The sequence below is a fragment of the Paramisgurnus dabryanus genome, chromosome 5 (assembly GCF_030506205.2).
Source record: "Paramisgurnus dabryanus chromosome 5, PD_genome_1.1, whole genome shotgun sequence".
In the NCBI taxonomy this organism is placed as follows: Eukaryota; Metazoa; Chordata; class Actinopteri; order Cypriniformes; family Cobitidae; genus Paramisgurnus; species Paramisgurnus dabryanus.
In genome coordinates this window covers 39,841,492-39,963,387 of record NC_133341.1, presented here as the reverse complement: position 1 = coordinate 39,963,387, position 121,896 = coordinate 39,841,492, and the positions used below count along the sequence as shown (strand labels likewise).

The 121,896-nt window shown below is 36.1% G+C and overlaps 6 protein-coding genes across 13 annotated transcripts; 3 read left to right on the top strand and 3 right to left on the bottom strand.

The window, feature by feature from the left end:
* Positions 1-11,105: 11,105 nt before the first annotated feature.
* Positions 11,106-13,425, top strand: LOC135774190 (cyclin-O). The gene is made up of 3 exons (XM_065284123.2): positions 11,106-11,443; positions 12,310-12,495; positions 12,719-13,425. Exons 1-3 carry the CDS (start codon positions 11,243-11,245, stop codon positions 13,241-13,243), a joined length of 912 nt encoding a protein of 303 aa, XP_065140195.1. The 5' UTR covers positions 11,106-11,242; the 3' UTR covers positions 13,244-13,425.
* A 1,121-nt stretch (positions 13,426-14,546) lies between these two features.
* cdc26 (cell division cycle 26 homolog) lies at positions 14,547-15,894 on the top strand. Of its 2 annotated transcripts, none has more exons than XM_065284113.1 (3): positions 14,547-14,612; positions 14,927-15,026; positions 15,552-15,894. In XM_065284113.1, exons 2-3 carry the CDS (start codon positions 14,946-14,948, stop codon positions 15,735-15,737), a joined length of 267 nt encoding a protein of 88 aa, XP_065140185.1. In that variant the 5' UTR covers positions 14,547-14,612; positions 14,927-14,945; the 3' UTR covers positions 15,738-15,894. The 2 variants fall into 2 exon arrangements, with proteins under 2 accessions (XP_065140185.1, XP_065140186.1); XM_065284114.2 differs by lacking the exon at positions 14,547-14,612 and adding an exon at positions 14,622-14,829.
* A 1,070-nt stretch (positions 15,895-16,964) lies between these two features.
* On the bottom strand, positions 16,965-29,284 carry slc31a1 (solute carrier family 31 member 1). The gene is made up of 5 exons (XM_065284112.2): positions 29,141-29,284; positions 21,298-21,439; positions 21,097-21,169; positions 20,243-20,411; positions 16,965-18,462 (listed from the first exon to the last, which is right to left on the bottom strand). The coding sequence occupies exons 2-5, from the start codon at positions 21,424-21,426 to the stop codon at positions 18,261-18,263; spliced, it is 573 nt and encodes a 190-aa protein (XP_065140184.1). The 5' UTR covers positions 21,427-21,439; positions 29,141-29,284; the 3' UTR covers positions 16,965-18,260.
* Positions 29,285-31,650: 2,366 nt separating this feature from the next.
* atp6v1g1 (ATPase H+ transporting V1 subunit G1) lies at positions 31,651-34,178 on the bottom strand. The gene is made up of 3 exons (XM_065284111.1): positions 33,988-34,178; positions 32,962-33,062; positions 31,651-32,474 (listed from the first exon to the last, which is right to left on the bottom strand). The coding sequence occupies exons 1-3, from the start codon at positions 34,067-34,069 to the stop codon at positions 32,301-32,303; spliced, it is 357 nt and encodes a 118-aa protein (XP_065140183.1). The 5' UTR covers positions 34,070-34,178; the 3' UTR covers positions 31,651-32,300.
* A 3,265-nt stretch (positions 34,179-37,443) lies between these two features.
* Positions 37,444-99,563, top strand: fer (fer (fps/fes related) tyrosine kinase). 3 transcript variants are annotated; one of them, XM_065284108.1, is made up of 19 exons: positions 37,444-37,557; positions 53,092-53,373; positions 56,797-56,970; positions 60,278-60,377; positions 62,465-62,648; positions 74,781-74,918; positions 75,013-75,132; positions 78,177-78,299; positions 80,160-80,349; positions 83,863-83,958; positions 84,037-84,240; positions 86,691-86,813; positions 87,929-87,985; positions 88,841-88,956; positions 89,096-89,190; positions 89,330-89,453; positions 92,244-92,398; positions 93,859-93,981; positions 95,217-99,563. In XM_065284108.1, exons 2-19 carry the CDS (start codon positions 53,164-53,166, stop codon positions 95,351-95,353), a joined length of 2,469 nt encoding a protein of 822 aa, XP_065140180.1. In that variant the 5' UTR covers positions 37,444-37,557; positions 53,092-53,163; the 3' UTR covers positions 95,354-99,563. The 3 variants fall into 3 exon arrangements, with proteins under 3 accessions (XP_065140180.1, XP_065140182.1, XP_065140181.1); XM_065284110.2 differs by lacking the exon at positions 37,444-37,557 and adding an exon at positions 42,199-42,344; XM_065284109.2 differs by lacking the exon at positions 37,444-37,557 and adding an exon at positions 46,622-46,787.
* Positions 99,564-103,762: 4,199 nt separating this feature from the next.
* Positions 103,763-119,344, bottom strand: pja2 (praja ring finger ubiquitin ligase 2). Of its 5 annotated transcripts, none has more exons than XM_065284103.1 (9): positions 119,238-119,344; positions 118,263-118,454; positions 114,772-115,735; positions 111,870-112,043; positions 109,558-109,743; positions 109,148-109,262; positions 108,678-108,792; positions 106,547-106,662; positions 103,763-104,208 (listed from the first exon to the last, which is right to left on the bottom strand). In XM_065284103.1, exons 2-9 carry the CDS (start codon positions 118,450-118,452, stop codon positions 104,089-104,091), a joined length of 1,980 nt encoding a protein of 659 aa, XP_065140175.1. In that variant the 5' UTR covers positions 118,453-118,454; positions 119,238-119,344; the 3' UTR covers positions 103,763-104,088. The 5 variants fall into 5 exon arrangements, with proteins under 5 accessions (XP_065140175.1, XP_065140178.1, XP_065140177.1 ...); XM_065284106.1 differs by having other exon boundaries at positions 111,870-112,040; XM_065284105.2 differs by having other exon boundaries at positions 118,263-118,464; positions 119,238-119,297.
* Positions 119,345-121,896: the final 2,552 nt, after the last annotated feature.

Genomic DNA, 121,896 nt, shown 5'->3' with positions numbered 1-121,896 from the left:
GTGGATCGGTCGGGTGGTCCCCAGAGATGAAATGAAGCCACCGGTTCCCGTGAAAGGTGTGGACACACTTGATTTAGTATATTTGTGAAAATTATTTTGTTGTCATCAAGTTTTTTCATTTAACCTCTTTGTTTTATTTTCAGAAGGTTTTCCAGAGTGGAAAGATCTCTGGTACACGGTGGACTTCAGTGCATCTCGTGAGGAGACCACACCACCATCCACACAGGCAGCCGGCACACATCAGGTGAGATTCTGTCTGTTTGTCTCATCTTCAGAGAGTTTTTAAACTCACAAAGTAAAACATCACATTTAAAAATACCAGCCAGAGTGTTTAACAGTAACTTACAGATAACCTAACTGATGATGATGTGATTTCTAGGAGAACATCAAGGACCCAGAGATTAAAGATCTGAAGGCGAGGGCGGAGATTTTAGTCTCTGAATTGGTCCGTGTCTCCGGATGTGGTTATGTTTCTGCCGAATTCCGGTAAGGACTCACAGATCTTTAGTTGTTTTGTTGCAGTAACATTTTTGTGTTTTGACATCCAGCGATTAAGTCACGCTGATCAGATGCCTAATTAATTGTTAGAGAGCCGAGATCGTTTACAATGATAATTTTTCTCCCATGCAGATTTAAGGTAGGGCAAAGATTGGTGGACTTTGCCCTGACCTCTGAGGATGCATGTAGCCTCGTGAGGAAGACATTGGACCGGGAGATGCTCCGTCTGCGTAAAGAAGAGCGTTCTCCCCAGACATTGATTCACCTTTTCAGGTTCATAAAGAGGTATGAAGATCTTTCTCCTGCCACATCTGTCAAGAATGTTTTTCAGTTGGCAAACAATGATGATAACAGAAGTGAAAGTCATTAGAAGTCATACATTTCAGATTGATGCTGCGCTTAAAGAGAATCTTATTAATGTATTCAGTTTGGGCAGATATATTCTTCCATTTGTTATAGGTTTAGTTACAATATGTTAGTTTTGTCTGTATGCAGAAATAAACAGCAATTGCTTAAGCACTAAAATCATTGCAGAAACGGTACTCACAGTTTTTCCTTTGCGTTCCTAGGTATCCCGCGATATTTGATGGCATGAAATGCCAACTTCCTTCATGGGTCCTCGAGGATCTTTATGATTCAGACCTCTCTTCGGAGGATGAATCTGATGAGGTTGTACCTGCTCCTGCCCCTGCTCCTGCTGACCCTCCAGCAGTGATCCTTCCCTCGCCACCTCCTGCACCTGCCCCTGCTGACCTTCCAGCAGTGATCCTTCCCTCCCCTCCTCCTGCACCTGCACCTGCTCCTGCTGACCCTCCAGCAGTGATCCTTCCCTCCCCACCTCCTGCACCTGCTCCTGCTCCTGCTCCTGCTGACCCTCCAGCAGTGATCCTTCCCTCGCCACCTCCTGCACCTGCCCCTGCTCCTGCTGACCCTCCAGCAGGGGTTCTACCCTCCCCTAGTGTGTCTCAGTAAGTAAAACAAATTGTGTCAATTTTTATCAGTTACTATTATAATATTACAATTAGCTGTTGGTAAATGATTGCAGAAACAGTTCTTAACAATATATTTAAATGTGTTTTTAGACCTTCACCTCCAGATGGGTCAACCGCTCCGGTTGGGCCGCCTCAGCCCCAGACGCCTCCATCCTCTCAGGTAGATTTTGAACATTATTAGTGTTAATATTAATGAAAAAGTAGTTTGATGTAAATGTTTTAAATCTCTTAATTGTTTTACTTACAGCAAACTAGTGCAGATGAGGTGGAGAACATGGAGGTGGAGGCTAGTTATTCATCTCCGTAAGTTTATCAGTGTCTCTCTAAATTAATCTGTAACCAGTCTAGTATTACGTTAAGTTGTGTTTAAAAAAAAATTTCAGTAAACTTAATATATTATTGTTTAAATGTTTGCAGACACAGTTCATAACAATATTTTAATGTGTTTTTAGACCTTCACCTGCGGATGGGTCGACCGCTCCGGTTGCGCCTCCACAGCCGTCTTTCTCCTTTAAGGTAGATTGTGAACATTATTAGTGTTAGTATTAATGATAAAGTAGTTTCATGTAAATGTTTTAAATCTCTAATGGTTTTACTTACAGCAAACTAGTGCAGACGGGGTGGAGGACATGGAGGTGGAGACTACTTTACCATCTCCGTAAGTTTATCAAAGTCTCTCTAAATTAATCTGTAACCAGTCTAGTATTACGTTAAGTTGTGTTTTTTTTTAAAAATTCAGTAAACTTAATATATTATTGTATAAATGTTTGCAGACACAGTTCATAACAATATTTTAATGTGTTTTTAGACCTTCACCTCCAGATGGGTCGACCGCTCCGGTTGCGCCTCCACAGCCGTCTTTCTCCTTTAAGGTAGATTGTGAACATTATTAGTGTCAATATTAATAATAAAGTAGTTTCATGTAAATGTTTTAAATCTCTAATTGTTTTACTTACAGCAAACTTTTGCTGACGGGGTGGAGGACATGGAGGTGGAGACTGGTTTACCATCTCCGTAAGTTTAACAAAGTCTCTCTAAATTAATCTGTAACCAGTCTAGTATTACGTTAAGTTGTGTTTTCAAATCTTTTTTCAGTAAACGTAATATTTTATTGTTTAAATGTTTGCAGAAACAGTTCTTAACAATATATTTAAATGTGTTTTTAGACCTTCACCTCCAGATGGGTCGACCGCTCCGGTTGTGCCTCCACAGCCGTCTTCCACCTCTCAGGTAGATTGTGAACATTATTAGTGTCAATATTAATGATAAAGTAGTTTCATGTAAATGTTTTAAATCTCTAATTGTTTTACTTACAGCAAACTAGTGCAGACGGGGTGGAGGACATGGAGGTGGAGACTACTTTACCATCTCCGTAAGTTTATCAAAGTCTCTCTAAATTAATCTGTAACCAGTCTAGTATTACGTTAAGTTGTGTTTTTTAAAAAAAATTCAGTAAACTTAATATATTATTGTATAAATGTTTGCAGACACAGTTCATAACAATATTTTAATGTGTTTTTAGACCTTCACCTCCAGATGGGTCGACCGCTCCGGTTGCGCCTCCACAGCCGTCTTTCTCCTTTAAGGTAGATTGTGAACATTATTAGTGTCAATATTAATGATAAAGTAGTTTCATGTAAATGTTTTAAATCTCTAATTGTTTTACTTACAGCAAACTTTTGCTGACGGGGTGGAGGACATGGAGGTGGAGACTGGTTTACCATCTCCGTAAGTTTAACAAAGTCTCTCTAAATTAATCTGTAACCAGTCTAGTATTACGTTAAGTTGTGTTTTCAAATCTTTTTTCAGTAAACGTAATATTTTATTGTTTAAATGTTTGCAGAAACAGTTCTTAACAATATATTTAAATGTGTTTTTAGACCTTCACCTCCAGATGGGTCGACCGCTCCGGTTGTGCCTCCACAGCCGTCTTCCACCTCTCAGGTAGATTGTGAACATTATTAGTGTCAATTTGAATGAAAAAGTGAAAGAAAAAGTAGTTTCATGTAAATGTTTTAAATCTCTAATTGTTTTACTTACAGCAAACTAGTGCAGACGGGGTGGAGGACATGGAGGTGGAGACTACTTTACCATCTCCGTAAGTTTATCAAAGTCACTCTAAATTAATCTGTAACCAGTCTAGTATTACGTTAAGTTGTGTTTTTAAAAAAAAATTCAGTAAACTTAATATATTATTGTATAAATGTTTGCAGACACAGTTCATAACAATATTTTAATGTGTTTTTAGACCTTCACCTCCAGATGGGTCGACCGCTCCGGTTGCGCCTCCACAGCCGTCTTTCTCCTTTAAGGTAGATTGTGAACATTATTAGTGTCAATATTAATGATAAAGTAGTTTCATTTAAATGTTTTAAATCTCTAATTGTTTTACTTACAGCAAACTTTTGCTGACGAGGTGAAGGACATGGAGGTGGAGACTACTTTACCATCTCCGTAAGTTTATCAAAGTCTTTCTAAATTAATCTGTAACCAGTCTAGTATTACGTTTAGCTGTGTTTTTACATTTTTTACAGTAAACGTAATATTTTTATTGTTTAAATGTTAGCAGAAACAGTTCTTACAGTATCTTTATTTGTATGTGTAGACTTTCACCTCCTCACAGTCCTGCACCTCCTCCCGCCTCTCCTCCTCCTCAGCGTCGCGCCCTCAAGCGTCCGGCTCCTTCATCACAGGTAGATTTAAACCGAAGTCTTCAGCAGAACTCAATGTTCATTTCAATTTGTTTTAATATACGTGTATTTAATCTTCAGGATGAGATGGAGCCGACGGCAAAGAGGGACAGGTTAGATGGGCTGTCGGCTGAGGTCACACCTCCTCCGGCCCAGACACCATCCTCCTCACAGGTAGATTTAACCAAAGCCCTAAACATTATTAGTGACGATTTAATTTCATTTATTAAATCTTTGATTGTTTTATTTACAGCAAAATAAAGCAGACGCTGGGGAGGTCCCCTGTTCTCCTGTTTCTCAGTAAGTCTTTATTTTAGCATTAACCGTGTTAAACTACATTTAGTTTTTTAATTCGAGATGTTTTAGCGCTTGAATGTTTGAATTCTCACAGTACTTTTATATGTGTTTATAGACTTTCACCTCCTCGCAGTCCTGCACCTCCTCCCGCCTCTCCTCCTCCTCAGCGTCGCGCTCTTAAGCGTCCGGCTCCTTCTTCACAGGTAGATTTAAACTGAAACCTTTAGCAGAACTCAATGTTCATTTCAATTCCTTTTAAAATATGTGTATTTAATCTTCAGGATGAGATGGAGCCGACGCCAAAGAGAGCCAAACTAAATAGGCTGTCCACTGAAGTCACGCCTCCTCCAGTCGAGACGCCATCCTCCTCTCAGGTAGATTTAACCAAAGCCAAAAGTATACTATATCACAAAGTAGCCCTTCAGATTGTTTTATCCATTGTGGTAGCCCTTCTCACAGAAAGTTTGGGAGACCCCCTAAACGTTATTAGTGACAATTTAATTGACAATTTAATTTCATTTATTAAATATTTCATTGTTTTATTTACAGCAAAATAAAGCAGACGCTGGGGAGGACGACTGTTCTCTTGTTTCTAAGTAAGTCTTTATTTCAGCCTTGAACTTTGATGTTTTAGCGCTTGAATGTTTGAATTCTCACAGTACTTTTATATGAATTTATAGACATCCATCTCCTCACGGGCTGTTGGCTGAGGTCACGCCACCTCCGGCCCAGTAAGTTTATAAAAGTCTCTCTAAATTCATCTGTAACCAGTCTAGTATTACGTTTAGCTGTGTTTTTACATTTTTTTACATTAAACGTAATATTTTTATTGTTTAAATGTTAGCAGAAACAGTTCTTACAGTATCTTGATTTGTATGTGTAGACTTTCACCTCCTCACAGTCCTGCGCCTCCTCCCGCCTCTCCTCCTCCTCAGCGTCGCGCCCTCAAGCGTCCGGCTCCTTCATCACAGGTAGATTTAAATCGAAGTCTTCAGCAGAACTCAATGTTCATTTCAATTTGTTTTAATATACGTGTATTTAATCCTCAGTATGAGACGGAGCCGGCGCCAAAGAGGGACAGGTTAGATGGGCTGTCGGCTGAGGTCACGCCTCCTCCGGCCCAGACGCCATCGTCCTCTCAGGTAGATTTAACCAAAGCCCTAAACATTATTAGTGACAATTTAATTGACAATTTAATTTCATTTATTAAATATTTCATTGTTTTATTTACAGCAAAATAAAGCAGACGCTGGGGAGGACGACTGTTCTCCTGTTTCTCAGTAAGTCTTTATGTCGGCCTTAACCTTAAACTACATTTAGTTTTTTATTTGAGATGTTTTAGCGCTTGAATGTTTGAATTCTCACAGTACTTTTATATGAATTTATAGACATCCATCTCCTCACGGGCTGTTGGCTGAGGTCACGCCACCTCCGGCCCAGTAAGTTTATCAAAGTCTCTCTAAATTCATCTGTAACCAGTCTAGTATTACGTTTAGCTGTGTTTTTACATTTTTTTACATTAAACGTAATATTTTTATTGTTTAAATGTTAGCAGAAACAGTTCTTACAGTATCTTTATTTGTATGTGTAGACTTTCACCTCCTCACAGTCCTGCGCCTCCTCCCGCCTCTCCTCCTCCTCAGCGTCGCGCCCTCAAGCGTCCGGCTCCTTCATCACAGGTAGATTTAAATCGAAGTCTTCAGCAGAACTCAATGTTTATTTCAATTTGTTTTAATATACGTGTATTTAATCTTCAGGATGAGATGGAGCCGGCGCCAAAGAGGGACAGGTTAGATGGGCTGTCGGCTGAGGTCACGCCTCCTCCAGTCGAGACGCCATCCTCCTCACAGGTAGATTTAACCAAAGCCCTAAACATTATTAGTGACGATTTAATTTCATTTATTAAATCTTTGATTGTTTTATTTACAGCAAAATAAAGCAGACGCTGGGGAGGACGACTGCTCTTCTGTCTTTCAGTAAGTCTTCATTTCAGCCTTAACCTTTGTTAAACTACATTTAGTTTTTTATTTGAGATGTTTTAGTGCTTGAATGTTTGCTGATGCCATTTTCACAGTACTTTTATATGTATTTATAGACTTTCACCTCCTCACAGTCCTGCGCCTCCTCCCGCCTCTCGTCCTCAGCGTCGCCGTCTCTGGCGTCCGGCTCCTTCATCACAGGTAGATTTAAACCGAGGCCTTTAGCAGAACTCAATGTTTATTTCATTTTGTTTTAATATAGGTGTATTTAATCTTCAGGATGTTCAGGATGAGATGGAGCCGACCGCAAAGAGGGCCAAACTAAATAGGCTGTCGGCTGAGGTCACGCCTCCTCGGGTCCAGACACCATCATCCTCACAGGTAGATTTAACCAAAGCCCTAAACGTTATTAGTGACAATTTAGTTGAGAATTTAATTTAATTTATTAATTAAATGTTTTATTTACAGCAAAATAAAGCAGACACTGCCGTGGCCGACTTTTCCTCTGTTTCTCAGTAAGTCTTTATTTCAGCTTTAGCCTTTGTGAACCTACATTTAGAGATGTTTTAGCGCTTGAATGTTTGAATTCTCACAGTACTTTTATATGTGATTACAGACCTTCATCTAATAACAGTCGGCCAATTGGGCAATTGTCTCCTCCCACCTCTCCTCCTCAGCATCGCTCACGCAAGCGTCCGGCACCATGCACTTCACAGGTAAATTTAAACCAGAGCCCTGAACAAAACAAATTAGAGTTATTAAATGTCTTAAATCTCTGTTTGTTTTATTTGCAGGAAGCATCTGAAGGCATGGTGTCAGAGGCCAAGAAACCCAAACTTGATGGGTTACTTTAATAAAAAAAAAACAAGAAGAGGAGACCAAACTTCACCTCCTCAAACCCCATCCCCATATGGAGAAAAAAATAAAGATATTTTTTTATTAAACAGAGTAGTGGAGAAAACAAAAATGAGAAAGATTGTTTGTGACGCATTCATTATGTTCATTTATTGCGACAAACTTAAATGTAATGCGATTATCAGCCACATCAAATGAAAAGAGCAAAAATGACCTAATAAGACAAAGACCCAAGTTAGGTTGAAATCACTGGGAGAGAAACTTCACTAAAGTTTCTCTGTTCTCCTTTAACTCCTATAGTAACACTAAACAGACAGATCACAGATGAGTTTAAACACTTAACTAACTTCAAATCAATTCAAGGTCTTTACATCTTCTAACAATCTGATTATGAGGTTAAAAGATCAGAAGGTTTTCAAACGTCTCTCTACAGCTTATGGCGTATAATATATGACAGATTTCTGACTGCAGCAATAACTTATAAAACATAACACTTATTTTGATTATCATAAGCAAACATTGAAGTTGATTGGTTATGACGTGGACGACAAATGAAAACTTTAGAGTTTGTTTTTAATAAACACAGTCAATAATCTTTAATTTAACATCTAAAGGTGAAAACATCTGTAAGAGAGATCTGTATATGAACTGTTGACTGTTAATGTTTGTCTATAGCACATGATTCACATTGTTTTCTTTATCACATTGCATTCAGGGATCTTGATGGCCACATAAAGGAGGTGACCTATAAAGCAGCTCAATATTTTATTCATCAGTTTCAGAGGTAAGTCATTTTATTACACATGTTACTTTATAAAGTCACTGTTTTATTATTATAAGTCATTTGAAATGATAAACATCCAGTGATGCTCTGAATGAACTGAGATTTATTCATAAAAACATGAACACACAGTGTTTCTGTTCATCTCATGTTATTCTTGAGTATCTATAGAGTAGTATTTCATCCTGAAGAGTCTTTAGTTTGATCAGATTTATAAAAGACAGATCAGCTTTACCTCTGGAGGTGTACCACGGCGGAGCGAGTCAAGAGCAAGCAACACACACAAAACATTATCTCACTATCTCTGGATAACTTATGATGTTCATATCCACGATTGCCGACAAGACACAGACATTTGATGCAGTTGGGACCGCCCCTTTTCAACGAAATCCAGCTTTTAACAAACACACACGCACAACTCCGCTGCTACTCTGTTTCAGGGTTCATTTTAGTTCATGAGATTTAGCTTCAGAGGACGTCTGCACATGCGTGCACTTATGATGAGCGTTCAGCAGCACATATTTTGTGCTATATTATAATGTTAAAGCCGTTTTATTACATTTACAGTTGCAAATATCAATTGCTGTCTATCTCTGTCTTAGAAAATGTATGTTTTCTTTTTGAAAATAAAATATTTTTTTAATAAAATTGATTGTTGTTTGTGATTGGACTGAATACTATACATTTAATTATGGTCATTTTTAATATAGCTCCAAATATCAGTGGATGCATAAATTAAACACAAGTTACAATTCCATCAGTTAATGAATGTTAAAATAAAGCACATTTCCACATCAATTCATAAACAAACTCATCACTCTCTTTTACTTATTAGATAATATGAGATAAATCTCAATTTATAATAAATATGTGTGTAAATACATACCCAGTAAATGGGTATAACAGATAGAAACACATGAAGCTAAATAATAATTGATTATTTATTAAGGGACAGAAGTTATCCCTGCCTGCAGTCTCTAACACGGGTCTTTCTTTTGACAGTTTTGATCCTTAGTGCCTGTGTACATTTGATCTATACCGTTGGTCTTTTTCTCTAAAAATGTGCCTTTTGCAGCTACTCTCCTGAGATATCATTTTTTTAGCCAAAGGGAAATGGAGATATTTGGATATATTAAATGATATACAAGAACATGTTATTATGGGTCCTAATGTAACATTTCCATTCTTCACTTCTACTGGGTGGAGAGGGTGTTTTGGTAAACAAAGTAAACTTTAAAGTGGTCATATGACTAGGTTCTGCATAACAACTAATCATTTGCAAAATAAAAGTTTTTCTTTACATTATATTTAAGAAGTATTTACATGTGTATACGTTTTTGTGGCACTTAACCCTGCTGAAAAAAACAGCATCAAACCAGCATGGGTATCATGCTGGTCTATGCTGGTTTAGCTGGTGGTCCCAACATACCAGCACCAAAACACAACATATGCTGGTCTTGCTGGTATGCTGTTTTTTTCAGCAGGATTCCTCCTCACAGCAGCAGTATGTGCATTGGTGAAAGTTGGATACAGTTAAGTTAACACTCATTATACAAACATCAAAAATAGTGACAATAATGTAAATTCATCTTATAAGATCGCTAAAATTGCACATTTGCATCAGGCTTAAAACACAAAACTCACGCGGACTGAAGCGAGAGCGTATCGGTGCCGTAATAACTGTGACGCGCATGGTATTTAAAGAGTAACTAAACCCCTGGTCAGAGCCTGACTCCGCCCACTGGCAATATTTGAAAAATGCAAGAAAGAAAAGTGGGAAGATCCCAACGGAGATTTAGGGGACGAACTAAGCTCATACCAAGTGTGTGGTGAGATCATAACAAGGGCGTGGTGAGCTTGAACCTGCTTACGTCACGAGTCATTTTTTGGACCCAACATCCAATAGGAAAATTAAACTGCAGTAGCCACCGTTAAACCTGAAGAGGGCAGCAATCAGACGTTTTTACACTATATATTGTAGTATTGAAACACTTTATATCCAAATGTCAAAAAAGTTACTAAAATCAATGAACAGCACTAATAAAGCATCATTCTTACAGATCATTAACTAAAAAAAGTTGGTTTAGGGTTTAGTTACTCTTTAAAAATAAAATAAAATAAAGATATTTTTTTTTTTCTACAAATATTACCTCCAACAAAAAAGTATGGGGTTTTGAATGAAAAAACATACTTTAATAAACAAATCTTACGTACTTACTTAAAACCCTATAGTTTATTTTGCAGAAATATGACAGTAGTAATACCACAACGTATCAAAAAATATTACATACAGAATTTTGTGCGATCTTTACTAAAGTAACCATTTTTCAAACAACTTATTTGATAATAGTGTGGATTTTTTGCTCTTTCTCTATTGAATTGTTGCAAAAAAAGGTTTGCATTACAAATGCAATTACATTTTTGAAATTAAAATGAATAAAAAGCTTTTACTGAGTTTAAAGTCTGTTATTATTTTTTATCCCATTCTATTACTTTTCCCCTGATAAAAGTGCCACAAAAGTTAATAACTGTGACGCGCATGGTATTTAAAATAAAGTTATTTTTATTTTTCTACAAATATTAACTCCAACAAACAAAAAAGTATGGGATTTTGAGTGAGAAAAAAACATACTTCAATAAACAAATCTACATTTACGTACTTAACTTAAAACCCTATAGTTTATTTTGCAGAAATATGACAGTAACACAGTATCAAAACAATATTATATGCAGAATTTTGTGGTAAAGCGTCCCAAAAAAACAGAACCACAACTTTCACAACAGATTCGCGTGAAAGTTAAAATGATCAACAAATTATGTTTTGAAAACTTTGTTTTGATTATTTATTATAAGTGATGTTCAAATAATGATTTTGGCACAATTAATTTGCATCCCCCTCATGTGCTGCGCCACGCAGCATATCCTATTTTTGCGCCGCTGCCTAAAAGAACCGTTGTCATGGTAACGTACACGCGGGCTGTAAAGCGCCTAAACAGTGCGCGCTAACAGACCCGCGGAAACATCCCGTTTAGAAGCACCATTCCTGACCAACCAGAATCAGGCTGATCCGTGCTACAATCGGTCATGTGGCGAACTGCAGGACATCATCAATCCAAGTCTCTCTTAAAGTCTTGTTATCTGGAGCAGTGAATGTCGGAAATGTCTACATTAAGTGATTCTGGCTTTGAAGAAGACCTTCAGACTTCTCCAGTAAATCAGTGGGCAGTGGATTCAAGCATCAGACTCACATCGGATTGGCATGAGGCTGAATTTAAAGAAAGCTGCTTCCTTATCCAGAGACAGAATGAGCTGCAGTTTCTGGTGCATAACTGCCTGGCCAATCAACCGCAGGTGATCTATTTCACATTTTTCTATTAAAGTTCAAACAATTGTGTATATTTAGATATAACATTAATTTTTTTAACTAAAGGAAGCAGTTACATTGCTTGACTTCTGTAAACTTAATTAGTAAAAACATTTTACTAAACAATTGCTTTTCATCTGAATTTCATACAGTCTCTCAATTACGATAATTGATGATAATGATAATTGAATTACAAATATATCTAATTTATCTAAATTTAGTGCTGGGCAAAGATTAATCACATACAAAATAAAATAAAATAGAATTTTTCATAATATTTGTGCACATATATAGACCGTTTTATCTGGCGCACGTGCGGTTACGGGATAAGCGTCTGGTCCGAACTTTACTTCCGGTTTCTGTTTGTTTAATGGTCTGACTAGTTGCTGAAACTGAACTCTTAAACAAAAACCTCGTCGAAAATAACAAATGTTTTGGGTTCCTATGTAATCTACGTGTTGTTTATTTTGCTTGTTATATAAATAAACTACTTTAAAAGGACTTTGTTGTCATTTATTCTTGGCATAGTTTACCGAAAGTTACGTAATGACCACGAAAGCCGCGTGTTTATGTTGTTACTGCTGAAACCGTCTTAAATATATAAGCACATATATTATGGAAAAATTATTTTATTTAATTTTGTATAATCTATACTTTTTTCTAAGAGTGTGGGGTTTCATTGGCGGAGGCATCTTTGGGGCCGAAAGCTAATGGCTTAGCGGGGGTCAGAAAAATGTGACACTGCTAATTTCAAATTGCAAACTAATTTTTTATATTTTAAATAGTGTTGCCATGTTAATGTATCAAATAATGTTTTGTTTGTTAACTTTTTATGTCATTTATATTCCGACAGATTAATCCAGAGGCTCGCAGCAGACTGGTTAGCTGGCTCATAGCTGTGCAAAGACAACTGAAGCTCTCCTTTGAATCATGCTGTCTGGCTGTTAATATTATGGACCGCTTTCTGATCACAACTTCGGTAGCTACTGACTGCTTCCAGTTACTTGGCGTGACATCTTTACTGATTGCGACAAAACAAGTATGATCTCTTTTTTCTTTCTTTCTTTGTATTAAGTGACCGTTATTATTCAAAATTTATGATCATTTTCCATGCTCCCCTTCTTCTGTTCATCTTAATATAGCCTAGTTTACATTGCCACATCTTTAAAAAGTGGAGCGTGTAGCCTATGCACCTCTAGTGGCAACAAACTTATTTTGGTACCACAGTATGTCTAATTGAGTTTTTTATTATTATTTTCCAGGTTGAAGTAAACGTTCCTCGTGTCAGAGAACTCCTCTTGCTTTGCTGTAATTCCTTCACCAGACAACAGCTATATAATCTTGAATGCCTAATTCTTTTAAGACTGAATTTTAGGCTGGCTGCACCTACCCTTGCTTTCTTTCTTGACTATTTCACCAGTCGTACCATTCACGAATATCAATCCTGTGGAGCCGGAGCTGCTAAGAATCAGAATTTCAACGAGAAGTGGAAATGTCTGTCTTGCAAAGTCTGTGAAATGAGTTTGGCAGATTATACATTCAACAAGTATATACCCTCTGTGATTGTGCAGTGTGCTATAAAGTTGGCAAAAGATTTGCTCAAGACACAATCAAAGGAACGGACAGACAGCAATAATGCATCATCGAAGACATTTGATTCTTTTTCTTTTGAAGATTACCCACTACATACCTGTGAGAATCAGGTTTTATTTCAGCAATGCACAGATGAGTTGAAATTGATGGTTTTTCTTAATCAAGAAGCAGTCCAGGAATTCATATCACTATAAACTTGTTGTTACTCAGTCTATTAGCATCAGAAAATGGATGGTGCCTAAAGGGTTAAAGTGGGCCACTTTCCTGCACAGTTTAACTGCAACTCTTATCAAACACACCTGGATGTAATTTCACAATAATGCAGAACATTTCATTTAAAGCAAATTAGTACATTGACAAATATGTCAAAGGTCAGTTGTTGTTTGTATGCTCTTCAGATACCTTGTAGGTTACTTAATAAAGCTCCTGCAATTGTATGCCCTTGCTTGTCTTTTTCTTTGTTCCATACACTCCCAAAAAAGAGGACAGACAGTTTTTCAGCAAATATTTATTGCACTGATCCCTCCCATACGGAAAAAAAAAATTCATTTTAAAATATTCAAAAAATGACCAAAAATAAATATATATTTGCTGAAACATAGTTTGGAATGTTTACAAAAATATATTTTTCACCCATATATTTTGTGTATATTTTAAAAATAAATACGTTTTAAAGCATTAAAAAATATATTTAGCCCTCCATATATTTCAATCCAAGGAAATATAATTATGTTGCACTGACGTAACAGCTTTAAAAAGGCTATAATTAAATATAGTTTAAACTTAAAAAATATAATATTTATAATATTTACTTGTATTAAGCATATATTTTAAATATTTTTGTAAATAATACATTTTTGCCATATGGGATGTAAAATTAGAAATGCATTTACTTGCACTTGAAATTTATTTATGTTAATATATGAAGGTAAATACTAAATATATTTCCAAATTAAAAAAATATATTTAATTGAGCATTATTTTCTACAAAATTATTTAGCAGATATTTAAAATATATTTTTGGCCAGAGAAATTTATTTTTTTGGCGTATGGAGTATGGACTTAAAGCGTTAGTTTACCACAATATGAATTTTTTTATTAATGACTAATTGGATAGAAGACAATTAATTTATTAATCTAAAAATAGACAAAGTGATTCATTAATTAATATTTTATTAGGAAATAAAATGTGTGTTTATAAAATAACTTAATAATAAGTGAAATATTAATCTTTCAATTAGTAGTAACAATTGAAAAAAGTGATTTAAACAAACAACATAAAACTCTCAATAAATACATCATTTATAGTCCTGAATAAAACTGTAATTTCAAAATATATTTCAAAATTACAGTGGAGTTTCTGGTCTGTTGGTCAACTAACAGCTGCAATAATCAAATAAATGTGCAAGCATATAATAAACATGCATGTTTTAATGATATTTGTAAGAAACATAATATGTGTTTTATTATATGAGGCATTGTTGTAAGACGTGTTTCAACTACAGTTCCCATGAGCCTTTTCGGATTCGGAGCTTCCGGTCTGGGCAGACGAGCGTGATTGTGGTGAGTGGCGGAACGTGAATTATTCAAAGATTTCAGCAGTTGTTGGCCATTCTTCTTCTTTTTTAATAAACCACCATTTTCGTAGCTCTTGTTGTTTGTAAGCCGTTAAAAAAAACAAAAAATGACAAATTTGCGGGATGCTAGACAGTTTAGCATGTAGCCGCTAAACAGTAACATTTGTGTCAGTGGTCGTTTCATTGCTTTGCTAACGTCAGAGGTTAAGTATTAGCAACACACGTGCCAAATATATAATTGAATCGGTTGGCAGTGAACCGACTAATTATTATATAAGTTAAATAACTCAATATCAACAGGGAGGCGGTTGATTTAACGATGCTGCGCAGGAAACCAACGCGGATCGAGCTGAAGCTGGATGACACGGAGGAGTTTGAAAGCGTTAAGAAAGAACTGGAGGTAAACAATAATGTGTAGATTTCTTTGCAATTGTTTCGATGTTACACCTTGTATCTCAAATTCACCATATGTGTGGTGTTTTTTGAGACGACGCGGTCTGAATTTGTCCAAACTATAGTAATAGTATGACGTCACGCAGGATAAACCCCGCCCCTTTGACAGGCTGGAACGCTGATAGTGGTTAAACAATATTTTTATACCATACTATTAACACTATTATTAAGTTGTCATTTCAACATGTTGTATACGGGTTTAATAGTAACCCTGAAATGACATGAAAGAGTTTAAACTGTGGAAAATAACTGGGCTGATACACGTTATGGCCGCGTAAACAGAATGGGTCACGTGACGTCCGGACCTCTATAGAATATGTAAACAACAAAACACTTCGGGCATAGCAAGGGCCACAGACAAACTTTTGAAGACTTAATCATTAAACATAAACAGCAATGCTTGTCTACAACACCCAGTTGACAAATAAAACTTGGCAATACCGTCTGTGTGCTATTTTCCATGCCAATTCAGAGTCGAAAGAAACAGAGGGATGAGGTGGATGTAGTCGGTGTAGCAACATCAAGCGAGATGACTGGAGCACCAGGAGGAGCCTCGGATGGGAAAACCAGAGAGCAGATGATCCATGAACGCATTGGATACAAACCTCATCCGAAGCCCAACACGTTACCGTCACTTTTTGGGAATCTTCAGTTTTGACAATCTGAAAATCTAAAAATGGACACTTGGAAAACATTGTGCCCCCCATTATCAAAAAAGGAACGAAATCACAGGAATCTGTATGTAGGTTTGTGACAACCACTTTCCATAAAGGACTATTTTTCTACCTAGTTAATAAAGTTACACTAAAGTAAAATACGGGAGTCGTATATTTTCAATATGAATGAACAATACTATAATGACAATAAATACACACATAAGATCTAAAAAAGTTACATACAATAGGGGAGAGTGGAAGTAACGGTTTTTGGCTTTGGCCAAATCTCTGCTACAAATGAATACTTAAAGGGGACATTTCACAGGACTTTTTTAAGACGTCAAATAAATCTTTGGTGTCCCCAGAGTACATATATGAAGTTCTTGCTCAAAATACCAAATAGATAATTTATTTTAACATGTTAAACACTTTGTAGGTGTGAGCAAAAATATGCAATTTTTGTGTGTCCTTTTAAATGCAAATGAGCTGAACTCTGCCCTAAATGGCAGTGCCGTGGTTGGATAGTGCAGATTAAGGGGCCGTATTATCCCCTTCTGACATCATAAGGGGAGACAAATTTCAATGAGCTATTTTTCACATGCTTGCAGAGAATGGTTTAACAAAACTAAGTTACTGGGTTGATCTTTATCACATTTCTAGGTTGATAGAAGCACTGGGGACCCAATTATAGCACTTAAAGGGATAGTTTTAAGTAACAAGACAGTGATTAAAATAATATAAGGCTGGATTTTGTGACTTACACACCCAACTCAGAAATTGAAAAAAAACATAAGATGAAGAAATTTACTTTCATGCCTCCAAAATGGGGATGCTTAACGATTAATCGCGATTAATCGTTAGCAGAATAAAAGTTTTTGTTTACATCATATATGTGTGTGTGAACTGTGTATAATAACTTTGTATAAATAAATGTACACACATGCATGTATATGTTTTAGAAATGTTTACATGTGTATATACATTTGTATATTTATGTATAGTTTATATTATATATAAATACTTAATATATACATTTTTTTTCTTAAATTATACATGAATGTGTTCATAACTGTGTATAATATATATATTATACACAGTTTACACACACATATGTGATGTAAACAAAAACTTTTATTCTGCTAACGATTAATCACGATTAATTGTTTAGTATCCCTACTCCAAAACTCTTTACGTATAACTGTTTAATACAAAGGAGGGGGACAAAACAGTTGTGCTTCAAATCATACAATATTTATTTGTGATTTACTTTAAATGATTTCAGTACTGTATTTCTAAAACTACATACATGACAATACTAACATTTCGTCATTGGAAATGCCTCAGTCAGTTTACACGAGAGAAAATATGATCCTGAACTCAAGTGCTACAGTATAACAAATTGTACAAACACATGATGTGGATAATTATAAAAAAAGGTTTCTTTTTAACTAAAACTAATTTTTTATGAAATTATAGACATTTGAAAGAATAAACAGGCTTTCTTTATGCTTATTAAAATATGGGTTTGCTATTTTCCACAGCAAGAAAGCCTTTGGTACTCAGACACTCTTTAAACAAATAAGTTCAATATAACTGTGTCTCGGTATAAAAAAGGCACACCCTTTTAAATCAAAGAAAATGATTCCTCATTTTGAATCCTAGGAACTGTGTGTAGTGACCTTAATATTTTATTAGTTCATAATTTGCTCAGGACCATCATTTTGCAACCATGTCATTTAAAATATTAAAAAGATCTGCCAAAAAAACAACAACAACATGTAGATTTCACTTACGGTATGTTGTTAAACTAGTAGCGCATTACAATTATAAATTATAAAAAGAAATCTTAACGTGACACTGGCATCCGATATAATTTAATTTTTTATCAACCGCGCTATATTTACTTAAAAGCACTCCAAAGGGAGCAAGGTTCAACTCAACTCCGTGAACTCGGAGTCCCACAACAGATCTGATCATCACTCTTTTTTCTGTGCAAATATTAATGACGCAATGATTTTAATCCAGCGTTCATGTTTAAACAATGGACCCTAAATATTAGTGAGTTTCCCAGCAGCTGTAATGGTGATATAAAGAAACACATTATGTCAATAACATCCCCAACCCCACGACGCATGCTTTTTTACCAGGTTCACCAGACTGATTTTGGCTTTTGGAGTCTACATTCGCCTTCTGGGTGCGTGTGTTCCTTCATTTAAGGCAAAGGCTTTAGTAAGGCCCAAAAGCACCTTCATGAATTGGTGAATAGCAGATAAACTGAACATGGTGAGCCGGAATAAACCTTTCATTCAGATAGTGTACTATGACCGTAGAGGTAGACATAGGCTGTGTACACATACCTTAAAATTACACAGCTGTAGGTGAAGTTGGAGTCAAAGTGACCGAGATGGTAATCAAATATTGGTCATTTTATGGATCAAACTAAAGCTGAGAGTTTTAAATTAAGTGGATGACTGCTGTGTTGTAGGTTTGAATTGTACAGTAAGTTTTATACGGCTGTGAAGTTGTTAATGACAGTGTTCTGTAATATCCACCACTATCGCCTTCCTCCAGCTGAACAGAAAGTAGCCGAAACCTGCGCCAAGTGCCACGGCGATGCACAGGTAACCATTGTAGGTCATGAACACCAACATGAGAAAGTAGCTGACTACGACTTGGACGATGTGCAGAAGCGTCTGGATTATGTGTGCAAGACTTAGCATTCGTTGGCTGGAAGAGAACAAAGATATGAAACGATTAGACGAGGATTATAAACATCAGGTCAACACAGTATGAAGAAATCACAGAAAATTAAATCGCTTAGCTCTGCACAGGTTTTCACATGTTAAACGTGTCTACATGAAGGGTGATCGCTGATAACAAGATCATTTTATGACTGCATTTTTTACAGCCGAGACCGATATCATGGGCCGTTATGACTTATGACATACTTGATTATCTCATTTCTTGAGGTCGACTATTTGGCAATGATTATATGTATATACTGTATATGCTACTGTATGATTAAACTTGAAACAAGTATGATTCATTGAACCTGTTATTCACAGACCTTATTATTTAAACATCTTGTAAATGCAACACTACTACAAACAACAGTATTTTTTATCCTAATATTTTTTAAATGGTTCTTCCATGGCATTGCTATGAAGAATAATTTAAGCACCTTTATTTTTAAGAGTGCACCCATTTTCATAATGACCACTGAGTTTAAGACATGCTGGTGAAAGTACATCTGACCAGTGAAATGGGGCTTTTCCATTGCATAGTACCCCACGGTTTGGTTTGGTTTAGTTTGGGTCGGGTAAGCTTACTTTTGTGAGCTTTTCCACTGGACTATACCATCTGAATGTCTCAACAGAAATCGAGACTCATCAAACCAGGCAACATTTTTCCAGTCGTCAACTGTTCAATTTGGTGAGCTTGTGCAAATTGAAGCCTCTTTTTCCTATTTGTAGTGGAGATGTGTGGTACCCGGTGGGGTCTTCTGCTGTTGTAGCCCCTCAGCCTCAAGGTTGTGTGTGTTGTGGCTTCACAAATGCTTTGCTGCATACCTCGTTTGTAACGAGTGGTTATTTCAGTCAAAGTTGCTCTTCTATCAGCTTGAATCAGTCGGCCCATTCTCCTCTGACCTCTAGCATCAACAAGGCATTTTCACCCACAGGACTGCCGCACACGATGTTTTTCCCTGTTCACACCATTCTTTGTAAACCCTAGAAATGGTTGTGCGTGAAAATCCCAGTAACTGAGCAGATTGTGAAATACTCAGACCGGCCCGTCTGGCACCAACAACCATGCAATGCTCAAAATTTCTTAAATCACCTTTCTTTCCCATTCTGACATTCAGTTTGGAGTTCAGGAGATTGTCTTGATCAGGACCACACCCCTTAATGCATTGAAGCAACTGCCATGTGATTGGTTGATTAGATAAATGCATTAATGAGAACTTGAAAAGGTGTTCCTAATAATCCTTTAGGTGAGTGTATATATCTATGGTCAGAGCTGTGCGATTACGTAGAGGCGGGGACTAAGTTGCATATTCACAGATTCGCGTATACTAAATGAGGCAATGGTATAGAGTTACATTCAAGCTGTTTTAAAGCATGAAGAAATATAAACCCATTCAGTGTGATACAAGACCCTTTGCTGCGCGTCAAGACCTTATTACACGGTCTGGACTTATTTCTGAGCTAACAACCTGCTGCCCCTATCCTTAAAATATATAATGTAATATATAATATAGTTTATTATAGCATTTTAAGACATTAGAAACCTTATCAGCATTAGTTATGAATATTTATAAGATGAGGTAATTCATTTAGTAGCCTTAAAAATAAATATTTTGTTTAACACTAAGTTGAGATTGAAACGTGGGAAACAATGCATCTGAAGTGGATATAAAAAGTGAGATTTTGGGTTGAATTTAGCTTTTGCATCCACCTTTAAGCCTGTGCCAACTCCCTAAACAACATGCATACTAGTGTTTACTGACCCAACTGTTTTGTGTGTCTCCATGAGTACGGTGCCATCAGCTCCGGGGACAGGCATGGAGTTGTAACGCACGTTCACCTGATTTCTTCTCAAGAGGATCTCACGACCGATCTTAAGGCCCTCGTATAACACAGCCAGCAGGAAAACACCAATGCAGGCGCCTACCATCTCTGAGGACGAAAGGCCAATAAATAAACAATTCCAAGGAACATTGTTAACCAATATTTTTATCCTAAAATCCACATTTATCAAGATGTCTTGTTTGTTCATTTAAAAAAACTTTGTTAAACGTGCCAGCTTGATAAAATGAGCTTAAGAACCTGTAAAACCTGAATACTTGCTTATTACAGTAAGAGGGTATCCTATTACTACAATCCAATAAGCCCACTGTTTTCTCTTTACATGTGAATATCTTGCCAACTGGTGACATTTTAAAGCAAAGCAAAAGACGAATTTGGATTCCCTGAAAGCTGTGTTAATGCAGACAGCAACATTTTTCTCGCTTTCGTGGGTTGACAAATTACCGAGCCCCTAAGGTGACACTGGAGTAAAAAAATGTATGTCCTCACGCAAAACCTTCATGTGCAGAGAATTTTTTAAAGTTTAGTTTTGCATACTCACGTAAAACTATCGTGCGCACGCAATAGTTTCACGTGAGCACGCGATAGTTTCACATCCGCACGCGAAACTAAACTTTATTTAATTTTTGCTCTACGTCCCCTTGGGGCTCTGTAACAAATAAATTGCAGTCCGTGTGAACGCTCCCTAAAAGTTCCTCCTGGTATTTTAATTTCAGACCTTATGAAATATCACCATGTCAGTCATTTATAAAACTAGATAATAGATCAGTCTTACCTCCTGGTGTGTTGATAACAAGCCCAGCGAATAGTAGCTCAACATTTTTGATGCCGAAGTAAAAGGTCATTTGCTGTAATGATCAAAATCAGTTTTAGTTCCATTGAACATTGATTTAACACAATAAAGGCTTTATAACTACTGGGAAATGTCTAAACACAGACACCTGGACTACATAATCACAATACTGTATTACCATACCATCATCATCATGTGGTGGCCTCCATCGCCCGAATCGGGTGTCACATGGCCGCTGTGATCTTCTGTGACTCCAGGTGCCATGGTTGGATCCCCATGGTTGAAATGGTTTGCATGTGACATATGTTCCATTCTGCCAAGGGTTCTGGAAAGATATTGCAATACAAACAAATTGGTTATTAAACCTGTTAAAATAAATTGACATCTCTGCTGTAGTTTTTAATGTACAGTTCTGCTTAATATAAATCTAAGTAGCAGATCATGATAAGGTAAGTGCATATATGTGTCATAGCCTTGAAACTTCAGCCTTGAAATCATTCAATGGGATTTTGTGACTATGATGAACCCAGTCGTGGTACCAACCTGGGGTTATATAATGATAGTTTGTAATGTAATACATGACCATAGACATGTGCTCATAGCCTAAATGATAACGACAGTCATAAAAACAATCATAGTCTCACTGCTGATGAAAGATTTTTTACAATTCAGGTTTAAAGTGTAAAACTGATAAAAAAAAGGTTTTTAGTGCACGAAATCAGTTTACACTAAGTATCAATAACTATAGACATGTTCCACTAAGTTCGACAGTCAAATATGGTTTGTCTTTTGAATGTGAACAGTATTGTTTTATGAATTAAAAACTTGTTTGCTTGAACGGTGTGCTTAAAGGAATATTATAAAACGGGCAGTTCTGGTTCTTCATTCTGATTGGTTGAAATGCGTTCTAAGCCGTAAACCGGTAAACCCACGGTTCAGACCACATTAATGAAGAATCACTGCGCTACTGTTGCTGCGTACTAATTTATGAAAATAAACACCACAGTCTTAAATCATATTTTCATTGTGTCTTTGCTGTGTATGTGTTGGTTGGGAACTGCGCTCTGTTTCAGTCACACTTAATTCTGAGGAACTACTTTGTTTGGCGGAAGAGTAATATTTGTACTATTATAATTACAGCTTTTTTGTGTTTTATTTAATAAAATCCCGCTAACGTTATGCATATGAAGTAACCGTTTTATAAAAGCAATAAACCCCGCGAAGCAGTGGGGTTACAGTGCATTTTATAACAGCTAAGGGGGTTTTAGGCACTCCGCTTCACGTCGTGCCTAACAACGGCCCTTAGCGGTTATAAAATGCACTGGTAACCCACTGCTTCTTGGGGCTTATTGCTTTAGTTTACCCAAATGTAGGGATGCACAATTTTGACAAAAATTTTTAAATTCAAAAAAAGCTTTAAATTCAAAACGAATGGCTTAAGGACACATTAACTTATTAATTTTAAAATCTCTGATGCACCACTGTATTTGTTGCCCAAACATACTGCGGAAAATACAGAAATCAGCATAAATGATTTGTTTTCGATGAATTGGGCAGCCCTACCCAAATGAGAATTGTCTCATACTACAGGGGTGTACACACCAAACGCAAATTCAATGATTTGTGCGAGTAGATTACATACAAAGTTAATGCGAATAGACGAGAATAGACGCAAACAGGAACAGGCGTAAACAGCTGCGAACAGCAATAGACGCGAATGCGAACAGACGCGAACAGCAACAGATGAAGAATCCATTCAGCCGATATCCGGGTCTGGTGGCACCAGTTTTAGCATAGCTTAGCATAATTCATTGAATATGATTAGGCCATTAGCATCATGCTAAAAAATAACCAATGCGTTTTGATATTTTTCCTATTTAAAACTTGACTCTTCTTTCGTATCTAAAATTTGACTCTTCTGTAGTTACATCGTGTACTAAGACTGACAGAAAATTTAAAGTTGTGACTTAAAGTTGTGAAAATAGTCCCCTTGGTTACTTTCAATGGCAGGGGACTATTTTCGGGCAGTGCATAATATCACTACGCCTCCTGCAGTCATGTCATGGCAGCAAAGTCCTTGATTATTACACCAGAATGAGAGTATAGTTCCTAACCATATCTGCCTAGAAAATCACAACTTTTAATCTTCTGTCGGTCTTAGTGCACAATATAACTACAGAAGATATTGGAATAAATATTGAAATTTATATTTTTTTTAGCGCGATGCTAATGGTCTAATCAGATTCAATGGATTATGCTAAGCTATGCTAAAAGTGGTAACGCCAGACCCAGAGATCGTCTGAATGGATTCCAAAACGGTAAAAGTCAAATGTTTAACTCTAGGGTAGCTAGAAAATGAGCATATTTTCGAAAAAAGTGGAGTTTCCCTTTAATGGTTCTCGCACCGGGATATTCAAACAATCACTCATTATTAATATATGCGATAAATAATTTTTCATATTGCAGTATGGATTTTTAAATAATGTCTGTTCATGGTGTTTATTCATGAACAGTGGCAGCATACAGTGTATAGAGATACATGCATTTGAATCCTACTTTCTGACACTATCCATATGTACCATCTGTGTTTTTAATGCTTAATTTTAATCACACAAAGCCATTTTAAAGTCTGATCTCAAAATGTAGACCCTTATTGTGCATCGTGCGATGTATCATTTGCTAAATAAGCCAAAATATGCACTGTTTTCCATTACAATTGTATTGTTTTGTTCATGCAAATTGTTTTGAATGCAAATATTAACCAACTGGAGTCATTTGGATTACTTTAATGATTACTTTATGTGCTTTTTGAAGTTTCAACATGTTGACCTTCATTTAAATGACGTCATGATGGCATTTTAAGATAAGATTTTTAGTTTGTGTCCAACTGAAGAAAGGAAGTCATATATTTCATAACATTAGTAAATTACAAGAGATGTGCCAACTATACCTTTAAACATAAATGACCACATGTTTATTCATGTTTATTCAATACTTTTGGTGCCACTGTTCATGTCATCAGGTATGAAATAAACTGCATGCAGTTCCTAAAAATTGACTGAATACGAAATACTAAAAAGGGACATGAGACCTTTTCTAATTGAATGTCCTTACAACCCCAGGCTGTTCACTTCCAGAACACTGTCCAGCTAATTGAATATATATGCCACTATAAAACAATTATTTGCCCAATTTAAGAGGCAAATCTGATTTGCTAAAGGTTTGTTACAGCCTTGGGGTTAAAGCAACATTAGAAATGTCTGCATATGACACACAGGAACTAATAAATTAATCCAGACGGACGTAATACAGAGGTGATGATGCATGAATCTGCACAGTTTAGTGTTTGACTTCTTTAAGGGGTCACTGAATATAATCTTTTTTTGTATATTTTGATATAAAGACAATCAAATAATTATCTTGTATTCATAAACGATTTATAACATTAATGAGGTAACAATTAAAAAGAGGAAAAAGCACACGTCCACTGTCTTTAAAATCACATGCACATCATTTCTGGTGCGGTCTACACAATGTGTGCACTGTTTTTAAGAAGTTAAACACGTGACTGTTCGCACAACTTGGATGTTAAACCAATCACCTCACAAAAGCAAAAGCCAGGGTACATGCTGGTAAACCAATGACTGTTAGATTAATACAGAAAGTCTGTTAATGATATATTTTGAGCATTTTCAGTTTTCAGATCTATAAAAAACATACAAATGCCTTATTTACATGTATGGTACTATGGTGGTACCATGGTATTCTTTAATTTATGTTGTGGTAAGAGATGAATGAAGCTAAAAAAATTGGTACAACTAATCCAGTAGTAACAAACCAATTTCTAACAACAATGAAACTACAACCAAAACAAGAAGTTAACTGGAAATCATTTGTCCCAACTCACCCACACAAAATCTGTCACCTTACTCGGATTTCTTTAGCTTCGTCCCAAAAGGAAAATCCTTTCTAAATGGCGACCGAACAATATTCAAGTAATTTCAGTCAGTCTTATCTTTTAGGTTCAATGAAAGTACGTAAGTGTACACTGATATAGAAATGAATGACAGTCTTAGAGGACTAGTATTCACGACTGGTTGCTCATGTGACCTCTCTTCTGCCTTTTATTTCCCCTCCTGCCCTTAATCCAATCACAACGCTTTACCAACACCCACTATAAAACCATACTGCCTAAATAAACTTTATAACTTTTGCTTTTTATATACTTCCGAAACTATAGATACATCTACTCTTTTATTATACATCATTTATTATTCTACATTTTAGGTTATGAGTTATCAAAACTATGAAACACCAAAAATAAAATTATGGAAATTAAAACAAAATCTGCTTAAGAAATTTATATTTTTTAGTTTTATTTTAATTTTATTTAATTCATATTTTGAATCAAATTTTATTTTTATATTTTTGTTTTGATGATTTTGGTTTACCTTTTAGTAATTCTAAGCATTTGAGCATTTCTCATTGAGCATTTATTATTGCTATTTAAGTGAAAATTATTTTATATTTTTTGTTTTAGTAATTAATTTCAGTGCCTCAACTTTATTTATTTCAGGCAACATTTTTTACTTTATGTTTTTTAAGGCTTACTTTTTATCTAATTTCAATCAATAGTTTTAGTTTTAATTAATTAATGGAGGTGAATCTTACAAAAATTCTGAAAAAATCTTTGCTGCCTTAATTTTTTTTGTTAAATCAACTCAGATTTCCAAGTTATGTCCACATACTATTATTAATTTAGAGATGTTTTCCTACAACTTATAAAATATAGTTGAATACTCATCTGTAGTTATAACAACTCATCTTTAGTCAAGATAAATAATAATAAGTTGAAATGATTTTTAAATCTGAGTTGATTTAACAAAACATTTTAAGGCAGCAAAGATTTTTTACAGTGTAGTTAATGCCTAAATCAAAACCAAAATTGAGCATAAAAAGATAACAGACTTAAAATTGCTTTTGCTTTGCACAGCTTTTCACATTTTTATGTATAGGAAGGGTGGTTGCTAATATCAAGGATTATTTTATGACTGATACCAGCTGCATGTACAATTTAGGTAAGGATTTTGTCAATTATTACTGAAAGTTATGATGTGAAGACTCTGACTTTAGTCCAGTCAAGATGAGGTACAAAGTGCAACCCATCAGAAAAAAATTCATCACAACGGCAAACAACTCTAATGTTATTTGTTGGTTTAGCGGATGGCTAGGGTTAAAGGACTTCACCCAAAAATGAAAAAATGTACTCGCCCTCATATTAATCTAAACATGTATGGGGTGGTTTCCCGGAACGGGATTATCTTAAATCAGGCCTTAGTTTAATTAGGAAATATAATAGTTTTAACAAACATATCTTACTAAAACATTACTATGTGCATTTCGAGGCAAAACAAGGGGCACTGATGTGTTTTAAGATGTGTCAGTGTCAGTGCAAGTTGTTTTTAGTTTGGACAGCTCTTACATTTATTTTAGTCTAGGACTAGTCTAATCCCTCTCCGGGAAACTGCACCTATGACTTTCTTTATTCTGTTGAGTACAAAATAAGATATTTGGTAAATATCCATTGACTAATAGTATTTGTTTTTCCTACTACGGACATCAATGGGTGAACAATGGCAAGCGCTTTTATCCAAAGCAATTTTTTGTGCATTTAAGCTGTACATTTATATAAGTATGTACGCATGTATGCTTAATATTATGAATTAAACCAATGACTTTTTGTGCTGCTAATGCAATGCTTTACCAGCTAAGCTACAGATATACTTCCTCACATGTGTTATGAAACAGACCCCAAATTATAAACCTTTAACCCAAAACACAAGCAATATAACTTGTACTGTCCTGTCTCAGCCATGTTGAGCTTTTCCTTAAGACTTTAAACATGACTAAGTAAAACGAATCTTAATACCGGGTGTAAACAGCTCTTGGAGGAAATGGGCTATTAACAGGTTATCTTGACCTGTATATGGACTTTCTCACAGCACAAAATCAAAGCACTTCAGACCTATTGAGATAAAGAATGCCAACATTATTTCTAAGGTGTAAAAAAATGCTAACCTTACATACTCTGAATCCAAAAACTAGATTTTTCCACCATTGATTCTAACATCCATTTTTAAGGAGCACATATGAAAGTTTGGTCCCAAAACAATATAACTTTAACACTATGGGGCGGTTTCCCGGACAGGGATTAGACTAGTCCTAGACTTAAACACTTTTAAGAGCTCTCCAAACTGATGCAAACCAAATGCAGCGTTCTATTGAAAAGGAGTGTATGTATTTCTGCCGTACCAAAATGCAATGAAGCAACTGAACGTCTGACTGGGGTATCACTCTTCCTCACGCACAGCACGTGTGCACACACAGGTTGTTACCATAGCAAATAGGCTCACCCCAGAAATGATATATTATATGTTAAAAGCCTAATGGTAAATGCTGCAGGTGTAGAAATGTACATAAACCAGATATTTACTTTGATGTCAGGGCTAGATTACAGCATGAAACCATATTAATAAATTAAAGTGTTTAATTGTTGGCACTGGCACTTAAACACTAAATGGGTAAAAAATTTAAATAAATAGGCTTATTTCTTGGAGCCAAATACCTCTGTTTTTTTTTTTAAATAAAAGCCAAATGCTTGAACATTTTACAGCCAAGTCATTTTCCTTATGCATTATTTGTTTTGGTTGTTTAAAAACACACAAAAAAATTATCCGATTACTCGATCGATTCAGTGCTAGATTAATCGATTACAAAAAGAATCGATAGCTGCAGCCCTACTCGTGCATCAAACGCAAAAAGCACAAAAAGCACCATTCATGCGTACCGCAGCAGAAGCTCAATTCGCGCTAGACGCAGAATCGCATCTACTGCGCCGCGCCAAACGCCTCATTTGCACCGCGAGACCTCCAGACGCATGTCAACATGTCTTCAAATTGACTTAACATTGAAATCACTCGGAAATGTCCATTAACAATTTTGTCCGATACAGACTCAAACATATAAGGTCTTTTTACTAATGTGAGCTAATGACATGAGCGGCAGAGCAGAGCCAATCAGAGCAGAGCTCAACATTATTATTCATGACCATTCCAAATAAGGCAAAAATAGACCACTTCATTCAAAGGACAAATCCTAGGGTTGTAAATGGACATGTAAAATTGTTTCTACACTTAATAAAGTGACAAACCTCCTATATAGATATTTGAGAACAATTTAACAGATTATTTCAATGTATTCTTTGGCACCTTTAAAGGAGTTCACTTCAGTAGTCAAAACAATCATGTGTACTGTAATAATGGCTGTTTCTCTCACAAATCTTTTGAATGTTTCTGTTGCCAAGTCTTTGATGTTTATTGAATCTTTTGTTCAACTATAGGTTATTTTTTACCCCTCCTAGTTGCTTCTGTTTTGTTTATTATTTTGGGCTGACCCTCAAGATTTCAAAGGGGCTAACACAGCAAAGACATTCTTCAAAACACCGGATTTTGTTTTCTTTGGATGAAAATCAAATGGGTTAGGAATGACATAAAAAACAGAAAATGATTGATGAAAATGAAGTATTTTATATTTTTGAATGAACTATTCTTTTCACTTTTGAGTTTTAAGCATCCAAATCAAAGTGTGAGATGGGTTCAACCCAGGTAACCTGTCCTGTATCACCAGTATAAAAAAACTATTTTGACAAAACGAGACTAAATGTGTAACGTAACGTTACTAGCAAGTTTCAGATGTCGATTTTTCAGATTTAGAATTGTGATGCGAAAGATCCAACATCTACACCGCATAACTGATCCTAGTTCATTTACAACACGTTATCATCCACTGTGCAACACAAGGAAAAACTCAAATCTAGGCACTTTTCCTCCTTGAAAAGATCATACAACTGAGGGTTTTAGTAAGAGAGATGAACTGTACATGTCTTCTCAGAGGTCAAAGCGATAAAGAGTACAGGAAAAAAACACATTTAAAGTGTAAAGACGTTTACAGAGACATAAATTCTAACCTTTACAGCCTGCGGAAAAGTCGTCCACAAGTTTCTTTCTATTCGCAGCAGTACATCAGTTTTTAAGAGAAGAGCAGAGCAGATTCATGTGATCTATGCTGACCAGCAGCAGCAAGAGTCTACAACGAACGATGTGACGTAAATGAAGTCATCTGCAACACAAGCAAATCCATAATAAAAGTCTCTGATTGAACGGATTACAAATAGGCAGTTTCCCAGACAGGGTTAAGATTAATCCAAGACAAGACCTTAATCTTGACATTTAAGTAGTTTTTACAAACTTACCTTACAAAAACAATACTGGTGTGCATCCTGAGAGAACATTGTGGCACTGATATATGTTAAGATACCTCAGTGCAAGATGTTTTTAAATCAAGGCGGCTCAAATATGCATTTTAGTCTGGGACTAGGATAAGCTCTCTCTCGGAAACCTCTCCATTATCTTTCTTATCTTTTAATATTAATATTATTATTTATTAAATAATTAAAAAATAAATCAGACATAATTCGCATTAACTTAGTCACACTTTAAAGCAACATTTTGCTTTTAATGTGACTAACTTTAGTAAAATTCCTAGATAATAGTGTTTTCAAACGGATCATACTAAATATCAAAGTGTGGTACAGTATTTACTAAAGTTTATCAATTTACAGTAGAAAATTTTACAGATACATTTGTATTACTATAATACCCAACAGTACACAGTTACTAAAAGTATACTATAGTCATTTTTTTAATTAAAGAATTTGGCGGATTTAAGATGATTATATTAAAAAATACACCATAAAAACGATTAACGAAACTACTATTTTGAAAAGCTTTCTGTTCACAGTGTTCACATTACGTCACGTGGCATGATGCAATAAAAGCCCGCTTTGCTTCCGTTGCCACATGGCAGTCCACAATGTTGACAAAGTTTATTAACCTTTTGTTTAAATGTAAGAGCAAACGTACTAAGGGGTAGTGATGTGACATCTGAAGCGAAGCTCCGGAGCTTGTGTCGAGCAAAAAGGGGCGTTCCAGATGAAGCCCCGATTCGAGGCTTGTATCGTTTCCGTGAAAATCACGTGACGATGACAAACGAGGCCTCGTTTTCTGTTGAATACGTCATTGCTTCACTCAGAGTATCGCCTCCGGATAAAAATGTTTCGAAACTCGCGCCTCTTGTGGGTTTTGCAGTACGTTGCATTGGTGTTGAGGTGTTGCTTGTACGTATGGCGAGTTTGTAGTTATCATTATATATCATAGCCTGTATTATATATTATATTACACTTAGTTTAGTAGATTATTAGAGTAAATTATACATAGCCTTGGAAAGTAGATCATTAGAGTAAATTAGCATATATCTAGTTCTAATACCTATAACACGTAATTATTTTGCTATATATATTATGATATATATATATAGCCTATATTAGTATTAGTTTTATTATTATATATAGTATTGCTGTTATTATTATTATTATTATAAGACTAGACTAGGAGGACTGAGGATCCATTGGGATATTGAAACAAACAGAAGCTCCAATATCCCAATTTATATAAGCTGGCACTGACCGTCTTATGTTGTCCAGCATCATCAGTACTAAGGGGACAGGGAGTTTTTTAATTTGTTACATTTAATTATGTTGTTTAAGAGCGAGGGATCCCGATTCCGAACTTAAATATATTAACACCCCTTCTCTTGGTAGGAAAGAGATATCAGAAAGTGCATTTTGATTTGTGGAGCCCAATCCTTTAAACTCATAGGGGTAGTTTCCCGGACATGAATTAGATTAGAATAGACTAAAATAAGTGTAAGAGGTGTCCAAACTGAAAACAACTTGCACCGACATATCTTAAATACATCAGTGCCCCTTGTTTTGCCTCAAAATGCACACAAGTAATGTTTTTAGTAAGACATATTGTTAAAACTAGTTATATTTCCTAATTAAACTAAGGCCTAGTCCTGGTTTAAGATAACCTTTACGAAAATTAACCATGGTTTTATTGTGGTTAAAGTGTAGTAACCACGTTTTTTGGTGTATTGATTACTGTAAGCAAAACCATGATTGGTAACCGTGGTCTTTTGGTTTTAACTGTTGTAAAACCATTGTTAATTTTCGTAAGGGAATCCCTCTCCGGGAAACCACCCCTTAATTTCTGGAGCTTTGCATTACTAAATAGGTTTAGTCTTATTTTAAATAGTACTAACTTTTAAACAAAAAATTTACTCTTCTTGGAGGTATGTTGAGGCCCCCTAGTGGACCACTAGTTGAGAAACACTGTGAAGGACCAGAATAGTGGCCATTAGCATTGCTCGTCACTGCAGCCAGGTTCACCATCACCAATTCAATCAGCTTTTATAGAAAAAAATTCAAATATAGCATACATCTCACAACAAATAAAATTGGACAACCTATTACTGATTTAAAAAGAGAAGATAAAAGTAAAACACTAAATGCAATGACCATTGCTGAACAAATTTAAAATAGAAAATAATGTTTCTGAAAATAAACAGTACAATGGATTTATTTGTACACCAAGACATTTATTACATTTTCACAGCAGGTTCGAATATAGGAATGTACATATACAGAACAAGACCACAGGGAAGAATTTATGTCAGTGACGGGCTGTCACAAAATAACCATTAGGGGCGGATCTATATCAATTGGATAAAACAATAACATCTGATTACTTATAAATTAACAGCATAGCATTAAGATACAGACGCTCACACAAACATTTAAAGATATCATTCACAAAAAAGTAACTCACTCTGATATCTGGACAACACTACTGTTTACCGAGAGACCAGAGACAAAGACTTGCACTGGATCAAACCAAGGACACACATATATATATATATATATATATATATATATATATATATATATATATATATACCTTTATGTATGTAGAGTACCAAGATAATGCTTCCTCAAACCTTATATCAATATATCTGCATTTCTATACCATGATTTACATATCAATAAACATCTTTGGACACTACATGAAATGTGAGCAGATATGAAGGGCATTATTAAATAGCGTGTATATGCAGCCATCTATCAAGTACTATGATTGTAACATATGATAAGTCCAGTGGCAGTCTTTGTCCCAGTCCGGTGTGGGCATTTAGGAATTGTAATAGGTGTGGTTGTTTGACAGAGGTGTTTATCCAGCAACACGGTAATTGGCGTGGATCTCTGGCTTAATGTCGCAAACCATCTTCAGTAGGTTGGCAAGCACAGCCTCCCTGTTCTGCTGATAACTCTGCTGGATGCGTCTCATTTTATCAACAGTCTCCTTGTCCACTTCCACAGCCGAGTTTCCATGGGATCCAAGTGCCTAATGGACAATGTAATAAGATGTAAGCTTTAAGGGATAGACAATTTCAAGGATTTTACCTATTGTAAAAGAAAATTATTTAACTATTTCCCTGCCAGCATTTTTTTAATTTGCCAGCCATCGCTAGCATTTTTTTTATTATTTTCACAAGAGTTTAATGCCTTCCAGAAAATGCTCTTTTGCTCACCTCTCAAATATGGGTAGGTTTCATCAAAGATACCAAATTTTGAGCAAAAGACTGAGATAAATTTGATAGAGATTATCAAAACAGACACAGAGTTCTTAAAAACTCGTCATTGGCAGGGAAGCTCATGCTAGTGAACAATATTTTGTAAGAAGAATTGTTTATTCTAGTTATTATAAATAATACAGCTTATACATATGATGTAGCGATTTATAAAATGTGTGTGTACTATGATAACTAATTTTCCTAAAGAACTGTACCAAAATGTCCTTTAATAAGCTTTCAGCCTGAAAAAAATCTCACCGCAGCCTCCTTGGTCTTAAACTCCTTTTCTCTCTGCAGACGGTACTGTTCAATCTCAGCCTGCGCCTCCTCTTTAGCCTGCTTCAGACGGCGATTCTTCCCTATAGATAGATAAGTCGCAAAATATTTATAATTATTACATAAGCATGGGTGAGACTTAAGGATTTGCTCTGCTGGGGAAAATCCTGTCTTGCATATGGGAAACCAAAAATTAAAACAGGAACTGAGTGAATGAGTCAGTGTCACGTTGACTTATCGGCAAATGAGACATTTGGTACAATTTACAGTCCTAATATGTTCAAAGTGAAGAATAAAGAGATTCAGTACTATTAAAGGGATAGTTCACCCCAAAATTAAAATTCTTTCATCATTTAGTCACCCTGATGTTGGTTCAAACCTGTTTAAATTTCTTTGTTCTGCTGAACACACAGGAAGATATTTTGAGCAATGTTTGTAACCAAATGGGTTTTGAGCACCATCGACTACCATAGTATTTTTCTTTCCTACTATGGAAGTCAATGGTGTTCCAGCTTAAATACAAATCTATTCCTTTGTGTTCAGCAAAACAAAGAAATTGATACACATTTGTGACAACTTAAGGGTGACTAAACAATTACAGAATTTTCATTTTTGGGTGAACTATCACTTTAAGATTCCTTATGAGAAAATGTTAAAGACATATATGACATCATCAACATCAAAACGTGCAAATCTTTGACGAGCTAATTTATTATTTTAATTGGTAAAAAAACCTATTCCTTTTAAATAGTCACAAATATCATAAATGAATGTCAGCTCTATTTATTTATTTTTACGTATCTGGTAAATAAGCCTGTCACCTGCGCGTTACCAATACAGATACACGAAATTAAAATATGTAATTAAAATACGTTTTTAAACAACAAGCAAATAATTTATTCATCGATATGTTATTCGCAAGCACACACATATCGCCAGCAGTAAGATTTGGCTTGCTGTTGTCCAGTTAGCCTGCTAGCTGAGATGATAAGCAAATCGACAACTTACTTTTACGCGCCTCTGCGACCTTTTCTGCTGCTCGTTTCTCGGCCTGCAACAACTGCTGGATACCCTGTGACTGGCTCGCCATGATTCAATAACGTTTATTTTGCGGATGATGGTGTTTTGATGTCTGTACCGCAGTAGAGAAGGTCGACGGAGCGTCAGCTGACCGAGCTGTCGATGAAACTGCTGACGAAAATCACGTGATTGCACGAGACCGATGACTTCTCAAATGTGTTCGACTGCGCGGATCGATCGGCAAATGACATCAAAGTATCGCGAGAGACAACTGACATCACTCTGCTCCATGTGCTTTGGAATCGCTCTCGCGTTACTTTGATGTCATGAGTCGATCAGTTTGCCCCGACCTCATGAGCTCTTATAGTTATACACCTTGAAATCCGTAGGGGGCGTACCAGTAACAAAAAATATTTTGTGAAATATTAACAATAATTGATTGAATTTACATACGTCAGATGTAAGTTTATACCAGGATATTTGTAATTTGTGAAATTTGTCTCCTGTGTTAAACAGCACAATAATGTTGCATTATGTCAATAAATTAATTACTGTTTTAATTAGATCTAATAAAAGCATCATAGATTCTATTGTCATAAATGTGAAACTTAATTTTTTACAAAAAATAAATTCACTTGAATTTCACGTTTAAAAATAAATGTTTATTTATTTATTATTAAAGGGTGCTTTACAGTGATGCCACAAAAGAACTATTCTTCAAATAACATTTTCATTTAAAATGGTTCTTATATCATTTTCTTTTCCTAAACTTTTTTATTCTGCAGTCTTTTGTGAAATAGAAAGGTTTTGTGGAGGTTAAAGGTTCTTTATTGACCCATAAAGCCTAACAAAGACCCTTTGTTTGTAACCTTTATTTTTATCTGTTAAGACTAAAACAGATCTGTCCAAAATGCAAAGCAGAAACATAGATAAAGGAATGTTCAAAACTGTAATAAAGATTTACAGTAAAAGGCACGCACATACCCTAAAGCAGGGGTCTCCGACCTTTTTTGTGAGCAAGGGCTACCACATTTGTTTTACTTGTTGGTTTTATTTTATTTTACTTGTTGATATGTTTTAGCATTGTTTAAAAATGTTAACATAAAAGAATCCAAGCTAATTACAAAAAATATGTTATATATAAATATTAAAATTCAGGCTATTTGCAACAAAATGCAAATGTATACTAAAAATAAACTGGGAAACACTTGTGTAATAATTAGGAATACACAAGCATTACCCTAAAAATAAATTTATAAATTTTCTTTATGCAAAAGCAATATTTAGCAAATATAATCATATTACACTTATTAACTAAATAAGTAGTTACATAACATATGTATGAAACATTACTTAATATATAACCTTATAAATAAAATATTATAATTACAAATCGCAATGAATACATTTAAAAAAGATTATAAAGCCTTTAATCTCAACTAGCATGTTTAAAAACAGGATTTGAAAAAAAAATGAACACCAGTTACAAGCTTCACACAGCAGATTTGTTTTCTCCTTTTTAAATTCTTTATTTTTGCTTCTGGTCAACAAGGTAGTGTTTGAGTGTTTTAAAAAATAACAGCTAAAACATCAATAATTTTCTTATTATTGTTATTATTACACTGTAAAAAGTGAAAGTTGGATTAAAGGGTACATAGATGAACAATAAGAGCTCTGTATACATTTTTGTTTGTTTGTTTGTTGCCTCCTTCTTTGGCACCTTTAAGTGCTATAATTGCGTCCATAGTGCTTCTAACCTAGAAAATGTGAAAAAAAATCAATGAATTTACTAATCAGTAAATTAGTTTTTGTAAACTATTCTCTGAAACCACGTGAAAAATATGTCATTGAAATTTGGCTCCCATGGTGATGTCAGAAGGGGATCTTATGGTGCGTTCCAGGCAGGTTTTTAAACCCGTGAGTTACGACTTCAAAACCACGACTCACGACCCTATGCGTTCCAGGCAGCCTGTAACTCGTGTTTTTACAACCTTCTACCGGTGAAAGTGCACTGGAACGGCAGTCAAACCCGTGACTTCCCACCCGTGAACTCGTACTAGATCGATCTACTCCCAGTTCAAAGTCGTGAGTCGTGGTTTTGAAGTCGTGAGTTACGGGTTACAGGTTGCCTGGAACGCAGCATTATTCTAATAACACCGCCCCTTTATTTGCACTATCCAACCACAGCACTGCCATTTAGTACAGAGAGAAAGACACAGAGAGAGAAAAATTATTGACAGCACAATTGAGTTTCAATTTCAACTAACCACCATTATAGCGATCAGTGTTTGCCTTTCATTAGCTCATTTGCATTTTAAAAGACACACCCAAAAACGGCACATTTTTGCACACACCAACAAAGTGGCAAATTTAACATGTTATAATAAATTATCTGTGTGGTATTTTAAGCTGTAACTTCACATACGTACTCTGGAGACACCAAATATTTATTTTACATCTTTAAAAAGTCTTGTGAAATGTCCCCTTTAAAAAATCTAAAAGCAATGTTCTAAAAATTGCATTTTTTTTCACTTAAAGTTGACCAAACTTTAATTTTTTTTAAGTGTCACCAATTGAAGTAACTTTTTACTTTAATAATATTAATATTTATTTTTTAACAACTATATATTTTAAAATGTAAAATAATAGTTCTCACTTGTTAAAGAAAAGTCCTATTTTTACTACAGGTATGTTGTTATCTCATCATTCTGTTTAGTTTATGAAGACTCTATTCCACGCATTAGTGTCTCTTGGTTAAAACTATTGTTAACCATAAGTGAACAACCCAAATGCACAACAGGAGGACACGTGCATCAGACTTTTTTAGTGCACCAGACTTAAAATGGCATCGTTTGAGGTCAAAATAAGGTTGAAATCTGTTCGTTTTATATTAACATAAAATATCTTAGCCTTTATTATATTTGAAGACTATGGAAATATGACATTAAAAGTCCTATATGTTCAACCTCATCCCTTTAACCGTAGTCATCAGTGGAGAGCTCTGTATGGAAGTGAGGAGAGAAGGGACGCGATCACTTCCAAATTTATCCATGTTTGCTGCGTGTAGTGGTTAAACAGCGCCATCTCGTGGCCATGATAAATGTTGTGTCCCGTACAGTAGACATCTGATGAGTGCTGCTGAAATTATAAATTTAATCTGAACAGACTGGATATCAGAAAAGCTATTTGTTAACCTAAGTGGTATGCAAAAATGTAATAAAAAATAACTTCAATCAAGATTGAACAGATGAGCACCTTGTATTCCACACCTTTACGTCAATGGCCATAATAAACACCTGTCTTACATTTGATACATAACATTACATTTAAAGTGAAGACTTTTCAGTATTCATTCGTGACCGAACACACACATACACACCGACACGCAGTGTTGTGGGGTTTGGAGGGTCGTGTGTTAAACGTCATAAGCCTGTGGCAGCCGTGGAGCTGAGCGGAAACCCCTCCCGAATCCCAACTCAACTCCTCCAGCCCCAGTCAAAGAAAGAGGAATACCGAGGAATCAGGAAACACGGACAAATACCACAATACTCAATTACAGTAAGTGCACAAAGTATTTTACCACTCGAGCTATTTGATTCATACGAAAAATGTCCTGAGGTGTAGCGTGAGTCTTGAGCGCGTGCATATTTATTCACATTTCTGCTGTTTTTACAAAGGAAAAGGCCAGGCAGCATTAGCAGGGCAGCGCTAGCAACAGCTAACGTCCTGCCAGCACAGGAATGCCAATGTACATGTTAAGTGTGCTTATAAAACATAGTTGGCAGTTTGTCGACTGTCTGTACGCGTTGTTTTGCGGTGGTTATGGGTGTCAGTGTTTATTTGTGGCACATCTAAACGCAAAGAAGGTGTCGCCCGCTACTCTCCCTAAACTTTTGACAACAGCGGTGTGAACAGGGACTGTAGGGGGATAACAAGAGAAACTGCTGTTTACTCACCTTGACTAGATCAAATAATTACAAATATTTATAGTGTAATGTTTTTCTGACATATTTTTTGCAAGGGTAAAGAAAGCTGAAGAGTTGTTTAGTATTTTATGTGAAAAAGAAGTAGTCTATTATCAGAATCATTTTATGAGAAATTTCAGCTATTGCCATTATTAAATACAATATTTGTAATTTACACATACATACATACATACATGTATACATTTACACTCAAATTTACTTAAAGAATGCTGTGGTGGTCTCAATATGTAGTTCAAAAGACAATACTTATGCAAGTTAGTATGAATGTCATTGCATTAAATAACAACAAAATATCAAACCAAACCATCTGAAAATAAAGACAATTTCTCTAAATGAATCACTAGTCTTAACCCCTATGTGTTGTTGTGGGTGTTTTTATTCACTATGGGATTTTTTTGTCTTATTTTGGTCACAACTTATTCTGGTTTTCAACGAATGTAATGATTTTTCTTATATTGACACACATTTTGGGAAAATGCTTTGAAATTTTTAATTCATTGTGGGCAAATTCACTTCCCTTTTGTGTTGTTCGTGCATGAAAACATCCACTAAATTAAACCGTTGTAAAAATGTATTACATACGGTAAGTATATATTTAAATTTTTTTCTTTGCATAAATCTGTTAATCAACCTCAGTACTGATCAAAATTACCAATCTTTACAAAAATTACTGGATTTAAACTCTTTAATTGCCAAGTTCATAAGTGTTGTCAATGATTTGGGGAAACACACAAACACACAAAATAATATGCTGTTATACTCAATCCATATACCAGAAATGTAGCTTTGTTTTTGCACAGGTCTACTAAAGGGTTAATGGTGCCAAATGGTGATCAACAGTAAAAATGACAAATGTGACCTGTTTGCAAAAGGAAAAACCACCAACAATCAAGAATGCATGATAATAAGGTGTCATGGCTTTGAAATCAAAAAATGTGGTTATAATGAAAGTCAATGAAGCAACAGTAAATGAGGGAGAAACTAACAATGCATCAGAGTCAATGTTTTTACTAATCTTTGACAAGCCCAAGACTGTGATAAAGCAAAAAAATCCTGTCCACAATCACTTTATATTGAAAATCGATAATTTTTTGTATTTTTCCCCAAATCAGTGACATGACATCACTTATGAACGTGGCAATTAAAGAGATAAAATCATGGTATTTTTGTAAACATTTGTTAGTTTTGATCAGTACTGAGGTTATGATTAAAAGGTTTATGCAAAAAAGTTGAAAAATTATTAATCTGATACATTTTTACAGCCATTTAATTTAGTGGATGCTTTCATCCACGAATAACACAAAAGGGTAGTAACAATGCACAAGGGGTAAGATTAGTATCAGGAACCCTGCGTGAACTTGAGGGGAACTAGAAGAGGAACCATAGGTGTAGTTCATCGCATTAACTATGAACATGTTCCACTGATGTAATACAAGCAAAAATAAAACATTTGTTTTTCTTTCATTTTAAACACTTATAATAACCCAATAAGCTTCTGTGAAATTTTGGCTTGAACTCGCCAAAACTTTGCTTGCTGTTTTTATGTAATGCAATGCATCAATGCTTTTATGCATGACACTTAATGGCACAATATGTCTGATTTTCGCATTAAAATTAAGGCTGCGTAATGATTAGTCACGACTATTCGTTTGCAGAATAAAAGTTTTTGTTTACATAATTATTTTACACAGTACATCAAAAAATACAAACAAACACATGCATGTATAATTTTAAGGAAAAATATATTGATATAATAAATATTTGTATTTAAATATGATATAAATTCTATGTAAATATACAAATGTACACATGCAAATATTTCTTAAATATATACATGCATGTGTTTGTGCATTTATATATACATAATTATTATATACATTATACAAACATTTAATATGTAAACAAAAACTTTTATTCTGCAAACGGTAGGTCAGTAGGAAAAATCAGTAGAAAGTTCTTATCAATCTAAAATCATTGTTAGTTTGAGTCGTTTATAACATGCATTTAAACAAGCAACATTCGTCAAACATAATCATTATAAATATTCTTTATTATCATAAAATTACCTGAAAAAGTTTGAAGAACAGCAATATAAATATATCCTTAAGCCCTTTCCTGGAGCTGTGTGTGTATGGGTCTTCTTCTGCAGCGCATATTGAGTTTCTGCACAAGAGCGCCCTCTGGCTTTTGGATGTAGCGGCATTTCACCGTAATTCATTGAGAAGCATAGCAAGCATCATCGGCCGATTTATCGGCCCATCCCTATAAAAAAGATTTTTTTGGTGTGAAAAGACCAAATAAATATAACTGAACAATAATGTTTTTGATGATGTGGTCAAATAGCAATCAGCGTAGAATTGGAGTTGGGCACGCTTTATAAATGCAGCAAACATGTAGGAAGATTAAAGCAACACCAAAGAGTTTTGGCTCTTTGCTCCCCCTACAGGTTAGAAGCATAATTGTCCATTACCCACTGTCATAAATACTGAGGCATAGCTGGCTCTGATTGGATTGTAGGTCTGCCGTAAAGCAAGTTTTTGTAGTATTCACTCGGACTACAGGACCACTACCCGACGTTTGGAAACTTCTTTAGTGCGGTTTTGGCCGATAGAGGGCTGCAAAGCGAATGTGAAAGTGCTGTTCACCCTGTTTAGAGTGGATGAACGACTGAAACTGTTTTGGAAGCGTTATTTTAAGGTAAAAAAAACTCTTTGGTGTTGCTTTAAAAAGTGTCCACACATTTTTTTTTTTGCTAATTTTGCCCGAATAGTTTTAGTTTCCGAAAATTTATTCCAATGCAACCGAATCAAGTCACACTGTGGGGCGTACATTATAAGGTTATACAATTTTATTTCAGTACGTCATCCAAGAACATGATTTGTGAGTGCTGTCACTTTGATTCCTGTCGACATCATTAAAGATGAAAACTACAACTTCCATCGTTCCGCACTCTTTAGCAGCATCATCATCAAGCTGCGGCCGTTGTTGTTGTTTAGGGACCTCTAAAGCCGAAGTTATACTAGGGCCGTCCACGTGACGTCATTTTCGTCATGAAGAGGTTTCGTCATCTGCGCGCACCGTCCATGTGCAGCCCAAAATTTGGGCCCGTGGGATGGTACGCGTAACAACGCATGCGCGAGAAAATATTGAGACAGGACACTCCACTACAAACAATTACCCAAAGGCAATTGACCAGTGTTTGCACACAAATCATCATCTTTTCTTCTTTTATTTTCACTTCTTCCAAGAACAGAAAGCTGTAGAGCATTTTTGTCACCATGTTTGATTCCTGTTCTTAGTTTTCATGTTGTTTGTTTAAACTATCTATCACGTGAGCGCGCGAAGGTTTCACGTGAGCGCGCGAAGGTTTCACGTGAGCGCGCGAAGGTTTCACGTGAGCGCGCGAAGGTTTCACGTGAGCGCGCGAAGGTTTCACGTGAGCGCGCGAAGGTTTCACGTGAGCGCGCGAAGGTTTCACGTGAGCGCGCGAAGGTACAAATCAGTGCTGCCCTGACGGCAAAGAAATCATTCGTATTGCATGTTGAACACGGCCATCCAAGTGTAGCCACTGTTAAGTATACTTTAAAAGCTGGGCAGAAGCAGAAAAAGTATACCCGGCCTTTAAGTCCCAGACTACTTTTTGCAATTCTTATGATGGCTCATTTCTACCATTAACATCTGTGAAATACTCCTAATAGTGTTTGGATTTGAACTGTGTTTTAGATTTTGGCCTTTTGGGTTTAGATGGTGGTGCAGGTGATAAGAAACAAATGTGTTTTGGATTAGAAAAGCGCACATTATTGTTATTATATGAAGCACACAGTGATGGCGGTCACGTGCAGCTGACTTTGTTTACATGTTTTATTTGGTGTCCCATTCCTCAGAAGCTCATATAAGACGCACATTCCTCAGCCAGTGTACTCAGAAGTGCTATTCAAGCGGTTGTGCCCCCACAGCGCTGTTTGTAGCACACAGCAATTCCTTGTTGAGTTAAACTCCCACTGATATGAGCCTAACCACACTAATTGTGTTAGATTATACAGTAGCATCAGATGTTTGCAGCTCTGTCACATCTCATATATGGGTGACTGGGTGACCTGGTTTTCTTTTCTTTAAAGCTGCTGTCATGTTGAAAGTATGAGCTGCATTTCAGACATCCTCTTACCTTAGTCACTTGAGGAATTGTGGTAACAGCTGTAAAGAGAAAAGAAGGGTTTCTCTTTGTAATCTTTCAAACTTGCTCCACCTCTTAAATGGTTTTTCATTTCGATTGACATCAACCATGTTTCCTTATTCCACTGTGAATGAATAACAGCTAGGAAGCATTATTGAACTGGCGTCGGATACAGGTCTCTTCAGGTACAAGTATTATTTTTGTATTATGTTCGGTATACAGTATAAATATATTTGAGTTAATTTAATGCTCTGTTAAGGAGTGGCATTGTGCCGTCTGCTGTGGTATGTCGCATGACTAAAGAATTAAACAACCTTCACCAGAATCAATCGTTTAATCGCTTTCAAATGACTGACATGCCATGATTTGTCATGTTCCCAATTTTTTATTAGTGTAAATGATCAATGGAAACTGCATAAAGCTATGTTATAGAGCTATTGATCTTTTCTTGTGGCTTTCTGACGTAATCTTCAGACTGCAAAAGGCGAAGTTGAAAATTTGCTGAACGTTCAGTGTCTGAGCAGTAGTAAAATATCCAATGCAAAATAGGTCAGCAAACGTTCAAGTTTGCCATCTTTTAAATATGCGTTATTTACTATTTCAAAGCTGACATCTTCCAAGGTTAAAGACGTAGAAATCAAGTTCACATTTAAGCTAGGGCCACACCAACATATTTTTTTAATCTTATCAGATTTTCAAAATGTGAGAATGACCACAAACATGATAAAAAAAATCTAAGATTGACTAGTTTTTTTTCTTTAGTGTGTGGATTTCCGCTATGTGTTCATCACAGCACACCACATCTTCAAATTCCCTTCACATAAGTTCACAAACAATGCGAGTCTCAATGGAAAATGCAGGAAATCTTGCGATGTCTCTGACTGTCAAACGTGACTTCTAAGTAAATAAACACTATGGACGAAATGAATAAAGAAATGTTATTAAAGAGCACCTATTTCATTTAAAAAAGTTATTTGGTATATTTGGTATAATATAATGTGTTTGCGTAGTTTATGGTTAAAAACACATTATTTTTTGTAGCTTCAAATATACTTCTTTCCTCAAACACATTGATTTTGAACAAAACTTATCGATTTGAAAAGCGCTGTGTCCCTGATTGACCAGCTAATCTGTACGTTGTGATTGGCCTAAATACCTCTGACGTCAGCAGGATATATGATGCTCCTTACCATGTTTGAAAGATTCCCTAACAGGAGTTAACTTACAGGCTGTGAGTCAAAGCGGGAGGAATTATGATAATGTCAGTCTTTAATACATCACCAATCCCAGCAAGTAAACTGTTGCCTACAATCTGTGTGTTTGTTGGAGTCCAAGAAAAACGATTTACGTTGGAGATGATAAATCGCATCATTGTTTACTTTGGGGTTTGTATATCGTTATGTACTAAGAGACACGTAAACACCAAAGGAAATGTAAAATCGTGAATCGGACAATAGGTGCTCTTTAAAACTGTGGACTGCTTTTTATATCTCTATCCAATTCACTTTTCACTGCGGTTGTTATGATTTTGTCTTTCATTAGTTCGCTTTCTGAATGGCTATCGCTTTGTTTCAAGTGACAATCTACATCATGCATGTGCATTTGTCCGCGAGGTTCCCCACACAACAGGATTTTTCATTACGTCTTGAATATTTCCGATTTGCGATCGGAGGGCCTCCGACGTGCTTCCAAGCAGATTCAGATGCTCTTAACACACCGCATATCCACAAGAAAATCTGATAAGATAATCAGTTCAACCACGACCAACAGGATTTTTATGGGGTATGGGGTAAATTCGGCCCAAATTCAGTCCGGTTTTCTTTTGGTGCGTACTAGGCTTTAATTGAAAAGGAGTTTTGTCTTTTTCAGTAAAACACAATAGTCTGTTGATGGATAACAGAGCTGCCTTCCTGTAAGCTACTTAAAGAATCAGAGGTACGGTTTTCCTTTTAGTGAAACAAGATGACCAGAAGGCATGTACTTAAATAGGTTTTTAGGAGCTTTGTGAAGTATTAAACTAAACTACTAATCTTAATTAAACAGCCTCCTGTTTAAGTCTAGACTGCAAACTGTTCCAACCAATTCACCAGTTCCGATAATATAAGCATTAGTTGTAATGACATAATGGTTTAAATTGATAGTTTATGCAATAGTGTCACATTTTACTTGCAAAAAAAGCAAAATTTTTATCGTACTTTTCAGGTCCAAAGATAGTAAATGAAAGTGTCAGAAAAGATGGTTAGATATAACAACAGTTGTTATTAGGTGTTAATTAGGTGTAAAATGTATGTTGTGTTTTTTTTGAATGAGTTATTTTAAACTTGTCTACTTTCAACCACATTCAGAGGTAGATGAAAACACATTCGCTTTGCTTTTGTAGTGTAAATGTTCATGTGGTCGAATGTGTTCGAAAAACCGCAAAAAAAGCCTACTGATCTAATGTGTTGTGTACCATCCATCGGTCCTGACCTTTAGCACGAACCCACAGTGTTCACCCTGGTCTTTAGGCTATCATTACCTCTTTCATTTTGCATGTATGTTGTGTGAGCTTATTATTTTGGTATAGCTCTTACATATATGTACAAAACTTTATGTAGCATGTACATGTACAAAACAACACAAGCAACGAAACTTTGACATAATATCAGTGTGCATCAACTTTTTTCCCTTTTTAGATTCGGCTAATCGGATAAAAACATAAACATTTACTCAGTTAGTTTTTTTTGACTTATTATAGCTAAATAAGGCACTAAATTAGGGTGTTCACGTTTAGAAGTGTACTTTTAGTGTACTACTAGAGTTTTACTAATATACCTTTTTGATATTTTAACCTCATAAGACCCAAGCTTTGGTTTGTCTTTTTCCAGATTTCTTCCAGCTATTTTGGGGTTAGGGTGAACCAATAATATAGTAAACAAATATTTTTCTTAGAACATGAAGAAGTGTAATTGTCTACATTTGTGTACAACAGGTTCCAGTTACACAGAATTAAGTATTATGGTGCAAACAATAAAAAAAATGTGATGTCCACGTTTAACTTTTTTCACTAGGAGTACTGTGGCCCCCAACTGAAAATTTTAGGGGCACAACCAGAAAATTTAGGGGCACACACTGTAAATCAATATGCTTACTGAATATTCACATTTCTACTAATTGACACTGTATTACTAATAAATACTTTAATGATAGATGCAGAAAGTACAATGTGCTGTTTCAAATTCAGTGTCACATCACAAAAAAGGTCACATTTACTGTGTGACTGGATGTAAAATTCAATAAGCCATATGATATGAAAGTAATATATATATATATATGCATTGTTACAGTAATGAAATCCTAGATTTCCCTCTTACTTTAAAACAGATGCTTAGTTTGTGGTTCATACTATTTTTATAAAAAACCAACAACAGTTAAACGAATAAACGAATACAAACTCGCTTTATTAAAGGACGAAATTAAATCTTTATTAATCTACGTGCGTTTGTGCTTTTGCTTCCATCATTGTCCTATCAGGGTTGCCAGATCCACGTACCAAAACAACCCAATGGCCATTCAAAATTAGTTCAAAAGCATCCAAATGATTATTCACAGCCCAAATATCAACCAAACAGTTTAAAAGAAGCACAATTCAGAACTCCGCCGAAGGGGTGAGGACCTGGCAACGCTGCGGTCAGGGCAACACTTTCTTGCTTTTAACCAAGCTGGTCACGTGGTGAGAAGAAGCACCACCTGATAAACGTGCAGCTCGCGTTGTATCGCACAGTAGCGCACAGTCCCTACGGTGGTGCGGGACCAACTAATCGATAATAACATTTGTTATTAGTTGAATGCATTGTTCTGATAACAAGCTAAATAAATAAATCATTTACGTTCATTCAGATATCTTTTTGTTTTTTTGCGCATTAACTTTAACCCATCAGTTCTCCTGCTCCTGTTTTAATGACTCGCCCAAAGAGCATTCTCCTGAAATAATCAGGACAGAATCGGTAAGTGGACTAAAGAGACGGATTAAAATGCCAGGTTTAAACGGGAATGTGTCTCTATCGTCCACTTGTGATACGAATGACCAAAGCACATCTTAATAGCATGTTTTGGGCAACATTGTAATCGAATCGTATAGCTGTAAAACATTATTTTTGTGTAAACAAAACTCTCTTAACATGTTATGTTCTTGGTTCAAATGAGGTATTGTTGTTAATGGAAAAAATGTACATTGGCTTCGTCTAGACCGCCGTGGTATTTCACATGTACAAATGTGTGAAGGCTTTATCATATGTTTTAGGTCAGAAAAAAGAAACAGTAGGCGTCAAAAATGACAGTCACACAGTTACTGCAAGTAATCTTATTGCGTGCTTTTCAGGACGTCCGGTTTAAGACTCATTGGAGATAAGATCACATTTCTATTGAGAGCTGTACTAGTGTTTCACTTAAGGTTGATTTATCAGGTGGCTTTTGGTGGTCTTCACACAGGAAGTCTTTCACTTTGTTTGCACTTTTTTTTTAAACAGCTTTCTTTGTTCAACCGTTGCACTTTACAGTTCTACGTTTTATGGCATAGTTCTCTGTTTTGCAAATGCACACTGGTTGGGTGAGGTTATTTAGTGGAATGTAGACCTGCTGGTAACAAGGTAAGAATGTTTTGTGGTTATTCAAGATAAGTCAGTGCTTTGTGATACAATATCTTGTGTTTTCATCTGCAGTATGTTGTGAAGGACACTTGTCCAGTCGTCTTCAACAGACATCTGTTTCCAGTTGTTTTATATTTATAACAGAAAAGTTCGCACTTTTACACCAGTTGATGATCATTTTTTTTCTGTTTCAATTCATTTGAATACGTTTGACCCCAAAGTATGGTTAATATGGCTACTGTGTGATCGCGTCATACTGTACCAGGGTGCGGTACGCTTAAGCGTATAGGTAAAGCAACCAAAAACATTAAGGCAACTCGAGAGTGATTGGGGAGCAGACTTCTCCTAATATGCGTTTACACCTCTCTTGTGGTTATTTAGTGACATGTGCCAAACAATCTGCGAAGCACATGATTTCAAACACACCTAATAAGCCATAAACTCATTACAATGAAATCAATTGCCTCTTTTAATGACGTAAGCATCCTCGGGTACGGATCATAAAATGTAGTTTGAGTGCAGACGAGAGGGGGATTGTGGAGGGGGACAGTCGTACTCGGGTACGCTTTCGTCCGGTTAAGTATGATGTGAGCGCACCCTTAAACTGGTTATATCAAACAAACACAGTCCTTAACCCAACCCTAACCTTTAACCAACAACCCATTAAATTGACGATTAGGAAATGATAGGTTGACAAAGTCTTAAAGGGATAGTTCACCCAAAAATGAAAATAATGTCATTAATGACTCATCCCATGTCGTTCCAAAATTGTAAGACCTCCGTTCCTCTTCAGGACACATTTAAGATGTTTTATATTCAGTGTTGGGGAAGCTACTTTAAAACTGTAGTTAACTAAACTACAAGCTACTCATCTGAAAAAGTAGTTAGCTACACATGTAATGTAATACAATTATGATTTCAGTATTCTATATTTATTTCAAACTGATAGTCTTTAAAATTGATAATGTATAGTCATAAAAAGAAAAAAATAGAGAGCATAAAAATGTTTTCATTGATGACTTAGAAACACTTTCATTTCAGCTCTTTATAATTATGAATAGTTATTATTTTTGTTAACGAAATAGGTAATTAAATAATGTTGTTTGATAAATGCACTATAATATAAGTTAAATGCAGAATTCCTTTTCTGTTTGATTGACAGATGCTAAAGCAGTGTCGCAAACACAACGTTAGTATTGTTACAAAACATTGGCAGGACAGATTAGATTTTGGAATAATGGGAAACACGGATTTATCACTTAACTTGAAAACACAGTCAGTCAGACAAATGGTTTGCTGTTCATTTTTTGAAAAGACATGAACTTGGATAAATATGTTCATCCACATTTACAAATTCGGCCATCGTGCCATCACGGACATTATAATATAAGTGTGTGTCAACATACTCCCGCACGTAAAGTACGAAATCCTGCGTTACTGGAAACTAGTTATTTTCATTTATAAAGTTTTAATAACATATATGTACTATGGGAGACCAATATATCACAATAACTTGCTAATTACTAGCACAAATTTCTACAACAACACCGTGCGGATTACCCTCAGAAGACCTTTGTTTATTATCATGGAGCTGTTTGGATTTACATTTGAAGGACGGATGCACATTTTTTGGACTTGAAGGACATGTAACTTTACATTTGATTAACTGAAAGATCTAAAACATTTTCTAAAATAACTGAAAATGTGTTAGTCTGAGAAATGATGGACATATGCATCTTGGACAGCTTGGGGGTGAGTCAATTTTGGGTTTAATATAATTTTTGGGTGAACTATCCCTTTAAGCCTAATCCAGACCTTAAAGAAGCAGATCACCAAAATGCATTCATGGAAGCATGTTGATAACTTTGAACAATGTTCGCACGACGACAAACAAAACAGTCATACTGCAGTCATACACAGATGGTAGCAATAATAACTAGGGAAATTTCAATTCCAATTCTGAAATCGGATTCATAAAAAAGGAATCGGATCCTTGTTATAAAATTACAATTTCCATTTCACTTAACAATTCCGGACCGCATGGTCACATAATTTTCATGACATCTGTCAAGACGTCACCTAAATTGGTGAAAGATGCTCTAAAGTGGGACTGCATTTTGCAAAATCAGAAAAAGACAAAGCTAAGTGTAATTATTGTCACAAACTATTATGTTGCAAGATGGGTGTCACCAGCAATATGGCAAAGCATCTGAGGTTGGTTCATCGTATCGAATTAGCCGCTGCCGACAGTAGTGCTACACGTAAGACCCCCTCGCTTCAAAAGTAAGGCTCACACCGAAAAAAAACCATGGAGTGTGACAGATCGATCACAACATTTAAAGTAAAAGGGCTGCGTGCATTTTCTTTTGTTGATGTGCCATCATTTACTTTAGGAAGGTGTTACATTACGAAGTAAAATTCCTTAAAAATCACTTTGAGCTAGCCCAGGGCCGGCGCTACCTATAGGCAGAGTAGGCAAATGCCTAGGGACACAGGCTTGGAGGGGGTCCTCCATAATCACTAAATCCATGAGCTCTTGTCCGACAATCACTACTGACAGCAATAGACAAAGTTATAACGTAAGTTCGACTTTATGCGGCGCTGCAAGAACGGCAGACAGATGACATCAAAGTACTGCAAGAACGATTGAGAAGCAGACTACTCTGTATGATTTCTCGATTCTTGCGATCTGCATGAAGTCGAAGAAGCCTATATGATGAACAACATTCAAAACTCTGCAGCTGACTGACTGTAAGTGAAGCTGAAAGCAGCTATCCCGTCCTTTTTTTACTTCATGAAACCGACGTGCAAAGACAGTGCAAGTGATATTTTTGAAATGGTATTTTAAGACATGCTGCAGGTATTTTTAAATGATTGTAATGCACTATAAAAAAAACCTTGTCTTTGTTCTGGTTATCAACGTCATTACAGGACAGATCAAACTTGAGCACTGCTGACTCTGTTTAGACACTTTGAATGCATGTGCACAATATCATATTAAAATAGTCAAGTTAAAAAAGTTTGTATTTAAAGACAAACAGCAAACAAATGTAGAGTACCTAAAGTAAACTGTCTGTATATCTTGTAAATCCTCTACACTTATTTTAGCTTTCAAATCATGAAAACATGATGCATATTTATTTAAAAAAAATATTATAATAATTATTCTGCATAATATAAGTTTGTCTGTTCCAATAGCAGCTGATTTGTATGGATATGGATATTTAAGGTATTGCGAGCGATGCATTATATGAATAGTCTATAATAGATAACTCTATACTGTTCAGTAAGAGGGTAAATCCTGTTCATACCCAGCTAAAATAAGAAAAAAAGATACTGATGCTTATTTGCTAAAATAATATCTAGGAGGTGTTGTTCATCTGTAGTTTTTTACGGTTAGGGTTTTCGTTATCCCAAAAACTGTGTTTTTTTAAATGAATAACTGCATCCACAACAACAACAAATTTTACCTGCCTTAAAATGTTTAACAGATGTGGTTTTGCATAATTTCTAATAAAATGTTAACATAAATTTAATCCATTGGTTAACTTGATAAAAAAGAAAAGTAATGGTAATTGATAACTGTAGTGCTTAAATGATTTCTTAGGGTAGGAAAAACACTTTGACACTTTCTCACATTATACGTTAAGACCGCATGTGTTGTGGACACTGTGTTTGGTTGTTGGCCACGATTCAGACACACCTTCTGTCAAGTGTTAACGCTTACACCCGTGTGAATGTACCGTTAGCCTACAAGCTGTAGTAATTGGGGGCGTGTACACTAAAGTGTTTAAACTTGACCTAAAACGCTAGTTGGATTGAACTGTGGCCCCTTGCCAGTTTTTTTTCAGCTATGCACTTTGGTTGGTATGATACATCTGTTCTGTTTATCAGCTGTTGCTTTGCGCTGGTTGGTTGTTGTGGTATTTGATCCTCCACTGTGATTGGATGGTCGAGTGAAAAGTGACATTGACCAGCTGAGCGTTTTACCAAAAGTTGTAGATTTTTCAACTCTGGGTGCTCAGCGGTGAGGGCAGAAACACACCAAGTGGTGGCGCTCAGCGCGGGCAAAACCCGCCAGTTACTGCCATATTTTTTAAAGGCATGGGACTTTCATTGGAAACAGGACTTTGAACCAGATTTTTTTCCAAGTTGATTCGTTCCGAACAGAAACAGTATTTTAACGTTTCCGGTTTTCGGTTCAACCTTAAAATTGACATTCCTGAACCGGTTAGAACAAAAAGATGTCAGTTGTGGGACATATAAATAAGTAGGCTGATCATTAGGACATTAAATCAAAATTATTAGTCTACATAGTTTTCCTTAAGTCTCCATCTTTTCATCAAACATTAAAATAGGCTACATTATGTAAGCGGCATAAATGTAATTCTGACATGCCTACATTTGTTTCAGCATTATACATGAATTAAGACAAGGACAATTTCTGCCATGTGGTTTATTGGCAAACAACTTAAACAAAGGTTTTTATTAGAAAAAGATTACTGTGATATTTTGAGATCATTTTGTTTGTATGTGTCTTGTCAAGAACAGCAAGATTGTTCGCTTGCTTTTTGAAACGCGTCTCTTCGTGTATGCACTTTTGAGTGCACTTAAACACGCACACGGACGAAGGACGAATTTGTGTATTAATCCGCGGATCGCATGCGAGTCGAACCGTGGGTCGTGATCTGTACGGATCACCGATCAACTGTGATCCGTTACAACAATAATTAGTTTAAAAAAATCAAACATCTTGAGATACTTGGTAGCCTACAATATTTACCTCTTATGATTGAGCATTAGAGACTTGGGCTTGAGTAAGTTTGGCTACTTGCTGGTGGCAAGCTTATCATTTCTCCGATGAGTCAACGACGACCGGAAGCGAACTTCACTGAGTCATATTGCACAGAAATCTTGTCAAAGAACGAAAAAAATTACAGTATTAACCGGTTACCATTATTTGATTATGTTCTGGAACATATATTTTATGAAAGTTTCCGGTTTCGTTTCTGTTCCTTGCAAGACATCAAAAGTTTCTGGTTTTCGTTCCTCGACCGGTTCAAAGCCTTGAGCCAGCAGCCATATCACCCTGTAGCCCAAGACAGCTTGCCCACTGAAGCTAAGCAGGGTTGAGCCTGGTCAGTACTTGGATGGGAGACCACCTGGGAAAAACCAGGTTGCTGCTGGTAGAGGTGTTAGTGAGACCAGCAGGGGGTGCTCACCCTGTGGTCTGTGTGGGTCCTAACACCCCAGTATAGTGACGGGGACACTATACTGTCAACAAGCACCGTCTTTCGGATGAGACGTTAAACCGAGGTCCTGACTCTCTGTGGTCATTAAAAATCCCAGGATGTCCTTCGAAAAAGAGTAGGGGTGTGCCCCGGCATCCTGGCCAAACTTGCCCATTGGCCTAATAATCATCCCTCATACTAATTGGCTATGTCACTCTATCTCCTCTCCACTATTAAGCTGGTGTGTGGTGGGCGTTCTGGCAATATGGCTGCCGTCGCATCATCCAGGTGGATGCTGCACATTGGTGGTGGTTGAGGAGATTCCCCCGTTCATATGTAAAGCGCTTTGAGTACTGAGAAAAGCGCTATATAAATGTAAGGTATTATTGATTAGAAATAGTGATGCTAAACAATTAATCGCGATTAATCACACAAAAGTTTTTGTTTACATCACATATGTGTGTACACTGTGTATAATAAATATGTATGTATATATATATATATATATATATATATATATATATATAAATATGAACACATTCATGTATAATTTTAAGAAAACGAAATGTATATATTAAGTATTTATATTTATATATAATATAAATTATAAATAAATATACAAATGTATATACACATGTAAACATTTATAAAACATATACATGCATGTGTGCACATTTATTTATACAAAGTTATTATACACAGTTCACACACATATATGATGTAAACAAAAACTTTTATTCTGCTAACGATTAATCGCGATTAATCGTTAAGCATCCCTAATTGGAAACAATTAAAAACATACGGCAGCTGCAGGCGTAAATGTCTTTGTGTACGATGTCGTTTGTACATTAAAAACATGTTATTGCTGTAATAATTACAACATGATGTCAACACACCTTATAACAAATAGTTACAAGACATGCGAGAACCAATGAGGACTTGCTTGATCAATGATTGTGACATTTTTTTTAGGTGTCCAAAAAACACTGAACTGAAACACTTCAAATATCTCTCCAGCAGTTTTGGGCCACTCCAACTAACTAGTCACTCTCCATATTCCCTTTCACCTGTAGTAACCATGCAGACCTGAGCGGTCCACCCCGTTGAGTGAGAGAGAGAGAGAGACCGCGTGCCTTGCAAGTAAGATGGGGTTCGGCCGGGACCTGCGGAACTCCCACGAGGGTCTGATAAAGCTGCAGGACTGGGAACTGAAGCTACTGGAAACGGTAAAGCGTTTCATGACCCTACGGGTGAAGAGCGATAAGGAATACGCCTCGCTCCTGCTCAACATCAGCCAGCAGGTGGACAAACATGACAATTCCTCTCAGATCGACTATGTCAGCAGTGTCTCCAAGGTAACGCTCCTTTCTGCTTCATAGATGGACAGATGGTGATGATGTTTACATTTTGTATTTTGTTATACTTAGTATTGTACAGATTTATAGGGCTGTGAGTGGAAAATACAATTATGTGATAAAGAACAAGCATCAGAAAGGGTTTTGACATATAAACCATATTAAAGGAATATTTCACTTTCATAAAGTATTCGGATAATTTCTCACTTGTATGTCATCCAAGATGTTTGTCTTTGTTCAGTTCAAAGATTTTTTTTTAAATAAAGTGGACTTTATTTAATACAGTTTAAAATTGCAGTTTCAAAGGGCTCTAAATGATCTCAACCGAGGCATAACGGTCTTATCTAGCGAAACAATCATTATTTCCCCAAAAAAATTAACAATCTGTACTTTTAAACCACAACTTCTCTTCCTGAATTAGAATAATAACGTCGAAAGGTATGTGAAACGCACACTTTTTAAACAATAAACTGACACATTCATCTGTATCATCCACATACAACAACATCAGAACGCTCCTCTTTCTCCACACTTGTTAACACTGGAGCGGTAGTTTCACATGCATCATCCGTGATCTTTCTACGTGATTATTTCAGTCCTTCCAGAAGAGTTTTTTTGAGATTGTTGCAGACGAAATCCTCGAACTTGCGGCACGATTTCTTTAAAAAAAAATGCAATGGAATATGTGGGATATTTATACAATTTTATGCTGTGAAATTGCGGGAATTTGCAAAAACTTGTTTGCAGCTTTTCAGTGATGTTCATGACTCACATAATCACATCACTTCATAACGTTCCCATGGCACTTGTGTGAAGTAAATGCAAAAAGTTATTTATAATATATGTGATTTTTGCTACGAAAATGCGGATGAGATCATGCAAGCCCTGACAGTGTTTTCCACAGGGTTTTTAGAGACTGTGGCGGTGATGATGTCACACTCTAATTAGCATCTAATGTGTGACATCATCATGTGTTTGCATTTGATCGAGTGTTGGCATCTGAAATATGTTTCTCTTGTACTCTTTGATCTGTCACATTATATTGCATTTTAAGATAACTAAATGCCACTTTTACATATGATCTGTTCTGTTGTCAGACATAAAACGAGTAGACTATAAAATAGTGACTAAACACGACCCAGTAACTGTTAACACCTCGGGCTCTATCTTACACCCGGCGCAATGCGTCTTTCGCTACTTTCCACCCTAATTTTCACGTTTAGCGCCGCGTTGTTTAAATAGCAAATGCATTTGCGCCCCCTTTTGCGCCCATGGGCGTTCTGGTCTGAAAACGAGGTGTGTTCAGGCGCATTGTTGGCGCGTTGCTATTTTGAGGCAACTAAAATAGACTACGCCATTGACCAACAAAAACCTGCTCTAAAGTCTAAAGTCAATGGCGCAATGTGTTTTATGTTAGTAAAATGCGCCTATAAACGGGAGGACAACGCGGGTTTGCTTATCACAAGGTACATGAATGCGCAGCAGCACAAAAATGCTTTTAAATATGAAAGATTAAAGGATTGAATGTAAAAGATTATTATTGAGTCTCTTGGACATAAATGAGGACTAATTATGAGACGTTAGAAGACGTAAAGAGCTGCTTCACCTGCAGCCTGGTAAGTAAATAAATGCTTTGCTTTGAACAAATGCGTCTGTTTTTAAATGTTTTTTTTAATGCTACCTCACGGATTTATTGTATATGATTACTCTGTAACTGTGGATATGGTGAGATGAGAAACATTTTTAAGTAATGCTTAAAAAAACTCTTTGCTAAAAAAACCGCTGTCCAAAGTGCTGAAACGTGAGGAGAGCCGTTTGTAAATTCTTTATCTCCTGTTTGTTACAAATAAAGTATTTTTAGAGTACAAACCTTATCTTACATACTTGTAAATTATTTTTTGATGATATTGGATAGCCATACATTTAAAGCAATTACAAGCCTGCTTTTTACTTCCATGACTAAAAGAAAACGGGTTTTAAAAGTTTTAATAAAAAAATAACAATTTCAATACAAGTGAAAAACAACACAATTATTTAACATTAATCTTAAACTGGGGATCTTCTTCCTCCGCTTAGTTTTTCAGTTTACAAAGTCCGTCATCTAAATAGGGATTAGACATAACGCCAGCGCAACTGGCTTTTAAAGGGGATGAGAGCTGTGACTCTCATTGGTTTACTGCACGTTACCCCCAAAATACTCCCATTACAATAGGACCAAACCCTTTTCGACCCTGCGCTCGGCGCAAAAACCATTTTTCCCGTCGTTAAATTAGCAAAAGTGGATTCGGACACGCCCATTTAGACATTGCGCTGTGCGCTTTAGACAATGCGCTTACATCGTTAAAATAGGGCCCCTCGTGTTTAATCCAACTGTTGGTAAAATCCTAAACGTGACATCATCTGACAAAATCACCATACATTTCCATTACAGCCTTACTGCTGATGCTCTTCTCATCAATGTCTTGTTGTGTTATGAGCCCTTTATTATTTTGAATGCGAGTTTTATTGTATATCGCGTATAGCGCAGACAATTCTGTGCAAATTCAGAAATATTGCAACAATGAATTAAGGCGTTTTTTAAACCGTAAAATATAAATTTAAATTAGAATCATGAAAAATCTATATGTGGCGGCCAGTGTTGATTCTGTGGCGGTGCGCCACGAGTAAATAAATGTATGGGAAAAACAGCCGCTTATTTTGCGCACGGAAATCTGCAATTTATGCTACGAAAGTGTGGCGTATTTGAAAAAATGTGCCCCCCGCATAAATATGTGGACTTTGGCTGATTCTGCATTAAATCATGCGATCGCATAATCGCGTTTTTTCTGGAGGGACTGTTATTTAATACGTGAGGTTGCGCTGGTGCATCACACGGCTAGTGCAAGACGAGAAGTTGTGGTTTAAAAGTACATATTATTTATTTTTCTTGGTGAAAATGATGATGGTTTTGCTATATAAGACCGTTATGCCTCGGTTGGGATCATTTATAGCGCATTGAAACTGTAAACTGTTGAGGTCCACTAAAGTATATGGAGAAAAATCCTCAAAAAACTTAATTTCTTCTTGACTAAACAAAGAAAGACACAAAATCTTGGGTGACATGGTGGTGAGTAAATTATCAGAATTATTTTTTTTTATAAAAGTTGAGTAATCCTCTAATTAGGGTTGTTCAAATTTATTTATATAGCAGTTTTGACAATGTCCATTGTTGCAAAGCCACTTTACAGAAAGCATTTTTTTTTTACAGAGGACACTATGTATTAAACTTAAAACTCACCTTTTTTCAAATCTTTAATGTACTATGATATATATGGGATGTGTATATACTGTACATTCAACATTTCTGTGTCATTGCTTATCTCTTTACATGCATCTGTAGACATGCATTATCTTGACATCTCTGTATGTGGCTTTCATTATCAGTCGTGGACTCATATGGTGCAACAGACCGAGCAGTTAAGCAAGATCATGAAATCTCATGCAGAGGAGCTGAACTCAGGACCTCTGCATCGCCTCACCATGATGATTAAAGACAAGCAGCAGGTGAAGAAAAGTTATCAAAGCCTCCACCAGCAGATCGAGTGTGAGATGAACAAGGTAAGTCATCTTCAGGCCTGCAAATGTTTGCGGTCAACAGTAGCCTGCGATGTGATGGTTTTTAATGAGTGCACAAACCATTTGCTGTTTGAGATGTGTGAAATAAAAGTTAAAGCAACACCAAAGAGTTTTTTTACCTTAAAATAACGTTCATCTTGTCGAAACAGGGTAAATGGCACTTTCACATTCGCTTTGCAGCCCTCTATCGGCCAAAACCGCACTACATAAGTTTCCAACCGTCGGGTCGTGGTCCTGTAGTTCGAGTGAAAACTACAAAAACTTGCTTTACAGCAGACCTACAATCCAATCAGAGCCAGCTATGCTGCAGTAGGCTAAATTATTTTCGACAGTGGTAATGGACAATTCAGCTTCCAACCTGTAGGGGGAGCAAAGAGCAAAAAGTCTTTAGTGTTGCTTTAACGAAACCTTACTTTTCTTTGTCTACAATGTGATATGACAGCCAGTCAACACTTGATCATTTCAGATCTGTTTATAAGACGAATACTCTTTTTAGGTTTACAGTTATGTTTACATTGTGAATTTAGGCTGATGCTTACCAAATCCATCATAAGAACGCATTAACAAAAGCTTGCTACAATATACACTACTTAAAGGAAAACACCACTGTTTTTCAATATTTTACTATGTTCTAACATCAATTTAGATGAATTAATACATACCTCTCTATCTTTGTACAGCCCCTCGTGAATGTGTTAGCATTTAGCCTAGCGCCATTCATTCCTTAGGATCCAAACAAATGTTTTATTTTGTGCCACCATACTTACTTGTGTAACTCCTCATGTAACAGTCTTTAAATAGAAAAAAACATGGAAGTGTTTGGTGGCTTCTTAACTCTTTCCCCACCATTGACGAGATATCTCGTCAATTAAGAGAAAACGCTTCCCCGCCAATGACGAGATTTTCCGTCTTTCCGCAGTACCGCTATTATCCACCAGGTGGCGCCCTTCCGCAACTTTTTAAAACCGGAAGTATTGCCCTATGGCAAGCGGCTGCATGTCCGTGTCTGTTTTAAAGATCGCTCTGAATGGGATCTCTATGAAAAGTCCGTCACAAAAATGGAATTGTATCTGCTTTTTGCTCAAAATATGGTGTTTTTGCAAAAACCTACCCATATTCAAAAGCTGATTGCAAAAGAACCACTAAAGGTAGGATGAAACGTTTTTTTTTGTTTGAAAGCAGAGGGTCTGTTCTTTCATTTGGTATATTGTATGTTTATATATTTAAAGAAGAACATTTTCTGGAAGACATTAAACTTTTGTGAAAATCATGAAAAACGCTGGCGCTGGCTGGCAACTTTTTTTAAAAACGCTGGCGGTGAAAGAGTTAATTCATCCCTGTTTGGATCCTAAGTATTTGATGGGGCTAGGCTAAATGCTAACACATTCACGACGTGCTGTACAAAGATTAAGTGCACGCATTGAATAAAGATAGGGATGTATTAATTCATCTAAGCAGAGGTAAGAATATAGTAAAATATTGAAAAATGGTGTTGTTTTCCTTTAACATTTGACATGGATCAAAACCTTTCATGAAAGTTGTCCTTAAACCAAAAAGGGAACCCATTCTTGTTATAGTTCAACTTTGATTAACTTTTTTGATCCACTTCAAATGTTGACTAGTTTATAATGCTGTAATATATATATAAAAAATATAAATACATGATCTTGACATAAACATTATGGGCGGTTTCCCGGAGAGCCTGTCCAAACAGAGACATGTTTAGCTGTATAGAGAATTTTTTTTTTTCGAATCTGCATTTCGTTCAGAGGGATCCGATTTTTTTGGTGTCCCAGAGCGGATAAATCTGATAACAGACACCATTGCGTCTTTGTGTGTCAATCTGTATATTTAGCTCTATTCTCTAAAAGATTACGGAAAATATACGGAAAAATTTGTAAGTTTACTATTTCTCTCTAATGAAACCATGTGTGTGCATTTATTTTCTTATCTGATCATGAACTTCGCTGTTCTATGATGCTGCCGATCGATCTCAGTTTTAGCACGGAAAGTAGGGAGCTCCCTGATGTCTGCATTATTCCAGTTTGCACACATTTTTCATTTGTGAATTTTGATCTGTATTTAAAAACCCCCGTATCATAGACCTGAAAGGTAACTTGTTGCGTAGACACGCGTCCTTACTACGACAAGTCCTTTATGGCATTGTTTCTGTCATTTGTTCAAACTGTACACATTTCTTGTACACATGCTGTGTTTACGGAGGGAAATAAAGATCGGATTAAATTTTTTTTTGCATAGCGGAAACACTGGTTTCGTGTGTTGATGTGGTCTTAGCCCAAAACTAAAAAGCATGTTTGAGCTGCCTTAATTTAAAAAACAAACTGACATAACATATACAGTATCAGTGCCATTGTTTTGTGTCAAGATACACACCAGTAACCCAGCAAGCAAACACTAACTAATAGACCCAATAGAGTCTGGCAATAAATAACCCAGTTCTACCATAAATAACCTTGAATTTGGTTACATGGTGGTTTTGCCAAAATAACGTGGAGAAGTACTTTATTTCATCATGTGTAACCAAAGTCAACAGGTGTTCGAGGTGTTTGCTTTCTTTAAGATTTGATGTCTATTACACTTTCACTGACAGACCAAATTTTGCCTTGTTTTAGCCAAAATTGTTTTTTTGTAAAGTATGTTTGTAAAAACTATTACTTCCCTGTCCGGGAAACTGCTAATATATGTTGGTTTAGTTTAATTCAGAGTACTCTGGTACTTGTTTTGGTGTATGCATTGTAATTTAATTTTTAATATTAACATCTCCCAACCCCTCCGCTCATTTAAAAACCATTCAACAGAATTCTGCAGATTTTTCCAAAGATTTTGTGCAGAAAAGCAAAAAATGTCCACAGATTTTGTCTGGCCCTGGTTAGGGCTGGGCTCTTATATCAAGTTTTGGTAATATAGCACGATTTTTCCCAGCGGGACAAAGTGTGACACAATGCCATTTATAAATGTATGGTCTCATATGACCCTCATTCTTTGCAACAGAGGCTCTTCCAGAAATGTACACTGAGGTCAGATGTAAGCTTTCCAACAAGCTAGTATGTTCGGCAGCTTTATATTTTCCAACAGGGATAATTTTATTTTGATTATACGCTGTTTTAATAAAGGTGTTTGTGTCATGTTACATGAGGCATTAATTCCACATTTTACGACATCTAAATTTTGGTCAACAATATCACCCGGCCCTAGCCCTGGTCATTGTAAAGCCAAGGCTGAAGATATCTGCTTGACCAACAGTGTGAATTGATTTTGTCCTTCACAGGTGACAAAAAGTGAACTTGAAAAGTTGAAATGCACCTACAGGCAGTTATCTAAGGAAGCTGTTTTCGCACGAGAAAAATATAAGGAAGCTGCGGTAAAAGGTAAGTTCCTTAACAGTCTTTTAACAATCATTAACTATATATTGGATTAAAAAAATCTTGTTTTTCATGAATAAATATTGTGTGAAATGAGGCTTCATTTATTTAATTTAAGTTTTTGTACGTCTGACGTATATTTATTTAGTTGTATTCCGTATATATTTGGTCTGCCACCCTGCTCTCTAGATATCAACAATGAGCATAAAAAACCATATAGACCACTTTCGTGTTTGCAAACAGAGATGACGTTTTTTGTGGGCGGAGTCAAACGGGTTGCAGAAAGTGACGGCTCCGCAGTAGCGTTGAGAAGTATTTAAGCATTAAACCGTGATTTTTATGGATCCGGTGTTCTGTCGAAGTCTGATTCCCCTATGTTACCTTTAGTGCAATGTTTCTTATAGCGTTTTAATCACGTTACGTTTATTTTTTAGATAGATAGATTAAAAGTTTAAATGGCTTGGCTACTGATATGCATGTATGTAATGTATATGTATTGTTCTTTTTTGCTAAATCAATTATTTTTTCAGTCTGAATTGCTAAAGTACATATAAAAGCAATACTATCATGTATTCTGTATAATAACATTTATTAAATATTTCATAATTTTCCTATTTTCTATTATTTCTTCCTTATATTTATCTTACGTGTTTGTTCTAAAACTATTATAAAAGTATTATGTTTACACATACATTAAAAAGGCCTGTTTATGTAAGGATAATGTAGAGGCAGCCGGTAGTTATTGGGAAATAAGCCCCGACAGTGTGATCAGGACCCGACGCGAAGCGGAGGGTCTTGTATCACACTCAAGGGGCTTATTTCCCGATAACTACCGGCTGCCTCTACATTATCCCGCTTATTACACGGCTACTTGTCACATAACAAAAAAAACGGACATGAATATGAATTTGAAACATTTTATTGGCATATTTGTTTTAAATTAACATTTTTATCCTTCCGCGAAACTTTGCACAGATGCATAAAATGATCGTAATACCTTATTAAGATCCTCTGCTTCATACTTGTCTGTCTCCATTTTTTTTCTCTTTAACCAGTCTTTGAGAAGTTTTAATGCCCATTCTGTATTTTTTTGTGTGTTGGCTTCGTAGCTGTCATGCTCTATTTTGTCAAGTTCAGTCTCAGTAAGCTCTCTGTGTCTTGTCGTGGTTGTCCAGTGTTTGTCACAAGATGGCGCCAAACAGTAATCTTCATTGATCTTTATTGGCGCGGAGCGATTTTACTCGTACAAGTAGTACCGTCTATGCGTTATTATTTTGGAGCGGTTATTATTTGAAAAGAACGAACCTGCAAATGTCTCAACTGACCAATCAGAATCAAGCATTCCAGAGAGCCGTGTAATAAATATTAATAACACTTTACATCGTGTGTGTGTGTGCGCGCTATATTTATTAAGTATGTAAACATAATAATTTTAGAACAAACAGGAAGAAGACATAAGCTAAGATATAAGGAAATAAAAATAAATAATATTAAACGAAAAAAATTATGAAATATAAAAAATTGTAATATTATTGCTTTTTCAGTATAATTTTTTTTTTTGAATTAATTATAGATGTAACGTGATAAAAACGCTATAAGAAACACATAGAGGAAACAGACTTCGACAGACCACCGGACATCTTCTCTACTTATTTTCTATTCTAATTATTAATAGATTTCTGTCCGTTTAAGGGCTTATTGTAATCATAAACACCTGCGTTTATCTTCAAATGGTGTCTTCGACGATGGTATTCTATAAAAATGAAAGCCATCTTTTTTGGCATTCCTATTCTAACACTTAAAAGCACAACAAGACATTTTCTAGTGAGATATCTTGTTCGTTTCACTCGTGTCTAATTCATTTCCAATGTTTTTCTGCAACCACATTGCGTGCACAGCTTGCAGTGGCGTTACTGTGAAGTCTACTCCAAAATAGTCTATTGGTTCACCAACACTTTTACAGTTTGTGTAGTTGTATACTACAACGTACTTAATGTAAAACCAGTAAAGAAACATAAAACCATTGTGAAAAGATTAAAGGCTTGGACAACAAAAGCATAATTTTAACAGAACTGCTTTTCTTTACCCTCCAGGAAAAGAGACGGAGAAAGCCCGTGAGCGCTACGACAAAGCCACCATGAAGCTGCATAACCTGCACAACCAGTACGTGCTTGCAGTGAAGAGCGCGCAGCTACATCAGGAACATTACCATGAGACGGCGCTACCACTGTTACTGGACTCTCTGCAGAAGATGCAAGAGGAGATGATCAGAGCACTGTGAGTAAATAAACTTCATGGCTTTCATGTGTGGTGGAATCGTTGTTTATTATATAAAAAAAAAATATATACAATAAAGGATGTGTTAATAAGCACATCACAGCTGAATACACATTTTATTAAACTACAAAAAGGTCAGAAATCTTGCGAGGAGCATCTGGTCGAGGCAAATTTATGGTGAAATGATTGTCTTTCAACTTCCGTATTATGTCCCCAACGGTGCTCACTGGAATGTTCAGAAGCTTAGAAATGCACCTATAACCAATGTCATCATGATGTTTTGCAACAATTAGGCTGCGAAGATCTTGAGACAGCTCTTTACTTTTACCCATCATCATGAGATATGTCTTCTTGTGTGACACCTTGGAAATGAGACCTTGGCTGCGTCCGAAAACTAAGGCAGCTGACTTGATGACAGATAACTTCAGAGGCATCTCAGAGAAACGCTTTTGGACATACTTCATAGGCAGCGTGTTTGAATATAAACAGAGAGCGCCTTTGTGATAACTAATCACATATTTGAAAAATACAATACTAATTTCTCGCTAGAAATGTAATTAAAAGAGTAAAAAGTGAAAATATATCTTTATTTACACTAAATTTGTGCTTTCTTGGCCGCCATTTTATTTTTTCGATCTCGACCAGGTTCAACCAATCACATTCCCCATGCTCACACACATAGAATTGTGGGACAGGATGATGAAGGTATCTCATGAGTCAGGAAGTAAAGCAAACATTGAATTCGGACATGCCTTGATGCATTCCTCCCTTGGAATACTTCCTCAGAAGGCAGCAATTTAGAGTTTTTGGACGCAGCCCTTCCAGTTAGCGTTGGCGATATACGTCACTGTGTCCCTGCAGTTTTGTGCTGTACCTCAAAGTGTAGCTTTCAGAGGATTAGCAGAGAACAGAAGTCTCAATGAGTTTTTTTCTTTTCTTAAGCTGTTTTTTAATCATAGGGTTTACAGTAATCTGATGTCGAGGTTAATCCACATGAAGGAAACAATAGCCAATAACCTTCTGGCATTGGCACCACAGATTTACATTTATATTTATGCATTTGGCTGACGCTTATCCAAAGCAATTTACATTGCAGCTATACATTTGATTTATCAGTGTATGTTTTTCCTAGGATTTGTACACTCACCTAAAGGATTATTAGGAACACCATACTAATACTGTGTTTGACCCCTTTCGCCTTCAGATCTGCCTTAATATTACGTGGCATTGATTCAACAAGGTGCTGAAAGCATTCTTTAGAAATGTTGGCCCATATTGATAGGATAGCATCTTGCAGTTGATGGAGATTTGTGGGATGCACATCCAGGGCACGAAGCTCCCGTTCCACCACATCCCAAAAATGCTCTATTGGGTTGAGATCTGGTGACTGTGGGGCCATTACAGTACAGTGAACTCATTGTCATGTTCAAGAAACCAATTTGAAATGATTCGAGCTTTGTGACATGGTGCATTATCCTGCTGGAAGTAGCCATCAGAGGATGGGTACGTGGTGGTCATAAAGGGAGGGACATGGTCAGAAACAATGCTCAGGTAGGCCGTGGCATTTAAACAATGCCCAATTGGCACTAAAGGGCCTAAAGTGTGCCAAGAAAACATCCCCCACACAATAACACCACAACCAGCAGCCTGCACAGTGGAAACAAGGCATGATGGATCCATGTTCTCATTCTGTTTATGCCAAATTCTGACTTTACCATCTGAATGCCTCAACAGAAATCGAGACTCATCAGACCAGGCAACATTTTTCCAGTCTTTAACTGTCCAATTTTGTTAAGCTTGTGCAAATTGTAGCCTCTTTATCCCATTTGTAGTGGAGATGAGTGGTACCTGGTGGGGTCTTCTGCTGTTGTAGCCCATCCGCCTCAAGGTTGTGCGTGTTGTGGCTTCACAAATGCTTTGCTGCATACCTCGGTTGTAACGAGTGGTTATTTCAGTCAAAGTTGCTCTTCTATCAGCTTGAATCAGTCGGCCCATTCTCCTCTGACCTCTAGCATCAACAAGGCATTTTTGCACACATGATTGCCGCATACTGGATGTTTTTCTCTTTTCACACCATTCTTTGTAAACCCTAGAAATGGTTGTGCGTGAAAATCCCAGTAACTGAGCAGATTGTGAAATACTCAGACCGGCCACGCTCAAAATTGCATAAATCACCTTTCTTTCCCCATTCTGACATTCAGTTTGGAGTTCAGGAGATTTTCTTGACCTGGACCACACCCCTAAATGCATTGAAGCAACTGCCATGTGATTGGTTGATTAGATAATTGCATTAATTGAACAGGTGTTCCTACAGTAATAATCCTTTAGGTGAGTGTATATGACCATTCAACATGAAAGAGTTTACGCGATAATTTAGAATGTGAATTAACAAATATAAATAAAAAATGTGCCTAAATTAAGTATTCAGTTTCTGAAGAATCCGGGAACTGCTTGCTTGTAAACTCAGCACCACTTTCTGGGTGCTTACGTTTTTTTTTTTATCACATATATGTGGTTGCTATAGCAATATTCTATATAATATGGATGTAACTGGGATTTTTTTTTGTAAATGGGATTTTTATCAGCTATTTCATTGTCCACCCCTTGAACGTCTATTATAGCACCAATTTGTGTTATCGTCTTATGTCTATAGAGCAAACACAATGGGGTGAGTTTCATGCCAAAAATCAATACATGAAATACAGATGTGGCCTTTAAAAATGCGCGTCTCTGAAAGCAGAATGCCGCGAGCACTTCCGAAATTCTGCGAGATCCCGCAGAAGGGTGATTCGGTGGGTGACGCAGGAAATAAAAAACCTGTAGAGGGCAGTCGTGTTTCAAGTACAGTAGGGCATACTGACGACAATGTGTGCTCGACTTTATGCTTTAAGCATACTATATGATATCGAAGTAACATGACAGGGATTCTTGGTGCATTGGCAGTACTTTGATGTCACATGCAAGCTTTTTGACAAACATTTGGTTGGCGAAGTTTTCTTTTGCCAGTTACATAAACAGTCAAATATTCTTCATAAAAATCTGACTTAAACGCGGATCATTCGTCTTATTTTTTTTGTGTACACTTACAGTAGAAGAGACGTGATGATAACGGAGTCTTATAACAAAATAATTCGCAAAGACCTTTGAAGAAACCGAGAGCATTTGCGCAATATCATTAACTAGTTTATCTAATTGTACATTTAGTTTATGTTTGCATCTGAACGTTTTTAATAGCTGGAACATGGTTGTAATGCGCTTTTCCGCATTATTGTACTTTTTATATTATCATGTTTTCCTTTACATGGTATGAAACTCGATATAAAGTGTGCAATGATGTTGAATAAATTTCTATAATGTGTTATATTTTGTAGTAAGTAAATAAAATCATGTTGTAAGTGTAAATATTCAATTCGAGGAGTTTCTGAGGTGTTTGTCATCGGCAAAAGGCGCAGTTTCTCTGTTGCTGATTAAAACCCGTTGGCTATATGGGATTTTTTAAAATTAACATTTGTTCTACTTATTATTTTATTTATTTGCCTACATTTACTCAAATAATATCAATGTAAAAATAGTAAGTAAATCATAGTTCAAGTTAGGCGTAAAACGTAAATTTTTTTAAGTTGTTGTTAAATACAAATAATATTAATTTGAAGAAAGCAATTATTACAGGTTTAAAAACTTAAATATATAATTCTGAAATTATCAAATATATTGATTAAAATAATCTGTAAATTAAATACTTATATTATTAAGGCGTATACATCAAATAAAATATGTACATTTTAAACAAAATATCTATTTCTAGTCATTAATTTTGGTTTGTCTAACTAAAAAAAACACATAACTGACATTAAAAGATTTTATTAAGTTACTTTAATCATTTATTTTAGATAGCCTACATTTACAAAGCCACTGAATCATTTTTTACAGTGTATACATTGTGATCTTACGGTATTATTAAATGCATATAAATAAAATATGTAAAACTAAATAAAAGAGATGTCATACACGGACTCCATGAAAGCATACGTTTTCTTGTTCGGTCCACGTGGGTTAAACGGTCACATAGCCTATTCTCCATAAAAATCCGACTAAAATGCGGATCACTTGATTCATTTTTGTTGTGCAATTAGAAGAGACGTGATGTATAACTGAGTCTTATAACAAACCTCTATTCGCGTAGACCTTGAAGAGACCGAGAGCATTTGCGCAATATCATTAACTAGTTTATCTAATTGTACATTTAGTTCATTTTTGCATCTGAACGTTTTTAATAGCTTGGACATGGTTGTAATGCGCTTTTCTGCATTACTGTACTTTTTATATTATCATGTTTTCCTTTACATGGTATGGAACTCGATATAAAGTGTGCAATGGTGTTGAATAAATTTGTATAATGAGTTATATTTTTGTAGTAAGTAAATTAAATCATATTGTGAGTGTAATAATTCATAAATTCGAGGAGTTTCTGAGGTGTTTTTCATCGGCAAAAGGCGCAGTTTCTCTGTTGCTGATTAAAACCTGTTGGCTATATGGGATTTTTTTAAATTAACATTTGTTCTACTTATTATTAATTTATTTTTTTGCCTACATTTACTCAAATAATATCAATGTAAAAATAGTAAGTACATCATAGTTCAAGTTAGGCGTAAAACGTACATTTTTTTAAGTTGATGTTAAATGCAAATAATATTAATTTGAAGAAAGCAATTATTACAGTTTCAAAAACTTAAATATATAATTCTGACCTTATCAAATATATTGATTAAAATAATCTGTAAATTAAATACTTATATTATTAAGGCGTATACATCAAATAAAATATGTAAATATGTACGACTTAAATGCGCATCATTTGATTCATTTTTTCTGTGCAATTAGAAGAGACGTGATGTATAACGGAGTCTTATAACAAACCTCTAATTCGCGTAGACCTTGAAGAGACCGAGAGCATTTGCGCAATATCATTAACTAATTTATCTAATTTTACATTTTTTGTGATTTGTGAATTCATGTTCTGCTTGCCCCAATTCCAAATATTCTGTTGTATTATTATTCCCATTTTTGGTTAAACCGAGTATAACTCCCAAGCTGAACACCTACAAAACTAACGGTTTTGTCCAGTCTTAACAGTGTATGATATTCAGCTCGTCTTAATTTAATTATTTTATTCCGCCGAATGGAAAAAAATCCATAGGCTATCTGAATGAATGGGATTCAGGAATTAAGTACAATAGTCTATACCCAGCAAGCAATAGCCGTCATTTCAACGTCTCGTTTCAGTATAGACCCGATATAGCCGGGCTGTGCCTAGCCCACTTCTAGCCCAATTAAACTTTAATTTGGTTACATGTGGTTTTTGACAAAATAATTTGTGAGATGGATGCTATTTTATCATGTAAGCAAAGTTAACAGCGATTACAAGGTATTTCTTTTCATTTCTTTAAAGTGTTTTATGCATCGTCTGTACGTAGTCATAATTTAGCTCATAAATAGACCGACTACGAATAAACCACGTTTAGCCCAGAAATAACCATGAATTTAATTACATGTTGTTTTGCCAAAATTATTTGTGAGATGTATGATATTTAATAATGTAAACAAAGTTCAAAGCAATTAAGGTATTTTGTTTCATTTCTTTAAAGTGTTTTATGCACCGTCTGTACTTAGCCACTATTTAGCTTACAAATAGACCGACTACGAATAACCCACGTTTAGCCCAGAAATAACCATTAATTTAATTACATGTTGTTTTGCCAAAATGATTTGTGAGATGTATGATATTTAATCATGTAAACAAAGTTCAAAGCGATTAAGGTATTTTGTTTCATTTCTTTAAAGTGTTTTATACACCGTCTGTACTAGCCACTATTTAGCTTACAAATAGACCGACTACGAATAACCCACGTTTAGCCCAGAAATAACCATTAATTTAATTACATGTGGTTTTTGCCAAAATAACTTGTGAGATGTATGGTATGTCATTGTAAGCAAAGTTAACAGCGATTACAAGGTTTGTTTAATTTCTTTAAAGTGTTTTATGCACCGTCGTACATATAGCCACTATTTAGCTCATAAATAGACCGACTACGAACAAACCATGTTTAGCCCAAAATAACCTTGAATTTAATAAAATTTTGTTTTTGCCAAAATAACTTGCAAGAATTATGATATTGTATCAGGCATGCAAAGAAAACGTGACTTTATGAATGAAAACGTTATTATTCGCTTTGCGTCAAACCCTGTTGCTGAAGGAGACGGACCGGAGCTCCGGCAAGGTGTGTTGTGGACCCGAGGAGGCGGAGCTGCGCTCCGGTGCGCTCCGGCCCAATTTAACCTATTTCTTCCACTAACTGAGGTATCCTTCCTCCTTTGCTGTCTGCCTGGTATGATTTTATTGGTCATCTAGGAATAATTTTCACTTTATCTTACTTAATGGGGCGCAGCGCAAACCCGTTGGCCTGTGACATCCCACTACCGCGAGATCTATTCAAAAGCATACTGTAGGCCTACTGTCTCGCGGTGCTAAGACGTCACATGCCGTCCGATCGGGCTGCGTCGCGCCGCAAGTCGTCAAACGAGCGCTGAGCATTGAGTCAAATAAGACACGCGTCAGAAAATTACCGAGGTCCGGGCGGCCATGCCCTTTTTTGCCTCAAAATGCAGAAAAATAATGTTTTTAGTAAGGCATGTTTGTTAAAACTAGTTATATTTCCTATTTAAACTAAGTCCTGGCTTAAGCTTATAAAGACCCCGCAAAAACCCTGCTACAGCTCCTGAGGGGGTGCTCTCACTATTCACATGTAAATAAAATGGTTAGAAACCGGTTTTTCTGGTTCTCATTGCAGGACTGTGCGGGGGAGGGCATTCCGTTTCCATGTGGAGACATTTAACAAACACATTTGATATACACCAAGTTCCAGATTACAACACCAAAAACACATCACGTTTGATAGCAGTGCATGTAGGCCCTACTTATTTGAGTATATTGATAGAGTAAGTATTATGTTGGACACTATTTTGGATATCAAATTGTCCTTTTCTCCAGACAAATAAAACACTGATGTGCATGTCTATAGATCTTATCTAAAGAGTCATTGCTATCATTTTCACTTTTGTGTTGGGTTAATTCCCTGACCAGACCTCTGTCATTTTCTTACGCTCGTCTTATAATTTGACTCAACGCTCAGCGCTCGTGTGGCTTCTTGCTGCGCAGCGCAGACCAATCGGCATGTGACGTCTAGCTATAAGCAGAGGTGGGACAAAGTCATTGTTATGCAAGTCACAAGTAAGTCTTTGCCCTCGAGTCCCGAGTCAAGTCATGTCAAAGATGAGGCAAGTCCCAAGTCGAGTCAAAAGTCAAAGCCAACAAGTCTCAAGTCGAGTCCAAAGTCCTACCATTTTAGTTTCGAGTCATGTCAAGTCCTCTTACAACAGAAATAAAATGCATGCTGTGGACAGGTGGAGGGAGGCCCCTATACTGCATTGCATTTTCAAAAGATCAAATTGGCCATGATGCCACCATGGCTGAAAACTCGCTCCACTGTAGCACTAGAAGCAGGCACTGCCAAGGCTACTTGAAAGAGTGAAGGAAGAGTGCCCAGAACAAAATGGCATTCCGTCCTTCTGCCATGTCAATGTAGTGACTTAGCTGCAGTGGTATAGATCTCTTGGTGATGTCAAAGTACCGCGAGAGCGATTCCAGTTATCACGTGGATAAATCCGCTTTGAATCGCTCTCGCGGTACTTTGCTGTCACTCGCCTGTGGGTTTTGTAGCGCCACACCACTCTGCTCCCCAGTCACTTTCGCGCCGCTATAGTGATTTCATATGCCGATCGGATCGCGCAGTTCGGCAGAAAGTCAAACACACCAAATATATAGCCTAATATGTATATGCATTTCAACCCGCTAAAGTAGCAAGTGTAGCATGCTAATGGTCAGTGCTTCACTATTACTAAAAGTTTGAAATGTCACAAAACCATGCTGTTACGCATCCTCACGCTATTTTTAGCGGGTATACGGAAATCCTTTACAATTCCTAGTAGACTACACCACTGCTGAGCTGTACTGGTACGGTCCCAACATCCAAACCAACGTGGGACTGCAGTGATTGGATGTCGTGCAGGCAGCGCGCGTGCTCGCTGCATGCAGGTGGTGCACATTTTTTTCATTGATGCAGACACACTGAGACCGGCGCGGCCGTGTGCATTTTTTGTGTAATGGGTAGGTTGCTTCACTGCTGATTCTTGCCATACCTCCGTTCAGTGGTGTAGTCTAGATTTTTGTAGTGAGTATACTGTGATTTTTCCCTCTCACCCTTATGCTCACTCGTCCTAGCCCATAAGCACCACCACACTCACAGATGCATACAGTATAGATATTCATGTAACTAAGAGCATTCTGAAAGTGTACTCATAAACACATAAACTGAATGTGTTATCAACATGTCAGTTTATTATAAGAAAAAAAAGACTTTAACAGCCAATGGGTTACAGCTGGGGAAACTGGACTGATTTTTAGACTGGTTTAGTGTTAATCAACATCTAACCCAGGGCCAAAAGTTACTCAACTGTTAATTAAAATTAAATAAACTGTTTACAATCTTCAATCCGTGGCAAACACTTGGATTGAAGGAGAAAAATATCCACTCTTTCAATAGCTATTATCTGACAACTATTGATAACATTACCATGTTTAATTTAATGGTGTAAATGTTTTTAATTACCATAATACACATTTAAGATGACCATGAAGTTACTCTCATTTGCATAGTAATTGATATAAAAGCTTTTTTTTGCATATAATATAAGCATTGTTTAAAAATGAAAATAGGCTTTTACTTAATTATTATTACAAGACCATAATGTAGCATATTAGACACCCAAACCAAAGTGAAGAAAATTATCTTTAATTTGCAAGTCTGAACTGAACATCAACGCAGACATGAATTTCCTCACAGAAGTTTAAGATCATATACATCTTGAACGTAGATATATAAATTAACACAGAGAAGGAAAGTTTAACACTGTGAAGCACAAGCAAACATACTGAAAGCTAAAATCATCAGGATATAATTACGGGCTTATTTTATTGTATTTGGAGCCTTACCTCCAGATAAAGTAATAAACTGGACTGATGATTTAAATGTTGTTTACTCACATGTGCGTTGTATACTCTATGGAGTTTATGTTGCAGCACTCGTTCACTTCTCTGGACTGTTTGTTTACAGTGTCGAGTGAGCAGCTACACTGCAGGTTCGACTTCATTTGGCGCTAAGCAGACCTCATGGTGATGTCAAAGTACCGCGAGAGCGATTCAAAGCAGATTTCTCCATGTGATAACTGGAGTCTCTCTCGCGGTACTTTGCTGTCACTCACTTGTGGCGCAACACCAGTCTGCTCCCCAGTCACTTTCGCGTCACTATAGTAATTTGATTTCATAGAAATTCATACGCCGATCGGATCGCGCAGTTCGGCAGGAAGTATATTGCCTAATATGTATTTCAACCCGCTAAGGTAGCAAGTGTGGCATTTAATGGTCAGTGCTTCACATCTATATTATGACTAAAAGTTTAAAAATGTCACAAAACCATGCTGTTACGCATCCTCGCGCTATTTTTAGTAGGTATACGGAAATCCTTGACAATTTCTAGTGGGTATACGGCGTATACCTGCGTATCACGTAGACTACACCACTAGAATACACTTTCCGTTTTTCAGCATGTTTATTAACAACATTCCACGCCACCCTTTAATTCTTGAAGATATGTTTTTAACTGTATAATGATTAGATTCCCTGTGTTGCACTGGACTTCTGCTAAGCTTGAACTTGAAAACGCGATGCATCACGTGCGCGGTACAACGCTTCATCCACCCGTAGCGCGCGTGCACGGAGTTTAAATGTTCATATTTTGGCTTGAACATTTTATTGCATTCAGTCTTAAAGCCTAATAAACAGTACCTGTTGAAGTCATTAAAGTTAAATAAATAACAAAAGAAGAGAAAGTGTGCAGCAACTAGTGTGCCCAGGATGGTAAAATAATTATTACAATGTATTCCTAATGACCAACACAAGTCTTCTGCATACTGACATGGTTTGAAATCTATAGGTATTTGATTCTTTGGTTTTCTGATGTATTAAAATTCATATATGTAGAGCAGGGAAATAAGAAGCTTTTTTTCCTGGGGTGCATGCCCTGGAAAATACTTATATGGACCTCGGTATTTATAAAATCATGCAATGCGGCGTGTTTGTCTTTACAGTTATGAAATTTATTATTTTAAACACACATTTCACAAAGTATATATTGTAAGTGTAAATATTCATAAACTCAACACTTCGGAGGCGTTTTTCTAAAGAATAATGTTTAAACTTTATTGGTGGTGGTTGAGAATAATTCCTCTTTCCATGTGTAACGCATTTTAGCGCAATATAAATGTATCATATTGTTATTCTTAATATATAAGAATACTAATATATTTTTTTAAACATTTATAACAGAAAGGTGTATAAAACAGCTTTAATTAACAATATCTGAATTGGCTCTTTGCACAATTCTAATTTTCTCATGTCATAATTTATAATTATTAATTAGATTTAATATAAATAAGTTTTGAAAAGTGTTGAATGCGAACGTGTAAGATATCTGGAAGGCGATGCGGCGTGTTTGTCTCTACAGCCACATGTTATAAAATTGATTATTTTACACACACATTTCACAAAGTACATATTGTAAAAATTCATAAACTCAACATTTCGGAGGTGTTTTTCGTCCGCAAAAGGCACAGTTTCTCTGTTCGCGTCAATTATTTTGGTTTGACCAACTAAAAAAACACATAAGTGACATTAAGACATTTTATTAAGTTACTTTAATAAATTATTTTAGTGATATTCTATTTTACAATAATATTTTTTACAATTATGAATTAGGTAGAAACACTGACTGCATATGCGCAAGAAAGGTAGCCTATTATTAAAGATTTTATAAATATAAATATGTAAAAACGAAATAAAAAAGATATCATATGCCAACTGTACACCCCGCATGGGTTTAAAAGCCTTTTTTTCTAAAGAATAATTTGTAAACTTTATTGGTGGTGGTTGAGAAGAATTCCTCTTTCCATATGTGAAGCATTTTAGCGCAGTATAAATGTATCATATTGTTATTCTTAAAATATAAGAATACTACTATATTTTTTACAACATTTTTAACTTTAAAACATGTCTTTTTTTATACCACATTAATCTGTTTAAAATATTGATACTTTTAGAAAAACTGACAATTATAAATATTATGAACAAACAATGAAACGGTGTCAAAATTCGACAACACAAATAATTAAGATATTCATTGTAAATAGAGTCGCGTTTATTAGGCTCACACTAAATTCTCTGTTGCACTTCCTATAAGTTCGCATTGCACGTATCTTAATAATTGTATGCGCTGTTATGCTGGCAAGAATGGGTTGACATATCACTTTGCTGTTTTAATACAGTAGCAATGTAAAATATTCAGCAATGCCCTTATTAACTTCTGGAAACAACGCAATGCAATGTTTTTATGCGCCACCTGGTGGATATTCTGTGAAGCGAAACACATTAAGGGAAAATGGAAAGTAGCCCCCCCGAAAGCACTTGCAGAATGCTGCGAGACTCTGCGAGACGAATTGGCGAATGCCGCGGGAGAAAACGCGCATTTTTAAAGGCCACATCTGTACCTCGGTTTCGGTCTGCACAAATGCAATATTGGAAATACATTCAATTTGTGGATTTTGATTACAACAAAAGGCATGTTTCATCCAATAGCTTTTATTTGCATTTTAGGATATTGCATAAAAAAATAAAAAAATGTATCCAACAAGAAGATATGTTCACAAACTATGATGGAAGCACATTTACCAAATATAATCCTCTATGCACATCAAAAAAAGTAATGTGCCTTTTCTTTCATAACTGAAATGTGATGAGATCGCATAACTGGACTAACCCAGTATCTGAATGTTTAAATGTTGTCAAAGGCGTTCGATATAATGACACGACAGCCTTGCCAAAGAGCAAGCACAAACTCAAATGAGCATAGTTATTAAAGAGAAGACTATAATAGTTTATTTTTGTGTGTGTTTTTATTGTAGTAAGTGGATTCTTGAGGAGTATAGTGAAATCACAAGCCTGTTAACAGATGAAATAGTGAAGGTCCACAAGGAAATACACACATCCATTGACCAAATCGATCCTCCGTCAGAGTATGACAACTTCATTGAAGTTCATAGGTAAGTAAGAGTGCTTGTGAAGAAAGTGTTTTTTTATGTTTTATGTATTTTACATTTTTAACAGAATGCCTTTCATTTTATTTCTTACGTCCAGATCACCAGAAGTCAAAGAACCAAATGTAGAATTTGATGTAACGCTGTTGGAGGAAACCGAAAGTCTTCAAGCAAATGAAATTCTGTGGAATAATTTGACGGCAGACAGTTTACAAGCGATGTGAGTAAACTAGATGACATATTAGCCAGCCCAAGTAAAGGTTTGCATTAACGCTTGGTTGAGTTATTCAAACATTTTACTTTTCCACAGTCCCACAATCTTATCTGTTAGCATAGCAGTTTTTAGGGCTGTAATAATCCACACATAACAAATGAACAAAGAAACGATCTGTAATTTTCTAATAAGTGCAAGTGAATCTAGAGAGCTTATATCCTTATAGCAATGAATGCAATTATTCACTTTTTCCCCATAATATCTGCATAACTGACAATACTTTGAAAATAAATAGACTTATCTTTATATGAATATGTTGCACATATCATTATGATCAAACTTAATAGGAAGCAAAATACCTTTTATATCTGTAATGTAGGTGTTAATGTATAAGTTCACCTGCTCTCTCTCTCTCATATATACAATGTCTTATGACCCCACATCTTCTCGTGGTTTAATCTGTGTTTGAATCACTGATCTATATAAATGACTGGATGCGCATAGAACGCTTAACGTAAAAGCGTGAGGTGAAGCCAGCGCAGAGTTCGAGCGGCCATCTTGGTATACCCAACTGGCAGAGGGCGTCATTGACTTATAAATAAAGGCTGCGTCCGAAACCGCATACTGTATAGTAGGTACTGAATTAGATGAAGTACCTACTTACTTGGCGTTAAAACAGTAGGTACTGTATAGTATGAATCCTGGTAGTATGAATGAGATTCGGACGTACTACATCCGCCATGTTGCTACATCACGTGACATACGTCGTCATCACGTCATGTCATTTCAGCGCGAAAACAGCCGCGTGCCTCTTCTTCTTCTTTGGATAACTCCTCGTCCGGGGCATCATGGGATAGTGAAGCGTCCATCGTATGCACACTGCAAAATCTAACCGGAAGTAGTAGGTCATCCGGGTACTTTTCGCATACTGTTTTTCGAATACTATGTATTCGGACATACTACTCGCCTCGCCTACTGCTTTTCGCGTACTATATAGTATGTAGTAGGCGGTTTCGGACGCAGCAAAAGTTTTTTTGACATTAAGCTACACAGTCCGCATTATTTCTCTAAATAAGTTTAGGTAACTTGTAAAAACCAACAAATTATTGCATGCACATACGATACAAAGCATGATTATTTATTTAGATTTCAGAATGAGCACGTTTGTCATTAATACTAAACATGCTGCGGTCGGCAAAATGTACAACTTTTAGTAAATAACTATGTACATGCTTAGGACGCTTGCGTTGTAATAATATACAGGGTAACCTCCGATATAAAAACGCAGACTTTTAAAGTGATGTTTTATCATTAAAATCTGATAACGTCCATTGATTTAATAGAATGTTTGGGTATACCAACATGGCGGCGCGGTGGCTTCACAATTGTGACGTCATGCGCAATCCAGTCATTTATATAGATCAGTGGTTTGAATTCAAGTTCACACGGGGCTGAGCAGATCATCAGTATATTTCTGAGTGCATGGTGACAAAGATAGACCCGTCGTGTAAATGAGCGGTAAAAAAGTGGTCGTACATTCTGTTTTTTTTGCGGGCTCGTGATGTGCTCGTCTTTTATACTGAAATAACAACTACAACAAATGCTCGCTCTGTCACATTTGGATGCAGTCTTGAGGTAAATGAACAATGTGTAATATTTAAAGTGCATTAAACATTTTATGTTAATAGCATTTCTTTGTAAACTGACACATTTAACAAAATAAAAATGTGTTTTGTATAAACCTTTCTAATTTTATCAGCACTTCGATGGTTTAAAAGCATTTGGACTTAAAGGAACACTCAACTATTTTTGAAAACATGCTCATTTTCCAGCTCCCCTAGAGTTAAACATTTGATTTTTACCGTTTTTGAATCCATTCAGCTGATCTTCAGGTCTGGCGTTAGCACTTTTAGCATAGCTTAGCATAATCCATTGAATCTTATTAGACCATTAGCATCATGCAAAAAAAGTGTTTAGATATTTTTCCTATTTAAAACTTGACTCTTCTGTGATTACATCGTGTACTAAATTAAAACTTGACTCTTTTCTAGGCAGATATGTCTATGAACTTTACTCTCATTCTGCCGTAATAATCAAGGACTTTGCCGCTGTAAAATGGCTGCAGGAGGTGCAATGATATTACGCAGCGCCCAAAAATAGGAGATGGTCCTCCTCACTGCGGAACACAACATCCAGGGGGCGGGATTGGATCTAGATCCAACTCCTCCCACTTTATATACTTTGTTCCACCAAATGAACTAGTATATTTGCGTTGTTGCAGCCCGCAATTAGTTGCAACCTGTGGTCGCCAACGTTTGCTCTTATCAATTTAAGTGTACGTTTGATTAATAATATAGTTGAGAAAGATTCATAATTTAGAAAGTATCACAGTTAGGTGTAAGGAGAGGTACGGACACGTTCCCGAGAGTTTGATATCACTGAAGAGATTTATTTGTACATTATCCCACCGAAATGTTTTACTCCAAAACATTATAGCAAAAAACTTACATTTCATCCTAAAGGCACTACTTTTATTGTAGTTATAAGTAAAGTTAGTTTTTATGTCAAAATAATAACTTAGTTTAGTTACGACTTAATGCGGAAATGGTAACGCAGCAACACGTGTATGACGTGTCTTGTGGTAAAACTGCCGACCAATGGGATCTCTGGATCGGGATCCAGCTCCACCCCTGGATCTAAATCCAACCTCGCCCCCTGGATGTCGCATTCTGCAGTGAGGCGCTACTGAAAAATAGTCCCCTTAGTAACTATCAATAGCAGGGGACTATATTCGGTCATATTTACTTATATATTTACGAATGTTTCATGAATAAGACCCCTTTCAAGTATTTAGGCATGCACCTTTATTTAAGGTTTTATGATCATAAAAACAGGTCCATTGATGATTCCTGTTAAAATAGTTTGGGCTGAAGAAGTGCTAATTTGATAAACGTATGATTCTGGTTGTGATCTCTCATCAGACTAAAGTTGAATTGATATTGCAGATAGATACATTAGTGAATTTGTGTGTTTGGCTGATTTCTGTTCAGGCTGAAGTCCACCTCAGAGGATTTGCTCCTAGCCCAGCAAACTTTACGCTGCAAAGAGGACCTCATGCTGGACCTGGAAAAGAAAATAGAAGAATCAACCAGTGCCTATGAAAAGAAATCAGAGTAAGTGATCAGTTCGGATTAAATCACCCAAAGGTAATACGGGATCTAATCAGGGTCCTGTCTCGTGGTAAAGCAGTAAAGTTACCGATGTTAATTTGGGTTTTTGCTCTTTGCTGATCCAGACAGTTTTTGTCGTTGTTTTTTCAAAAGATTTCTTTCAATTTGTGGCTCATGTGCCGGTTGTCAATTCAGTAGGAAAGTTTGCCGTTCTCCCTCTGTTTACAGACGGGAGGTGAGTGCATGTGAGCGCGCAGATGACGTATGGTGTCTGTGTGAACAGATTGTACAGTAGCATGCAAAACACGTTCACAGATGAGGGGCAAAAATTGCACGCGTCCAATTATTGCGTTCGGTCCGAGTTCAATGATTGTTGAACAGTTTTTGGTCCTACGCCTGTGTGTGTATATGAAAAAGTTTCAGATTTTGAGAGTATATACCAAAGCTTAAACCAAACCAAATGCCCCAGTGCTAAATTAAAATATGGTGGTGCATATATAACTTCAAGTCCTATTGGTTATTGTACATCTTGTGACATGTTGTCCATTTTGTCCATTTCTGTTCTTGGTCATTGTGTATTGAGAGACAGCTATAAGAATAGTGAAGTTTGGAGAACCACAAAGATGCACAAAGCTGAGCAGACCGCATCTTTGTGAAGATGAAAGGGCTCAGACTGATTTATTGAAGTGTAATGTTGTGCCAGCTGAATGGAGATTGTCCAGTTTCACATTCTTTAAGGTCTGCTGGGTAATCCTGCATAAGAGATGCTGATATAACCAAACTCCGGCCAAAGATGGGCAATTCTACACCTGACCCTTTCATCTTGTCTGTGCCCACAAATTATTTGCTCATTTGTTAGAACTTAATTGTTTCTAATTGTTATTAATCATACAATATTTGTGTAGTTGAAGTTGTCAATAACGAAATTTGTCATTTCTACACAATGTACTTCTTAACTCTTGGTCGAGGATCAGTTCAGTTTTTTTCTTACCAAATTAAAATGATGAGAAAATTGGGCTGGATCTATATCAGCAGCTGTGGGAAATGTAACCGTATGCGGACTTGCACAGAGAAAATGCTTTATGCGTTTTTTGGTATAAAGTTTTTTTAATAAATAGATGCGAAAGAAAGAATAAATGTCATTGTTTGTATTAAATTGTAACCAGATTCAAAACAAATGTATTTGTATTGAAAATATTTTATGATATCTGTTACTTTCTTAAAAACGCGGGTTTACGATGTATGTATATTACACTATCTTTACTAGCTACATTTGGGCCGGGAGCCAGTTTATAAAGTTGAAATAATACATGAGAACATTTTTTAAGACTTGCAATGATCTGAACAACACCACATTCAATTCAATTGTGTAATACCAAGCAAAAAGGATCAAATTAAAGATGGTAGCATATTAAATGAGGACATTGCATATGATCCCAGACACAAATTAGGGGTTGGGCGATCCAATACATGGGATGACTATGCCACGGAAAAATTGACTATGCCACGGAAAAATTGGTGAGATCAGGTTGGTCATGCTATTACAAAAGTCAGGCTATTATAAAAGCACCATAAGTGGTCATAAAAGGTCTTCCTAATGTATTCGACAGCTTTATAAAAAAAATATATTTCATGGCACCTTTAACATAATTAAATCTATAAACATTACCTATAGCCATTTAGCAGCGTAATTAATTAGTTTGATTTCTGTACGTTTTACTCTTGATTTAAGAATACAATTGTTTACAGAAATAACCCTGCTTATACTTTTGCTTCCGAGATAGCATTTTTAAAAGCAAATATCCTTCAAAAGAAGTGCTCGTAGTGGATTGAATAACATGATTTCTCTCTCTCTGTTTTCAGTGTGGTGTTGTTACTCAGTCAGAAACAAGCTCTGGAGGAGTTAAGACAGACTATCCAGCTGCTGCGGTGCTCAGAGGTCAAACTCGTAGCACAGAGGGATCTGCTGGAGCAGAAGATGCAGGAGAACGAGGGTAAAGAACCACCGCCTGTCGTCAATTATGAGGAGGATGCTCGCTCCATCAACTCAATGGTAAGATGATGTGTTTTATGAAATGGCTTTGAGCTGTATCTTCATTTAACTCTTTTCCCACCACTGACGAGTTTTCTGGTCAATTAGGAGAAAATATTTCCCTGCCAATGACGCTTTCCTGACAAGTTTTTGCGGTAATCTGTAATTCCGCTATTATCCACTAGATCAGTGGTTCTCAGTCCTGGGGCCGGATTCATAAAACATTCTTAAAGGAGTAGTCCACTTTAAAGATGGGGCCCATTGACTTACTAAAGTATTTTTTTCCTACTATGAAAAGTCAATGGACTCTATTTTTAAAGTGGACAACTCCTTTAAGAAGAAATTTTTATCTTACATTCAAGCTTAAGACATAAGTGAAGAATATTTAGTATTTTCAAAAAAGCTTCTTAAGAAAGATCTTATTTTTTTCCTTAAAAGATTAGTCAATTTTCTTAAAAAAAATCCAGATAATTTACTTACCATCATGTCGTCCAAAATGTTGATGTCTTTCTTTGTTCAGTCGAGAAGAAATTATGTTTTTTGAGGAAAACATTGCAGGATTTTTCTCATTTTAATGGACTTTAATGGACCCCAACAGGTAACACTTAACTCAACACTTAACAGTTTTTTTCAACAGAGTTTTAAAGGACTCATCAATCCCAAACGAGGCATAAACAATCTTATCTAGCGAAACGATTGTCATTTTTGACTAGAAAAATAACTTCTCGTCTATCTCCGGTCCTGTGATGCGCCAGCACGACTTCATGTAATTGCATAATGACGTCAAAAGGTCAGTGTTACATATATGAAACGCACATTTGTGGACCATTTTAAACAATAAACTGACACAAAGACATTAATTATTATCATTCCACATACAACAACGTATGAACGGCGCTCTTTCTCCACACTTGTAAACACTGGGGCGTAATTTCAATACGTCATCCGTGACCTCTTGACGTGATGAAGTATTGCGTGAGGTCGCGCTGGCGCACCACAGGACCGGAGATAGACGAGAAGTTGTTACAAAAATGCAATTATTTTAACTTTTTGCTCAAAAATCAGTCTTTTTAAAGAAACCTAATCATATTTAAGAGTTTATAAAAAGAGAACAAATAAAGATAGGATGCAACATTTGTTTTCGGTTTGTTTGTTTTTCAAAGCAGAGGGTCTGTTCATTCATTTGATATATTTGTATGTTTATGTATTTATAGAAGATTTTCCTGGGAGACTTTTGTGAAAACATTTTTTCAAAAGGCTGGTGGGGAATGAGTTAAATGCGGTTTCTTCCAAATAGTACGAATACCATGATATTCATACATACAGATAGCAAAGATACAGTATGTGCATTCAAAATTATAGTCGATAGAAATACATAGCCTATATAGCGTACTATTCCTGCATGGAGTTTGTGATGCTTTAATGAAGTCATTATCAAGTATATATTTTCAAAATGTCCCTTTTCGAACAGACAGAAATTCTTGGGCATGCTGTAAATATTTCACAACGCAGAGACGTTGTAATCCATCAGTGCTTTTTGCTCTGCTGTAGATTAAAAGCACTTTAGTGTTGAGATTAAATGACACTTTAAATCTTCTCCAACACATGGAAACTCTGTGATCGGCATTACATCATCATGTGTGCTGTAGTATAATTTGATGGTGTATGCGCAGTTGTTTTGTAATAAAGTGGTTGAATTTGACCTGCTGTCTGAAGAGGGCAGTGTGTCTTCACTTATCACAGGCTCAACATCACATTAATGTGCAATAGTTCCTGTCCTCAGATCTGTTATTTTGCCCTAGTAACAGAAGATCATGTGGAGTAAGAAAGCAGTAGCAAACATCTGTACTGAACATATCTGTACTGAAGGTCACACAACACTCAGTTTTTTCTGCTATCCTATATCATTCTGCTTGCATCCTTCATATCACCGAAGAGTCTTTAGTTTGATCAGATTTATAAAGACAGATTACCTATACTGCTAATTTCCTGGAAAAACCCGAGCCTCTGGAGGTGTACCGCAGGCTTAGCAAGTCAAGGGCAAGTGACACACACAAAACATTATCCCACTATCTCTGAACAACTTATGATTCACTACATGTTCATGCACTTATGCAACGATTGCCAGCAAAACACAGACATTTGATGCAGTTTTACTTACCGCCTGCGACTCATGACCCGGTTGGGACAGCCCCATTTTAACGAAATCCAGCTTTAAACAAACACAACTCCGCTGCTACCCCGAATAAACAACCTACATCCATTGTTTCCATAATGCTGGGTTCATTGAGAGAGCTGAACAAGCTTATATTTCCCTCACAAACAAAAACACACTTTTTTGGTGACGTTAATTTCGTGTCAGCTCTTGGTTGGTGTGTGTGTGCGCTATTCCGGGTAAAGTGCCCATATAAGGACTTCCACTGTACTTCCAGCACTGAAATTGCCCATAAAAGATATAATGCACGATCATAAACACATAGACAGATACTTATCCGTCTTTTAATTCAAACTGCTTTTCCTCTGCAACCAACAAAGGTTGTTTTCCTTATAACTCATGCCCCATCAGCCTTTTTTTTTTTTTTTAGTTGCCCACCAGCATTTTTTTTTAATTTTCACAAAATGCCTTCCAAGAAATTTTTCTTTAATAAATATATAAACATACAAAGATATTAAATGAAAGAACAGACCCTCTGCTTTCAAACAAATAAACTGAAATCTTAATTTGTTCTCTTTTTATAACCTCTTAAATATAGATAGGTTTCTTCAAAAAGACCACAATTTGAGCAAAAAGTTGAAATAATTGAATTTTTATAAAGGAATTTTGTTAGAGATCAGATTCAGAACGATTATCAAAACTTATACGGAGTTTAAAACGTTGTTAAATTAGTTTTTGCTTCAGTTTTTTTATAAATTGGCCATCTAGTGGATAATAGCGGAATTACAGATTACCGTAAAAACTTGTCATTGGCAGGTAAAGAAAACACCAGCATTTTTCAATGTTTTACTATGTTCTTACCTCAACTTAGACAAATGAATACATACCTATCTTTTATCAATGCGTGCACTTAATCTTTGTACAGCGCTTCTTGAATGTGTTAGCATTTATCCTAGCCTTAGAATCCAAACAGGAATGAATTTATAAGCCACCAAACACTTCAATGTTTTCCCTATTTAAAGACTGTTACATGAGGAGTTACACGAGTGAGTATGGGGGCACAAAATAAAACATTTGTTTGGATCTTAAGGAATGAATGGGGCTCGGCTAAATCCTAACACATTCACAAGGCGCTGTACAAAGATTAAAAGTGCACGCATTGAAAAAAGATAGGTATGTATTGAAAAACGATGGCGTTTTCTTTAATTGACGAAATAACTCGTCAGTGGCGGGGAAAGAGTTAATACTTTTTCAAAAGACTGCAGTGTATAAGGAGAATTGTCTACTACTGAATTATATTTGATTTCTTTTTAACTTTTTGGTAATGCACTTTTGATTTACCATTTCAAATTTCAACTTAGAGCATATTTATATTGCAGGATAAAAGCAAGGACAAAGTATCAAAGTTTGACACCATCAGGCACTCAATCGCCGGAATCATCCGCTCACCGAAATCTGTACTGGGCCCCTCGTCTGTGAGTTTCATACCTATATCAACGCCTCCTTATTTCTGTGTCCTTTTCATTTCCCTTCTGACCGCTTTTTCTTTTTAGTTTTTTGACGTGATCCCCACCAGTGAGAAACCGCTGGGCGAGCAGGAGTGGTATCACGGGGCAATTCCCAGGATGGAGGCCCATGAGCTGGTAAAGCAGCAGGGAGACTTCCTGGTGCGCGAGAGCCACGGCAAACCGGGAGAATATGTGCTGTCAGTGTTTTCAGAAGGACAGCGCAGACATTTCATCATTCAGTTTGCTGATGTGAGTATGATGGAGAGACGTTATGTACACATGCGTTGAAATTTTGATTTTGATACACTTCAAATCAAATGAATAAACACAATTATTCACCCTCGTGTTGTTACAAACCTGTATACATTTCTTGAACACAAAAGAAGATTTGTAATCAAGCAGGAATACCATTTACTTCCATAGTAGGAAAAAATAATGCTATGGAAGTCAATGGTACTCAAACACTGTTTGGTTACAAACATTGCTCAAAATATCTTTGTGTTTAGCAGAACATAGAAATTTAAACAGGTTTGCAATAACTTCAGGGTGAGTCAATGAAGACATGGGGCCCTATTTTAACGATCTGAAACGCAAGTGCGAAGCGCAACGCGCAAGTGACTTTGTGTGACTCAAGTGACGCTGTTGCTATTTTCCCGGTGGGAGAAATAACTCTTGCGCCAGGCGCAAATCAATAAGGGGTTGGTCTGAAGTAGGTTCATTATTCATAGGAAGTGGTTTGGACGTAACGTCAAATAAACCAATCAGAACGCTATCCAACATTCCCTTTAAACGCAAGGGCGCAAGTTCCATGGCGGGTTGCTATTATTATGACGGATTTACCAGGCGCACGCCAGGAGCGGTTCACAGCCGAGGAGACCGACGTTCTTGTAAGAGCAGTCAAAGGCAGAGAAGTTATTTTGTATGGGGATGGGAGAAACCCGCCCAAATCAGCGTCGGTTAAACAGGCGTGAGAGGAAATAGCCACAATTGTCTCATCAGCTGGCATCCCCATCTTTGCGCCAAGCGCTACAATGATGTCAGGAGACGGGGGAATCCCAAGCTTGCCAGCATAAATCGGGCACGCCGTGTAACGGGAGGTGGATCTGCCTCAGGACCTGACGCCAGCAGAGGACATCGCTGCATCCACCCTCACCGCTGAAAGGGTTTGGGGGCTTTGAAATCGGACCCAAGAAACGCAAGCAAGGTCCAACCCCAAAGTACTCTTACAAATCAAGTTCATATACATTAAGGTTTCTTATGAAAACATTTTAATTATTATTTACATAAAATAAACGTAATACAGCCACACAAAAACGTATGAAAATATTTTTATCGTTATTTGCATGAGAATTTTTTAACGCAGCCACACAATAAATAAAAACTATCACCACAATGCTCACCACTATGATTCCCCTTATCTCATGTATTAATATTTTAAAGTGTAACAATTTATGATTTGCAAAAATAACTGTTGCATCTGTGTAGATTAGAAAAGCAAAGTGTGTGCGCGTTTTGCACGCTATACATTATGGTCAAGCATGCGCCCTTAAAATAGCATAATGAACAACGCGCAACGCGCCACTGACCTTAGACTAGTTTTTTCTGGTCAGTGGCGCAATTGCTTTTTGAAACGGCAAAATAGCATCAGGGATGGTTTGCGCCGGAACACGCCTCCTTTTTTGCGCTGAACCGCCAAGTTCATTCCCTAGTTTGCGTCTGTGGAGGGAAAAACCCGCTGTGCGCCGGTGCAAAATACGAATGATACATGCGTCACTGACAAAGTCAATTGCGCTGGCTGCAAGATAGGGCCCAATATCTTTTAAGACAAAATCTGAGTTTTTCCCTCTGTCCTCCTAATTAGGGTTGCAAAATTCTGGAAATGTTCAAGACTTACCATGGGAATTAACGGGAATATATAATAAACAGATATATATTGGAATTAACAGAAATTAATGGGAATAAACTGGTCTTTAACAGGGAACTTAAATGTAGTTTAAAAAAATCTTATTTAAAAAACATCTCTGTTTACAGACAGACAGGACAGCTCGTGAGACTTCACAAATGTGAGACTGAACTACCATGAAATTAATAAGACACATATATAATATAGAAACATAATGAATTAATGAATAAACAATGAAGTATAGAAATTTACTAATGAATAAACATAATGAATAAATGAATGAATAAACAATATAAATGAGTAAACAATAATGTAATGATAAAAATGATAATAATGAAATTCATAATGATAAAATAATATTAAATAATCCAATACATAATTACATGGATAACTAATGATTATGATTGTGATGATTATGTAAATAATTGATTAGGGATAATCTAAAGAAAAAAACACAATAATAAAAAAACATTCAGCACTTGAGGATCTAAGGTAGGATCCATCATGACCTAAACAAAATGTTTCATTAAGTTTGTATATGATATAGTTAAGTTTTTTGTGAGAAATAATAAAAATTCTATGGCATTCAATATTTTAATAACATAAAAACATTATTAAAAGATTTTAAAAAATGTTACTGTGATACATATGGTTATCATGATATAAAATGAATCCTATCGTGAAATAAAATTTTGGTCATATCGCCCAACCCTAGTCCTAATGAATATTAGCTTTATATACAGGTAAGTGCACTGCAATGTCTGATATATATTTTTGTCACGGTCTTTGTCCTCAGAATCAGTACAGATTTGAAGGCACTGGCTTCCCCACCATCCCACAGCTCATAGAGCATCACTACTCAACTAAACAAGTCATCACCAAGAAATCTGGGGTTATCCTTTTAAACCCTGTCATAAAGGTAACACCTTTTTTCATTTTAACAAGTCCTGTGATACTTTTTCTCTATCAAAGCCATAAATGGGTTTCAAATGTAAAGCCATGAAGTTATTAAAGAAATGTTCACGATTTTGACTGGCAATTCCAACCGCATTAGACTTCAAATGAAATGTTGTGTGATTCAAATCAGCCTGTCTGGATGTAAAGTCCTGCGCTTTGAGGTTTGATGTAGCGCTAGATGTCAGTTCAGACCTCTTCCTTGAGGGTGGTCCGCACTGGCTGGATTCCCCGGGGAGTTCGCGTGCCTGTGTGGATCTGTCAGGTCGGATGATTGCCTGCCGCGTCGATGGCTTTTTGATGATGGGGTGAAAAGCACCTCGGCATGACCGAAATCAAAATAGTGCTGGTGGTTCGGTTGCACTTTGCAAGATAAAGACTAGAAATATTATCAGATCCCAATGAATGCTGTGGTGGTCTTGGTGTTTAGCTACAAAGGTGAGGGTCATGAGAAATGTTTTTGATGTATTTGAACAGTAGACTGAAACGTAACACAAGCAGTTCATATTAAGATGCAAATACTGCATTGCATAATATGTTAAAGGAAAATTCCACCTTCATAAAAAATTTCAGATTTTTTGAGGAAAACGTTCCTGGATTTTTCTCCTTATAGTTGACTTTAAAGATTTTATATGGTTGTCTCTCATAAACCTAGCGGTGTGTATGTGGCCTTTCAGATTTCCTACTAGTAAAAGTAATATAACTTAGTAATTTGTGTGCACATACTTTAAAATCATGATATTTCCAACTGCATTTAGCTTTTATTCAGTATCCCTACAGGGACTGGATGACGTGACATAACTTTCTGTAAAGCCGCTATCTTTAGACTCATTTAAAATGTGCCTGTTTCTAAAGGAATAAGCTAATGGACTGAACCCGCACTTTCAGAAGATTCGACAGTACATCTCTGTCCATGTGTTAGATGTGATAATTGCATCATTATCATTTAGCAGACTATTACCATAGTGTCTGACCCACAAAGCACATAGCATCTCTTTCTCTGTTTGTCTCCACACGAGTCATTACTTCATTAATGAACGTGTCGCAATGCTAATTTCCTACTTTTGTTTGTTTTCGCAGGATAAGAAATGGATCCTCAATCACGAAGACGTCATTCTTGGAGAGCTACTCGGCAAAGTAAGCATTTCTGTGCACGTGGTCAGGAAAATGTATCGTAATAATAGGGGGCGTGTACACCAAACACATCTGAAAATGCCAGGCAGACACCGACTGTAGGCGCTTGCCAACTTTTTTCAGCTGAGGGCTTTGGTTGCTTAAAAACTTTTGCTTTGTTTATCAGTCATTAAACAATGCGCCACAATCCTCAACTATGATTGGACAATCGAGTGTGACATTGACGAGTTAAAAAAAAGTTTCAACACTTGCCGTTTAGCGCTGAACGCAGAAAAACCAGCACGAAGAAAACTTGGAAAGCGATGCATTCCCATTGAAAACAATCGGAAACATGCCACACTGCAAAAAATTACTTGTAAGCTTTTTCTTGATGAGCAAAATGACCCAAGAAAATAAGATCAAAAATATCAAATTTAAGTGATTTTGTGCTTAAACGAGCAAAAAAAATCTGCCAGTGGGGTAAGCAAAAAAGCATTTTTCTTAAACACTAAATTCAAGAAAAATTTGCTTACCCCATTGGCAGATTTTTTTTACTTGTTTTATGCACAAAATCACTTAAATGGTCTAAAAACTAGACTTATTTTCTTGGGTCGTTTTGCTCATCAAGAAAAAGCATCTTAATTTAAGAATTTTTAGATATTTTTACTGAAAACAAGACAAAAATACTAAGACATTTTTTTCTTGAAAATATTTTTTTGCAGTGCAGCCGCCGACGTAAACGTTTTGGTGTGCACGCTACCTTATGGTATTTACATTATGTGTTACAAGCCAATACAAGATACTGTCATGTTATCAGATGGCAAAACAATGGTATTTGATGTGTTTTATGAAATTTGTTTTCCCTAAATGTTGTTTTAGGGAAATTTTGGTGAGGTTTTCAAAGGAACATTGCGAGATAAAACCCCCGTGGCAGTAAAAACTTGTAAGGAGGATCTACCACAGGAGCTTAAGCTAAAGTTCCTCTCAGAAGCCAGGTGAACTCGTATAAACCTTACAGACATATGCATTTTACATAACACTCGTCTCGAATAAATATCTAATTAATGTTTCAATGTAGAATGTATAAAATATTGCAAGAATGTCCATATTAATTTTTCCTTCCACCAACTGTAGGATCCTGAAGCAATATGATCACCCCAACATTGTGAAGTTAATAGGCGTCTGTACCCAACGGCAGCCCATTTACATAGTAATGGAACTCGTACCAGGTCAGTAAACTGGATCTCAACCATTAGCTGCTGAAAACCGTCCTCATTAAAAGTTGTCATATACTTTGTTTTAGATGTCATTGTCTCTTTTAATGTATTGCTTGTCCATAGCTCATTTATCATGCTATTTTTTCAACAGGCGGGGACTTTTTATCGTTCCTACGAAAGAAAAAGGAGGATCTTAAGACAAAACAACTGGTAAAGTTTGCATTAGATGCCGCTGGAGGAATGGCATACCTTGAGCTAAAGAACTGCATACACAGGTAAGAAGAGCTTTAAGAAAAATATGCAACTGTACCAGCATAAAGCTGTTTTTGGCATTGCATTTAACTGTTTTTTTTTATTGTTTATGGGTGGAAAACAGCACAGAAGTCTCAGTTTCTTCTCTTAAAATATTGATACACTCATTTTGATGGTTTAATCCAAGTAATAATTCAGCACTTTGTTCATTCTCATCTCTTAGACCCATCTGTATTGTGAAGTTTATTAGCATTCAGTAGCATTTTTTTAAGAAGTCAAAATTTTACAATGGTAAATGTACAAAAAAGCTTTAGCTTGAGTATTTTATTTATGAAAAAGTAATGGGGTTGCGTAAAAATTGCACGAAAGAAGCATCTTTCTCAAACACTTAAAAATACTCTCACACTGCAGACAATTTTGCTGCCTTTTTAGCAGGCACGCCTTTTTCTCTATGCCGGTTGCGTAAATGGAAGTATGCAGAAAAATGACACCCAAGGTTTTAACCTGTGTACAGACAGGGACTGGGGAATCATCAAAAATCACAGAGGAACATTTAGACTTTTGAACCAACTAGCAGGATCTCAGTTTTACCGCTGTTTAATTTCAAAAGGTTTGATATGAACCTTTATTACCACTCTTTAATTTCAGCTACACAGTTCGAGAGAATAGTTGGAGGAAATTAGAAGTGGGTTTGGAGGACAGGTAGAGTTGAGAGTTATCCTTTATTTTCTAAAGAATATTATAGATGATAAATTAAAGAGGACCCAAAACTGAGCCTTGCGGAACCCCAGTGGCAACACAGGAAGACTTTGAAGTAAACTGCTCCAGCTGGACAAACTGAGTATGACCCATTAAATGAGATCGAAACCAGGTCAGGGCAATGCCCGTGATTCCAATAGACTCCAATATGCTTAGTAAAATGCTATGAGAGATTACATTTCAAAGTACAAATGAAGTCCGTTTTCAACACCTATTACTAATGAAAAGGTTTGTTTTAGTGCTCTCTACTGGCTTTCTGCTGTAATGACCTTGTGGACTACATTTTTAATCTTAAAAAACAAACTTGAATGCCGGTAGAAATGAGAGGAAGATGGAAGGAAAGTTTTTGGTCAGTTTTGTTAGCGATTTTGCGGTTTTTATGTTAGGAAATTTACAAAATATCTTCATGGAACATGACTTGTTTCTGGGGAATTGTTTCTGGTCTCTAACATCGCGAAGTAATTCAGGTGCAGGAAAGATACACTGTAAAAACTGAAAAAACTATTTAAATAATATATAAATCTAAAATAAGAAAATGGTTTAAATAAATAAAATAATATGTATCTATTGCCATGTTACAGGTCTTGAATTACATTCATATTGGTCTTAAAGTACTCAGTTTCACTAAAATCTGCAGAAGCCCTGAAATTGTTCTCTAAATTTGATCTCTGCTGTATATGTGCTTGTTGTATATGGTAAATGGCAGCTATTCAAAAACTGTTCCATTCTCTTTATCTAAACAACTCAGCCACCCAATAAAACATAAAGACCCGGTGTCTTCAGCTGATTTTTAAACTGTGAAATATGCTTGCTGCATTGAGTCCGAGGCCCGTCCTGCTGAGAGGGCCAGAATAGAGTCACGCCTCAGAAATGAGCCCTCGCCTCTCTCACAGTGATGGCTCTATCAGCACCCCGCTAAAATCCATTTACTCTCAGACATGATCACGTTAAGCGTTTCTGTCTGATCAGCTCTCTTTCTCCCACTATTCCCCACTGTCTTTTCCCATCTCATGTCAGCAGGGCAATTTTTGGGATGTAGTTCTATGGCACATGATGTATGCTCAGCAAAAATGTGCCACAGCAGTAACCGTAGACCAGAATCTTAAAAGGTTTTGGAAAGAATCATCTTGTAGACAAACAAATCAATTGGAATATAAATGATGGCCTGTTTATTTTAGGCTTTCATTTGACATTATTTAAAACACTTTATATATAGGCGTTTGTTTTACTAATGGGACTTGCATAAGAAACCATGTATACCATTTAGGGGCGGTTTTCCAGACATTGCTTATCCTATGGCTTATGAACAAGCAAACAGCAAAAAACAACAACAATGCTGTTCATACAATACACAACAATTGTCCTTTTTCAAATCTTCACTAGGTATTTAGCTAAATAATTTAGTTGTGCAATAATACCAAGACAAATGCAACGTATAGAAGTAAAGCCCGATTTATAGTCGTGCGTAAGTTCTACGCCATAGCCTGTGCGTAGCTCTGCGTAGCGTGACGTGCAACTCGCAAAAATTTTAACAGCGCATCAGATCTATGCGGACCGCAAGCGCTGTAATTGGTCCACCAGAACCCCTCCCGTCAGGTTAAAAAAATGCGTCATAGGTATTTCCGTTTGTGATGGTGAAAACAAAGATGAGCCAAGTTGAGGAGTGATTTAACTCAAACTGCATCAAAAGTCGTTGTTTATTCACTTCCATCATTGCTGGTCTTCTCAAATTATACACAACTGTTTCTTCTTTGTTTGTGGGTTAACTTGCCAAGCTGCTTCTTCTTTGACGTTCGCGCTGCTACTGTGGTTGCACGCATGGTTACTGCCTCCCAGCGGTCTGCGCGTGTGTTTGCACGTCGATGCAAAAGTATAAATGAAAACCGACGCGGATCCTACGCCGTCGCGGCTACGCCGTAGGACCTACGCACAACGAGCCCTTTATGCATTTAACCTGTAATTTTTATTAATGTTGGGTCGGGATTAACTAATCACAGTCATCTGGGATTGAAAGTGGCTGCTGTAATGCTAAATTATTGCTGTTAATTTGGCAGAGATCTTGCTGCTCGCAACTGCCTCGTGGGAGAGAACAACTTGCTGAAGATCAGCGATTTTGGGATGTCCCGGCAAGAGGATGATGGCATCTACTCTTCATCCGGCTTGAAACAGATCCCAATCAAGTGGACTGCACCAGAAGCATTAAACTATGGTAAAGTAGAAGCAGTCTGGATTCATTTTCTCAAATGTCTGCATGATCACAAATCAATAGGTGCATTTCCATTACCCTTCAAATTGCGCAAACGAAAATTGCGAATGGAAAGGCACTCCCATTTAATCGCAAACAAGTTTTTATGGTTATTAAGGCAATTCGAAAAATAAATACATCACAAAACTGCAACAAAATGTTTTTATTCCACATTTGATGTGCGTAAGATACACATGATCATTCTTTAAATACTCCGCAGTTTGTTTGGTTGGGGGACAAAACAGAAGAGGTGTGTTTGACTTTGTATGGATGACATCAAAATACCACGAGCGCAATTGGGGAGTCGTTTGCTCTGTATGTGTTTCTTCGAATTGCGGTATTTGTCCCCCATCACAGTCGGTCTGCGTGACACCCTATAAGTCGAAAACTCGTTTTTGGTATTACTAAAATTCAATTTTAGTCGCATAACATAGTTTAATGGAAAGCCATCATTTCACAATAGTTTTTTAGCGATATTTATAAAATAACGCTAAAGTTTTGTGCAAATCTTTAATGGACACCAGGCTTGTGATTCCATGAAGCAGTTTTGTAAGTACATGACAACCAGAAATATGTTTGAAACTGACGTCTGTGTTGGATCATTTGGGTTGTGATGGAACTCAGGATGTATCTACACCACAGTAAACCACTTAAATCTGAAAACTCGGGTTTCTCGGGTAATTGAAAATAAATGTGTTTTTGACGAATGGACCCGAGAAGACCCGAATTATCTTGTGTCTGTGCATCGAGTCCTTTTCTAACCCCTCTTCTGTTTGCCAAAAACCCTTGTGACATCATGTGGCTGGCAATAAGTTAATTTTCTTTGAGACAGACTTTTTGAATGCACATTTTAGTGGTTACCTTGGTATCGCTGTTAGATAAGTAAGGAATAATTCACGCAAGCCGTTGAATTATAAGAAAATAATGCACACCCAAGGTGGTAATGCGGCACGACGTGAAGCGGACGTACATTATTTTCAAATAATTCAAAAGGACCGGAGTCAATTATTCTGCTTATAGAAATTGCTCTGGTGCCTATTTTTAATACATTTGACAGGTCAGGTGTGCGGTTTACAGAAAAATAATCAACACCCATTTCTCAGCCAATCAGAATAAAGCATTCAACAGCCCCTTGGTATAACGTAGGAAAATAAATGGAGTAGCGGGCCAAATTGAATGCGAGGCCACCAGGTTTTCTTTCTATTTGACTGGTGTGTGTGCGGGGCTGCAGACGTTTACATTCGTTAAATTGCCACTGGGTCTGATAACACTCGTGTGTAATTTTCTCAGGTCGGGTCTTTCTTTTAAAAAAAATATTCATACACGTCAGGTTCAGGGAAACAGTGATTCAGGTCATTTCTTTGAACCCCAAAAATCCTCCACAGCACAGTAGATAAATGTTTCATTTTATGCATTTTTTACAGGGAGATACAGCTCCGAGAGCGATGTGTGGAGCTACGGGATCCTTCTGTGGGAAACCTTTAGTCTAGGAGTGTGTCCGTATCCGGGAATGACCAACCAGCAGGCTCGAGAACATGTTGAGAAAGGTAAACCAATTTGCTCCCACATGTGACATCACCACATAAGAGGCCCAATCACAGATCAGAAAATAAGAGCATTAAAATTAGTAGGTAATAGGCAGTATTGCATACAGCTAGTCCGATATTACTTCATCCTGATTATAGTCTTAGTCAATATTTCAGTCTTGTTCAACAATTTCAATCACTCTTACATATCAACTCTCAATATCTTTTCTTTAACTCTTTCCCTGCCATTGACGAGTTATCTCGCCAATTAAGAGAAAACGCTTCCCTGCCAGTGACGAGTTTTTCCGGAAATCTGTATTTTTTGCTATTATCCACCAGTTTGCGCTTTTACTCAACTTATAAAACCCAGAAGTATCCCCTTAGGGCAAACAGTTTAAACTCTGTGTATGTTTTGAGCATCGCTCTGAATCTGATCTCTATCAAAAGTCCTTTACAAAAATGCAATTAAATCACCTTTTTGCTCTAAATTTGGTATTTTTGAAATAACCTACCCATATTTGAGAGGTGAAAAAAAGAGAATTAATTAATAAATAAATAAATGGTAGAATGAAATGTTTTTTTTTTTAAAGCAGGTGGTCTGTTTATTCATTTTATATATTGTATGTATATATATTTAAAGAAGAACATTTTCTGGAACACTGGAAAAAATGATTTTCAAGAAAAGTTTTTTTAGTAAAAATTCTTAAACTAAGATGCTTTTTTTGTTGAACAAATGACCCTAGAAAATAAGTCTAGGTTTCAGACCAAAAATATCAAATTTAAGTGATTTTTTGCATAAAACAAGCAAAAAAAAATTGCCAATGGGGTAAGCAAATTTTTCTTAAATCTTTCTTGAATTTAGTGTTTAAGAAAAATGTTCAAGATTTATTTGCTTACCCCATTGGCAGATTTTTTGCTTGTTTTATGCACAAAAAATTTATATTTTTGGTATAAAAACTAGACTTATTTCTTGGGTCGTTTTGCTCATCAAGAAAAAGCATCTTCATTAAAGAATTTTAAGATATTTTACTGAAAACAAGACATTTTTTTTTCTTGAATTTTTTTTGCAGTGCAGATGGTCTGTTTATTCATTTGATATATTGCATGTTTATATATTTAAAGAAGAACATTTTCTGGAAGTCATTAAACTTTTGTGAAAATCAAAAAATGCTGGTGCTGTCTAGAAACTTTTTTGTTAAACGCTGGTGGGCAAAGAGTTAAATTCAGCACTGCTAAAGTTACCTTTGTGTCTTTAGGATACAGAATGTCATGCCCGCAAAAATGCCCAGATGAGGTCTACAGAATCATGCAACGATGTTGGGAGTACAACGCCGAACATCGTCCCAAATTTGCCGACATTCAGAAAGAACTGGCCGCTATCAAGAAAAAATAACCTAGAATTAAGAAACGGACCAAGAAGCCAAACCCACGATTCACATCCAGGTGATCGGTAATCTACAGAGAGAAACGCAACAAACGTTTCGCCCTTTAAATCACACGCTATTATCGTACTAAAGAGTCACATAATCACTGTGTGAACTGCCTATGCACCAGCTGTTTTGAGCCATTTGCATGGAGTAAGGTCTACACTTTGCTCTGATGTCATTATTATGCAGATTTCCCTTGTTTCTTTGTCTTGTAACTACCCACAGTTAAGCTACGTAAGCTTTCGATAGGTAGCAGTAAACCGCCGAGTATTTCTGATTTGAAGTACATCATGTTGGGTGAATTCTGAAATTGGACTTCGTCCACCCAACAACAAAGGATTTTTTTTAAACGTCTCAAACATGAACTCATTATGTCATTTTTATTTTAAGTAATAGGACCTTTGTTTGTAATACATAAGGACTTTTATTGTGTTAAATGTCAGCACTCATCAAGCAATAAGACCAAATGCATAGGATAACCTAAGTGCAATTTATAATGAACCGAAATACTGCAGTCAGGCGGCCTTAGCAGAAAAACCAAACCGTTTGCCGGCTGCTTGCTCAAGTATTGTGGACCATTTGAATGACATGGACACGGCATTGATCGACAGTTTGTTTCAAATCATTTCACCTCTTTGTGGTTCAGGCTATTTGTTCACCCAAACCTAAGATGATCATGAGTTTGAGTTTTTTTTTTGCATGTAACACAAAAAAGGTGTTTTGCATGATGTCCAAACTCGTTCTTTCTATATGAAAATAAATGGAGACTGGGGTGCTCGAGATCCAAAACGATAAAAGGAATCATAAAAGCTTTGTATGAATAACAAACCAAAATCATTATGTAATCACTAAAAAACTTTTGATGAAGATGCATCACTCCAGGTTTGATGTGATTGGTCAACCTTGACAAACTTTGATTTGAATTTATGAAGCTTCTTTTCACTTTTATTCAATGGATTCAAGGATTACTCCACTTTCATCAAAAAATCTGATAATTTACTCACTCCCATGTCATCAAAGATGTTTATGTCTGTTCAGTCGAGAAGAAAACATTAAGTGGACCCCAAAAGTTTACAGTTTTAATACAGCTTCAAACGAGACACAAGGGTCTTATCTAATAAAACCATCATCATTTTCACCAAAAAATCAGAACTTTAAAACCACAAGTTCTTGTCTTGGACTAGCCGTGTGATACGCCAGTGCGATCTTATGCATTATGTAATCACGTCAAAAGGTCACGCATAACGTATGTGAAACTACCGCTCCAGTGTGGAGAAAGTTTAAAACGGTCTGCAAGTGTGCGTTTCACATATGTAACACATATTTCCCTTTCGATGTGATTGCATAATACGCAAGTTTGCGCTGGCGCATCACATGGCTAGTGCAGTACAAGAAGTTGTGTTTAAAAGTACACATTTTAAATTTTTTGGCAAAAATGCCGATGGTTTCGCTAGATAAGACTCTTATGCCTCGATTGGATTGTTTAAAACCCGTTGAAGCTGCATTAAAACTGTACACTGCAAAAAATTATTCAAGAAAAAAAAATTAGTATTTTTGCCTTGTTTTCATTTAAAATATCTAAAAATTCTTTAATATGCTTTTTCTTGATGAGCAAAACGACACAAGAAAATTAGTCTAGTTTTTAGATCAAAAATATCAAATTTAAGTGATTTTGTGCATAAAACAAGCAAAAAAAATCTGCCAATGGGATAAGCACATTTATCTTGAATATTTCTTGAATTTAGTGTTTAAGAAAAATGTTCAAGATTTTTTTGCTTACCCCATTGGCAGATTTCTTTTTGCTTGTTTAAGCACAAAATCACTTAAATTTGATATTTTGCATCTTAATTTAAGAATTTTTTTGATATTTTTTACTGAAAACAAGACAAAAATACTAAGATTTTTTTTCTTAAATCATTTTTTGCCGCGTAAACTGTTGAGGTTCACTAAAGTTCACTATATGGAGAAAAATCCTTTAAACAAACGTAATTTCTTTTTGACTGAAGAAAGAAAGACATAAACATCCTGGATGACATTGGGGTGAGTAAATTATCGGGATTTTTAATTAAAGTGGAGTAAAAATTTGTGTGAATAACAGACCAAATTTATCACGTAACATGTACACTGCAAAAAATTATTTTCAAGAAAAAAAAGGAGTATTTTTGTCTTGTATTCAGTAAAAATATCTAAAAAATCTTAAATTAAGATGCTTTTTCTTGATAAGCAAAACGACCCAAGAAAATAACAAATAGTGATTTTGTGCATAAAACTAGCAAAAAAATCTTGCATTTTTCTTGAATTTAGTGTTTAAGAAATATGTTCAAGAAAAATTTGCTTACCTCATTGGCAGATTTTTTTTGCTTGTTTTATGCACAAAATCCCTTAAATTTTATATGTTTGGTCTAAAAACTAGACTTATTTTCTTGGGTCATATTGTTCATCAAGAAAAAGCATCTTAATTTAATTTTTAGATATTTTAGAAGAATGTTTTTCTTGAAAATAATTTTTTGCCGTGTAGACATGCCATGTGAAGATGCGTCACCCCAGGTTTAATGTGATTGGTCTTTAATTGGATGAATTACGGTTTTCAAAAAATGTGTCTTCCATTAAAATGATTAATACGGATTTGAAACTAGACACACAATTTTTGGTTGAACTATTACACGGATATCACCTCAAGCTCGGTCCAAAACTTACTGTGGTTTCAATCTCTGTTCATGAAAAGTTGTTTCTGGTAACCAGCTACCAAAGCCAGTCACAAACACTTTTATTTGTATCTATGAATTTTGATGTTATTCTTGTGCTGTTGCTCTTATATTCAGGTTTTCTCTTCTAAACAACACAAACACACAGATATGTATTTACCCGCACAAGTATTACAGGGTTGGCTAGACCGTTTTGTATTGTGTTTTTGTAATCGTCTCCAGCCGTTTTCATCAGGTGCCATTGCTTTCCACGTTTGTCACTTTAACTTCTCACCAGCATACTGCAGTTTATCCAAGTCACATAATTTTCTCGTTCCATTTGCATTACAAAAAAAATGGAATAGTGGTTCGTTCGAGGTTTATTCTGTAACAAGCATTCCTTTTGTATTTTGTAAATAGTTTTTGTAGATTCACTAATGTAAGAATTTTTAAGGTTGTTCGTTTTTTCACTGCAAAAACTATTGTGGACGTCTATCAGGAATACGCCTCAACTTTCATTGTGTTGTTTTTACAACTTTAACAGTAACGACTGCTCTAATATTTGCACATTTGGACGAAGTAAAGAGCGTTTTCTTCCAAAGATGTTCTAACGCAGCCAAAATTTCATCTGGAATCATGCAAAAGTGGTGACAATTCCTACATAAAGCTACTGTATAGTGCAGATTTGATTTATATTTTGCATTATTCAAAATGGGTTCTCAAATGTTATTGGTTGTTTTTTTGAGTGAAGCTGAGCTTACGTCGATTCAACTACTGGTCAGTGAGCTCTTCGATTATTCTCCTTTTAACGTCAAAGCAGTTATCCCTGTAGTGTGTTTGTTTCTTTTTATTTATTTGAAATACTGTAATATTATTCTAGCATTTTAATCGTTGAGCTTTTTGTACCATCTACCGTAACGTTCTACTGTCAGCGTATTAAAGCGAACGCCAGTATTTCTCTCAACTTATTTTGACATTTGTGTTATCGTAACTAAAGTCCCATGGGGAAAATATTCCAACATTGCAAGAACAACGATGAATCAGTTTAAATTTGTTCAGCCCATTTGTTCATCTTTTATTTTATTGCAGTTCATTTTCCCCGAATTCCTAAACTTTGCTCTTTTCTGAACTATTTATTTCTGTGATGAAAAATTTATATATTGCACTTTTAACCTTTTTATGCTTTTAAAAACATCCCCTTACATATATATACAAGTTGTAATGGTCGTCTTGATTTGGTGAAAATCTTGACAAGAGTGGAAAATCAACACTGGAATTTTGATCGTCAAACTAATGCTTGTAATAAGCTTCACTCCACCCACCTAAATAGGAAATATGCCAAGATAAATGGTTGACATTTAAATCTGATCCTGTATTCATGTACTTTTTTCATCTGTGTCTATTGTAGCACATCTCTGATGGACATTCAACTATAACAATGTCTGCTTATTGTTTATATTGTACACATGCAATAAAGTTTTTTTTGAGTCTCTGAACTTGTAGCTTGAATTAATTCATACAATTCTTAAAGCAACGATTATCTTTATATGACAATCGGACCTGAAAAGGTCAACATTAAGAAATATAAGTTAACATTAGTTGATGCTTTAGCTACATTAACTAACAATGCACTAGGGGTGCTTAACGATTAATCGCGATTAATCGATAGCAGAATAAAAGTTTTTGTTTACATCATATGTGTGTGTGAACTGTGTATAATAATTATGTATATATAAATATGCACACATGCATGTATAATTATAAGAAAAAAAAAATATATATATTAGGTATTTATATTTATATATAATATAAATTATAAATAAATATACAAATGTATATACACATGTAAACATCTCTTAAATATATACATGCATGTGTGTGCATTTATTTATACAAAGTTATTAAATACAGTTCACACATATATATGATGTAAACAAAAACTTTTATTCTGCTATCAATTAATTGCGATTAATCGTTAAGCACCCCTACAATGCACAATGCAAGACCATTTACTAATGCATTTCTAAAATCAAAAGTTAGAACTGTTAACATTAATGTACAATAAATTAACATAAACAATTGTATTGACATCAACAATAGCGAAGATTAATACAGTAAATATTGATAAACTACACTCACCGGACACTATATTAGTTAAATCTTGCTAGTACCGTGTTGGACCGATTTTGCCTTCAGAACCGCATGAATTCTTTATGGTATTGATTCATCAAGGTGTTGGAAACGTTCCTATGATAGCATCAGATTTGTCGGCTGCGCATCCTTGATGCGAATCTCCCATTCCACCACATACCAAAGATGCTCGAGTCTATTGGGTTGAGATATGGCAACTATGGAGGCCATTGGAGTACAGTGAATTCATTATCACGATCAAGAAACCGGTTTGAGATGATTGGAGCTTTGTGACATGATGCATTATCCTGCTGGAAGTAAATCCATAATCTCCATTTTCACATACTAGTTTTGTACTTAATATACAAAAAATCTTAAGTTCTTTTTAGGATAAGAACATCTAAGTTTACTTCTCTGTGCTATTTTGAGATGAATATGAACTAAAATGTGCTAAAAATGTTTTAAAGGTGCCAAAGAATGCATTGTAATAATCTGTTTAATTGTTCGCTGATATCTACATGGAAGGTTTGTGGCTTTATTAAGTTCAAAAAGTATCCAGAAACAGTTTACATCTCCATTTACAACCCTAGGATTTATCTTTAAGGTCTATTATTACCTTATTTGAAAGGGTCATGAATCATAATGTTGAGCTCTGCTCTGATTGGCTGTTTCTCCTTCAGTAGCTCTGTGTGTGTGTAAACAGATCTTATGTTTGAGTCTGTATCAGATTTTGAGGAATAATCAGATTGGTAATGGACGTTTCTGAGTGGTACGTTTTTTTTAGTATGAACCTGCAAAACGTAACGTCAATAGTAGAACTTCAGCCTTAACACTAGCATATAGCATTAACTAGCATATAGCGCTAACTCAGCAGTCTTTAGCTTTGTTACAACATTGTACTTAATTTAAAGTGTAATTTAATATTGGGTTGTACATCTGGACTGTAACATCACAGTTGTGGTATGTTGAGATTGGTCTGTTTTCCAGCGGTCTTTTGCATGCATGACGTTTACATAAAAATTAGGAAACAAATGCGTTTGAGGCTCATGATATGTCATTACCATGTACAGAACTCTTATTATTCATCTATACCTAAATACAGTTTTTTATTCTATGGCACCTTTAATTTTTTTATGGCACCACATTTTTAATACAGCGATGGTATGTTAAAAGCACATTTTAGTTCATATTCATTGTCTCAAAATAGCACAGATAAGTGCATGTTCTTAAGATTATCTTCAGTACTAAAGAAAATTTTTTACCTGTGGTTTCCCAGACAAGGCTACAGCCTATAGTTCTAGACTAAGACACATCTTTTTTAAGGCATGTTTATAAACATCTAAAATTGAACGAAGTGTCTGTAAAACCAGGCCTTGGTTTATGAAGTACAAGTTTATTATGAGAGTTTACAAATGTTTCACCTGGGTTAGGTAGGCAGTGGCTTATTAACGATGCTCAATTAAGGTGCCCAAAGTGTGCCAAGAAAATACCACCTGAATCAGTTTATACAAAGGCAGGAAGGATCCATGCTTTTATGTTGTTTACGCCAAATTCTGACTCACCACCTGAATGTTAAAGCTGAAATTGAGACCAGGTGATGTTCTCCAATCTTCTGTTGTCAATTTTGGTGAGCCTGTCCAAGTTGTTCAGAGATCATATTCTACCTTGGTTGTAATGCGGGGTTGTTTGAGTTACTGTTGCCTTTCTATCATCTCAAACCAGTCTGCCCATTCTCATCTGACACCAACAAAGCATTTTAATCCACACACTGGATATGTTTTTCTCTGTAAAACCCAGACGGTTGTGCATGAAAATCCCAGTAGATCAGCAGTTTGTTTCCTCAACCATGCCACATTCAAAATCACTTAAATCACCTTTTTCTGATGCTTGGTTTGAACTTGTCTATATGCCTAAATTAAATGCATTGAGGTGCTGCCATGTGATTGGCTGATTTGCGATTTGTGTTAACGAGCAATTCAACAGGTGTATCTAATAAAGTGGCTGGTGAGTGTATATTGCACATTGTTAGTTTATGCATGTACTTATATTATCAAATATAACCTTATTGTTACCAGAAATATTATTAAATGCTATAAAAATTTGTGATGGGAGAAACGAAGCTTTTCGAAGCTTCGAATCAATTGAACCAATTGCTTCGAAAATTGATTCAGTTTTTCGAAGCAGTTCGAAACCCACACACGCTGGCGACCCCCGCTGGTCAAAATAGTGTATAAGCAGATGTGTCCAAACATTTTACACTTTTCTTTACAAAATAATAGCAAGATTTTTATTAAAATATGTAAAAAAAATTATTTAACTTAAGACATAGTTAAAAGTGTATTATGTGTTTTTAGTTTTATTTAGGGCAAACAAATGAATAAAACTAACTACCCTTTTAATTATGCACATTTTTGTCATTAAATCTGTCTATAAACAAAAAGTAGACAACATGGCAGTGTTATTAGTCAGAAGGATGAATGTTTTATGAACTTTCATAATAAAACTGACCCGAGTTCACCTAAACTTATTAGACACTGGTCATGTGATCAACTCCCCCTAGTGGTGAACCATCGGATTTTCGAAACAGTTATGACGTAATGAAGCCTCGTTTGCTAAAATCACGTGACTTGGGCCAGTTTGAAACAAGCTCCGAACCACTGATTCGAAACAAAAGATTCGTAAATGTTTCGAAGCCTCATGAAGCAGTGCTTCGAAAACGACCATCACTAATAAAAATACATGGCAACTTTTTATGTGAGCTAATGCATTAACTAATGTTAATGAAAGAAATGTTATTGTAAAGTCTTACCATAAAGTTTGAGAATGGTTGAGCTTTATTAATGTAGTTAACGGTAAAACCAGTGTAAAAATATATTTTAATAATAATGTTGTAAAAAGAGTTAAGATTAAGATTCGCTTGCAAAATATGTCAAATTGAAATAAATGATAAATTAAAAGCTTTACAATGATGGATTGATTTCCTTTTCATTCAACTTTGTTAAATAATACTTTATCTATTAGTATTCGTCAACTTGCCCCCTGTTTGAGGAATGCAAGTAAGTTTTTAATACTTGCTCAGCCAAAGTGATCTTCAAAAAGCTTTATGCATAACGCATAAACAAAGTAGTGTTATAGTGTCACAAGTAATACAGGTTGTGTTGATGCACCAAAAGATTTTCTTTGGTTTGCATGTTTATAATAAATAATGAAACTGATGTGTGTGTGGACTACAGCTGCCCTTCAGCCACACATCTGTGCCTTCCTTTAACGTCTATTATTCAGGTTTTCTCTAGAGATACGAGCAGCAGTCTCTAAATAACATGACACTGAATACTCACCAATTTATAGTCATCCTGTCGTTTGAACTCCTGAAGGTGCTTTTGTGTGAACTACGTATTCAGCGCTCATCATCGTGATGATTTATACAAATGTGAATCACAGCTAAATATTTTTCTTATACAGCCATTATCATTCATATTCCAGAGATGTGCACTTTCATCTCAAACTTACATTGAAGGTTTCAAATGATTGGATGAGAGTAAATTCACTTCACGGCTGAACTGACAGAGAGAGATTTGTTTATTTACACCAAGTGTGAGCTTTTATTGAGTGATTGCATTTTAGTTGACATGAACTGTGAAACGTTAAATAAATGTTGTTATGGATGTACAAAACCAAACTTCAATTGAAACATGAATAAACATGCTTCCTATGAATTTATATGCATTCATATTTTCGCAGAAAATAACTTTTAGTTTGGGCCACGTCTGAGCCATGAATTGCAGCACAAGTCAGTGGGTTAAACAGAATGAAACTCGTCACTTCTCAAGACATATCAGTTGGGATTATATTATTACACATTATTTTGATTGACGGGTGGAGGGGGTTTAGCGTGTTCCTCCAGATGCACTGTGACTTGATGGCGCCGTTTCGTTCTCCGAGTTTAAAGACGTGGGTTCGGTCACCGTCGGGGTCAGAACGTGACGACACACTGGACACGTACCAGACTGTAAAAACATACAAACATTATTCATTAGCTCATCATTCATTGCAGAAAGTCCATTAAACGCTGCAAAGTTTTGGGAATAATGCATTTACAAAATTGAATCATCCATCTTATGGTGTACAGAATACAAGAGTCATTTTAAAAACAAACGGTCTAAAAATGGGGCAGTGCCCTTTCAAAAAGTATACCTTCCCACCTAAAAAGTTCACATTAGTACCTCAAAGGTGGTACCAAATGTATACATATCTGTACTTAAATGGTACCTTTATAAAAAGGTACACACTGCGAAAAATTATTTGAGAAAAAAATTCTTAGTATTTTTGTCTTGTTTTCAGTAAAAATATATAAAAATTCTTTAAATCAAGATGCCAATGGGGTAAGAAAAAAAACTTGAAAATTTTTCTTAAACACTAAATTCAAGAAAAATTTGCTTACCCCATTGGCAGATTTTTTTATGCACAAAATCACTTAAATTTGATATTTTTGGTCTAAAAACTAGACTTATTTTCTTGGGTCATTTTGCTCATCAAGAAAAAGCATCTTAATTTAAGAATTTTTAGATATTTACTGAAAACGAGACAAAAATACTACACATTTTTTTTCTTGAAAATCATTTTTTGCAGTGCAAGAGCCATTTTAAAAACAAATGATCTAAAAATGGGGCAGTGCCCTTTAAAAAAGTATACCTTCCCACTTAAAGTTCACATTAGTACCTCAAAAGGTACATATCGGTACTTAAATGGTACCGTTATAAAAATGGAGCCTTTATAAAAAGGTACTGCCCTACACTTCAAAAAATTAGTTTCAAGAAAAATATTCTTAGCATTTTGTCTTGTTTTCAGTAAAAATATCTACAAATTCTTAAATTACGATGCTTTTTCTTGATGAGCAAAACGACCCAAGAAAATAAGTCTAGTTTTTAGTCCAAAAATATCAAATTTAAGTGATTTTGTGCATAAAACAAGCAAAACAATCTGCCAATGGGGTAAGCATATTTTTCTTGAATTTAGTGTTTAAAAAAATTTTCACTATTTTTTGCTTACCCCATTGGCAGATATTTTTGCTTGTTTTATGCACCAAATCACTTAAATTTGACATTTTTGCTCATCAAGAAAAAGCATCTTAATTTAAGAATTTTTGGATATTTTTACTGATAACAAGACAAAACATTTTTGCAGTGTATATAAATTAGAGATGCGGCAATATAAATTTTTTCCATGAATACAGATTATACCGACTGATATCTGCCAATAATGATAGTTTGGTGGTTAATTAAACTTGCATTAACTAAATTCTAAAGATTTTATTTCTAATCAAGCAGGAGCACCATTGACTTCCATCGTAGAAAGAAATACAATAGAAGTCAATGGTGCTTCAAAACGGTTACAAACATCACTCAAAATATCTTTCTTTGTGTTCAGCAGAACAAAGAAAAATGTAAACATATTCGAAACAACACGAGAATGGGTATATAATGACAGAATTTTCATTTTTGGGTGAACTATTCCTTTAACATGCGTAAACACTTCAAACAGCTAGATTATTAATAAAAGTGACAAAACATCACTTAAAAGGGACACACCACTTTTTTGGAAAATATGCTCGTTTTCCAGCTCTCCTAGAGTAAAACGTTTGATTTTTATTGTTTTTGAATCCATTTAGCCGCTCTCCGGGTCTGGCCCTAGCACTTTTAGCATAGCTAAGCATAATCCATTGAATCTGCTTAGACCATTAGCATTGCGCAAAAAAATAACCAAAGATATTTATTATCCTATTTAATACTCTTCTGTAGTTACATCGTGTACTAAGACCGACGAAAAATTAAAAGTTGTGATTTTCTAGGCAGATATGTCTATGAACTATACTCACATTCTGGCGTAATAATCAAGGACTTTGCTGCCGTAACATGGCTGTAATATCACTACACCTGCTGCAGCCATGTTACAGCAGCAAAGTCCTTGATTATTACTCCAGTTCCTACGCATATCTGCCTAGAAAATCACAACTTATAATTTTCCATCAGTCTTAGTACACGATGTAACTTCAGAAGAGTCAAGTTTTAAATAGGAAAAATATCAAAACTCTTTGTTTATTTTTTAGCGTGATGCTAATGGTCTAATCAGATTCAATGGATTATGCTAAGCTATGCTAAAAGTGTAACCGCCAGACCCGGAGATCAGCTGAATGGATTCCAAAATGGTAAGAATCAAATATTTAACTCTAGGGAAGCTGGAAAATGAGCATATTTTCAAAAAAATTGGAGTGTCCATTTAAGCACTGCTGTTATATGTATATGACACACCTGTTTGTAAATACGCTCTAGAAAAAGTCACAAATACCTTTCTGAGCCAGAGAGTGATGCAGAGTTTATGAAACATGTGGCGGCACGGCAGCAGGGTTGCGATCTCATCGTTGACATATTCACAACAGCAGATGGCACAGCACTGCTCTTGCTCTGTAAAACCAAACAGAGACTCCGTGTGCATATCAATGCCAACATAAGTAGAAGACAACCTGTGGACTCTTCATCATATCCTTAAGCCTACCAGATCAAACCAAATACTCACACGCCTTGATCCGGTCACGCACGCATCGAATGATTCATTTTAGTCATTAAAAGGTGAAATTGAGGCCGTTTTCTGTATTCCGTGGCACATTTATCATCTCAGACGCACTCATGCCATAAAGCTGAAGTAGCACATTAGTGCACAATGGGTCTATCGTTCATTTTGTGCTTTGGTGCATAATTCTCATCTGGTCTACATCCTAGTATGACTTTTACAGAAAACTATTTTTTCTCATCACTTCTGAAAGTATGCTGGCAAAAATGTCATGTCGTCAGCACGCCTCGCATATACTCCAATATTTATGCAACTTCCCATCTGTGAAACACTGAGGCGGGAGTGAGAAATGAGAATGTGAATTATACAGGCAATTATGCACGGCACTGTCCGTAGTGTAATATTATTCATCTACAGCGCTGCATATAGAAGAAGGAGGGCACGTTACGCTGGCGCGCTGCCTGTCAATGCAGCACTTTTTAACTTTTAAACGCAGCCAGAGGAGAATGAGAAACATCTGCTCACTTGGCCACAGTACATAACTGCGCACAGACACAAGAATTTATTTGTTTGTAAATTCAGTGCTGATAGTTTATAGCTACATAAGTATTTGCATACTGCATCATTAAACCAATAAGGCACTTGAGACTATGTATGATGATTATGAATGAAGCTGTGCACTAAATTTAAAAGGGTCATGAAATGACATATTTTATTATGTTGTACTGTTCTATTTGATGCACTAGTAGCGTTAAAAAAGGTTTTGTTTACTTAAAGGGCACCTATTATGCAAAATCCACCTTTTTTTCAAGGTATGATGGAACAAAAAAAATATCCACCCCCTCCTCGTTTTTTAATCCCCATTAAACCAAAGCAGTCTCATTAGACATGCCGTTTAGATTCTCTTGTCAATGTGAGGTCACACTGATAAAGCCCCACCCACTTATAGTCCTGCATAACCATAGTTTTCACCGTCACTGAGTTTTACTCTGTCCACTTAATACTATTAACACAGACTGTATTAAAGGCAGGGTGCATGATCTCTGAAAGTCAATGTCGACATTTGAAATCACCTAAACAAACACGCTCTACCCCAATAGAATCTGGACCTTCTTTTGATAGACCCGCCCCACACATACACAACCCAGGCAATGATGTTGATTAGTAGACACGCCCCTTACTGCTGATTGGCTAGAAGTGTGATTTGGTAGTCGGTCCCTTTTCCAAAGTGTTTTTCAAAAACCACACACCCCTCCTTTAATCAGATCTATTTGAACTGAAAGCGCTTACTGTCTGTTTTTTGCTCATTTGCATTTAAAGGTACAGACATTAAAACAGCACGTTTTTGCTCCCACACTAATAGGGGCATTTTGGACATTATATAATAAATGATCTGTGGGGTATTTTAAGATAAGAGTTCACAGACACTTCGGGGAGGAGAGACGCGTAAACATACACGCCAGATAAAGAGAAAATTATTATTTTCATTGCTTTATTCAGCAAGTGTATTTTAATCGTCCATGCGATGTGACATTATTGTGGCACTCCCTTTAAAAGTAAAAAAAAAACAGCGCCTTTGTCCGTGGATGTGTGTGGGATCATCGGCTCTGGTGGCAGCTTTTTCCAGTCACAGATGAGCGTTTGGCTCAAATGTTTAATTCTTAAATGACCAGTAGGTGGTGGTATGATACAAACGGTGAAGCGCTTACTGTTATCAGTAAATTATCGCACGACTGGGAAGGGCTCTCGAGAACCAGAAAGAAACATGTATATTAAAGTATGTGATCTGGGACGCACTTTATCCTGTATTTACAACATAGTTTGGCCTCATATACCGGATTGCATAATAACTAGTATACCATACCATAGTGTAAATATTTACTAAATTTGTGTTTTGTAAAGTTGGTACCAGTGTTGTCTGCATGCACGGTGATCTGGGGTAGGCAGTCGATGATCTGCTCGGTGGCGGGAGGGTGGGCTTGCTCCACATCTATAGCTAAAGACTCCAGATGAGCCAGCGCTGCCTGCAACCCAACAAAACACATTAACATATTTCATTTCCCCTGGATAAAGATAGAAACAAGTCAATTATACATTAAGCCTTATGTTTCCACCAACTTCTCACATTGGCTTTATTCAATGCCACTTTGTTCAACATCAACACCAAATGAACTCCATGTATAGTTTAATTAATAGCATTCTTCACCATGACATGTATAAATTAGATAGCAATTTATAAACCATCTAGATCCATTTTTTAATAAAGAAGTTGTTATTTTATAAGAGATTTTTATCTAAGTCTTGAATAAAAAGACCCTAGAAGTAAATATTGACTCCCTGTGGTTTGGTAAAAATTTTAAAATAAAATGCATGTCTCACCTCCATAGCTTGAGCAAGACGCTCCTCTAATGCCATGTACGTGAGGAGCTGAGAGTGATCCACGTAAGAGATTGCTTGAGCCATCCCGAAACCATCCCCAAATTCATCCAGAAACCTGAACGAGAAAGATTAAATAAACAAATAACATTGTGTTAAGTTTTTACTGTTTTGATATTTTACGTAGAAAACATGACCAGGTCAACCCCAGAAAAATATATTTATAGTGAATATTTAAGCCTTAAACATAAGTGATGTTGGTAGTGCAAAGATGATTCATTTGAGCTTTAATGGTCCAAAAACTTATATATACACACATTTCTTATTTTGGGGTGACATTTGATCAGGACACGTTATTGATGACAGAAGTTCGATTATGTCATTGGTTTGATATTATTCATAAAGTTGTCGACCTCCACTCGGTGTCCAGATCTTCGCTCACGCTGGAGTCATCTTCCAGGTTATTGTTGCCGTCCAGGATAAAGAGTCCAGGGTGAACAAACTGACTGACACCATCTTGGTCTTCATCACTACTGGTGCCCGAGTCCTCGTTATACATGAGCCAAGGGATCTCGCCCTCCTCCAGAGGGGTATGCTCCCTAAAACAAACAGAAGAATAAGATTAACATCCAATACATTAACTTATTGTGCTTTCTTTTCTTTTTCATTGCTATGCCAGATTGTATGGCTATGTTTATGGTAAGAGTCGGGTTAAGAAGAATAAATTTTATTTAGTTTAAGATTCATTTTCTTGCTATCTAACTTTCAGTTGTACTTGTAATGTAAATCAATAAGTATTTGCCATCATTTTGTTTAATTATATTGAGCCAAAATCCTTTTATCTGTGCATACCTAGTTTAGAAGTTTAGAACAGTGTTCTCCAACATGATGCCCGCGGGCACCAGGTTGCCCGCAGAGAGACTGTGAGTTCCCCAGCGAAGCACATTATAATAATAGCCTCAATATTCATATTTATTTATTATACATTTTTTATATTAGATTGGCTTCTTTTATACATTTTAATTTGGGCTGTCAAAATTAAGGTGTTAATAATGCGTTAATGCAAATTCATTTTAACCCCACAAATTTTATTAACGGTGATTAACGCAACGCCTAACATTAAGCTCTTGTCTAGCAAATACAATGCTCTGAATAGTCTTAAAACATCTAAAATGATTTATTTGTATGTTTTCTGAGAGGTGAACCATCATAAATGATCTAATGCAAAGATGGGTCTCTTAAAGCATGCTTGATGTTAAAAAGGTTATTAAGAGAAATAAAGTTCAGGACCTGATTAATGGTTAAAGAGTTATTAAGACCGACAAGACTTAAAAACGATCTTCCTTGGGTGCACACAAGGCGCGAGTGCCCGACCCCGATATGTAGACACCAACACAAAATTACAGTTGAAAAAATATCTGTTTTGACAAGAATTCATGCAGGTAGGACCTATAACCTGTTATATCTGAAGTGAATGTTTGGTTAACTGTGGAAAAATATCTAATGTGTTAACATTAAAGATCCTTGCATTATAGTAGATCTTAAAGTCGTCTGTCTCGATGTCAAAAAGAAAGAAAAAAGTTTAACATATATTGATATTGTTTTTGACTTTGTGTGTGCTAAATCTATTTTATTAAATATATTATTTTAAGCTGTGGATGTGGTAATTTTGTGGTAATTTGGGATTTTTCTCAAAATTACCTTTGCTGACTCTGTCAACTTCAAACAAGCTCAAGATTCAAACAAGCCATGCATTGTTTTGAAGTTTTTTTAATAGAGAATGTCAAAACATAAAATAGTCATTTTATAAAATTTGCTCATTCGGACTTAATTTGTCAGCACAGCTCACAAATGATGCAGCAACAAACAGAAATGGAGAAAAAAGGGTCTTCTGATAGGAAAATTCATATACAAAACAGTAGCAACAAACAGAAATGGAGAAAAAAAAGGGTCTTCTGATAGGAAAATTCATATACAAAACAATGGCTGATGGTTCTGTTGAAAATGTAAACAGGCTGGTGTAACATAAATTTGCATAAAGCATCTATATTTGTCCACAGCCATGTTGATTAGAGTATTAAAAAACTGAAAATTGTAAAATGTAGGTAAATTCAGATAAAAATGTGAGATTAATTTGCGATTAATCGTGAGTTAACTCATAAAATCATGCGATTAATCTAGATAAATATTTTTAATATATTGACAGCCCTAATTTTAACTCTTTCCCCGAGTTACATTTCCATAAGTTTTTTTTTAACGGTAATCTGTAATTCTACTATTATCCAGATTACCCAATTTATAAAAAAACTGAAGTAAAAATGAATTCAATTAACTTGTATGTTTTGATAATCATTCTGAATTTGATCTCGAACAAAATTCCTTTACACAAATGTTATTATCTCAGCTTTTTGCTCAAAATTGTGTGTTTTTGAAGAAACCTACCCATATATGAGAGGTTATAAAAAAGGACAAATGAAGATAGGATGCAATTTTTTCCCCATTTTGTTTTTTTGAAAGCAGAGGGTTTGTTCTTTCATTTGATATATTTGTATGTTTAGCGTTTAAAAGAAAAGTAAACATGCTTAAAACATGCAAAATTAGCGATTAGCCAACAGGCTAATAACAAAACAGATATTTTGTACACATCACGCTATTCTCATCTCAAATTAGGTCATATGTCCCTTCTTATTTGTTGTTAAATGTTTTTTCATGTGTGCGCTCTTACTCCAGATTAAGACTGAGAGACGGCACTTCCTCCAGACTGCTGCTGCAGCCGGGCAGCTCATCCAAGCCAGGCAGAGTCTCCCAGCTTCCTTCACTGCTGCACCGTTCTTTCTCCAGCCCAGAGTCAGACGTCCACGAGGCCGACCACTCGCCTTCACTGCAATCTGAGCTGCTGCTGACAACACACACACACACAAACACGCGTGAGCCCACCTCATAGACGTCTAGATAATCTTTTAGCTGAAGAGCTTTAGTGTGCACAATGAGCACCTGTGGCGCATTATCAAGCATTTACAGTACACATTCAGAAAAAAAATTCAAAACATGACCCAGAAGTACAACTTTGCACCTTAAATCTAATTTATTTCAGTTCACATCCAGATTGTCTTAAAGGATTAGTCAATTTTCTTAAAAAAAATCCAGATAATTTACTCACCACCATGTCATCTAAAAAGCTGATGTCTTTCTTTGTTCAGTCGAAAAGAAATTATGTTTTTTGAGGAAAACTTTCCAGGATTTTTCTCATTTTAATGGACTTTAATGGACCCCAACACTTAACAGTTTCAAAGGACTCTTAACGATACCAAACGAGGCATAAGGGTCTTTCCAGCGAAAAGATTGTCATTTTTTTTGTGGACAACGTCTATCTCCGGTCCTGTGATGTACCAGCGCGACCTCACGTAATTGCGTAGTGACATAAAAAGATCACGTGTTACATATATGAAACACACATTTGTGGACCATTTTAAACAATAAACTGACACAAAGACATAAATAATATCATTCGACATACAACAACGTAGGAACGGTCCTCTTTTTCCACACTTGTTAACACTGGGGCGTAGTTTCGCATACATCATCCGTGAACTCTTGACGTGATGACTTGTATTGCGTGAGGTCGCGCTGGCACGTCACAGGACCGGAGATAGACGAGAAGTTGTTTTTTAAAAGTGCATATTTTTTATTTCTCTTATCAAAAATGACAATTGTTTTGGTAGATAAGACCCTTATGCCTCGTTTGAGATCGTTTAGAGTCCTTTGAAACTCCGCTAAGTGTTAAGTGTTGGGGTCCATTAAAGTCCATTAAAATGAGAAAAATCCTGGCATGTTTTCCTCAAAAAAACATAATTTTTCTCGACTGAACAAAGAAAGACATCAACATTTTGGATGACATGGTGGTGAGTAAATTATCTGGATTTTTTTTAAGAAAATGGACTAATCCTTTAAGGGTTTAGGAATTACATACGTTTAAATTGTATCTCCTCCTTTTTGAAGAGGCCAAAAGTAATGGAACAGTTGACTTAAAACTTTTTTTATGGGCAGCTATTTGTTCAATCATTTGAAGCGTGTCAAGTTTATTTTAAGTGTTGCATTTGAATTTGGAAGCTGTGGCTGTGAACCCAAATCATGCGATTCAAGGGACATCTCCATGCAAGTGATACAGACCATATTTAGGTTTCAAAAACACAACATGCACATAGTATTTTTAGGGATGCACCAAATGTTGGGCAACTAAAAATATTCGCCCGAAAATAGCAAAAACTCATTTTCAATGTTCGGCCGAACAAGTAAAAAGGCTTAATAAATTTTACCGAACATTGAGGTTTTTGATGATGCCGCAATCAAATATTTACCAGCGCAGAGTGAGAGCGCAAATTCAGCAAACATGTTGGTAAAAGCATTTTAAAATGTCCAAGAAAGATGCGAAAACATACAGCACTACAAGTTTAATTTATAATTTAAAATCAAGACACCCTAAACTCCATGCAGTGTATGAGAAAGACACGGTGGCGATCCTGAATGCATAATCATGGAGAACGAGAGACTTTGACTCTCCATCTTATGTCATAGAACGACGAAAAGCGTCAGCAGTACGTAATAAAAACTTCCTAGAACCAGTAAAGTCCTACAATAACAGACACACTTATATTAAACCAGAAATAAAATGTTTATTAAAAAAGCTTTTTTTTAGACTCTGACGTTTTTACGTAACATGGCAGCGCCTATGGTGGGACATTTTTGGCTTCAATTCATTACAATGAAAGGAAGTGACGTTGCATCGTCCAGCTTTTTTTACACTGTAAAAATGATTTTCATAAAAAAAAAATCTTAGTATTTTTGTCTTGTTTTCAGTAAAAATATCTAAAAAAATTTACATTTAGATGCTTTTTCTTGATGAGCAAAACGACCCAAGAAAATAAGTTTAGTTTTTAGACCAAAAATATCAAATTTAAGTGATTTTGTGCGTAAAACAAACCAAAAAATCTGCCAATGGGGTTTCAAAAAAATCTTGAACATTTTAAACACTAAATTAAAAAAAGAATTCTAGTAAAATTTGCTTACCCCATTGGCAGATTCTTTACTTGTTTTATGCACAAAATCACTTAAATTTGATATTTTTGGTCTAAAAACTAGACTTATTTTCTTGGGTCATTTTGCTCATCAAGAAAAAGCATCTTAATTTAAGAATTTTTAGATATTTTTACTGAAAACAAGACTAAAATACTAAGAATTTTTTTCTTGAAAATCATTTTTTGCAGTGTGCAGTTTATGGGTCGAATGTTAATGAAACAGTTTTAAAAAGTCAGGTAGCTTCCTGATTAGAGAAGTGACCAGGTGTAAAAAGGTCCTTTAATAATATTTTATTGTTAAATAATGTGAAATAAATATAGTAAAAAGCACATTCTAAAAAATAGTAACTTGTGCAATGGTGAGAAAACAAAATAATTTGAAAAATGAAAAAAAAATGTGTTCAGTTAATCTGCCTTCCGCTGAGTTTTTTTCTTTTATGCATCTTCAGCCAAGTATTTTTCTTTCGGTGCATCCCTAGTATTTTTAACAAATTATTCTATTTATAACCTGATATATATATAATGCACTGGGATCTGATACATATACTGTACCTTCTTTCGGCCTTTACAGATGAATCACACTTCTTTCCAAAGTCCTCTAGATCTTCACAGACGTCCTCATCTTTCCCATCCTCTGTAGTGTTGCCCTCATCCTCGAATTTCTTATCTACAGAGTTAAGGTCAGTCAAGGCCATGGGTGGAAAATCAAAGAGGAACTCACTGTCTGAGCTTGTTTGTGCGAGGAAACCAGGGGGCGCAGAGCCACATTTGCTTCTAACGGACGAGTCGGACAAATGACCGTCTTCCTTTTTGTCTGAGGATTTCCTCCTTTCAAGGTGAGTCTCGCTGGTCTGTTTGCGGATCTTTGGCCTCACGACCATTTCTGACTGTAACGTTTCTTGGGGGTTCAAATTTCCCATGCTTTTACAGGAAGCAGATCCAGCACCGGCAGTAACCTCATGACATTTCAGAGCTTGGTCTTCACCGAGCAATAAGTGGCCGACGTTCCCATTTTCTTTGACAGTTCTTTGTAAACGTGGTTCGTCGCTGCAAAGCTCTTTTGACCCGTAGGATGCCGCTTGACCTAAACGTTCTGTATCTTTACTCGTAATTGCATCGAGATGCGAATCATCTACATCGCCTTCCAGTTTGCGAATCATATGGTCAAGTCTCCGGTGGATGGCCCGAGATGGATTAAAACTCAAGTCCTCATCCTCAGCACCACTACTGTCAGGCTCATAGGCGTCAATGTTAATGTAACTCAGAACTTCAGGGCTGGTGGGGTTTTCTTTAACTCTTTCTACTTCACGTTGTCCTTTATTAGAACGACAGATATCATACGGCACAACCCGGTCACTCTTTGGTCTCTGGAAATGATTCGAAGGGGCCTTTGCGGCTCTTTGTTTCCTGTTGTGGCCGTCCTGATTTGACGTAGGTTTCAGCTCGGGGAAAACTGAATTTGAGGATGCCATTGGCAGAATAGTCTGAAGTACTGAAGAAATACTGCTCTTTGTGTCTAGAAATGGAAAAAAATGTATTATTAATGCTTCTTTCTTACTGGATTACATTTATAAAAGTGTAATATAATATATACGTTTATGGCGTAGCTGCGACGGCGTAGGCTATACATCGGTTTTCCTGTATACTTCTGATTTGACATGCAAACACACATGTCGCTGGTAGTCAGTATCCACTTTTATTGCAGTTTGAGTTAAATCACTCCTCAACTTGACCCATCTTTGTTTTCTTCGTCGCAAACAGTAATACCCATGACACAGTTTTTTACCTGACGGGAGGTTCCAGTGGATCAATCACAGCGCTTGCGGTCCGCGTAGGACGGACAAATTTTGTCGAGGTGTGTGTCAGGCTACATGTAACCCAAGCGTAGACCTTACCAGTGTTGGGGAAAGTTACTTTTACAAGTAATGCATTACAATATTAAGTTACTCCGAAAAAACTAACTAATTGCGTTACTTAGTTAATTTTCATGGAAAGTAATGCTTATTGCTTACGTTACTTTTTAGTTACTTTTGCGTTACTTTTTATTGGCTGAGGCTTGATCTCTTTCAGGTCTTGCAGGTGTTTTTTATGACTGAAAAGTAGAAATTGCATATTTCATCACAAAAATGTTGAGCTCTGGCCTGCCATCTCCGTTTCTGACTCAAACTGTTCCCACACAGGCGTGTACGCATTGAGTGCATAATGTGACTATATTTAGTTGGATTCAATACATTTTTTTTTATTAATTAAACTAAAAAACCAACTTGCATTACTTTTTTAAAAGAGTAACTCAAATATTAATGTGTATATTTAAAAAGTAATGCGTTACTTTACTCGTTACTTCAGAAAAGTAATATTATTACTTAAAGGAACAGTATGTAGGATTGTGGCCAAAACTGGTATTGCAATAACAAAACTTGTGGCTAAAACTGGTACTGCAATCTGGTACTGGTGGCCAATACACAAAATGACAACATAAACATCAGTTGAGGGCTGCAACTCCACTTTTTAAATTACAATAACCTGGCCGGACCACTGTTGTCAGTGATATAAGTATTTGAAATGAAAATGATTTCTTAATGTCTAGTGACATATCAGGGCCATTTTATGATTCATTGATATAAATTTCTTACATACGGTTCCTTTAATGCACATTACTTGTAATGCGTTACCCCAACGCTGGACCTTACGCACGACTATAACTTACACTTTAGTTTCAGTCCTTGATTTTGGTTGGTCAATTGACGTTTTGTTTACAATAAAACACAGCTGTGACCGCTGCACCCAACGATTCTGTGTATCACTGCGCACCATTCTTAGCAATGTTAACAGGGACTATTTTTCCAGCGGAAGGAAGGCTTTTACACCAGAATACCTCCGCTCTACTAGCGCACATTACAAAGCTTTTTTATATTAAAATATTTTTCCCAAGCTGGTTGACTACAGATTCCAAAGCCTGAATAACTTGACTAGCTCTTAATATTTTTATAAGGTGCATTAAAGGGTTAATGTGCTGAAGCATCAAAAATACAATTTGGTCCAAAAATTACGACTTTATTCAGCATCATCTTCTCTACCGGTTCTGTTGTGAATTCACGCTCACCACACTGCAGACGTACAACGCTGCTGACGTGTTATCTGGTGGGCCCGAGCCAAATTTAACTGACCCACTGATGTCACATGGACTACTTTGATGTTTTTACTACCTTTCTGGACATGGACAATATACCGTACATACATTTTCAATAGAGGGTCAGAATACTCTTGGTATAAATACAAAACATCTTAAACTGAGTCACGAAGATGAACGGAGGTCTTACAGGGTTTGGAACAACATGAGGGTGAGTCATCATTTTCATTTTTGAATGAACTAACCCTTTAAAGGATTACTCCACTTTCAAAAAAAAAATTCTGATAATTTACTCACCCACACGTCATCTTAAGATGTTTATGTCTTTCTTTTTTCAGCCGAGAAGAAATTAAGTTTTTTAAGGAAAACATTTCAGGATTTATTTCCATATTGTGGACTTTTAGTGGACCTCAGTTTGCAATTTCAGTGCAGCTTCAAAGTGCTGTAAATGATCCCAACCAAGGCATAAGGGTCTTATCTAGCAAAACTATCATTTAAGCAAAAAAATAAATAAAAAATAAGTACTGTTAAACCACAACTTCTCGTAATGCACTAGCAACCAGCACGACCTTAACCACCCCTAACCCTAACGTATTACGTAATCAGGTCACATGTTATTATTTTTTTGTCAAAAATGCAGATCCTTTCGCAAGATAAGACTCTTATGTCTCTATTGGGATGGTTTAGAGTCCTTTAAAGTTGCATTGAAACTGCAAACTGTTGAGGTCCACTAAAGTCCACTTTATGGAGAAAAATCGTTTATGTTTTTCTCAAAAAACGTAATTTCTCTTCGACTGAACAAAGAACGACATAAACATCTTGGATGACATGAGAGTGAGTATATTACCCGATTTTTTTTTTAAAGTAAAGTAGAGTTATCCTTTAATATTTTTCAATACCGACCGGTACATACCCATCACTTTGTCCTTATGATCACTGTTCTCATTCATGCTCTGACTGTCCATCGCGGATGTGGGTCTTTGCTTCTCTGTAATGGGTCGAAAGCTGACATACGCGTGCCTCCGGCCGTATCTCCTGCCCGAGATGGTTTGATATCCTCCAGTTGTTTTGGGCCATGCAGATTTGCCTGCTTCTTGACCCATTCCTTAAAAAGACTGATGATGTAATGAATGTACCTACAAGACGGTTACTTAAAATTTGATTTTAACTTATACATGTATGCATTTGGAAGATGCTTTTATCCAAACATTCAAGCTAGGCAATTTTTTAATAACGTTATGCGTGTTCTTTAGAAAACCCATTGCTTACCAACTTAATGGTTTAGACAAGTACAAGAAATATAATACAAGCACAATTTACAAAAGCTTTCATCTAAAAATTTAAATGAGAAAGCACCAAAACACATGCTATACTGACACACTACATTTTTATGATTGTTTTTATAGACTGAAAGCAAAGTTGATTTATTGTAATCACTTATGACAGAAGTTAAAATCAGCATCTTTTCAATTCCTATATATGTGAAAATACAGATACATCTGTAAGTGTATCGCTATACTGATGCAAAACTTTTGCATTTTTGGACCAAGCCTGCATTAAAGCATCATCACCAAGCACATCACATCTGTCAACCATACGCATTGTATGTGCTTGACCCGAGATCCCTTACCACGTTAGCCGTCCAAACCGATCATTATAAGAACAAACATCTTGTTATTAATAAGATCAACTGGATCATTTGAGTTCAATACGGGCCCCGACACAAGTTCAGCGCAGCTAACAAGCTAAAAGGTGTTTGTCTGAAAGCACTGCGCATTCAAAGACGGGTTTTATAACGATTGCTAATGTATTTATTTGTTTTATCTCACGCAGAAACCTCACGCGATGTTTAATTTTAGTGAATGTGTCGTATGTTATAATACTGTACCTGTGTTCCTGGATGCGTCTTGTGTCACAACTCTGAGTGCGAACGTCACCACGAAACTTAAGAGTCATGTGACACACTTCGTCCAATCAGCTTTGAGTATAATGGTCAACGTTAGGCTTGTTCGACTTCATACAGCGCCGAAAGAAACGACAAGCGGATGACGTCAAAGTACCGCGAGTTCGATTCGAGAAATCATATGGAGAAATCTAATTTCGACTAGCTCTCGCGGTACTTTACGTCATCCGCTTGTCAGTTCTAGTTGCGCCGCATAAAGTCGAACAAGCTTGTTATGAAGGGGCGCTGCAAGCCAACTGCGAAGTCACGTGTGCAGTTTAAAGCCCACCTAGACAACAGAAATGAAAGGATAGAATGGGATGGAAAAAGGACAGTGTAATTGTATAATTTAGAAAAGGGATTGATCTTTTAATTAAACACTTGCTAGATACTTCATTGAAAATTAAGTGATAAGGTGCAGCCCTGGTTACATGGTTAATTTTCGTAAGGGAGAATATGAGCAACAATACTGTTTAGAACTTTGTAAACAACACAGAAGAGTACAGTGAAATTATATTTCTTTTATTATAATTTTATTTAAAAATAAAAGTGAGTGACAAACATTATCACTGAGAAAACTAAAATATTAGCTCACAGCTCACTCAAAGTTATACAGAAGTATCAGACCCTGTTAGGCCATGTGTATTGAATTTGTTAAACAGTTTTGTCCTTTATTTCCAACAAGGTCAATTCTAACAGTAAATGTGCGCGTGATTCAGCACTGGGATTTTCATAATCTCACTAACCTTTGTTCTGTACACACTGCTTTGTTTAGAATGAATGAATATTTGGTTTGCCTATCTAAGCCTACAATGCCATAGTACATTGCCAGATTAAATGTATGTGCAGGTTTGTTTTAATCATTTGTGCATTGATAAAATAAATTATTGCTATAATTATGTACCATGGTATTTACACAGGCTACTAGTCAGAGGTAACTCAAAGAAAACCATGTACAAAAGATTAGTGGCACCATGGCTTAATTAATTTTAATGTTGTTTATGTGGTGTTTGGCTTAAAAAAAGCCAAAAGCAACTTGCAAGACATTTTAATAGCAAATACAGAACAACATCGGAAATTAACAAAAAAAAAACAAAAAAAGTATTATAATATAATAATTATAGTCAGGCAAAGTAAAGATGAAGTTATATGACGATATATACTTTAACAACATTTTAAAGGGGTCATAGCGTGAAAATCTGACTTTTTCCATGTTTAAGTGTTATAATTGGGACAGCACAATTGATTTTAGGGATGTCAATTTATGCAATTTCCCATATTCAATGATCGTTTAAATTAACGATTAATCAAACGAATAATCGTTAACTGTCTGTAATAGTGCAATAAGCCATTACTGCAGTGGCAAAAAAGTGTGCGTAAAAACGTAATTTTTTTTATTTTGTCTAAATAACATGCTAGTGGGATTGTAAAATGAGTCAATGCAGTTGGTGTTTTGATAAAAAAATCATCAATTTAATCTCGTAATGAAATATAATGACACAGTAAACTCCGCCTCATATGGGCAATCTGCCTAGTCCCATGAAAGTCTGTGCGTCCATGACAAAATAAAAGTGTCATTATCATCAAGTGTTATTTTTCCAGTTGTTCACCTCGCTTTCCGAGTCGTTGATACACCGTTTGTTGTAATTATATGCTATCCAAGAAGCACACGAACGGCACTTGTCCCGTTGTCAACTCAGCTTAGTCTGCAGCGTACTTTCAGCAAAGATGCTTATATTATGAAGACTTCTACTTACAAAATATTTTTTTTCCTACTATGGGGGTCTATGATTGCTTGCTGCTGTGTGTTTGCCATCATTTCTCGGGGTATCTTCTTTTGTTTTCGTCGGAGGGGGGGGATGTGTGCAGGTTTGGAGCAGTGTGGGGATGGGTGGATGGTGGCAGGGTTTTTCATTTTGAAGTGAATTATCTTTAACTCAAGTCACTTTTACTCCTGTTTTATTCTTTTTAACATTTTAAACTGTTTTTATTAAAATCACATTTATTTTCTTTAATTGTTATTTTAAATTCTCATATATCTTTGTTTTTATTGTGATTTTATCGTGTATCTCTTATTTTTACATTTTCTTTTTTATATATTGTTTTCTCATTTCTGTGTAAAGCACTTTGAATGACCTCTGTGTATGAAATGTGCTATACAAATAAACTTGCCTTGCCTTGCCTTGCCTTTCATTAGAAAACCCGTAACAGTGTTTAGCGTGTAGCGCCTCAGCCAGTCAATAATGATGACCAAGATTTGAAGGCATCATTGGCACTTTCTAACATCTCTGTTCATGAATCTACAATACATAAAACACTGAACAAGCAGGGTATCCACAGCAGGACACCAGGAAGGAAGCCACTTCTTACAAAAAACATTGCTGCATGCCTAAAGTTTGCAAAGGAGCACACTGACACTCCACAGCAGTATTGGCTAAATTTTTTGTGGAAAAAACACACAGCACTACATCTGGTGTAGAAAGGGAATGACATATGATCATGAAAACATCATCCCAACTGTAAAGTATGGTGGAGGAAACGTCATGATTTTTGGCCTGCTTTGCTGCATCAGGGCCCTGGCTAGCTTGCAGTCATTAAGGGGAAG

Excerpts from the sequence above, each read along its gene's own strand:
- slc31a1 (XM_065284112.2), bottom strand. The coding sequence starts at position 21,426 with ATGGAACATATGTCACATGCAAACCATTTCAACCATGGGGATCCAACC. Across the intron at positions 21,170-21,297 it reads GCCACCACATGATGATGATG|CAAATGACCTTTTACTTCGG; the intron begins GTATGGTAATAC and ends TGATCATTACAG. Across the intron at positions 20,412-21,096 it reads TGTTATCAACACACCAGGAG|AGATGGTAGGCGCCTGCATT; the intron begins GTAAGACTGATC and ends TTTCGTCCTCAG.
- cdc26 (XM_065284113.1), top strand. The coding sequence starts at position 14,946 with ATGCTGCGCAGGAAACCAACGCGGATCGAGCTGAAGCTGGATGACACG. Across the intron at positions 15,027-15,551 it reads GCGTTAAGAAAGAACTGGAG|AGTCGAAAGAAACAGAGGGA; the intron begins GTAAACAATAAT and ends ATGCCAATTCAG.
- fer (XM_065284108.1), top strand. The coding sequence starts at position 53,164 with ATGGGGTTCGGCCGGGACCTGCGGAACTCCCACGAGGGTCTGATAAAG. Across the intron at positions 53,374-56,796 it reads ATGTCAGCAGTGTCTCCAAG|TCGTGGACTCATATGGTGCA; the intron begins GTAACGCTCCTT and ends TTTCATTATCAG. Across the intron at positions 80,350-83,862 it reads CTCGCTCCATCAACTCAATG|GATAAAAGCAAGGACAAAGT; the intron begins GTAAGATGATGT and ends TTTATATTGCAG.
- atp6v1g1 (XM_065284111.1), bottom strand. The coding sequence starts at position 34,069 with ATGGCGAGCCAGTCACAGGGTATCCAGCAGTTGTTGCAGGCCGAGAAA. Across the intron at positions 33,063-33,987 it reads GGTCGCAGAGGCGCGTAAAA|GGAAGAATCGCCGTCTGAAG; the intron begins GTAAGTTGTCGA and ends ATCTATCTATAG. Across the intron at positions 32,475-32,961 it reads TTAAGACCAAGGAGGCTGCG|GCACTTGGATCCCATGGAAA; the intron begins GTGAGATTTTTT and ends ATTGTCCATTAG.
- pja2 (XM_065284103.1), bottom strand. The coding sequence starts at position 118,452 with ATGGGTCAAGAAGCAGGCAAATCTGCATGGCCCAAAACAACTGGAGGA. Across the intron at positions 106,663-108,677 it reads CGTGCATGCAGACAACACTG|AGCAAGAGCAGTGCTGTGCC; the intron begins GTACCAACTTTA and ends TTGGTTTTACAG. Across the intron at positions 104,209-106,546 it reads TCACTCTCTGGCTCAGAAAG|TCTGGTACGTGTCCAGTGTG; the intron begins GTATTTGTGACT and ends ATGTTTTTACAG.
- LOC135774190 (XM_065284123.2), top strand. The coding sequence starts at position 11,243 with ATGTCGGAAATGTCTACATTAAGTGATTCTGGCTTTGAAGAAGACCTT. Across the intron at positions 11,444-12,309 it reads GCCTGGCCAATCAACCGCAG|ATTAATCCAGAGGCTCGCAG; the intron begins GTGATCTATTTC and ends ATATTCCGACAG. Across the intron at positions 12,496-12,718 it reads TACTGATTGCGACAAAACAA|GTTGAAGTAAACGTTCCTCG; the intron begins GTATGATCTCTT and ends ATTATTTTCCAG.